Source organism: Phyllobates terribilis, unplaced genomic scaffold, assembly GCF_046119375.1.
Source record: "Phyllobates terribilis strain yellow unplaced genomic scaffold, ASM4611937v1 Scaffold_3__8_contigs__length_932513732, whole genome shotgun sequence".
NCBI lineage: Eukaryota > Metazoa > Chordata > Amphibia > Anura > Dendrobatidae > Phyllobates > Phyllobates terribilis.
Window position 1 is genome coordinate 811,779,600 of NW_027362763.1, and position 144,179 is coordinate 811,923,778.

The window sequence follows — 144,179 nt, forward strand, 5'->3', positions numbered from 1 at the left end:
TGATATCTCACTCTCAGGTAAGGATGGAGTGTGGATCAGGACCCGACACCTGCATGCATTACACCACATTGCCGTGGGGCAGGGCGACCAATATGCCCCTGAGATGGGCACGACAGTCCCTGTCCCTGGCTGGAGTGGGGGGAGGGAACACTGAGGAAGGGGAACCCTGTAGTGCAGGAGCAGGGAGGAAGCAGTTCCTGGGTGCATTGAGAAGGGAGTATAAAAGGTGGGCACCATCTTAGTTCAGTGCAGAGAAGTCTGAGCAGAAGTGGCAGGGAGCAGGGGCTCTGCATGAGCTCTGCTCCGGAGGCGGGCCTAGTAACAGAGGCCCAGGCCTGGAAGAGGGAGAAGGAAGGAAGAGGAGCGGAGAAGGCTCCAGGAACAAGGAATGAAGGGATCCCAGTGGTGCGGACGGGCGAGTCGCCACCGCACGCCCGAATCCACCTGCGTGGAGGGGTCAGGCCAAAGGGGGAGACCGGTCCCCGAACTAGTGGAGGCAGGAAACGACCCTCAGCTAGAAACCGGAGGCTCTGACATTTTATGTGGCACAGCCCCTTGCTACACCCGCTAGGAAGGCACCACATAGGGTCAGGGAAACTGGCGCCAAGTTTACCAAGAGGAGGCCCGAGGCAGCCGGACAGAAGTGTTGGTAAGAAAGGCCAGACAAAGGACACACAAAGGGGGTCCTGTGAAGTGCTCCAAAGTTATCTGGGAGTTGTCTGAGCCCCTCACCCGGTGAGCACAGTACGACATGGGCAGCCGTTACCTGCAGACGTGGTCTGGATAATAAGAACTGTGAGTAAAGGCCCTGAACTGCATCACTGACTCCGTGTCGTTACTGCTGCTGCCCTGCACCATCACCCCCATCCTCCGCATACACTGCCCTGAGGCTATACTCCTCCCGTGGGGAGTTATGCTACGCTCTGCTGCACCCACAACACCAGCCTCAGTGGTCTGCCCTGTAGCGGCGGTTCACTCTGACCGCAATCCACGGGTGGCGTAGTCGGACATTTAAACATGAAAACCACATAAATAGTTCCGCCACTGGTTTGACCGCCCTGAGCCACGGAACTGGGTCGCCGCCACGAAGACTACAACCACCAGCATCCACCAAAAAGGGTCCGGCTCCGGGTGTCCCAAGGCCCAGGGGGTGCGTCAGAACATTTTCATCACCTTTCACAATCACCAATGGGACAAGGCAGTGATGTCCTCTGTCCCCTCTCTTATACATCCTAGTGACGGAGCACCTGCTCTCATCAATTCGCCATAACCCCAATATTAGGTGGATTGAGGTGGGAGGCACCGAGTACAAGTGCTCTCTATTTGCTGATGATGTCCTAGTATATATCACTCAATCACATATATCCATCCATGCTGTTATGGCTGAAATAGATCACTTTGTTACATGGTAAAATTTTAAAATCAATGCAGCGAAGTCTGAGGCCCTCGATGTCTCCCTCCCCAAATCCATATAGGATTCCATCCAGTCCAACTTTCCCTTTGCCTGGCCCTCACAGGGTATCAAATACTTAGGAATTCCTATTCATAGAGACCTCTCCCATCTATGTTACCTTAATTTTGGGCCCTTTATTGAACAACTCCATACAGACCACGGTTGGCAAGTTAGAACTGTAAGATTCACTACGTGAACCACTGGTGTTTTGTGGAAAAGCACATGTACACTGCGTTCCAAATTATTATACAAAAAGTGTTTAGGAGTGATAAGGGAAGAATTTGTTTGTTTGTCAGTTAAACTCATTGATGGTGATGTGTGTCAGGGCTCTTTATATCACTGTAAGCAATTGCAGACACCTGTGCTAATTAGTTTGGCAGGTGTGTCCAATGAAAGGCAAGACTACTTAAGAAGGCTCTCTCACATTATTAAGCAGCCTACATTTTCTGCCAAAATGGGAAAGAAAAAGGATGTGTCGGCTGCTGAGAAGCAACAAATTGTGGAGTGTTTAGGTCAAGGCATGACTACAATCAACATTGTGCGATGATCAGGATGAAGTGTCTTGGCAATCAAGAAGTATGTAGCTGATTCACAGTACACACGTGTGCGTGCTGATAAGGGCAAATTGAGGACTCTTTCCTACAGGCAATTACGTCAGGTTGAAAGAGCAGCGGCAAAAAAGCCTTGTCATAGCAGCAGACAAGCTTTTGAAGCTGCTGGTGCCTCCAACGTCCCCCGAACAACAAGATGCAGGGTCCTTCAGAGGTTTGCAGCTGTGCATGCGCCATCCTGTCGACCTCCTCTATCCACTTCACACAAGCAGAAACGGCTCCAGTGGGCCAAACATTACATGAAGACTGATTTCAAAACTGTTTTGTTCACGGATGAGTGCCGTGCAGCGCTCGATGGTCCAGATGGATGGAGTGGAGGATGGCTGGTTGATGGACACCCCACGCAAACACGGCTACAGCGCCAACAAGGAGGAGGTGGAGTAATGTTTTGGGCTGGATTCATGGGGAGAGAGATTGTCGGCCCCTTTAGGATCCCTGAAGGCGCTAAAGATGAACTCCATAATGTATGTGGATTTTCTCAAACAGCACTTCCTGCCATGGTTCAAGAAGAAGAACCGTGTATTTCACAGCAAGATCATTTTTCTGCATGATAATGCACCATCTCATGCTGCACATAAAACATCTGCATCTCTGGCTGATATGGGCATAAAAGGGGACAAACTTATGGTGTGACCCCCATGCTCCCCTGACCTCTACCCCATTCAGAACCTTTGGAGCATCATTAAAAGGAGTGTCTATGATGGCGGGAGGCAGTTCACATCTAAGCAACAGCTCTGGGAGGGTATTCTGTCCTCATGCAAAACAATTGAAGCAGAAACCATCCAAAACCTGACAAATTCAATGGACGAGAGAGTTCAGAAACTCTTTTCGAACAAGGGGTCCTATGTGAAAATGTAACATCACCTAGAATAAAGTTTTGAGTTGAAAACTGTTTGATTTCAGTTTCTAACAACCTGCTAATGCTTATAATTTCAAAAATGACCATTTTTTTGGTCTTTATTAAAATGAAAAGGTTGATCGAAAAGTTTGAGGGATCTAAGAGTGTGGCAACCCAGTAGTCATGATTACTTCGAATTCTGACAATATGAGGGTCATGCTGCAGGTAGTGCAGCAAGAAGGCACTTATGTGCCTTGCGCATCTCGGAGCCCCAAAATTATTTTCCGGGCTAGATGCAGCTAAAAATTATTTTTAATTTTAAATCTGGTGAAGCTTTAGTATAGATGGCCTAATAGGATCAGTGCTGCACACTGCTACAAAGCCCAAATTATTTTCCAGTCAAGATACAGATAAACATGATTAGTAATTTGAAAGCTTAAAACGGTTGGTAGGGTGATTTTAACCAATCATCAAGCTTTTACTCTCCCCAGGATGACACAGGGGTAGAAAAGTCGTTTCGGATCCATGATTTGTTCATCTTTATGAACGTGAGTCTGTCTACATTATCAGTGGAGAGCCGTGTGCGCTTATCTGTCAGCACACCACCAGCAGCGCTGAACACACGTTCAGACAGAACGCTGGCTGCGGGGCATGACAAGATCTCCAAGGCGTAAGTGGCTAGCTCCGGCCATTTATCCAGATTGGAAGCCCAAAAAGAGCAAGGGTCCAGTGACACAGTCATGGCTTCAATGTTTACTTGGAGATACTCCTATACCATCGTCTCTAGGCGTTGACTATGTGTCAGACTTCTTGTCTCCTGTGGCCTTGCAAAGGATGGGCTAAAAAAGTGGTGAAATGATTCCGCAAAATTGATGTTACCAGCAGATACTGTGGTTCTGTTACGGTTTGAGTGCTGAACACTTGACGGTCCCACGGTTGGCAAGTTGGAACTGTGAGATTCACTACGTGCACCACTGGTATTTTGTGGAAAAGCACATGTAAGATTCTGCAACAGTCTCTGCTGATACTCCTGCATGCGTGCATCCCTTTCTATGGCAGGAATAATTTCTGCAAATTTACTTTTGTACCGGGGATCTAACAGTGTGGCAACCCAGTAGTCAGGATTATTTCTAATTCTCACAATTCGAGGGTCATGTTGCAGGTAGTGCAGCAAGAAGGCACTCATGTGTGTTGCGCATCCAGGAGCACCAAGTCCCTGTTGTGTTGGTGGCGAGGTAACAATCATGCTTCCTTCCTCTGTCCTCTCCCCCCAACCTCGCACAACAGAAATGTGATCAAGGTCTCCCTCATCTGATGAGTCTTCCATCAGTTCGTCCTCCACTTCTTCCTGGGCTCCTGCACCTTCCTCACTAGTTTGGCTGCTACCATGCGCCCTGGTAAAACCATCTCCCCCACCCTCACATGCCTGCCGCCTTGGTGCTGCCGACCGTCTGGACCTTGCAGATGTTAGCCCTTCCGCATACAACTCCTCCTCCTCTACTTCCTCCACCTCCTCTTGTGCCACCACCTGACTCCGAATTCTGTTTAACATGTGCTCCAGCATGTAAATCACCGGAATAGTCATGCTGATAATGGCATCGTCAGCACTAAACATCTTCGTCGCCATTTCAAAACTGTGCAGAAGGGTGCATAGGTCCCTGATCTGAGACCACTCCTCCAGCGTGATTTGCCCCACCTCTGAATCTCGTTGGCCCAGGCTATACGTCAGAACGTATTGCACCAGGGCTTGTCGGTGCTGCCACAGTCGCTGCAACATGTGCAGAGTTGAATTCCACCGGGTAGGCACATCGCATTTTAGCCGGTGAAGTGGCAGGCCCAACGACTTCTGTAGAGATGTAAGTCGCTGAGCTGCGGGATGCGAACGGCGGAAGTGAGCACACAGCGACCGTGCCCTCTGCAGAAGGCCATCTAGTCTGGGATAGTGGGCTAAAAATTGCTGGACAACCAGGTTCAACACGTGAGCCATACAAGGCACGTGTGTGACATTGCCCCGGCGAAGGGCCGCACCCAGGTTTGCAGCATTGTCGCACACGGCCTTCCCTGGTTTCAGGTCCAGTGGAGACAACCATTCATGAAATTGGTTCTCCAGAGCTGACCACAACTCCTCAGCTGTGTGACTCACATTTCCCAGACATTTCAATGTAAAAACCGCCTGATGACGTTGAGCCCTACTGCCAGCATAGTAAGGAGGTGTGCAGGATCCCTTCTGCGCAGTTAGAAAGCTTGTGGCATGACCAGACAGGCTTTGGGTGCAGGTGGAAGACCGAGAGGAGGTTGAGGAGGCAGAAGCAGTGGAGGAACTTTGACATAAAGAGGATTGACGCACAACTCGTGGGGACGGCAAGACTTGGACAGCAGCCCCTTGTCGTGCTGTCACCATAGTTACCCAGTGCCCAGTCAGCGACATGTAACGCCCCTGTCCATGCCTACTCGTCCAAGTGTCTGTGGTGAAATGCACCCTGTCACACACAGAGTTTCTCAAAGAAGCGGTGATGTTGTGTGCGACATGCTGGTGGAGCGCAGGCACACCTTTCTTTGAGAAGTAGTGCCGACTGGGCATCTGGTACTGGGGCACTGCGACGGACATAAGGTCTCGAAAATCCTCTGTGTCCACCAGGCGGAAAGGCAGCATTTCTGTAGCCAAGAGCTTGCAGATGGTGAAATTTAACCTCTTAGCTTTCTCATGGCTAGGAGGAAATGGTCTTTTACTTGTCCACATCTGAGGGACCGAGGGCTGGCTATTGTGCTTAGACGGGGTTGATAAGGGTGTCCCCGGCAAACTGCCGGTCTGTGAGGAAGATGCAGGCGGACATGTTAGGTTGCCTTGATCCAAAGGTGGTGCTATCGATGTCGGACAGCGCTCAACACCAGCTGGTGTTACCACCTCCAAAGAAAATGATGACCTGCCAATCACGCTGGCTGTTGCGGGTAAAGAGGTGGCAGGTCTGCTCCCCAAAACAGGTGTGACTGCTGTCCCCCCAGTCACAGAGGATGAAGAGGCCGCGGATGCACAAGATATGGCAGACGGTGATTGGCCCGGCCGGCTAGGCCGCATTGTAGCACACTGAGCTTCCCACTGCAACTTATGCTTCATGTCCATGTGCCGGTTCATGCATGAAGTACTCAAACTATGTATTTTTTGGCCTCTACTTAGCTTTTGCTGACAAATGTTACAGATAACACGAGTTGGGTCATCTTTATCGATCTGAAAAAATGCCCAGGCTATGCAAGGCTTAGCACCCATGCGACCTGAAGAGCCACCACGACTTGTGGTGAGAGGTAGAGTTGTGTTTGAGGATGCAGTTGTTGACGTGCTTCCAGTACTACGTCTCTGTCCAGGAAGGCGCAACCTGACCTCGTCGTCACTAGCATCTTCCTCCACCTCCTCTGCTGACCTCATCTCTTGGCTGACTGTGGGTTGACAGTAAGTGGGATCTCCGACCTCATCATCATCACCCTGTGCGTTATCACACCCGTCGTCCTCAGAGCCAACCTGTTCCTGCCCTGACAAAAAACTAAAGTTGTCGCTTCAATCAGGTATTTGAGTCTTATCATCGTCTTCCTCATTGTCTCCACCAACAGGAGTTACAGTTTGGGAATGAGGGTCTACATTATGGTCAGAACCTTCTGCGTCTGGTCCTGGATCCGACTCATAAAGATTCTGGGCATCAGTGCAGATCATTTCCTCGTCTGGATTCACAGAAGCGCTGGAGTCGACCTCTGATTCCCAGGCTATAGTATGAGTAAACAGCTCTGCAGACTCAACCATCTGTTCTACCTCATACTCAGATGGGCAGCTGGAGATTTGGGAGCTGTGAGGAAGCAAGTGCGATTTGGGTGACACCTTTGAGGACTGGAGTATTTGTGATGTTGAAGTTGATGTGGAGGAGAGCCCACTTAAAGGAGCACTTGATATCCGTTGAAGCACCTGCTGTTTTTGTGCCTCATCTGGAATTTGTAGCGATTGGCGTGGCCGTAAGAAAGGGATCTTATCACATTGTCCGCTAAAAGAAGTAGACATTTTAGTTTGGCTGGAAGATGGTCTTTCTTCTGCAGATGTTACTGTTGCTTTAACACCTACCCCACGGACACAACCTTTTTTCCCCTTCCCAACACGCCTATTCCCCTTTCCACCAGCAGCAGGCCTTTTTCCACTCATTTTGGTGGTTAACTAATTCACAACTCTGGAGTTGTTTGCACAAAAAAACAATGGATGGTAACCGAGCAGAGCTGAGTGGCCAAACTGTGGTATTAGGCCAAAACTATTGGCTGGGTTAGATGCAGAAAAAAATTATTTTGAATTTGCAACCTGATGGAGGTCAGTATAGATGGACTAATACAAATAGTCCCACACACTGCTAGAAGCCCAAATATTTTTTCAGAGGTACTGTAGATGCAGAAAAAAATTATTTTTAATTTGCAACCTGATGGAAGTCAGTATAGATGGACTAATAGACCAAGTCCCACACACTGCTAGAAGCCCAAATATTTTTTCAGAGCTAGATGCAGAAAAAAATTATTTTTAATTTGCAACCTGATGGAGGTCAGTATAGATGGACTAATAGACCAAGTCCCACACACCGCTAGAAGCCCAACTATTTTTTCAGAGCTAGATGCAGAAAAAAATTATATTCAATTTGCAACCTGCTGGAGGTCAGTATAGAAGGACTAATAGAACAAGTCCCACACACTGCTAGAAGCCCAAATATTTTTTCAGAGCTAAATGAAGAAAAAAATTATTTTTAATTTGCAACCTGATGGAGGTCAGTATAGATGGACTAATAGACCAAGTCCCACACACTGCTAGAAGCCCAAATATTTTTTCAGAGCTAGATGCAGAAAAAAATTATTTTTAATTTGCAACCTGATGGAGGTCAGTATAGATGGACTAATAGACCAAGTCCCACACACCGCTAGAAGCCCAAATATTTTTTCAGAGCTAGATGCAGAAAAAAATTATTTTTAATTTGCAACCTGCTGGAGGTCAGTATAGATGGACTAATAGACCAAGTCCCACACACTGCTAGAAGCCCAAATATTTTTTCAGAGCTAGATGCAGAAAAAAATTATTTTTAATTTGCAACCTGATGGAGGTCAGTATAGATGGACTAATAGACCAAGTCCCACACACCGCTAGAAGCCCAAATATTTTTTCAGAGCTAGATGCAGAAAAAAATTATTTTAATTTGCAACCTGATGGAGGTCTGTATAGATGGACTAATAGACCAAGTCCCACACACTGCTAGAAGCCCAAATATTTTTTCAGAGCTAGATGCAGAAAAAAATTATTTTTAATTTGCAACCTGATGGAGGTCAGTATAGATGGACTAATAGACCAAGTCCCACACACCGCTAGAAGCCCAACTATTTTTTCAGAGCTAGATGCAGAAAAAAATTATATTCAATTTGCAACCTGCTGGAGGTCAGTATAGAAGGACTAATAGAACAAGTCCCACACACTGCTAGAAGCCCAAATATTTTTTCAGAGCTAAATGAAGAAAAAAATTATTTTTAATTTGCAACCTGATGGAGGTCAGTATAGATGGACTAATAGACCAAGTCCCACACACTGCTAGAAGCCCAAATATTTTTTCAGAGCTAGATGCAGAAAAAAATTATTTTTAATTTGCAACCTGATGGAGGTCAGTATAGATGGACTAATAGACCAAGTCCCACACACTGCTAGAAGCCCAAATATTTTTTCAGAGCTAGATGCAGAAAAAAATTATTTTTAATTTGCAACCTGATGGAGGTCAGTATAGATGGACTAATAGACCAAGTCCCACACACTGCTAGAAGCCCAAATATTTTTTCAGAGCTAGATGCAGAAAAAAATTATTTTTAATTTGCAACCTGATGGAGGTCAGTATAGATGGACTAATAGACCAAGTACCACACACCGCTAGAAGCCCAACTATTTTTTCAGAGCTAGATGCAGAAAAAAATTATATTCAATTTGCAACCTGCTGGAGGTCAGTATAGAAGGACTAATAGAACAAGTCCCACACACTGCTAGAAGCCCAAATATTTTTTCAGAGCTAGATGCAGAAAAAAATTATTTTTAATTTGCAACCTGATGGAAGTCAGTATAGATGGACTAATAGACCAAGTCCCACACACCGCTAGAAGCCCAAATATTTTTTCAGAGCTAGATGCAGAAAAAAATTATTTTTAATTTGCAACCTGATGGAGGTCAGTATAGATGGACTAATAGACCAAGTCCTACACACTGCTAGAAGCCCAAATATTTTTTCAGAGCTAGATGCAGAAAAACATTATTTTTAATTTGCAACCTGATGGAGGTCAGTATAGATGGACTAATAGACCAAGTCCCACACACCGCTAGGAGCCCAAATATTTTTTCAGAGCTAGATGCAGAAAAAAATTATTTTAATTTGCAACCTGATGGAGGTCTGTATAGATGGACTAATAGACCAAGTCCCACACACTGCTAGAAGCCCAAATATTTTTTCAGAGCTAGATGCAGAAAAAAATTATTTTTAATTTGCAACCTGATGGAGGTCAGTATAGATGGACTAATAGACCAAGTCCCACACACCGCTAGAAGCCCAACTATTTTTTCAGAGCTAGATGCAGAAAAAAATTATATTCAATTTGCAACCTGCTGGAGGTCAGTATAGAAGGACTAATAGAACAAGTCCCACACACTGCTAGAAGCCGAAATATTTTTTCAGAGCTAAATGAAGAAAAAAATTATTTTTAATTTGCAACCTGATGGAGGTCAGTATAGATGGACTAATAGACCAAGTCCCACACACTGCTAGAAGCCCAAATATTTTTTCAGAGCTAGATGCAGACAAAAATTATTTTTAATTTGCAACCTGATGGAGGTCAGTATAGATGGACTAATAGACCAAGTCCCACACACTGCTAGAAGCCCAACTATTTTTTCAGAGCTAGATGCAGAAAAAAATTATATTCAATTTGCAACCTGCTGGAGGTCAGTATAGAAGGACTAATAGAACAAGTCCCACACACTGCTAGAAGCCCAAATATTTTTTCAGAGCTAAATGAAGAAAAAAATTATTTTTAATTTGCAACCTGATGGAGGTCAGTATAGATGGACTAATAGACCAAGTCCCACACACTGCTAGAAGCCCAAATATTTTTTCAGAGCTAGATGCAGAAAAAAATTATATTCAGTTTGCAACCTGATGGAGGTCAGTATAGATGGACTAATAGAATGATGCTATGCCCAAAAGATTTTACTTCACTAGGTGCAGTAAAAAAATTGGTATTCTATACACAGGTGTTATATCTTGCAACACAGATAGGCTACTCCACTGACTAACACACTCTGCAATAGGCCAAAAAGGATTAGCTTTGCTAGATTCAGCCAAATGCTGTGAAAAAAACTTGCACAGCACTGGCACAGACCTGCCTGGCAAAAACTGATAGGAACTCATGTAACCTAGTCCTGAAAAGGACTCCAATTACAATTATTCTTTACTCCCACAACCTATCTATTTAAGAGCACAGACCTCCCTGATAAAAGTCGTAGGAAATGCTGTAACCTAGTCCTTAAAAGGACTGCAATCACAACTATTCCCTACTCCCAAGCTATCTGTATATTTGTGCGAAAATTGGCTTGAAATTAACAAGGTATAGCGCACACAGCAACAGCGGTGCCGTCTAACACGCAGCTGCAGCAGTGAGAAAATGGTGGCGACGGGGAAAATGGCTTGGTCTTATAGGGCAAGGACATGTGACATACACTGCCAATGACACATGCCCTTGCTTGTGTGAAAAAAAGCACTTCACTCCGTGTGTGCGCTGCTGATAGGCTGACAGATTGCACCTCCCCACTGCAAATGCGGGAAAGAGAAAAAAAAATGGAGATCTTCATTGTTCCTGCAGAGATTCATCCCCTGCCCCTCCCCCCACCCCGCTGTACACTCAGACTGCGTATTAACATTAATTTTCATCATTACTGAGAAAAAATCCAGTTATGATTTTGGTGCACGAACAGTTATCGAACATAACCTCGAACAGCCGAATTTTTCTCAAATTGTTCGTGTTCGCCGAACGGCTCGAACACCGCCCAAAACAGCTCGAATTTGAGATTGGCGAACAGTTCGAGTAGAACAACGCTCATCTCTAGACCTGACGCCTCCTGATTCGACGTCAGGGGCGGGGCGTGTCCTAGGCTTCACGCGCTTCCAGCGGTTACGCCCCTCTTCTTCTTGCGCGGCAACAGGAAAAATGGCGGATATGGCGGGAAAACCTCAGGAATGGCGGGAAAACTTCACCACAGTAAGGGTTACAGTCTCTTAAGGCGCACAGTGCCCGGTGGCAACAGACACGCAATCCTGTTCGTGATGCCAAGAATCTGACTCGCCCCCAGGGCCGTGGGGTACTCGGCAGCCGGGCCTTATGGCTGCTTTTGGGGGAAGATCACGGTGGCTGGCCCGGTCCATGACCCAGCGCGGTCAGTGCAAAAAGGGGATATTTATAGAGGATTTGTCGTGACGCCACCTGTGGTGTCTGGTGAGGATCACCAGCGCTGCGACAGTCCTCTGAGGCAGGTGTTAGGGCAGCTTGAGATGGAACAGGTGGAGCTGGCCTCAGGGCAGTGAAGATAAATGGAGGTGCACTGGGCGTTGTAGTGCAGGGAGGGAAATGGCGCAGCAGAAGTAACGGACAGAGACAGGAGATTTGCTTCATTACCTTTACTGGTGCTGTTGTTATGTACGGTCCAGGGTACTCCAGGTGAAGGGCGCACTTTTGGACTTCACCCCAGTGAGCGGGTATAGGGCCTCCTGATCGGTGTCTGTCTCTGTGTTTGTTCCTGGCCAGCCTGCAACTGAGCCTAGACTATGTGTCCTGTTGTTCAGAAGTAGGACCTCTGGTTGGTAACCACTTTCTCTGGACATCGGGGCCTTCGTGGTTCCTGGTCCTGTAGGTGTCTAGCTTTAGGTGTGCCAGGGACTTGTAGTCATCCTGGGATTCCGGTTATCCCTACTGGGTGTAAAGGGTCCCTGTAGGCTGGGACCCGGTGTCCGGTTTTGACAACGGGGTGAGCTTACTAGGCTCCTCTGCCCCCTTAGCTCCACTCTCTTTTTCTCCTCGCCGTCGACCACACTCAGGGCCCTCACTACTCGGCAGCTGACGTGCTGCGTCTTCACCTCTCTCTGAGCGTCGGCACGCTCTCTGCTCACTCTGAGCTGTGTTTCTCTCTCTCTGAACACTGAACTGAAACTAATACTGGACTGAGCTGCCTGGCTCCACCCTCCCTTTATATATCCCTATCAGGGCTCCCTCTGCTGGTCTGAGGTGGTAGGGTGGAGGTGTGTGAATGTGTGAGGGCCTCTTGTGGAGAAGTCCATCCATGCACCGCTCTGGGTTCTGTGGCACCAATGCGCAGCAGGGTGCCACAGTGACAGTTCAAAGCTATGACGGACACTGCACGGCAAGGAGCAGTAACTTACACCCGCTCATGCCGTGCAGTGTCCGTCATTGAGCCTTACGGGGTTAAATAAGGGCCACCTGATTCACACCTGTTTCTTCACAGAATGATTGACCTCACTAATTGAACGTCACACTGCTATTATTTTGAACACACCCCCTTTAAATTAATTATTCAAATACACAGACTCAAAAACATGCAGATCATGAATTTGGAGTCTGTTGGTTTTCTTAGAATCTGCTGCAACAATTGGTAAATTGTTTGACATGTGGTAATATAATTTTTACCAAAAACAGTAAATAATCTGGTTTGTCATATTGGACAGCTATTATTTTGAACACTACTGTAACTCGGACGACTATTGAATCACAATGCATGGACTGGCTGGCAGCTCTCCTGACCCGAGTGTGACAGCTGTGTAGAATTACATGCTATCACCCTCAGGTCAGGAGTGCCAACTGCCAGTCTAAGCATTGCGTTGTGATCCATATCAGAGTTACATGACCGTCGGACTCTGTCGCTGTGTTTTCCACTGCTAGTACTCATTAGCTTTTTCCCTTTTCCCCAGGAAGAATATACCATGTGAAAATATATTTAAATAAAAATAGATAAGCTTAGTATTAGCCTGCATTTTCTTATGTCTTGTAGCAAAATCAATATTTGCTATTTGCAGCCAAAGCAAGCAGGCTCGGAAAAATATCGGGATAATCTCTGCAGTTTTGTGTTGGTGCTGTACATCAAGTTAAGTTAATTGGAAAGTTTCCATAGCAACCCACTATCCTGAACGAGCACTGTGTTTTCTCATCAAGTCACAAGAAACTGATACCTGAAATCTGTGTGTCACCTTTAATTTTGAAGATATCTTCAAAGTCATCATTGCTGTCATAAATATACAGGTTTTTTTTTTATTACAAATGCTAAGCCCATTGAAACTCAACAAGTACCGTAATACTTAGCAGTATATCGTCAAAATATACATACTACATACAGATGTAAATGTAGGCACAAGAATCCAATTTTTGCCTCACCGTCACACACTTGCCATATTCTAATGAGTGTTCTAACTACAGCATGCTATCATGAACAGCGCTAGCCATGACAGTGTACGGCCAGTACGGCTTTCTTACCATATTTTCCTCTTTCCACCTCCTCCAACGCTACACCATTCCACCCCCCCGAATAAAAAACACTTCAACACTGGATTCTTTGGATCAATTTGGCCACAGCGGCCATTTTATTAACAAACAAACATTAACATATTAACAATAATAATACCAGATAAATTAAAAGGGGAGGGTTCTTGGAGCTAATAAGTCTGGCTTTTATAACACGAAAGAAATCCAACCGCCATCTTACCCTCAGCCGTGCACCACCAGCTCGAGGGCACCATACTTCCACATTACGTGAAAGATTAATCACCTAAGAGCTCCCAGGGTAAAAACCCCGTCCAGAGCCCTGACCAAAAATTGCCAGACCACCCCCAATGTAACTTCAAATTACCCGGAATTCTCGCAAATTCCTTGTACCAACAAATCCGTACCAACTCCAAGAACCCCACCCCCCGCCAACCACGCACAGCCCTGATACCTCAGGCTTGTGAGTGCCCCAACCCCAACAATGCCCTTTCAATCCCGTCCTGTATTGCCAAAGCCCAGAGATCAATTCCGATGGCATACAAATGAACATCGTCCGCCATCCAAAAATTCCCCGTTCCGGAATCTAAATCTAAATGTCTAATACTTAAACCTCTATTCCTGGATACAAAGGCCCCTATAGCCCTATTCAACTTCACGCTCTCTCTATTGATCCCTTTTAATGATCTCGCCGCCCTCCACTTCTGTCTAGGCACAATATCTGACCACACCGTCAGCAAACCTGGAAAAGTTGTCCAAAGTCTCAAAAGATCAAACCGAATGTCACAAATGAATTCCCTAACCAGCCTTGTTCCCAAATCGTTCCCACATATGTGAACCACCAAGATATCAGGTGCTCTATCCAACCATGCCGCTTTGTGGAATTCAGACAAAAAACCGACTCCACACCATCCCCCTAAAACCCAGCCAGCGGAAAACAATCTGCTCCCTACCAAAACCCAGTTGCCTACCGTCCGGCCTTACGTCGGCACGCAGTGCCCCCAATGTTTGAACGAATGTCCGAAAATCCAGGCTAACAATGGACCAGCACCGAAAATGATTAACGAAAAACATATTAACCAACTTGACAAACCACTTTTTCCATTGCCTTATCATAATTAATACCTCACATACATAAGATAGCGGTCAGAATTCCACCTGCCGATGCGCTTTATCACCTCAGCACCCAAACCGCACCTATCTGCCTCTGACGCTGCGCCAATCCTAAATGAATGTGAGCCATAGAATTCGGGTCAAAGCCCCAACTTGAGAATACCATTTTTAAGTACTGCAGTAAACTGAAAACGGGACAAAAATGTTCCGTCTTCATGGCATAGAAGCGGGCCAGCTCTACCCGACCATACTTGCCAATATTCTTCCAAACATCTCCTTGGGCACATCATTGCCCCGTCCACCTTGCCCAACACCACACGGCTGCCTTTTCTAGCTTGATCCTTCTTAGAGTGTCTTAACCAAAAATCAATGCCCCCAACCCTATATCCCACATCCTCAGCCCGCAGTCCCCCTGCCCTGATTTTACTTGGAGCCACCAATTCCCCAACTCGCATTGCGCCAAAGAAAGCTAATGAAAAAGCCAGCCTAAACAATACCAACTCAAAACTAGAACTACAAATTGTCCTTAGTACTGCACCCAAACCCTCTAACGTCGTAAATGACACTGGTCTCCGTTTGTCCGGCATGTGTCTGCCCCTCCTGAAACCCTTTAATGCCTGCCTGACTAAAAAGGATTTTGTAGCGTCCCCTACTCCCTGCAATTTAAAACTGAATGCCAGCCCAGCCATGAACTTACTAACCCTTGACCCAGACCACCCAATCTCTGACGCCTTACCAATCAGAAACAAAACCGCCAAACTTCTATCCTCATCACTTACAATTGGCCCTCATTCAGCCACCCAAGTTTGCCATACTCGCCATGATGCCTCATAAGCAGACCAGGTATTACTCGCTATAGATTCCCGAATTAGCCTTCCTGCTCCTCCATAATCAGTTGCCACAAGTGCGAAGAGCATTCGTCTCCCACTTCCTCCCCTTCTGGTGCCAGAGCCCGGAAACGGTCCCACTGAAAATGAGACAATGCATCCGCTATAGAATTCTGAACACCCGGAACATGTACAGCCAAAATCCAAGCATTCAATTCAAGACACCTGAGCATGAGTTCCCTGAGCAGGTTATTGACCGGAGGGGATGAGGCTGACAAACTGTTAATAACTGCCACCACTGCCATATTGTCGCAATGAAAATGTACTCTCCTATTCAAGAAAAATTCCCCCCAAATAGAAACCGCCACCACTATTGGGAACAACTCCAACAAGGCCAAGTTTTTTGTGTAACCCAACCATTTCCACGATGTTGGCCATGCTCCAACACTCCACCTCCCCTTACAGCACGCTCCGAAACCTGCCCCGCTGGCTGCATCCGAATAGATTTCGCAATCAAAACTGTTCACGAAATCCTGCTGAATTAACGACCTCCCATTGTAATTCTCCAAAAAACGTTTCCACACTTCCAAGTCACCTCTGTGGTCCCTATTCAAACGAATGAAATGGTGCGGTGCCCTAACACCTGCAGTCGCCCCGGACAACCTGCGACAAAAAATTCTGCCCATAGGCATTATTCTGCAAGCGAAATTCAACCTCCCCAACAGGGATTGCAACTCCTTCAACGTTACCTTACGCAAGCTCCCCACCCTGTTTACCTCCTGCTTCAGCATGAGCAATTTATCCTCCGGTAAACGACATTCCATCTTTTCTGAATCAATCAGAATACCTAAGAAACTCAACACAGAACAAGGCCCTTGTGTTTTTTGCTCTGCTAGCGGAATGCCAAAAAGCTTAGCCAACCAAAACATAGATGCCAACAAGTTCCCGCAAACTAGCGATTCTGGAGGACCTATAAACAAAAAATCATCCAAATAATGAATGACCGACTGTACACCTGCAACGTCCCGTACCGCCCATTCCAAGAAAGTGCTAAATGTTTCAAACAACGAACAAGAAATTGCACAACCCATGGGCAAACGTATATCTAGGTAGTACTCCTCGAACCAAAAACACCCTAACAACGGAATGCTATCCGGGTGCACTGGAGGCAATCTGAATTCCGACTCAATGTCGGTCTTAGCCAACAACGACCCAGGCCCGTACTTGCGCACCCATTTTACTGCCGCATCAAATGATGTATACACCACCGAACATAGATCCTGATCAATACCATAATTTACCGAAAGCTCTTTTGGATATGACAAGTGCTGGATCAGGCAAAATTTATTCGGTTCCTACTTTGGCACAACTCCCAAAGGAGAAATAATCATACCCTCACCAGGCAAACGCTGAAAAGGACCAGCCATACGACCCAACTCCACCTCTTTAGACAACTTTGCACTGACCACGTCCGGATGCAACTGGGCCGACCTCAAATTCTTAAGTGAAAAAGGAACTTTATGTGAAGGAATCCTAAAAACCTTCTAAAAAACCGTGACTAATAACATCCGCTTTTTCCCGATCTGGATATCTACTTAGAAAGGGGGCCATCCTGGGAAGTTTCACTGGAGTCTACCCCTTGACTGGGACCCACTGAAGGCTTCCCTTTTCCTTTCTTGAAACATCTAGAGGCGCCATGGGAACTACCATTGCAATGAGAACACATGCGTTTGAACTTACAGCTGTTCCCGTACTTGCATTGGCCGTCATTAAGCTGCCAACACATTCCCGATTTTTCTTTTCCACCCTGCGCCACCATGTTACCCCCCCCTGAGTCCAGACGATTGACTACCACTGCCTCCGCTCCCGTGAAAGGACTGCCCATACCTGGCCGGAGCCATTACCTTAAGCCACAACCCTATGCCCTTCTGATCCCACTTAATTTCTGGCCTCACCGCCTTCCTCTGCCTGAACTGCTCGTCATAGCGTAACCATGCCTGCCCCCCGTATGTATGGTGGCCCTCCCCTATAGAATCAAAATAACAAAATAACCGGAGCAATTTTCCAGAAACTTCCCCCCGATAAAACTAGCCAATATTGCAAACGCTTGCAACCAATTTACAAATGACTGGGGAATCCTCCTTCTTGCTATCGTCCTTCTTTCCCTTATCTAAATTGAACTTTTCCAAGGGGAGGAGGGAGAAAATTTCAACATACTCATCCAGCCAAATTTTTTCCCTTACCTCTTTTTTTATATGTGCCCCCAAAGGCCCCTCGAAACACACGTACACCTCACCTCTTGCCCTGTCATCAAGCTTTACCGTATCGCCTTTTTCTTTCTCGGTTTGCACCGATACTGAAACCCCGGAGGACACCTCCCTGCTACCAACTACTGAACTGATCGCTTCAGGCCCAGCCCACTGCGCTGCCGCCTGCCCAGGAAACCAAGCCCTCACGGGCGAGACACCCGTCTCTCCTGCTACCCCGCTGTCTAACCTCAGAAAGAATTGTGACATATTGTGTAAAATATCACTAAGCCCCGGTACCTGTGCCCCACTCGGCCCACCCACATTCCTCACGTCATACCCCACCAATTGACTATTCGCTACTCCTTGTGATACAGCCCCTGCGGGCACCAAACCAGACATATAATCATACTCATGTAGCTGCGCAGGTGCTGTGTCCCCGCCAGCCAACAATCCTGAGTCCTGCCGATCCGGTGAGTTGTCAGTTCCTTGTTCCAAATCCGATCCTTCCGATTGGTGGCCATGCTCCAGGCCCGCCCCCCCCCCCGGCCTCCTCGTCACCAGGGGGGACCCGAGCTCCTGCTGCAGCCATTGATGCTCCTACGCCTGGAGTTCGCCTCCTGCTTGTCCTCACTTTGCTCTGCTTAGCAGGCTTGTGACCCCGATCGCCCCCAGACATGGACCAGCCGGCCTGGCCCGTGCTGCATGGGATGTGACTGCCAGGCAGCTCGACTTTGCCGCCCGCCGCAGACTGAAGAGCTGGGCCTGCCAGTGCTACTTCTCCCTGCTGCTACCTGCCCTCCGATCGCCGCCGTATGGTGAGGTGAGTCTCCCGCTCCGTCTGGCAGGTACCCCAACAGGAGCATCGCCAAGGATACCTGCCGTTCCAGATGTCCGTCCCGCCTGCTCCACCTCTGTGTGCCTCCGATCTCCAATTTTTTGCCGTGTGCAGGCAGATCTTCCTGATGCAGGGATGCCCCGGCAAGGTGCTGCCCTGACTTCCGGTCCAGGCTGCGCTGCAGACGTCGGCCGCACTTCCTGTGCAGCCTGCACCTCGGCGCCAGTCCCCGATCTACGCCGTCCAGGGCCCGCAGGCCAGCTATGGGGATTCCTGCCGGTGTGAGCATGGCGGCGTGGCACCGCACTGTGCTGCTCGCTACTCGCAGGGTCCCGTGAGGGGCTCCGCAGCCGCTGTCTGCAGCCCACAGATGCTCCATGCGACAGCCACTCCGGAGGCCGCGATCTTCGAGGTGTCCCGCTGGGTCCCGACGCGTAGTCCGCCGCACGTGCTGCCCCCAGCAAGGCTGACAGCTCTGGGATGCCAGCCAGCCTCCATCCATATAACGGGCCGTGTCCCACAGCTGGGCCACCAATGAATCCACTGACTCCATAGAGGTAGGGATTTGTGCTATGGGTCTTCCCTGTTCCGAGTCCTACAGGAGAATGGCCCTTCCCACACTATTCCCCATAAACCATCCCTCAACTCTTATAAGGCCTGCCCCCATACTTCCTCACCCAATCCTAAACCCCCGCATCTTCCAAACTCAAAATCCTCCCGGCCAATCCCAGTCATGGGGGGCTTCGCTCTAGCTACGCCCGACTCCTGCCCCCTCCTGTATGTTTCAACGAAAAAATATTAAAAAGAAAAAATAGTCTGCTCAGTGTTTTAACAGAAAGAAGCTAGTGACCAGGCAACAAATAGCTGATCATGTCACTTATACATTTGTTTTATAGGTTTTTGTGCTTTTTCTCTATTTTGTGTTCCATTAACCCCTTAAGAACATATTTATTTTGCATAAGAAATCTTAAATGTTTTCATTTTTCCATTATCATATTCCAAACACTATAACATTTTATATTTCCATCAATTCTGCAATTTTTAATGGTGCTATTTTGGGGTATATATCATTTATTGATTAGATTTCATAAATCTTTTTTTTTAAGTGGAAGCAAATTCTAACAGCAAGTATGTAATTTTTTTGGATTCAGATTTAACAGTATTCACCACCAATAACATTTAAAATGTATGCTGCGTTTCAGCACAATTAGGCCAACTTTTATGTAAAAATCGGAAGCTATAATATGGCTCTGTATGTCATCCAATTTTTTTTTGTGCACCCATAGACTTGAATGAGTGATTCTAATCCTACTTTTGGAACACACTAATGAATGCAGCAATTTTTTTCACATGCTGATTTGGTCATCTGCACTGACCCATTGAATAACATTGGTTTGATTGCTGTCTGTTTTTTTTTGTGGTCAGCTACTGTACTGAAAATACGGTCGTGTGAACTAACCAAAGTGGGACTTGGAAGAGAAAAATTTAATGAGCGAATATGTTCGAATTCCGATCTTAAAAGTTAAATTTGACACTAATATTGCACATTCGGATTCATGATCAGAAACACTAGCATTTTTTCTTAAAATCGGCAAAAATCTGTAACATTCGGCGAACAATGGCAGGAAAATTATCGCAGTGCAGCTACAGTGTTTTTAACAGTTTTGCTAGCTGTGGTAGATAGCTCACTCGGCTGCAAACGGAGGTAGACACAGGTACGCCGTCTTTTTAAATTTTTGGTTGGTTTATTATAATATAGCATAAACCAACCTTTAGTCCATAAAAATAAACACAGCCCGCTGGGCAAAACAGGAAAACAAAAGTAAAAATGGTAACACAAAGAACGCAGTCCTTGTAGTAGCAGAGCTTTGCCTGTTGGGAGTTCAGCAACTTGCCATGGTTTAGGAACAAATACAAGCTCCCTTCTGGAGCTTAATTCTCCAGACATTTAACACTGAACGCCTCAGCTGGCCGAGTATTTAAACTCTCCCAGACCACACCCTGAGGCGGAGAGATATGGTGAATGGCCTCCCACCCTTCCCAATGGCCATTCACAAAAAACACTACCTTTTACTATATACTTAACCCCTCTCAACGAATAACATGCTGGAGGAAATTTCATGATTTTACTTCACTGACGCCAACAGCCTCAGGGAAACATATCTCCCCTCTAGTACTTTACCAGTGAGTTTGTCACACCAGCATTCTGCTTGTGTATGATGAGCGGTGGGACGTGTTTGATGAGGGGAGGGGCTGGGGAGAGCTCAGAGGAGCGGCATGCTTGTAATCTTCTTTTTTTCTGTAACTTTAAGTGTGCAAATCGCGGCTAGCCAATCAGAATGCAGGAAGCATCCACACTGCCCAGACACAAGGGCTTCTGCCATCAGCTGCTGAAATCACATGTCCTCTCTATATAAAGAGTGGCCATGTTTCCTGAGCGCAATTTTATGCATGCCAATGGTCACAAACTCTGCTGCTCCACTCTGCTCATGTGTAATGAGAGATATTAGCTAGTTAGGTGGTTGCTTGGAAGACAGATAGTTTAGATAACTAGTCTCCTGTGTGCCTGTGAAATCGACATTGCAGCAGATTTATTTTTCTTGTGCTATTACTGATGTTCATACAAAAACAGCAAGTCATAGAACTGTGTTGTGCACTGCTTGTATTGTGCTCTCTGCACGAGTATCCCTTCAATCAATTTTTTTGCTTTCTAATGTGATACAGTAAGCCCTAGTAACCCACCTGTTTATTTTGTGGGGTTGAAATTCAGCTGTATGCAGAGCTTCTGAGTGCAGAGCACAAAAATCTTTTTTTTTTCATTTGCTAATGTGATAGCTCAAGCTATAGTAGCCGACTTTGTCATTTTTGGGGGGAAAAAATTCAGCTGTATGCACAGTAAAAAATATATTTTTTATGCTGCTAGGCAGAGTCCAAAAAATATTTTTATATTTTTTTGTCGCAAATGTGATACACTCTGCTATAAGCCACCTAGTACTTTAGTGGTGTTGAACTTCAGCTGTTTTCAGAGTAAATTTTTTTTTCCTGTTGCTAGCCAGACTACAAAAATATTTTTTTCTGTCACAAATGTGATACAGTCTGCTATAAGCCACCGAGCCCTTCAGTGGCAGTGAAATTAAGCTGTTTTCAGAGTAAAAAAAAATTTTTTTTTCTATTGCTAACCAGACTACAAAAAATATTTTTTTCTGTCGCAAACACGATACTCTCTGCTATAAGCCCCCTAGTACTTTAGTGGCATTGAACTTCAGCTATTTTCAGAGTAAAAAAATATTTTTTCTCTTTTGCTAGCCAGACTACAAAAAATATTTTTTTTAGTCACAAACATGATATTATTATTATTTATTATAGCGCCATTTATTCCATGGTGCTTTACATGTGAAAAAGGGGTATACATAGCAAAAGACAATTACAATAATCTTGAACACAATATGATGGTGACTGGTACAGGAGGAGCGAGGACCCTGCCCGCAAGGGTTCACAGTCTACAAGGAATAGGTGAGGATACAGTAGGTGAGGGTAGGGCTGGTCGTGGCGCCGTATGGTGGAGTGATGGTTATTGCAGGTTGTAAGCTTGCTGAAAAGATGGGTCTTCAGGTTCCTTTTGAAGGTTTCCACGGTCGGCGAGAGTCTGATGTGTTGGGGTAGAGGGTAGAGAGTTCCAGAGTACGGGGGAAGCATGGGAGAAATCTTGTATACAATTGTGGGAGGAGGAGATAAGAGGGGAGTAGAGAAGGAGCTCTTATGAGGATCGGAGGTTGCGTGCCGGTATGTACCGGGAGACTAGGTCAGAGATATATGGAGGAGACAGGTTGTGAATGGCTTTGTATGCCATGGTTAGAGTTTTGAACTGGAGTCTCTGAGCAATGGGGAGCCAGTGAAGACATTGACAGAGAGGAGAGGCCGGGGAATAGCGGGGGGACAGGTGGATTAGTCGGGCAGCAGAGTTTAGGATGGATTGGAGGGGTGCGAGAGTGTTGGAAGGGAGGCCACAGAGGTTGCAGTAGTCAAGGCAGGAGATGATGAGGGCATGCACTAGTGTTTTTGCAGATTCATGGTTGAGTAATGTGCGGATCCGGGAGATATTTTTGAGTTGGAGTTGGCAGGAAGTGTACAGGGCTTGGATATGTGGTTTGAAGGAGAGTTCAGAGTCCAGGGTTACCCCAAGGCAGCGAGCTTGAGGAACTGAGGAGAGTGGGCAGCCATTGATGTTGATAGATAGGTCAGTTGGGGGGGGGTTGAATGAGATGGCAGGAATATGATGAATTCTGTTTTGTCCATGTTAAGTTTTAGAAATCTAGCAGAGAGGAAGGATGAAATAGCGGACAGACATTGTTTTATTTTGGTTAGTAGAGAGCAGATATCAGGTCCAGGTGAGATGAGGAGGTGGTGTGTGAGTGGGAGACACTGAATGTCCTGTCTGTTAGGTATGAGGAGATCCAGGATAGAGCCAAGTCTATGATGCTGAGAGATGAGAGAGTTTGTAGTAAGAGGGAATGGTCCACTGTGTCATAGGCAGATGACAGGTCCAGGAGGAGGAGGACGGAGTAGTATCGCTTGGATTTGGCAGTTAGCAGGTGGTTGGTGACTTTAGTCAGTGCAGTTTCAGTAGAATGGTGCAGTCGGAAACCAGATTGTAGGTGGTCGAAGTTCGAACAGGATACGAGGTGGGAGGACAGTTCAGAATGGACGTGTTGTTCCAGTAGTTTTGAGGCATAGGGGAGAAGTGGTATTGGGCGGAAGCTAGTCAGAGAGGATAGGTCATGGGAGGGCTTTTTGAGGATGGGTGTGACGAGGCATGTTTGAAGCATGAGGGGAAGATGCCAGTTGTTAATGACAGGTTGAAGAGGTGGACTAGGGTTGGGATGAAGATAGTGGTAAGGTTTGGGTTGAGGTGGGACGGGATTGGGTCAAGTTCACAGGTGGTGAGGTGTGATTTAGAGAGTAAAGAGGAAAGTTCATCTTCCGTAATGGTGGAGAAGGTGGTTTTGGAGGAAGAGGGTTGAGCAGGTGTGGGGAGGGGCTGTGGGGACTTTAGGCAAAAGCTTTGTCTTATGGTATCAATCTTCTGCTTGAAGAATGAGGCAAAGTATTTGGCTGAAATAAGAGGAGAGGGAGGAGGCACTGGGGGACGGAGGAGAGAATTGAAGGTGTTGAATAGTTGTTTGGGGTTGTGAGACAGGGAGGATATGAGAGATGAGAAGTATGTTTGTTTTGCTGTAGTGAGTGTGAACTTGAAGGTAGTGAGGGACTGTTTGAATGCGATGAAGTGCCCATTGGAGTGGGACCATTTCCATCTACGCTCAGCAACCCTGGAGGCCCGTTGCAGTTCTTTAGTTAGGCTGGTGTGCCAGGGTAGTCTGTTGATTGTGCAAGCTTTGGTATGTGTGAGGGGGCGACCAAATTGAGAGCTGCAGCTATTGTGGTGTTGTATAAAGTGGCAGCAACATCTGCATCATGTAAGGACCTAATGTCTGTAAGAGGGAGGAGGGATTCAGAGAGTGAGTGTAGTTAAAGGTGTTTAAGATTTCTGCGAGGGTATGCAAGTTTGTGGAGTGGGGATTGTTGCCCTGGAGAGGAGAGGGTAGAGAATGTAAGTAGGTTGTGGTCAGAGAGAGGGAAAGGTGAGTTAGAGAGGTTAGATAGGGAACAGAGGTGCATGAAGAAGAGGTCCAGTGTGTGGCCTCCTTTGTGGGTGGCTGCGGAAGACCACTGAGTAAGGCCGAAGGATGAAGTGAGGGATAGAAGCTTAGAGGCAGCTGAGAGGAAAGTGTCAATGGGGATGTTGAAGTCGCCCATGAAGATAGTGGTGATGTCAACGGAGAGGAAATGAAGTAGTCAAGTGGTGAAGTGGTGAAGTGGTCAAAGAAGGTGGTGGTTGATAGTAAATGACAGAGGTTGGATGGGGAGTAAATGCGCACGCAAAAGAGCAGAGAGTAATGGAGGGCGGCAGTGGGATATGGGTGAAGGAGCAGTTATCTGATAGGAGGAAACTTATTCCTCCACCATGCTTGCCGGTGAGACGGGGGTATGGGAAAGGTGGAATCTACCATACAACAGTGCAGCAGGAGAGGCTGTGTTGGAGGGGGTGAGCCAGGTTTCAGTGATGTCAAGGAAGAAAAGCTTGTTAGTGATGAAGAGATCGTGAATGTAGGAAAGTTTGTTGCATAGAGCTCCTGTTAGTGGGACTGGGCGGATGGGTATAAGGTTAGAAGGGTTACGAGAGTTTGGGATAGATCGTGGGTAGGAGGTGGAAGTGAATGTAGGGATGTGGAGAGGAGGGCCAGGATTTGGAGAGATGTCTCCGGCAGTGAGGAGGAGCAGAGAAAGAGTTAGTAGGTGGGAGCAAGAGAGGGCATGAGGTGGCTGTCTGTGTTTGGAGACAAAGTATTGTATATTGAGGAATAGCTCTGAGGAGGAGGTGAGATGGGTGGGGAGAATGGAGGGAGAGTTAAAGAGTTAATTACTAGGTGTCGGGATTAGGGGTGGTTGTAAAAAGTGAAGGATTAAGGGGGTGAGAGTGAAAACAAAGACAAACATTGTTTACTGTAACTTAGTATCCACTTACCTTCAGTTCACTTAAGGTTCAATTCAAGATTAATTCATATTTCTCACACTTAAGCAATGGACACACTTAAGGTGATGGACACAGACTAAAGTGTAACAGACTCCTGGCCCACAATATATGTGTAACAGAATGCATTCAGCTGTGAACCAGAGGGGAGTGATCTGTGGTCATCTTGATCAGCTGATTAAGGCTGATTAAGGCTGAAACAGATGCTGGATAGTCAAAGGCTAAGTAAACAAGGTCATAAATGAAAGTGGGGGGTAGCTGGTGTTACGTGAAGAACATACCATTAGTAAATAGGAGCAGAGAGGTACAGAGAGATCTGCATGGAAATCAGGATGGGAAAGCTGAGTCACGTACCATTAGTAAATAGGAGCAGAGCGGTACAGAGAAATCTGCATGGAAATCAGGATGGGAAAGCTGAGTCGCGTACCATTAGTAAATAGGAGCAGAGAGATACAGAGAAATCTACATCGAAATCAGGATGGGAAAGCTGAGTCACGTACCATTAGTAAATAGTAGCAGAGAGGTACAGAGAAATCTGCATGGAAATCAGGATGGGAAAGCTGAGTCACGTACCTGTAAGAGGAATGGATAAACAGAGATGCTGATTAGAGTGCGATGGTGGCAGATAATGTACAGTCTGTGTACAGTATGCTATAAGCCACCTAGTCTTTTAGTGGTGGTGAAATAAAGCTGTTTTCAGAGTAAAAAATATTTTTTTTTTCTGTTGCTAGGCAGATTATAAAAAATATTTTTTTCTGCCACAAGCATGATAAAGTGTGCTCTAAGCCACCTAGTTCTTTAGTGACCGTGAAATTAAGCTGTTTTCAGAGTAAAAAATACATTTTTTTTCTATTACTAGTCAAACTACAAAAAATATGTTTTTCTGTAACAAACATGATAGAGTCTGCCATAAGCAACCTAGTCCTTTAGTGGCGGTGAAATTCAGCTGTATGCAGAGATTATACAGAGGAAAAAAAATCAAACTAACATGATACAGCAGGCTACATCTGAGTTTGAAATATCTTGGAACATTTTTTTTATGTTATACATAGTTTGGAGAATATCTCGCATGTTATATAAGCCTCATCCACACCAAAAAAAAAACTTTCTTCTGTTACTAACGTTATACAGCAAGCCATATCTTACCTTGTCATTTAGTGCAGCTGAAATTCAGCTGTGTGCAGGGCTGTTACAGAGGAAAAAAATAAAAAAAATTTCGCTAATAGCATGCTCCTATCACACTATCTGAGCAACATGAGTGGGAAAAAGATAGGTCAGGGTGGAAGGGGGAATAGGCTTTGTGTTCAAGGTATACGTGGGGTAGGTGGTAATGTTAGTGAAAGTTCTAGTGAACCAACACTGTCATGTCCTATCCGAAGACAAGTGACAATTTCTGTTACTGACATAGTGAAAATGGCCAGCACATCTTTACTAATGTGAACAGGAGCCAACTAAAAAAATTCAAACTATTAAAAAGGGTCAAAGTTGCCTCCTAAATTGCTAAGAGTGATTGCTTTAAGACATTGAAACTGCATAACTGCAATAGAAACATAAGAAAACGTTACAAAATGTACACATTAAATATTTTTTTAAAAATTATGTAATATTTATATGAAAAATTACACTAAAGGAAAGCACTTAGCGCTTAGATTGGCCAATATATTTGTGCTCAACAGCCAGCGTCAAGTCGTCTTTCATTGTTGGGTCCCTATCCTTTTCTGTCACTTCTCTTGGGCTGAAATGCAAGCCTACAATTTATGGGTCAGGACTGAACCAGCTAACTACTTAAAATCACCTGAGGCTGATGGGGCAGGGAGTGCACATGCCAAATGGAGAATTTAGAAACATAGTGAAAATGGCCAGCACATCCTTATTAATGTGAAGGCAACTTTGACCCTTTTTTATAACTTCTGTTACTGGCTGGGCTACTCCACTCCCTTTCTTTGTCAGCCGCACAGCGATACACCTTGTTGATAAGGACCAGAAAGAGCAGGTGCTCCAGTGGATGGCAAATGCTGCTTCAAGTGGCCTCTCCTCTTCTTCCTCCACCTCAACATCACGCACAGTACCGTCCACAGAGGTGGCACCACAATTACCCTTGCTTCCCCCCCGCGTCACAACTGTCCAACTACCCAACTGTCTGTAGCGAACCACAGAAGGGTGAGTCTGTAGAACTGTTCACTCATTCTATGCCATGGGCATCAGAAGTGTACTCCAAATATTCACAGAGTCAAGAGGAGGAAAGCATCTCCACTGATGCCCAACATTTATTTAGGTTGGATTCGGGACAGGACGAAGTAGGGTCCAAGCAAGTTCCTGACCCTCGTCACTAGACGTTAACCACCGGGGAGGGAGGGGATCCTGATGAGACTCAGATTCCTAAGACTCATGCAGACTATGCTGTGCTGTCAGGGCAACAAGAGGAGAAGGGTCACTCTGAGGGCGAGGAATGGGATAACACATTGGATGATGACGAGGTTGCAGATCCTACTTGGTGTGAACCCAACGTCACGCAGCTGAGTAGCTTATTTGAGGAGGTGGAGGAGGAAGACATAGAGGTTACTTTTCGCCCTATGGCGCAGATACAGAGTGATGCAAGCACGAGGATCACTGCATCCTTAGCCACAACTGTGGCTGTGGCAAGCCGCAGTCACGGGTCTGCAGCTAGCAGGGGTGGCAAGGGTTGCCTAGCCTGGGCCTTTTTTGTCACCACAAAGGATGAGCCAACTCATGTTAACTTTGCAATAAAAAACTCAGTAGCGGGGAAAAGTGCAATAATTTGACTACTACATGCATGAACCTTCACATGCGCAATCAACATGTGTTACACTGGCAATCTTACTGTGCTGAAATGCGCACCAGCGGACCTCAACAACAATCAGCTGCAGAATCAAAAGCATCTGCTGCTTCTTCTCCTCTGTTACCGTGCCAAGTATTGTCTTGCAGTTGTCCCAGAGCAGAACCTCCAGTTCTCTACCCACTCCAGTCAAGCTGACTGAGAGGCCGTCAGCTATAATGGAAGCAGACATGCCTCCTGTGTTTGTTTTCCTGAGCACACCACATGTTTCTCAATCCACAATAACATCTTGGCCTGCACCTCACTCACGGTTCAGCAGTTTGTCCAGTCCACCTTACTCTGCACTCTTTCAGAGCTGCAGCCAGTCGTCAGTCCCACAGTCGTGGTCACATAAAAGATTGTTTCATCCTACATATGAGAAAGCTAAGAGGTTGAACTCCACCTTCTCCAATCTGTTGGCCACGGAAATTCTGACTTTCCACCTTGTAGATGCAGATGGTTTCCAAAAACTGATTGCCGTTGCAGTCCCCCAGTACTAGTTGCCCAGTCGCCATTACTTCTCTAAGAAAGCTGTGCCTGTGCTTCCCCACGCTACATGTCGCAGACAACGTCACCCGTTCCTTGGATACCTGGACGTGTAAGCATGGCCAAGGGCATTACATCTCACTGACTGGGCACTAGGTGACTCTGGTGGCTGTGGGGGCAGGCGGGGTAGGGGCTGCTCCAAAATCTTGGAATCCCCAAGGCTTGCAGAACAAACCTCTGTATTTCACACTTACTCCACTGCTTCTGCCTCCTCCACCTCCTCTATGGCCTAAACCTGTGCACTCAACCTCTGCCTTAATGAGACATGCATTCTAACAGTGCAGAGCGAATCCACACCACCTCCGTACTGCGCAGCCAGGACTCACCACAATCAGGAAGTGTTAAAATTAATATTCCTTGGAGATCACACTCATAGCTGAAGATATGTGGACAGCTCTCCAGGCTGAGTTTGAGCAATGGCTGTCTCCACTGAATTTGGAGCCAGGAAAGGCCGTGTGCGATAACGGTGCGAACCTGGTGGTGGCCCTACTCCGTGGTCACACACGTGCCTTGCATGGCTCACGTCCTCAACCTGGTGGTACTTCGATTTCTACGCCACTATCCTGGCCTAGATGAGCTGATTCAGAAAGCACGGAAGCTGTGTGTTTACTTCCGCAGTTAGCACCCCTCATGTCATCGACTTGCATCGATACAGAGGTCTTTGTCCATGCCAGTTAACAGGTTGAAATGCGGTGTGCGAACATGGTGGAATTCCACTCTGCACATGTTGCAGCGACTGTGGCAGCAGCAATGAGTCCTGACACAGTTTGTCATCTTGTATAGCCTGGGCCAACGCAGTACAGACGTGGGGCAAATCACATTTATGAAATGGGTACAGATTAAGGACCTCTGCACCCTTCTGCACAGTTTTGAATTGGCTACTAGTGATGAGCGAGCACTAAAATGACAAAATAAATAACCAAAAACGAAAATTATCCTCCACATGTTGGGCAATGTTCACATGTAGCGTTTTTGATGCGTCTTTTGCACTTTTGCTTTGTGTTCAACGGTGAAAAATACTTTTACCTGTAAATGTCATTTTAACGTTTTACTACCTTATCTTCCCATGTGGTGTGTGAGACATGATCAGACACATTCTGTTTATGAAGGAGGGACTCTGAAAGTCACAAAGCCTATTTTTATAGGGCAATAAGGAGACCCTCACTATTGTTAGAGGGCCATCAGCCAGCTTTGCTTTGTTGTTACCATTATTAAAGAGTTGGTCTCCTATACTGTTATTGTGTATCCAGTGACTGCAAGGGCTGCCAAAAATTTGGACGCACCCCAATACCCCTTTGAAGAGACATAGAGGAGGGCCTCAGTAAAAAATGCTCCCATTATAAAGGAGTGGGTCTCCTATAGTGATAATGCTCATGCAGTTACTGCAACAGCTGCCTAAATGTAGGAAAAACCCCAATACCAATTTAAAAGATACATAGAGGAGGGCCTCCGCAGCAACATGTTCCCGTTAGGAGCGGTTGTGCTATACAGTTATTGCATATGCAATGACTGCAACGGCTGCCTAAATTTGGGAAATACCCCAATACCAATTTGAAGACACATAGAGGTGAAACTCAGTAGCAAAATGTTCCCAGTATAAAGGAGTGGTTCTGCTATACAGTTATTGCGTATGCAGTGACTGCAACAGCTGCCTAAATTTTGTACGCATCCCAATACCAATTTGAAGACACATAGAGGTGGGGCTCAGTAACAAAATGTTCCCATTATAAAGGAGCGGATCTGCCATACAGTTATTACATATGCAGAGACTGCAACGGCTGCCTAAATTTTGGAGAACAAGGACGGATGTAGTTGCTGATGGTGGTAGTTGCGAGTGTGCAATGACAGGTGCAGGGCGGGAGGTATCTTTGCATGTGCCATGGACAGGAGATTGGCATGCATGCACAACAGTGGAACAAACAGTGGTGTTAAACGCAAACACTGTTTCTGGACCCTGGTGTTCGGCCCACCTAGTCGGGTGCTTTGTTGTCATGTGCTTGAGCATGCTGGTGGTGCTCAGACTGGTAGTTTTGCTACCCCTGCTGATGCTGGCCTGGTAGATGGTGCAAATTTCCTTTTTGGGGCTATCTACAGAGTCTTTAAAAAACAACAAGGCTTGTACTGGCAACTTCCGTCATGTTCGTGTTCATGGGAACGGTTGACCGCTTTGTGTCTGTGGCCACCACACTGATTGTTCCTGCCTGATGTGGTGCTATGCCTTGCTACCCCTGTGTGCTGCTATCCTCACTCTGCATGTCACCTTGCCAGGTTGGGTCAGTGACATTGACTCGCCCCCTGGGCCGTGGGGCACTCGGATCCGGGCAATAGGGAGACGATGGGGGTAGTAGTGGCGACCCGGTTCCGTGGCTCAGGGTGGTCAGGCCAATGGTAGTCTGCTACGTTCTGCTGATAATGTCTGACTACGCCACCCGTGGATTGCGGTTATTAGGAACCGCCGCTGCATGCAGACCGCTGGGGCTGATGAGGTGTGCAGCTAGAGTAGTGTGACTCCCCACGGGAAGAGTGCGGCCCCAGGGCAGTATAATGGATGGTGGGAGTGATGGTAGTGAGAGTCCCAGTGCTGATAGTGCTGGAGGAGCAAGGAGCACACAGACAACAAGTTGCAGTCCAGGGTCTTTACTGAAACAGGTAAACTGACCCATAAACAGTCCCAGCTAGGAGGGGACCTGGATGTCTGAGAGCAACGGGGAAATTGGCCCTGGTCAGGGTGAGGGTGTAGGCCTACCGTGCTTTCTGCGCTCCTTCTGGCTATCTCCTCGTTATAGGGTAACAGCCCATGTTTCAGAGCTTTGCGTGTATTCTCGTCTGTATGGCCTGCGACGTGGGTTCCTTTCTGCTTCCAGCCTTGTACGGCTTTACTGGTCCCTTCGGTTGTGGCAGGGCCTCCAGGCTTCTTAGGCCAAGGAATATACAGTCCCTTGCGAACTGGTTCACTGCTGGAGGATGTAGAATCCTCCCAGCCTCAGACACCAAAGTCTGGTAAAGTCAGTCTCTTATCTGCCAAGACAGGCTTGCTTCGCCTCTTGTCTCTGGCTTGTGGCTCTCCTCCTGCCACACTTCCTCTTAGGTGCAGTGCAACTGTCTGTCCCTGCTCTGCTCTGGGACAAGTCTCAGTGCTGAGACAGGCCATCAAGTTCTCTCTAACCCTGCCCTCAGCACCAGCTTTTATAGGGGCAGCCTGCTCCCCCTACTGGCCTGAGACAGGAGGTACTGCATGCTAATGTTCCCCTGACTAGAGAACCTCCCCCTTGCTCTCAGACACAGCTTTAATACATTTTGTGGCATCCAGGCCAGGGTGACACATTCCCCCCTAGTGAAATTTAGTACTCCGGGACTAAACAATATACAAAGACAATATGCATATCATAAAACATTAGTATACAAGTGACGCACAGATTGAGTTCTTAAGGTCACAGTGTGGCCTGTGACCGGGTGTCCATATCACCAGCACAACGGGGAGCCTTAGCCAGGTGGGGGTCTGTCCTACCCCAAGTCCTTTGCAGTCTTAGTTCATTCCTTGGTTAGGCTCCGAAAGCAGTCCATACAATGTCCCGGTTATGAAAAGTCCATAACCTTTGAATCCTTACGGTAGCTGCAAGAAACTGAAACACAGAATTACCAAACAAGCATGTAACTTTGCAAACAATTCAACAGTTGGTAACAGGGTTATTTACAATCTTAGTGCGCTCTATATTCTCCAGCGAGTGGGTATCTGCCCCTTTGTGCTCCTGGTTGACCTACGTAGCCCACTGTCTGGTGGTGGACCAACCTGGCTTTCCCCACTAGCGTTAGGGGTACAGCTACCAGCTGGGTGTACAGGTAGGGCAGGCAGCTGTCTGCAGGTTCTTTGGCTTACCGCAGGCATGGCAGGCTCACTGTCAGCAGAGGGTTGACTCTCCTGGGCTGCTGGTACAGGCTCTTCTGCCTCTGGAACCGCTTGCTCCTCTTCACCTTCCGGCTCTGGTGTTGGTTGTTGCGGTTCCGGTTGAAGGAAATGCAGGACGGGTACCACTATGGCATCATTTATGTGAGTCCAGGACTGAGGGAACTCTCCGAGAACGGTGCTGATCATTTCTTCCTTGTCCTCTGCGGGTTCAAGGTCACTCTGATCCTCTTCTGCACTACGGAGTTGCTCGGGGCACCTTTTGAGGTGGTCTCTGGAGACGACACTAGTGGTTTCTCCTCCGTCCTTGGTGATTACGCACACCTTTGGGTTGTCGTGGTCAGACTGCAGTACGGTGTAGGGTTCCCTTTCCCACTGGTCGTCCAACTTATGTAGCTTTCTCTTCCGCTTCAGGACTTGCTCACCAGGTTCTAGGGGACCAGCAGGGGCGTGTTGGTTGAAGAGTTTTTCTTGCCTCTCTCTCACCTGGGCCAGGCTCTTCTCCACACTCTCCTGTACCTTCTTGTACTGCAGTTGCCTTTCCGTATCCCAGTCTGCATCCGGGGAGGTGTCCTCAGGTATTAGGACTCCCATCTCCAGGTCTACGGGCAGCTTACCTGGTGTAGCTCGCATCAGGTAAGTCGGGGTGCAGTTTGTAGCATTCACCGGGATATTGTTATATAGGTCTATCAGGTCCGGCAGTTTTTCTGGCCACAGGCTGCGTTCCTCCAGGGGCAACGTCTTCAGGAGATCAATGACTATATTGTTCATCTTCTCACACATCCCGTTGGTTTGTGGATGGTAAGGCGTTGTCCGAATCTTCTTACAGCAATAGAGGTTGCAGAACTCTTGGAAGATTTCAGCCTCGAACGCTGGGCCCTGGTCGGTCAGGACCTGTTCCGGATACCCGTGTGGACGGCAGAAGTATTGCTGGAAGGCTCTGGCCGCTGTTTGGGCTGTCAAGTCCTTTACCGGGACCACCACTAGAAAATGGGAATAGTGGTCCACGATTGTCAGGGCATAGATATATCCTGACCGGCTGGGAGCCAATTTGACGTGGTCCAGAGCTACCAGCTCAAGAGGCTGCGTGGTGACGATGGGCCTCAAGGGTGTCTTCTGGCTGGCACGGTCCTTCCTCCTTAGGTGACAAGGGCCACAGTCTCTGCACCATTTTTCTACAGCTCCTCTCATGCCGACCCAAAAGAACCTTCTCTTAGTAGGAACTCCAGTTCCTTCCAACCGAAGTGTCCCGCTCTGTCATGGTAAGCCCCCAGGACCATAGCTGCATCCCGCCTTGGGACCACGACTTGCCAGGTCAGCTCCTGCGTCCGGTGGTTAACAATCCTTCTGCACAACTTGCCTTCGTAGAGGAACAGCTTGCTCTTCTCCTTCCATAGCTGCTTGGCTTCCTCTGGGGCATCTGGATCTAGGCGGGCGTCTTCTTGGGTCAGCAGATCTTTCACCAGGCGGATGGCAGGGTCACTATCTTGGGTCTCGGCCCAGCTGTGGTGAGGTAGGGAATTGATCATCACGGTTGTTAGATCCTCCTCCTTCACGCGGTGGGAGTATTGAGCGGCTCCATACCAGTGAAACGCGGGGAGTTCTACCTCCTCCAGCTCTTCTGGGTCTTCGTCACCTTCAGGTAAGTGAGGCATTCTTGATAGGGCGTCCGCGTTGGCATTGGTTTTGCCTGCCCGGTACTTGATCACGAAGTCATAGTTGGAGAGACGGGACATCCACCGCTGTTCCAGGGCACCCAGTCTTGCATTGTCCAGGTGTGTCAACGGGTTGTTGTCCGTGTACACGGTGTACTTTGTGGAGGCCAGGTAATGCTTGAAGCGTTCCGTCACAGCCCACACCACCGCCAAGAATTCTAGCTTGAAGGAGCTGTAATTCTCCGGGTTCCTCTCGGTGGGCCTCAGCTTCCGGCTGGCGTATGCGATCACCCGTTCCCTGCCCTGTTGGTTTTGGGACAGTACGGCTCCCAGTCCCACATTACTGGCGTCTGTGTGGAGAATGAAAGGCTGGCCGTAATCAGGGTAGGCCAGGATCTCATCCCCCGTGAGGGCCATCTTTAGCTGGCGGAAGGACTCCTCTTCCGGTTTATCCCACTTGAAGGGTGGCTTTTGACTTCGGGACTTAGACTGTCCGATCAGGAGGTCCTGCATAGGAGCTGCCATCTTAGTGAACCCGGGGATGAACCTTCGGTAGTAGCCTACCAACCCGAGAAACTGTCTCACCTCTTTGATGTTCGAGGGGCTTGGCCAGCTCTTGATTGCCGTGACCTTGTCAGGGTCGGGGGCCACTCCTTCCGCGCTTACCACGTGCCCTAGGTACTGGACCTTTGGTTTCAGCAGGTGACACTTCGATGGTTTCACCTTCAGGCCATAGCCTGCCAGGGCTTCGAACACCTCGGCCAGGTGCTTTAGGTGGTCCTCGTAGGTTTTCGAATAGACGATCACGTCGTCCAGGTAAAGGAGGACTGTCTCGAAGTTTCGGTGCCCTAGACAGCATTCCATCAGCCGCTGGAAGGTCCCTGGTGCGTTGCAGAGCCCGAAAGGCATACAGTTGAACTCACTCAGTCCCATCGGGGTGGTGAAGGCGGTCTTCTCCTTGTCAGCCTCTGCCACAGGAACCTGCCAGTACCCGCTAGTAAGGTCCAAAGTAGAAAAGAAGTTAGCTGATTTTAGTGCGGCTAAAGACTCTTCTATTCTAGGCAGCGGATATGCGTCTTTGTGGGTGATACGGTTGATTTGTCTATAGTCCACGCACATTCTCATGGTGCCGTCTTTCTTTTTTACCAGAACCAAGGAGGCTGCCCAGGGGCTACAGCTGTCTCTAATAACCCTGGACTCGGAACTCTCCTTCAAACCACATATCCAAGCCCTTTCCACTTCCTGCCGACTCCAACTTAAAAATATCTCCCGGATCCGCACATTCCTAAACCATGAATCTGCAAAAACACTAGTGCACGCCCTCATCATCTCCCGCCTTGACTACTGCAACCTCCTGCTCTGTGGCCTCCCCTCTAACACTCTCGCACCCCTCCAATCTATCATAAACTCTGCTGCCCGACTAATCAACCTGTCCCCCCGCTATTCCCCGGCCTCTCCTCTCTGTCAATCTCTTCACTGGCTCCCCATTGCTCAGAGACTCCAGTTCAAAACCCTAACCATGACATACAAAGCCATTCACAACATGTCTCCTCCATATATCTCCGACCTAGTCTCCCGTTACATACCTGCACGCAACCTCCGATCCTCACAAGATCTCCTGCTCTACTCCCCTCTTATCTCCTCCTCCCACAACCGTATACAAGATTTCTCCCGTGCTTCCGCCCTACTCTGGAACTCTCTACCCCAACGTATCAGACTCTCGCCTACCGTGGAAACCTTCAAAAGGAACCTGAAGACCCACCTCTTCCGACAAGCCTACAACCTGCAGTAACCACCGCTCCACCATACCGCTGCACGACCAGCTCTACCCTCACCTACTGTATCCTCACCCATCCCTCGTAGATTGTGAGCCCTCGCGGGCAGGGTCCTCGCTCCGCCTGTACCAGTCGCTGTCACATTGTGTTCAAGATTATTGAAATTGTTCTTGTATTATACCCCCTTTTTCACATGTAAAGCGCCATGGAATAAATGGCGCTATAATAATAAATAATAATAATAATGACCCCAGCTTCTTTCATCTCTCTTAGCATGCCCTTTGCGTTCTGATAATGTGCAGGGGGTACAGGCCTGTGTCTCTCTTTTATTGGTGGGTGGCTCCCTGTGGGGATGTGGTGTTCTATCCCCTTTACTCTGCCGAAGTCTAGCGGGTGCTTACTAAAGACTCTCTCGTACTCCTGTACCACCCGGTAGACTCCTTGTTTTTGGTGCAGGGGAGTGGAGTCAGCACCCACATGGAGTTTCTGGCACCAGTCCTCCTTTTGTTTCTGGGAGCCATTACCCTCCGCCTGAGGAGATGGAGGCAAGGGTTCCACGGCCCTGATAGCTTTGTGTTCGACAACAAACAGTTTGGCGAGTGTAGCGTACCTGGGTAAGTGTACTTCCCTCTCCCCAATGTTGAGGATGCAGACGGGCACCCTCCCATGACGGATATCAATCACCCCCCAGGCTGTCAAAATGGTGGGCCTGCTGTCTGAGTACACGGGTTCTACCATGGCTTGGTAATCTCTACCTCTCAACCCGATTGCAGTCCGACACCAGATCATCATTTCACTTTTGGGAGGCATGGAAATGGGGAATGGGTCACTCAGTCTTACGCTACCGATCTCACCACCAGACAGTTCTACCTGCTGCCGTCTCATCAGGGCTTTTATTTCCTTGTTGAGGACTCTCTGTTGGCTGGAACTAGCATTCACCGCCACCTGTTGTAAGATTACAATTACCTCTGAAAGACAATTTTCAATTACGTTAGTACCCACAGTTATTTTAGGGTGACTTTCACGACGGTCAATGTCCACAATAATCACTCCCTGTGCCGGCAGTTCAACTTTACCAATTTTAATGGTCATCTCCTTGAACCCCCATCTGCGGCACGGGTAAGCCATTACTGGCGATGATGCTCAAGTTACTGTCTGGATACCGTGTGATATCAGCATCAGTCCAATACTGCTTAAAAAGTACATAAGGGATAGTGGTTACTTGTGACCCAGTATCCAGCAAGGCGCTCATGGGGATACCGTCCAGCACCACGGGTAAAACCGGGCGCCCCCCAACGTACTTATCGTGCCAATTATAAGGGCCTGGTGATCTTATGCCTGGGGGTTGGCCCTCTGCCCCAGGTTGGACCCGTTTAAATTACAGTACCTGGAAATGTGTCCGGGCTGGTTGCATCGACGGCAAATGGGCTGTCCATCCTCTGCGTAGCGGTCTGTGGGCCTCCCTCGGAATGACGGGATCCTCCTCTGTCGACGCCACGGGACATCCTCCGGACTTGAAGCCAGCTCGATGGGTCTTGACGGGTCCACTTGCAACGCCTGGACGGTCCTGGTCAACGCCGCGATGCTCCTGGTCAGCTCCTGGACTTGGTGGTGCAGGTCTTTCGACGGGGCTTGGTTCAGGGCCTGTGCATCAGCCCCCACGGGGTCCATAGAGGAGTGCGCCTCCTCCTGGTGGTAGGTGAGAGCAGGGCGCCGGGGGTTTATAGCACCACTGGTTGCAGATTCACGGAGCACCCTTATGGCTCTGTCCTTAAATTGGGCAAAGGTCAGATCAGGGTTCTGAAAGAACATGAGGCGCAGTTGGGCCCTGTGGGCGCTAGACAGCAGACCTTCTATGAATTGTTCTGTTAGCAGCTTATCCGTTTCATGCACACTGCCAGGGTCAGTTTGTTGAATAGCCCTCAAGGCTTCCTGCAGATTTAGGGCATAGTCTCTGATGCTGTCCTGTGCCCGCTGCTTACACCCATAGAACCTCATTTTAATCTCAGCGGAGGTACGTGTGTCAAAGGTACCCCGCAGCCAGGCCAGAATACCCTTCACAGTCCTTTTCTCCTCAGTGGGCCATGATTTTACCTCCCTTTGGGCTTCGCCAGTTAACTGCCCTGCTAGTATGCTGACCTTCTGTTCCACTGTCAGGAGGTAAACTTGGAACAAACTGTACAGCCTTTCCTTAAAGTCAGTTAGGGCATGGGGCTCCCCTGAGTACTTGGGCAGCCAGGCCGCTCCAGGGATGTAGGGCAGGGAAAAGGGCATCACCGCTGCTGCAGCTGCGTTGGTGGTAGTGGGGGCCTCTGTGTCCGACATCTTCCTCCCCCCTAGTCAAGCGTGGCCTACCTTCCGACGATCCTCTTCTGTAGGCCGCGGCTCCGCTGCTGCTGCTCTGGACGAGGACCTTGCATCGCGTCCTGATGACGTCAGCGTCGCTCTCTCTCCCTTCCTGGACCTTGCGCAGCGTCGGTGCATTGGGCGGAGCTTCGGACCTCGTGCGGTTTTGACGTCCACCCCCCTCTTCTTCCCGCGCGGCGTCTTGAAGATGGCGTCCGATGGCGGGAAGCAGCTGCAGATGGCGGGAAGACGGCAGAAGACGGCGGGAAACGGTTCAAGATGGCGTCTGATGGCGGGAATCGGCTCCGGATGGCGGGAAACGACTCCGGACGGCGGGAAACTTCGCCACAGGTAAGTTACAAAAGTCTTTTTCAGGCACGCAGTACCCGGTGGATGCGGGCATGAAATCCTGCCGACTACGCCAAAGCTGACTCGCCCCCTGGGCCGTGGGGCACTTGGATCTGGGCAATAGGGAGACGATGGGGGTAGTAGTGGCAACCCGGTTCCGTGGCTCAGGGTGGTCAGGCCAATGGTAGTCTGCTACGTTCTGCTGATAATGTCCGACTACGCCACCCGTGGATTGCGGTTATTAGGAACCGCCGCTGCATGCAGACCGCTGGGGCTGATGAGGTGTGCAGCTAGGGTAGTGTGACTCCCCACGGGAAGAGTGCGGTACCAGGGCAGTATAATGGATGGTGGGAGTGATGGTAGTGAGAGTCCCAGTGCTGATAGTGCTGGAGGAGCAAGGAGCACACAGACAACAAGTTGCAGTCCAGGGTCTTTACTGAAACAGGTAAACTGACCCATAAACAGTCCCAGCTAGGAGGGGACCTGGATGTCTGAGAGCAACGGGGAAATTGTCCCTGGTCAGGGTGAGGGTGTAGGCCTACCATGCTTTCTGCGCTCCTTCTGGCTATCTCCTCGTTATAGGGTAACAGCCCACGTTTCCGAGCTTTCCGTTTATTCTCGCCTGTATGGCCTGCGACGTGGGTTCCTTTCTGCTCCCAGCCTTGTACGGCTTTACTGGTCCCTTCGGTTGTGGCAGGGCCTCCAGGCTTCTTAGGCCAAGGAATATACAGTCCCTTGCGAACTGGTTCTCTGCTGGAGGATGTAGAATCCTCCCAGCCTCAGACACCAAAGTCTGGTAAAGTCAGTCTCTTATCTGCCAAGACAGGCTTGCTTCGCCTCTTGTCTATGGCTTGTGGCTCTCCTCCTGCCACACTTCCTCTTAGGTGCAGTGCAACTGTCTGTCCCTGCTCTGCTCTGGGACAAGTCTCAGTGCTGAGACAGGCCATCAAGTTCTCTCTAACCCTGCCCCCAGCACCAGCTTTAATAGGGGCAGCCTGCTCCCCCTACTGGCCTGAGACAGGAGGTACTGCATGCTAATGTTCCCCTGACTAGAGAACCTCCCCCTTGCTCTCAGACACAGCTTTAATACATTTTGTGGCATCCAGGCCAGGGTGACACAACATCATCGTCCACCACCTCGTCTTCCACTTCCGCACCCTGGTCCTGCTATTGACTTTCTGGCAATTGTGTCTCATCATCATCCACCTCGTGTGACAGTAATTGTACTTTCCCACCATTACCTTCGTGTAACCATGGCTGATCAAATATTTGGGCATCGCTACATGTGTTCTCGTCTTGCCCCACTTGAAGCTGGCTGGGTGAGAGGCACAAATCTATAAATGGAAAAGTGAGCAGCTCTTCGCAGTGTCCAAGTGTGGGATCAGTTGCCTCCAGGCACTCGGCAAGGTGGAAGGAAGGAGGATCAGGGTGAGGAATATGCGGTCAAGACTCATGGCTACTGAGACTTGACCGTGTGACAGGGTGGTGGTGGTGGTGGCGAAGTGACTGGAAGCATTATCTGCTATCCAACCAAAAACCTTTTGACACTGCTCTTGGTTCAATAGTGGTGTGCTACAGTCCCTTAGTAATTGGGACAGGAAGGTAGGGCGACATGATATGGGTGCTTTTTGTGGCACAATTTCAGCTTGCCCATGGCTTCAGCCTCTGCATGCACCATCAACGTCATATTCACTTCCCCATCCCTTGCCATGCGCCTTGCCCATTTTAAATGGAATATAATATTTTGATCGTCCCCTACAAATTACTGAATTTGTACCGCAGTAATATCTGATACGTGTGACAAGACTCCCACGGTTTTAAGCACTGCCCTTCTAGTTTAGTATTGCTTCACTAAGACACTGCTGAAAAACTGTAAATGGAGTATAATATCTTGAACATCCCCTACAAACGGCTGGATTTGTACCTCAGTAACATGTGATACCTCTGATGGACCCCCACGGTTTTAAATAGCGGGCTTGCAGTTTCCTATTATTGCTAGTGACCACGTGTGAATAACTTCACTGACATTCTTCTTCCAAACTGTAAATGGAGGAAAATCATTTTCACGTTCACTACAAATTTCTGGATTTTTATCGCTGTAATATGGAATCACGTCTAATGATGGAATAGATCTGGCAGTATTCTGCTGCGCTAAAAAGCAAATGGAGCAGTAACATGTTGGACTCTATTAACTTTTTAGAAAATAATCAGGATTAAGATAAAAAAAAAATTAGCCCTGGCCCCTGATATCTGGGGTTATGTCTACGGATATCTGTAACAGCAGGATCAGAGAGAACATGCAATGGACCCTATTGTGCTGTATAGTGTTCACAAATTTCTCTGCCTGCCTAACTCCTGCTATTACCACTGATTATATGAAGCTGGATTAGTCCTCAGATGGACTGTTAGTTCAGATGGACATGTATCTTGGTGTGGAATACCTATACCTAACTAGTGTTGAGCCACCCCCGTAGTGTTCGAGTTCGGTTCGGTTCGTCAAACACCCGTGTGTTCGCCGAACTGTTCGTCGAACTGTTCGTCGAACACCTTCGAACACCGTTAAAACCAATGGCAGGCAAACAAAAACAAATAGAAACACATGGAAAACACCTTCAAAGGTGTCCAAAAGCTGACAAACTGCTCTGAAGACACAACTAACACATGGAAAAGTGACAAGTACATATAGTCATGCGAAAAGAAAAGAGGTGGAGGAGTAAAAGGAGGGGGAGACACAGATATAGGCATGTCATGCCCTTCTAAAATCCAAAAAGTGAGAAGCCGACACGTTCAGTCCGCTCCTGCCCGTGCCACCTCCGTGTCGCCGGGTTTGTGCCAGAGCCGCGGTGAACCCTGACGGCCAGCCCCCCTCTCCCAATACTGGTGCCTGTCCGCTGGTGGGTCGAGCGAGCCCCCCTGTGGTGGAGGCAGCTCTAAGCTTTTTAATTTAAATTGTCTCTCTAATTTGAATGAATACACTTTAAATCCATTTACAAGGATCTATTGGAGGGCAAGTCTCATGCCAGCAGCCGCGGTAATTCCAGCTCCAGTAGCATCCACTAAAGCTGCTGCAGTTAAAAAGCTTTTATAAGGATCGAGCTCGGCTGTCCACCGCAAGGCATCCTACTGCCAGTCCCAGCCCCTATGCCTTGGGGTGCCTCCTGATGCTCTTCACTGAGTATCCCGTGGTCCCGAAGCATTTCCTTTGAAAAAATTAAATGTCAAAACTACAGGTGGTGTAGCTTGCTTAACAGCCGGGATAATCCGCTGACTAGCAGACACTGCTACTAGGCACAAAGTATTTCCTGGGCTAGATGCAGTTAAAAATTTGTAATTAGATACTCTCGTTGGATGCTGAGAAAGCATTCCATAGAGTCTCCTGGCACGCCATATATGATTCTCTTAAAAAGCTTGGGGTAGGGGTCTAGGGGACCCTTTTATAGCCAAAATCACAGCCCTGTATCGCAATAAGTCACCTAGGCTGCAGATAAATGGAACTGTATTACCCTGAGGGCTCGGTTGCTACAGAGGTATTGCACCTCACCCAGAGGTGTGATATCTCACTCTCAGGTAAGGATGGAGTGTGGATCAGGACCCGACACCTGCATGCATTACACCACATTGCCGTGGGGCAGGGCGACCAATATGCCCCTGAGATGGGCACGACAGTCCCTGTCCCTGGCTGGAGTGGGGGAGGGAACACTGAGGAAGGGGAACCCTGTAGTGCAGGAGCAGGGAGGAAGCAGTTCCTGGGTGCATTGAGAAGGGAGTATAAAAGGTGGGCACCATCTTAGTTCAGTGCAGAGAAGTCTGAGCAGAAGTGGCAGGGAGCAGGGGCTCTGCATGAGCTCTGCTCCGGAGGCGGGCCTAGTAACAGAGGCCCAGGCCTGGAAGAGGGAGAAGGAAGGAAGAAGAGCGGAGAAGGCTCCAGGAACGAGGAATGAAGGGATCCCAGGGGTGCGGACGGGCGAGTCGCCACCGCACGCCCGAATACACCTGCGTGGAGGGGTCAGGCCAAAGGGGGAGACCGGTCCCCGAAACTAGTGGAGGCAGGAAACGACCCTCAGCTAGAAACTGGAGACTGTGACATTTTATGTGGCGCAGCCCCTCGCTACACCCGCTAGGAAGGCACCACATAGGGTCAGGGAAACTGGCGCCAAGTTTACCAAGAGGAGGCCCGAGGCAGCCGGACAGAAGGGTTGGTAAGAAAGGCCAGACAAAGGACACACAAAGGGGGTCCTGTGAAGCGCAACAAAGTTATCTGGGTGTTGTCTGAGCCCCTCACCTGGTGAGCACAGTACGACGTGGGCAGTCGTTACCTGCAGACGTGGTCTGGATAATAAGAACTGTGAGTAAAGGCCCTGGACTGCATCACTGACTCAGTGTCGTTACTGCTGCTGCCCTGCACCATCACCCCCATCCTCCGCATACACTGCCCTGAGGCTATTCTCCTCCCGTGGGGAGTTATGCTACGTTCTGCTGCACCCACAACACCAGCCTCAGCGGTCTGCCCTGGAGCGGCGGTTCACTCTGACCGCAATCCACGGGTGGCGTAGTCGGACATTTAAACATCAAAACCACATAAATAGTTCCGCCACTGGTTTGACCGCCCTGAGCCACGGAACCGGGTCGCCGCCACGGAGACTACAACCACCAGCATCCACCAAAAAGGGTCCGGCTCCGGGTGTCCCAAGGCCCAGGGGGCGCGTCAGAACATTTTCATCACCTTTCACAATCACCAATGGGACAAGGCAGGGATGTTCTCTGTCCCCTCTCTTATACATGCTAGTGACGGAGCACCTGCTCTCATCAATTCGCCATAACCCCAATATTAGGTGGATTGAGGTGGGAGGCACCGAGTACAAGTGCTCTCTATTTGCTGATGATGTGCTAGTATATATCACTCAATCACATATATCCATCCATGCTGTTATGGCTGAAATAGATCACTTTGTTACATGGTCAAATTTTAAAATCAATGCAGCGAAGTCTGAGGCCCTCGATGTCTCCCTCCCCAAATCCATATAGGATTCCATCCAGTCCAACTTTCCCTTTGCCTGGCCCTCACAGGGTATCAAATACTTAGGAATTCCTATTCATAGAGACCTCTCCCATCTATGTTATCTTAATTTTGGGCCCTTTATTGAACAACTCCATACAGACCACGGTTGGCAAGTTAGAACTGTAAGATTCACTACGTGAACCACTGGTGTTTTGTGGAAAAGCACATGTACACTGTGTTCCAAATTATTATGCAAAAAGTGTTTAGGAGTGATAAGGGAAGAATTTGTTTGTTTGTCAGTTAAACTCATTGATGGTGATGTGTGTCAGGGCTCTTTATATCACTGTAAGCAATTGCAGACACCTGTGCTAATTAGTTTGGCAGGTGTGTCCAATGAAAGGCAAGACTACTTAAGAAGGCTGTCTCACATTATTAAGCAGTCTACATTTTCTGCCAAAATGGGAAAGAAAAAGGATGTGTCGACTGCTGAGAAGCAACAAATTGTGGAGTGTTTAGGTCAAGGCATGACTACAATCAACATTGTGCGATGATCAGGATGAAGTGTCTTGGCAATCAAGAAGTATGTAGCTGATTCACAGTACACACGTGTGCGTGCTGATAAGGGCAAATTGAGGACTCTTTCCTACAAGCAATTACGTCGGGTTAAAAGAGCAGCGGCAAAAAAGCCTTGTCATAGCAGCAGACAAGTTTTTGAAGCTGCTGGTGCCTCCAACGTCCCCCGAACAACAAGATGCAGGGTCCTTCAGAGGTTTGCAGCTGTGCATACGCCATCCTGTCGACCTCCTCTATCCACTTCACACAAGCAGAAACGGCTCCAGTGGGCCAAACATTACATGAAGACTGATTTCAAAACTGTTTTGTTCACGGATGAGTGCCGTGCAGCTCTCGATGGTCCAGATGGATGGAGTGGAGGATGGCTGGTTGATGGACACCCCATGCAAACACGGCTACAGAACCAACAAGGAGGAGGTGGAGTAATGTTTTGGGCTGGAATCATGGGGAGAGAGATTGTCGGCCCCTTTAGGATCCCTGAAGGCGCTAAAGATGAACTCCATAATGTATGTGGATTTTCTCAAACAGCACTTCCTGCCATGGTTCAAGAAGAAGAACCGTGTATTTCACAGCAAGATCATTTTTTTGCATGATAATGCACCATCTCATGCTGCACATAAAACATCTGCATCTCTGGCTGATATTGGCATAAAAGGGGACAAACTTATGGTGTGACCCCCATGCTCCCCTGACCTCTACCCCATTCAGAACCTCTGGAGCATCATCAAAAGGAGTGTCTATGATGGCGGGAGGCAGTTCACATCTAAGCAACAGCTCTGGGAGGGTATTCTGTCCTCATGCAAATAATTGAAGCAGAAACCATCCAAAACCTGACAAATTCAATGGACGAGAGAGTTCAGAAGCTCCTTTCGAACAAGGGGTCCTATGTGAAAATGTAACATTACCTAGAATAAAGTTTTGAGTTGAAAACTGTTTGATTTCAGTTTCTAATAACCTGCTAATGCTTATAATTTCAAAAATGACCATTTTTTTGGTCTTTATTAAAATGAAAAGGTTGATCGAAAAGTTTGGCGGATCTAAGAGTGTGGCAACCCAGTAGTCATGATTACTTCGAATTCTGACAATATGAGGGTCATGTTGCAGGTAGTGCAGCAAGAAGGCACTTATGTGTCTTGCGCATCTCGGAGCCCCAAAATTATTTTCCGGGCTAGATGCAGCTAAAAATTATTATTAATTTTAAATCTGGTGGAGCTTAGTATAGATGGCCTAATAGGACCAGTGCTGCACACTGCTACAAAGCCCAAATTATTTTCCAGCCAAGATACAGATAAACATGATTAGTAATTTTAAATCTGGTGGAGCTTATTATAGATGGCCTAATAGAATCAGTGCTGCACACTGCTACAAAGCCCAAATTATTTTCCAGCCAAGATACAGATAAACATGATTAGTAATTTGAAAGCTTAAAAAGGTTGGTAGGGTGATTTTAACCAATCATCCATCTTTTACTCTCCCCAGGATGACACAGGGGTAGAAAAGTCGTTTTGGATCCATGATTTGTTCATCTTTATGAACGTGAGTCTGTCTACATTATCAGTGGAGAGCCGCGTGCGCTTATCTGTCAGCACACCACCAGCAGCGCTGAACACACGTTCAGACAGAACGCTGGCTGCGGGGCATGACAAGATCTCCAAGGCGTAAGTGGCTAGCTCCGGCGATTTATCCAGATTGGAAGCCCAAAAAGAGCAAGGGTCCAGTGACACAGTCATGGCTTCAATGTTTACTTGGAGATACTCCTGTACCATCGTCTCTAGGCATTGACTATGTGTCAGACTTCTTGTCTCCTGTGGCCTTGCAAAGGATGGGCGAAAAAAGTGGTGAAATGATTGCGCAAAATTGATGTTACCAACAGATACTGTGGTTCTGTTATGGTTTGAGTGCTGAACACTTGACGGTCCCACGGTTGGCAAGTTGGAACTGTGAGATTCACTACGTGCACCACTGGTGTTTTGTGGAAAAGCACATGTAAGATTCTGCAACAGTCTCTGCTGATACTCCTGCATGTGTGCATCCCTTTCTATGGCAGGAATAATTTCTGCAAATTTACTTTTGTACCGGGGATCTAACAGTGTGGCAACCCAGTAGTCAGGATTATTTCTAATTCTCCCAATTTGAGGGTCATGTTGCAGGTAGTGCAGCAAGAAGGCACTCATGTGTAGTGTTGAGCCACCCCCGTAGTGTTCGAGTTCGGTTCGGTTCGTCGAACACCCGTGTGTTCGCCGAACTGTTCGTCGAACTGTTCGTCGAACACCTTCGAACACCAATGGCAGGCAAACAAAAACACATAGAAACACATAGAAAACACCTTCAAAGGTGTCCAAAAGCTGACAAACTGCTCAGAAGACATAACTAACACATGGAAAAGTGACAAGTACATATAGTCGTGCGAAAATAAAAGAGGTGGAGGAGTAAAAGGAGGGGGAGACACAGATATAGGCATGTCATGCCCTTCTAAAATCCAAAAAGTGAGAAGCCGACACGGCCAGTCCGCTCCTGCCCGTGCCTCCTCCGTGTCGACGGGTTTGTGCCAGAGAAGCGGTGAACCCTGACGGCCAGCCCCCCTCTCCCAATACTGGTGCCTGTCCGCTGGTGGGTCGAGCGAGCCCCCCTGTGGTGGAGGCAGCTCTAAGCTTTTTAATTTAAATTGTCTCTCTAATTTGAATGAATACACTTTAAATCCATTTACAAGGATCTATTGGAGGGCAAGTCTCATGCCAGCAGCCGCGGTAATTCCAGCTCCAGTAGCGTCCACTAAAGCTGCTGCAGCTAAAAAGCTTTTATAAGGATCGAGCTCGGCTGTCCACCGCAAGGCATCCTACTGCCAGTCCCAGCCCCTATGCCTTGGGGTGCCTCCTGATGCTCTTCACTAAGTATCCCATGGTCCCGAAGCATTTCCTTTGAAAAAATTAAGTGTCTAAACTACAGGTGGTGTAGCTTGCTTAACAGCCGGGATAATCCGCTGACTAGCAGACACTTCTACTAGGCACAAAGTATTTCCTGGGCTAGATGCAGTTAAAAATTTGTAATTAGATACTCTCGTTGGATGCTGAGAAAGCATTCCATAGAGTCTCCTGGCACGCCATATATGATTCTCTTAAAAAGCTTGGGGTAGGGGTCTAGGGGACCCTTTAATAGCCAAAATCACGGCCCTGTATCGCAATATGTCACCTAGGCTGCAGATAAATGGAACTGTAGCACCCTGAGGGCTCGGTTGCTACAGACGTATTGCACCTCACCCAGAGATGTGATATCTCACTCTCAGGTAAGGATGGAGTGTGGATCAGGACCCGACACCTGCATGCATTACACCACATTGCCGTGGGGCAGGGCGACCAATATGCCCCTGAGATGGGCACGACAGTCCCTGTCCCTGGCTGGAGTGGGGGGAGGGAACACTGAGGAAGGGGAACCCTGTAGTGCAGGAGCAGGGAGGAAGCAGTTCCTGGGTGCATTGAGAAGGGAGTATAAAAGGTGGGCACCATCTTAGTTCAGTGCAGAGAAGTCTGAGCAGAAGTGGCAGGGAGCAGGGGCTCTGCATGAGCTCTGCTCCGGAGGCGGGCCTAGTAACAGAGGCCCAGGCCTGGAAGAGGGAGAAGGAAGGAAGAGGAGCGGAGAAGGCTCCAGGAACGAGGAATGAAGGGATCCCAGGGGTGCGGACGGGCGAGTCGCCACCGCACGCCCGAATCCACCTGCGTGGAGGGGTCAGGCCAAAGGGGGAGACCGGTCCCCGAACTAGTGGAGGCAGGAAACGACCCTCAGTTAGAAACCGGAGGCTCTGACATTTTATGTGGCGCAGCCCCTCGCTACACCCGCTAGGAAGGCACCACATAGGGTCAGGGAAACTGGCGCCAAGTTTACCAAGAGGAGGCCCGAGGCAGCCGGACAGAAGTGTTGGTAAGAAAGGCCAGACAAAGGACACACAAAGGGGGTCCTGTGAAGTGCTCCAAAGTTATCTGGGAGTTGTCTGAGCCCCTCACCTGGTGAGCACAGTACGACGTGGGCAGCCGTTACCTGCAGACGTGGTCTGGATAATAAGAACTGTGAGTAAAGGCCCTGGACTGCATCACTGACTCCGTGTCGTTACTGCTGCTGCCGTGCACCATCACCCCCATCCTCCGCATACACTGCCCTGAGGCTATACTCCTCCCGTGGGGAGTTATGCTACGCTCTGCTGCACCCACAACACCAGCCTCAGCGGTCTGCCCTGTAGCGGCGGTTCACTCTGACCGCAATCCACGGGTGGCGTAGTCGGACATTTAAACATCAAAACCACATAAATAGTTCCGCCACTGGTTTGACCGCCCTGAGCCACGGAACCGGGTCGCCGCCACGAAGACTACAACCACCAGCATCCACCAAAAAGGGTCCTGCTCCGGGTGTCCCAAGGCCCAGGGGGTGCGTCAGAACATTTTCATCACCTTTCACAATCACCAATGGGACAAGGCAGGGATGTCCTCTGTCCCCTCTCTTATACATCCTAGTGACGGAGCACCTGCTCTCATCAATTCGCCATAACCCCAATATTAGGTGGATTGAGGTGGGAGGCACCGAGTACAAGTGCTCTCTATTTGCTGATGATGTCCTAGTATATATCACTCAATCACATATATCCATCCCTGCTGTTATGGCTGAAATAGATCACTTTGTTACGTGGTCAAATTTTAAAATCAATGCAGCGAAGTCTGAGGCCCTCGATGTCTCCCTCCCCAAATCCATATAGGATTCCATCCAGTCCAACTTTCCCTTTGCCTGGCCCTCACAGGGTATCAAATACTTAGGAATTCCTATTCATAGAGACCTCTCCCATCTATGTTATCTTAATTTTGGGCCCTTTATTGAACAATTCCATACAGACCACGGTTGGCAAGTTACAACTGTAAGATTCACTACGTGAACCACTGGTGTTTTGTGGAAAAGCACATGTACACTGCGTTCCAAATTATTATGCAAAAAGTGTTTAGGAGTGATAAGGGAAGAATTTGTTTGTTTGTCAGTTAAACTCATTGATGGTGATGTGTGTCAGGGCTCTTTATATCACTGTAAGCAATTGCAGACACCTGTGCTAATTAGTTTGACAGGTGTGTCCAATGAAAGGCAAGACTACTTAAGAAGGCTCTCTCACATTATTAAGCAGCCTACATTTTCTGCCAAAATGGGAAAGAAAAAGGATGTGTCGGCTGCTGAGAAGCAACAAATTGTGGAGTGTTTAGGTCAAGGCATGACTACAATCAACATTGTGCGATGATCAGGATGAAGTGTCTTGGCAATCAAGAAGTATGTAGCTGATTCACAGTACACACGTGTGCGTGCTGATAAGGGCAAATTGAGGACTCTTTCCTACAGGCAATTACGTCAGGTTAAAAGAGCAGCGGCAAGAAAGCCTTGTCATAGCAGCAGACAAGTTTTTGAAGCTGCTGGTGCCTCCAACGTCCCCCGAACAACAAGATGCAGGGTCCTTCAGAGGTTTGCAGCTGTGCATACGCCATCCTGTCGACCTCCTCTATCCACTTCACACAAGCAGAAACGGCTCCAGTGGGCCAAACATTACATGAAGACTGATTTCAAAACTGTTTTGTTCATGGATGAGTGCCATGCAGCGCTCGATGGTCCAGATGGATGGAGTGGAGGATGGCTGGTTGATGGACACCCCACGCAAACACGGCTACAGCGCCAACAAGGAGGAGGTGGAGTAATGTTTTGGGCTGGAATCATGGGGAGAGTGATTGTCGGCCCCTTTAGGATCCCTGAAGGCGCTAAAGATGAACTCCATAATGTATGTGGATTTTCTCAAACAGCACTTCCTGCCATGGTTCAAGAAGAAGAACCGTGTATTTCACAGCAAGATCATTTTTCTGTATGATAATGCACCATCTCATGCTGCACATAAAACATCTGCATCTCTGGCTGATATGGGCATAAAAGGGGACAAACTTATGGTGTGACCCCCATGCTCCCCTGACCTCTACCCCATTCAGAACCTTTGGAGCATCATTAAAAGGAGTGTCTATGATGGCGGGAGGCAGTTCACATCTAAGCAACAGCTCTGGGAGGGTATTCTGTCCTCATGCAAAACAATTGAAGCAGAAACCATCCAAAACCTGACAAATTCAATAGACGAGAGAGTTCAGAAGCTCCTTTCGAACAAGGGGTCCTATGTGAAAATGTAACATCACCTACAATAAAGTTTTGAGTTGAAAACTGTTTGATTTCAGTTTCTAACAACCTGCTAATGCTTATAATTTCAAAAATGACCATTTTTTTGGTCTTTATTAAAATGAAAAGGTTGATCGAAAAGTTTGAGGGATCTAAGAGTGTGGCAACCCAGTAGTCATGATTACTTCGAATTCTGACAATATGAGGGTCATGCTGCAGGTAGTGCAGCAAGAAGGCACTTATGTGTCTTGCGCATCTCGGAGCCCCAAAATTATTTTCCGGGCTAGATGCAGCTAAAAATTATTTTTAATTTTAAATCTGGTGGAGCTTATTATAGATGGCCTAATAGGATCAGTGCTGCACACTGCTACAAAGCCCAAATTATTTTCCAGTCAAGATACAGATAAACATGATTAGTAATTTGAAAGCTTAAAACGGTTGGTAGGGTGATTTTAACCAATCATCAAGCTTTTACTCTCCCCAGGATGACACAGGGGTAGAAAAGTCGTTTCGGATCCATGATTTGTTCATCTTTATGAACGTGAGTCTGTCTACATTATCAGTGGAGATCCGCGTGCGCTTATCTGTCAGCACACCACCAGCAGCGCTGAACACACGTTCAGACAGAGCGCTGGCTGCGGGGCATGACAAGATCTCCAAGGCGTAAGTGGCTAGCTCCGGCCATTTATCCAGATTGGAAGCCCAAAAAGAGCAAGGGTCCAGTGACACAGTCGTGGCTTCAATGTTTACTTGGAGATACTCCTGTACCATCGTCTCTAGGCGTTGACTATGTGTCAGACTTCTTGTCTCCTGTGGCCTTGCAAAGGATGGGCTAAAAAAGTGGTGAAATGATTCCGCAAAATTGATGTTACCAGCAGATACTGTGGTTCTGTTACGGTTTGAGTGCTGAACACTTGACGGTCCCACGGTTGGCAAGTTGGAACTGTGAGATTCACTACGTGCACCACTGGTATTTTGTGGAAAAGCACATGTAAGATTCTGCAACAGTCTCTGCTGATACTCCTGCATGCGTGCATCCCTTTCTATGGCAGGAATAATTTCTGCAAATTTACTTTTGTACCGGGGATCTAACAGTGTGGCAACCCAGTAGTCAGGATTATTTCTAATTCTCCCAATTTGAGGGTCATGTTGCAGGTAGTGCAGCAAGAAGGCACTCATGTGTGTTGCGCATCCAGGAGCACCAAGTCCCTGTTGTGTTGGTGGCGAGGTAACAATCATGCTTCCTTCCTCTGTCCTCTCCCCCCAACCTCGCACAACAGAAATGTGATCAAGGTCTCCCTCATCTGATGAGTCTTCCATCAGTTCGTCCTCCACTTCTTTCTGGGCTCCTGCACCTTCCTCACTAGTTTGGCTGCTACCATGCGCCCTGGTAAAACCATCTCCCCCACCCTCACATGCCTGCCACCTTGGTGCTGCCGACCGTCTGGACCTTGCAGATGTTAGCCCTTCCGCATACAACTCCTCCTCCTCTACTTCCTCCACCTCCTCTTGTGCCACCACCTGACTCCGAATTCTGTTTAACATGTGCTCCAGCATGTAAATCACCGGAATAGTCATGCTGATAATGGCATCGTCAGCACTAAACATCTTCGTCGCCATTTCAAAACTGTGCAGAAGGGTGCATAGGTCCCTGATCTGAGACCACTCCTCCAGCGTGATTTGCCCCACCTCTGAATCTCGTTGGCCCAGGCTATACGTCAGAACGTATTGCACCAGGGCTTGTCGGTGCTGCCACAGTCGCTGCAACATGTGCAGAGTTGAATTCCACCGGGTAGGCACATCGCATTTTAGCCGGTGAAGTGGCAGGCCCAACGACTTCTGTAGAGATGTAAGTCGCTGAGCTGCGGGATGCGAACGGCGGAAGTGAGCACACAGCGACCGTGCCCTCTGCAGAAGGCCATCTAGTCTGGGATAGTGGGCTAAAAATTGCTGGACAACCAGGTTCAACACGTGAGCCAGGTCCAGTGGAGACAACCATTCATGAAATTGGTTCTCCAGAGCTGACCACAACTCCTCAGCTGTGTGACTCACATTTCCCAGACATTTCAAAGTAAAAACCGCCTGATGACGTTGAGCCCTACTGCCAGCATAGTAAGGAGGTGTGCAGGATCCCTTCTGCGCAGTTAGAAAGCTTGTGGCATGACCAGACAGGCTTTGGGTGCAGGTGGAAGACCGAGAGGAGGTTGAGGAGGCAGAAGCAGTGGAGGAACTTTGACATAAAGAGGATTGACGCACAACTCGTGGGGACGGCAAGACTTGGACAGCAGCCCCTTGTCCTGCTGTCACCATAGTTACCCAGTGCCCAGTCAGCGACATGTAACGCCCCTGTCCATGTCTACTCGTCCAAGTGTCTGTGGTGAAATGCACCCTGTCACACACAGAGTTTCTCAAAGAAGCGGTGATGTTGTGTGCGACATGCTGGTGGAGCGCAGGCACACCTTTCTTTGAGAAGTAGTGCCGACTGGGCATCTGGTACTGGGGCACTGCGACGGACATAAGGTCTCGAAAATCCTCTGTGTCCACCAGGCGGAAAGGCAGCATTTCTGTAGCCAAGAGCTTGCAGATGGTGAAATTCAACCTCTTAGCTTTCTCATGGCTAGGAGGAAATGGTCTTTTACTTGTCCACATCTGAGGGACTGAGGGCTGGCTATTGTGCTTAGACGGGGTTGATAAGGGTGTCCCCGGCAAACTGCCGGTCTGTGAGGAAGATGCAGGCGGACATGTTAGGTTGCCTTGATCCAAAGGTGGTGCTATCGATGTCGGACAGCGCTCAACACCAGCTGGTGTTACCACCTCCAAAGAAAATGATGACCTGCCAATCACGCTGGCTGTTGCGGGTAAAGAGGTGGCAGGTCTGCGCCCCAAAACAGGTGTGACTGCTGTCCCCCCAGTCACAGAGGATGAAGAGGCCGCGGATGCACAAGATATGGCAGACGGTGGTTGGCCCGGCCGGCTAGGCTGCATTGTAGCACACTGAGCTTCCCACTGCAACTTATGCTTCATGTCCATGTGCCGGTTCATGCATGAAGTACTCAAACTATGTATTTTTTGGCCTCTACTTAGCTTTTGCTGACAAATGTTACAGATAACACGAGTTGGGTCATCTTTATCGATCTGAAAAAATGCCCAGGCTATGCAAGGCTTAGCACCCATGCGACCTGAAGAGCCACCACGACTTGTGGTGAGAGGCAGAGTTGTGTTTGAGGATGCAGTTGTTGACGTGCTTCCAGTACTACGTCTCTGTCCAGGAAGGCGCAACCTGACCTCGTCGTCACTAGCATCTTCCTCCACCTCCTCTGCTGACCTCATCTCTTGGCTGACTGTGGGTTGACAGTAAGTGGGATCTCCAACCTCATCATCATCACCCTGTGTGTTATCACACCCGTCGTCCTCAGAGCCAACCTGTTCCTGCCCTGACAAAAAACTAAAGTTGTCGCTCCAATCAGGTATTTGAGTCTTATCATCGTCTTCCTCATTGTCTCCACCAACAGGAGTTACAGTTTGGGAATGAGGGTCTACATTATGGTCAGAACCTTCTGCGTCTGGTCCTGGATCCGACTCATAAAGATTCTGGGCATCAGTGCAGATCATTTCCTCGTCTGGATTCACAGAAGCGCTGGAGTCGACCTCTGATTCCCAGGCTATAGTATGAGTAAACAGCTCTGCAGACTCAACCATCTGTTCTACCTCATACTCAGACGGGCAGCTGGAGATTTGGGAGCTGTGAGGAAGCAAGTGCGATTTGGGTGACACCTTTGAGGACTGGAGTATTTGTGATGTTGAAGTTGATGTGGAGGAGAGCCCACTTAAAGGAGCACTTGATATCCGTTGAAGCACCTGCTGTTTTTGTGCCTCATCTGGAATTTGTAGCGATTGGCGTGGCCGTAAGAAAGGGATCTTATCACATTGTCCGCTAAAAGAAGTAGACATTTTAGTTTGGCTGGAAGATGGTCTTTCTTCTGCAGATGTTACTGTTGCTTTAACACCTACCCCACGGACACAACCTTTTTTCCCCTTCCCAACACGCCTATTCCCCTTTCCACCAGCAGCAGGCCTTTTTCCACTCATTTTGGTGGTTAACTAATTCACAACTCTGGAGTTGTTTGCACAAAAAAACAATGGATGGTAACCGAGCAGAGCTGAGTGGCCAAACTGTGGTATTAGGCCAAAACTATTGGCTGGGTTAGATGCAGAAAAAAATTATATTCAATTTGCAACCTGATGGAGGTCAGTATAGATGGACTAATACAACAAGTCCCACACACAGCTAGAAGCCCAATATTTTTTTAGAGGTAGATGCAGAAAAAAATATATTCAGTTTGCAACCTGATGGAGGTCAGTATAGATGGACTAATACAACAAGTCCCACACACAGCTAGAAGCCCAAATATTTTTTCAGAGGTACTGTAGATGCAGATAAAAATGATTTTGAATTTGCAACCTGATGGAGGTCAGTATAGATGGACTAATAGAGAAAGTCCGACACACTGCTAGAAGGCCAAATATTTTTTCAGAGCTAGATGCAGAAAAAAATTATATTCAGTTTGCAACCTGATGGAGGTCAGTATAGATGGACTAATACAACAAGTCCCACACACAGCTAGAAGCCCAATATTTTTTCAGAGGTAGATGCAGAAAAAAATATATTCAGCTTGCAACCTGATGGAGGTCAGTATAGATGGACTAATACAACAAGCCCCACACACAGCTAGAAGCCCAATATTTTTTCAGAGGTAGATGCAGAAAAAAATATATTCAGTTTGCAAACTGATGGAGGTCAGTATAGATGGACTAATACAACAAGTCCCACACACAGCTAGAAGCCCAAATATTTTTTCAGAGGTACTGTAGATGCAGATAAAAATGATTTTGAATTTGCAACCTGATGGAGGTCAGTATAGATGGACTAATAGAGAAAGTCCGACACACTGCTAGAAGGCCAAATATTTTTTCAGAGCTAGATGCAGAAAAAAATTATATTCAGTTTGCAACCTGATGGAGGTCAGTATAGATGGACTAATACAACAAGACCCACACACAGCTAGAAGCCCAATATTTTTTCAGAGGTAGATGCAGAAAAAAATATATTCAGTTTGCAACCTGATGGAGGTCAGTATAGATGGACTAATACAGCAAGTCCCACACACAGCTAGAAGCCCAATATTTTTTCAGAGGTAGATGCAGAAAAAAATATATTCAGTTTGCAACCTGATGGAGGTCAGTATAGATGGACTAATACAACAAGTCCCACACACAGCTAGAAGCCCAAATATTTTTTCAGAGGTACTGTAGATGCAGATAAAAATTATTTTGAATTTGCAACCTGATGGAGGTCAGTATAGATGGACTAATAGAGAAAGTCGGACACACTACTAGAAGGCCAAATATTTTTTCAGAGCTAGATGCAGAAAAAAATTATATTCAGTTTGCAACCTGATGGAGGTCAGTATAGATGGACTAATACAACAAGTCCCACACACAGCTAAAAGCCCAATATTTTTTCAGAGGTAGATGCAGAAAAAAATATATTCAGTTTGCAACCTGATGGAGGTCAGTATAGATGGACTAATACAACAAGTCCCACACACAGCTAGAAGCCCAAATGTTTTTTCAGAGGTACTGTAGATGCAGATAAAAATTATTTTGAATTTGCAACCTGATGGAGGTCAGTATAGATGGACTAATAGAGAAAGTCTGACACACTGCTAGAAGGCCAAATATTTTTTCAGAGCTAGATGCAGAAAAAAATTATATTCAGTTTGCAACCTGATGGAGGTCTGTATAGATGGATTAATAGAACAAGACCCACACACAGCTAGAAGCCCAATATTTTTTCAGAGGTAGATGCAGAAAAAAATATATTCAGTTTGCAACCTGATGGAGGTCAGTATAGATGGACTAATACAACAAGTCCCACACACAGCTAGAAGGCCAAATATTTTTTCAGAGGTACTGTAGATGCAGATAAAAATTATTTTGAATTTGCAACCTGATGGAGGTCAGTATAGATGGACTAATAGAGAAAGTCCGACACACTGCTAGAAGGCCAAATATTTTTTCAGAGGTACTGTAGATGCAGATAAAAATTATGTTTAATTTGCAACCTGATGGAGGTCAGTATAGATGGACTAATAGAGAAAGTCCGACACACTACTAGAAGGCCAAATATTTTTTCAGAGCTAGATGCAGAAAAAAATTATATTCAGTTTGCAACCTGATGGAGGTCAGTATAGATGGACTAATACAACAAGTCCCACACACAGCTAGAAGCCCAATATTTTTTCAGAGGTAGATGCAGAAAAAAATATATTCAGTTTGCAACCTGATGGAGGTCAGTATAGATGGACTAATACAACAAGTCCCACACACAGTTAGAAGCCCAATATTTTTTCAGAGGTAGATGCAGAAAAAAATATATTCAGTTTGCAACCTGATGGAGGTCAGTATAGATGGACTAATACAACAAGTCCCACACAAAGCTAGAAGCCCAAATATTTTTTCAGAGGTACTGTAGATGCAGATAAAAATTATTTTGAATTTGCAACCTGATGGAGGTCAGTATAGATGGACTAATAGAGAAAGTCCGACACACTGCTAGAAGGCCAAATATTTTTTCAGAGCTAGATGCAGAAAAAAATTAGATTCAGTTTGCAACCTGATGGAGGTCAGTATAGATGGACTAATAGAATGATGCTATGCCCAAAAGATTTTACTTCACTAGGTGCAGTAAAAAAATTGGTATTCTATACACAGGTGGTATATCTTGCAACACAGATAGGCTACTCCACTGACTAACACACTCTGCAATAGGCCAAAAAGGATTAGCTTTGCTAGATTCAGCCAAATGCTGTGAAAAAAACTTGCACAGCACTGGCACAGACCTGCCTGGCAAAAACTGATAGGAACTGATGTAACCTAGTCCTGAAAAGGACTCCAATTACAATTAGTCTTTACTCCGACAACCTATCTATTTAAGAGCACAGACCTGCCTGATAAAAGTCGTAGGAAATGCTGTAACCTAGTCCTTAAAAGGACTGCAATCACAACTATTCCCTACTCCCAAGCTATCTGTATATTTGTGCGAAAATTGGCTTGAAATTAACAAGGTATAGCGCACACAGCAACAGCGGTGCCGTCTAACACGCAGCTGCAGCAGTGAGAAAATGGTGGCGACGGGGAAAATGGCTTGGTCTTATAGGGCAAGGACATGTGACATACACTGCCAAAGACACATGCCCTTGCTTGTGTGAAAAAAAACACTTCGCTCCGTGTGTGCGCTGCTGATAGGCTGACAGATTGCACCTCCCCACTGTAAATGCGGGAAAGAGAAAAAAAAATGGAGATCTTCATTGTTCCTGCAGAGATCCATCCCCTGCCCCTCCCCCCACCCCGCTGTACACTCAAACTGCGTATTAACATTAATTTTCATCATTACTGAGAAAAAATCCAGTTATGATTTTGGTGCACGAACAGTTATCGAACATAACCTCGAACAGCCGAATTTTTCTCAAATTGTTCGTGTTCGCCGAACGGCTCGAACACCGCCCAAAACAGCTCGAATTTGAGATTGGTGAACAGTTCGAGTAGAACAACGCTCATCTCTACTCATGTGTGTTGCGCATCCAGGAGCACCAAGTCCCTGTTGTGTTGGTGGCGAGGTAACAATCATGCTTCCTTCCTCTGTCCTCTCCCCCCAACCTCGCACAACAGAAATGTGATCAAGGTCTCCCTCATCTGATGAGTCTTCAATCAGTTCGTCCTCCACTTCTTCCTGGGCTCCTGCACCTTCCTCACTAGTTTGGCTGCTACCATGCGCCCTGGTAAAACCATCTCCCCCACCCTCACATGCCTGCCGCCTTGGTGCTGCCGACCGTCTGGACCTTGCAGATGTTAGCCCTTCCGCATACAACTCCTCCTCCTCTACTTCCTCCACCTCCTCTTGTGCCACCACCTGACTCCGAATTCTGTTTAACATGTGCTCCAGCATGTAAATCACCGGAATAGTCATGCTGATAATGGCATCGTCAGCACTAAACATCTTCGTCGCCATTTCAAAACTGTGCAGAAGGGTGCATAGGTCCCTGATCTGAGACCACTCCTCCAGCGCGATTTGCCCCACGTCTGGATCTCGTTGGCCCAGGCTATACGTCAGAACGTATTGCACCAGGGCTTGTCGGTGCTGCCACAGTCGCTGCGACATGTGCAGAGTTGAATTCCACCGGGTAGGCACATCGCATTTTAGCCGGTGAAGTGGCAGGCCCAACGACTTCTGTAGAGATGTAAGTCGCTGAGCTGCGGGATGCGAACGGCGGAAGTGAGCACACAGCGATCGTGCCCTCTGCAGAAGGCCATCTAGTCTGGGATAGTGGGCTAAAAATTGCTGGACAACCAGGTTCAACACGTGAGCCATACAAGGCACGTGTGTGACATTGCCCCGGTGAAGGGCCGCACCCAGGTTTGCAGCATTGTCGCACACGGCCTTCCCTGGTTTCAGGTCCAGTGGAGACAACCATTCATGAAATTGGTTCTCCAGAGCTGACCACAACTCCTCAGCTGTGTGACTCACATTTCCCAGACATTTCAATGTAAAAACCGCCTGATGACGTTGAGCCCTACTGCCAGCATAGTAAGGAGGTGTGCAGGATCCCTTCTGCGCAGTTAGAAAGCTTGTGGCATGACCAGACAGGCTTTGGGTGCAGGTGAAAGACCGAGAGGAGGTTGAGGAGGCAGAAGCAGTGGAGGAACTTTGACATAAAGAGGATTGACGCACAACTCGTGGGGACGGCAAGACTTGGATAGCAGCCCCTTGTCCTGCTGTCACCATAGTTACCCAGTGCCCAGTCAGTGACATGTAATGCCCCTGTCCATGCCTACTCGTCCAAGTGTCTGTGGTGAAATGCACCCTGTCACACACAGAGTTTCTCAAAGAAGCGGTGATGTTGTGTGCGACATGCTGGTGGAGCGCAGGCACACCTTTCTTTGAGAAGTAGTGCCGACTGAGCATCTGGTACTGGGGCACTGCGACGGACATAAGGTCTCGAAAATCCTCCCTGTCCACCAGGCGGAAAGGCAGCATTTCTGTAGCCAAGAGCTTGCAGATTGTGAAATTCAACCTCTTAGCTTTCTCATGGCTAGGAGGAAATGGTCTTTCACTTGTCCACATCTGAGGGACCGAGGGCTGGCTATTGTGCTTAGACGGGGTTGATAAGGGTGTCCCCGGCAAACTGCCGGTCTGTGAGGAAGATGCAGGTGGACATGTCAGGTTGCCTTGATCCAAAGGTGGTGCTATCGATGTCGGACAGCGCTCAACACCAGCTGGTGTTACCACCTCCAAAGAAAATGATGACCTGCCAATCACGCTGGCTGTTGCGGGTAAAGAGGTGGCAGGTCTGCGCCCCAAAACAGGTGTGACTGCTGTCCCCCCAGTCACATAGGATGAAGAGGCCGCGGATGCACAAGATATGGCAGACGGTGGTTGGCCCGGCCGGCTAGGCCGCATTGTAGCACACTGAGCTTCCCACTGCAACTTATGCTTCATGTCCATGTGCCGGTTCATGCATGAAGTACTCAAACTATGTATTTTTTGGCCTCTACTTAGCTTTTGCTGACAAATGTTACAGATAACACGAGTTGGGTCATTTTTATCGATCTGAAAAAATGCCCAGGCTATGCAAGGCTTAGCACCCATGCGACCTGAAGAGCCATCACGACTTGTGGTGAGAGGCAGAGTTGTGTTTGAGGATGCAGTTGTTGACGTGCTTCCAGTACTACGTCTCTGTCCAGGAAGGCGCAACCTGACCTCGTCGTCACTAGCATCTTCCTCCACCTCCTCTGCTGACCTCATCTCTTGGCTGAATGTGGGTTGACAGTAAGTGGGATCTCCAACCTCATCATCATCACCCTGTGTGTTATCACACCCGTCGTCCTCAGAGCCAACCTGTTCCTGCCCTGACAAAAAACTAAAGTTGTCGCTCCAATCAGGTATTTGAGTCTCATCATCGTCTTCCTCATTGTCTCCACCAACAGGAGTTACAGTTTGGGAATGAGGGTCTTCATTATGGTCAGAACCTTCTGCGTCTGGTCCTGGATCCGACTCATAAAGATTCTGGGCATCAGTGCAGATCATTTCCTCGTCTGGATTCACAGAAGCGCTGGAGTCGACCTCTGATTCCCAGGCTATAGTATGAGTAAACAGCTCTGCAGACTCAACCATCTGTTCTACCTCATACTCAGACGGGCAGCTGGAGATTTGGGAGCTGTGAGGAAGCAAGTGCGATTGGGTTGACACCTTTGAGGACTGGAGTATTTGTGATGTTGAAGTTAATGTGGAGGAGAGCCCACTTAAAGGAGCACTTGATATTCGTTGAAGCACCTGCTGTTTTTGTGCCTCATCTGGAATTTGTAGCGATTGGCGTGGCCGTAAGAAAGGGATCTTATCACATTGTCCGCTAAAAGAAGTAGACATTTTAGTTTGGCTGGAAGATGGTCTTTCTTCTGCAGATGTTACTGTTGCTTTAACACCTACCCCACGGACACAACCTTTTTTCCCCTTCCCAACACGCCTATTCCCCTTTCCACCAGCAGCAGGCCTTTTTCCACTCATTTTGGTGGTTAACTAATTCACAACTCTGGAGTTGTTTGCACAAAAAAACAATAGATGGGAACCGAACAGAGCTGAGTGGCCAAACTGTGGTATTAGGCCAAAACTATTGGCTGGGTTAGATGCAGAAAAAAATTATATTCAATTTGCAACCTGATGGAGGTCAGTATAGATGGAGTAATAGAACAAGTCCCAAACACAGCTAGAAGCCCAAATATTTTTTCAGAGGTAGATGCAGATAAAAATTATTTTTAAATTGCAACCTGATGGAGGTCAGTATAGATGGACTAATAGAGAAATTCCCACACACTGCTAGAAGGCCAAATATTTTTTCAGAGCTAGATGCAGAAAAAAATTATATTCAGTTTGCAACCTGATGGAGGTCTGTATAGATGGATTAATAGAACAAGTCCCACACACAGATAGAAGCCCCATATTTTTTCAGAGGTAGATGCAGAAAAAATATATTCAGTTTGCAACCTGATGGAGGTCAGTATAGATGGACTAATACAACAAGTCCCACACACAGCTAGAAGCCCAATATTTTTTCAGAGCTAGATGCAGAAAAAAATTATATTCAATTTGCAACCTGATGGAGGTCAGTATAGATGGAGTAATAGAACAAGTCCCACACACATCTAGAAGCCCAAATATTTTTTCAGAGCTAGATGCAGATAAAAATTATTTTTAATTTGCAACCTGATGGAGGTCAGTATAGATGGACTAATAGAGAAAGTCCCACACACTGCTAGAAGGCCAAATATTTTTTCAGAGCTAGATGCAGAAAAAAATTATATTCAGTTTGCAACCTGATGGAGGTCAGTATAGATGGACTAATAGAGAAAGTCCCACACACTGCTAGAAGGCCAAATATTTTTTCAGAGCTAGATGCAGAAAAAAATTATATTTAGTTTGCAACCTGATGGAGGTCAGTATAGATGGACTAATAGAGAAAGTCCCACACATTGCTAGAAGGCCAAATATTTTTTCAGAGCTAGATGCAGAAAAAAATTATATTCAGTTTGCAACCTGATGGAGGTCTGTATAGATGGATTAATAGAACAAGTCCCACACACAGCTAGAAGCCCAATATTTTTTCAGAGGTAGATGCAGAAAAAAATATATTCAGTTTGCAACCTGATGGAGGTCAGTATAGATGGACTAATACAACAAGTCCCACACACAGCTAGAAGCCCAACATTTTTTCAGAGCTAGACGCAGAAAAAAATTATATTCAATTTGCAACCTGATGGAGGTCAGTATAGATGGAGTAATAGAACAAGTCCCACACACAGCTAGAAGCCCAAATATTTTTTCAGAGCTAGATGCAGATAAAAATTATTTTTAATTTGCAACCTGATGGAGGTCAGTATAGATGGACTAATAGAGAAAGTCCCACACACTGCTAGAAGGCCAAATATTTTTTCAGAGCTAGATGCAGATAAAAATTATATTCAGTTTGCAACCTGATGGAGGTCAGTATAGATGGACTAATAGAGAAAGTCCCACACACTGCTAGAAGGCCAAATATTTTTTCAGAGCTAGATGCAGAAAAAAATTATATTGAGTTTGCAACCTGATGGAGGTCAGTATAGATGGACTAATAGAGAAAGTCCCACACACTGCTAGAAGGCCAAATATTTTTTCAGAGCTAGATGCAGAAAAAAATTATATTCAGTTTGCAACCTGATGGAGGTCAGTATAGATGGACTAATAGAGAAAGTCCCACACACTGCTAGAAGGCCAAATATTTTTTCAGAGCTAGATGCAGAAAAAAATTATATTCAGTTTGCAACCTGATGGAGGTCTGTATAGATGGATTAATAGAACAAGTCCCACACACAGCTAGAAGCCCAATATTTTTTCAGAGGTAGATGCAGAAAAAAATATATTCAGCTTGCAACCTGATGGAGGTCAGTATAGATGGACTAATACAACAAGTCCCACACACAGCTAGAAGCCCAATATTTTTTCAGAGCTAGATGCAGAAAAAAATTATATTCAATTTGCAACCTGATGGAGGTCAGTATAGATGTAGTAATAGAACAAGCCCCACACACATCTAGAAGCCCAAATATTTTTTCAGAGCTAGATGCAGATAAAAATTATTTTTAATTTGCAACCTGATGGAGGTCAGTATAGATGGACTAATAGAGAAAGTCCCACACACTGCTAGAAGGCCAAATATTTTTTCAGAGCTAGATGCAGAAAAAAATTATATTCAGTTTGCAACCTGATGGAGGTCAGTATAGATGGACTAATAGAGAAAGTCCCACACACTGCTAGAAGGCCAAATATTTTTTCAGAGCTAGATGCAGAAAAAAATTATATTTAGTTTGCAACCTGATGGAGGTCAGTATAGATGGACTAATAGAGAAAGTCCCACACATTGCTAGAAGGCCAAATATTTTTTCAGAGCTAGATGCAGAAAAAAATTATATTCAGTTTGCAACCTGATGGAGGTCTGTATAGATGGATTAATAGAACAAGTCCCACACACAGCTAGAAGCCCAATATTTTTTCAGAGGTAGATGCAGAAAAAAATATATTCAGTTTGCAACCTGATGGAGGTCAGTATAGATGGACTAATACAACAAGTCCCACACACAGCTAGAAGCCCAACATTTTTTCAGAGCTAGACGCAGAAAAAAATTATATTCAATTTGCAACCTGATGGAGGTCAGTATAGATGGAGTAATAGAACAAGTCCCACACACAGCTAGAAGCCCAAATATTTTTTCAGAGCTAGATGCAGATAAAAATTATTTTTAATTTGCAACCTGATGGAGGTCAGTATAGATGGACTAATAGAGAAAGTCCCACACACTGCTAGAAGGCCAAATATTTTTTCAGAGCTAGATGCAGATAAAAATTATATTCAGTTTGCAACCTGATGGAGGTCAGTATAGATGGACTAATAGAGAAAGTCCCACACACTGCTAGAAGGCCAAATATTTTTTCAGAGCTAGATGCAGAAAAAAATTATATTGAGTTTGCAACCTGATGGAGGTCAGTATAGATGGACTAATAGAGAAAGTCCCACACACTGCTAGAAGGCCAAATATTTTTTCAGAGCTAGATGCAGAAAAAAATTATATTCAGTTTGCAACCTGATGGAGGTCAGTATAGATGGACTAATAGAGAAAGTCCCACACACTGTTAGAAGGCCAAATATTTTTTCAGAGCTAGATGCAGAAAAAAATTATATTCAGTTTGCAACCTGATGGAGGTCTGTATAGATGGATTAATAGAACAAGTCCCACACACAGCTAGAAGCCCAATATTTTTTCAGAGGTAGATGCAGAAAAAAATATATTCAGCTTGCAACCTGATGGAGGTCAGTATAGATGGACTAATACAACAAGTCCCACACACAGCTAGAAGCCCAATATTTTTTCAGAGCTAGATGCAGAAAAAAATTATATTCAATTTGCAACCTGATGGAGGTCAGTATAGATGTAGTAATAGAACAAGCCCCACACACATCTAGAAGCCCAAATATTTTTTCAGAGCTAGATGCAGATAAAAATTATTTTTAATTTGCAACCTGATGGAGGTCAGTATAGATGGACTAATAGAGAAAGTCCCACACACTGCTAGAAGGCCAAATATTTTTTCAGAGCTAGATGCAGAAAAAAATTATATTCAGTTTGCAACCTGATGGAGGTCAGTATAGATGGACTAATAGAGAAAGTCCCACACACTGCTAGAAGGCCAAATATTTTTTCAGAGCTAGATGCAGAAAAAAATTATATTCAGTTTGCAACCTGATGGAGGTCAGTATAGATGGACTAATAGAGAAAGTCCCACACACTGCTATAAGGCCAAATATTTTTTCAGAGCTAGATGCAGAAAAAAATTATATTCAGTTTGCAACCTGATGGAGGTCTGTATAGATGGATTAATAGAACAAGTCCCACACACAGCTAGAAGCCCAATATTTTTTCAGATGTAGATGCAGAAAAAAATATATTCAGTTTGCAACCTGATGGAGGTCATTATAGATGGACTAATACAACAAGTCCCACACACAGCTAGAAGCCCAATATTTTTTCAGAGCTAGATGCAGAAAAAAATTATATTCAATTTGCAACCTGATGGAGGACAGTATAGATGGAGTAATAGAACAAGTCCCACACACAGCTAGAAGCCCAAATATTTTTTCAGAGCTAGATGCAGATAAAAATTATATTCAGTTTGCAACCTGATGGAGGTCAGTATAGATGGACTAATAGAGAAAGTACCACACACTGCTAGAAGGCCAAATATTTTTTCAGAGCTAGATGCAGAAAAAAATTATATTCAGTTTGCAACCTGATGGAGGTCAGTATAGATGGACTAATAGAGAAAGTCCCACACACTGCTAGAAGGCCAAATATTTTTTCAGAGCTAGATGCAGAAAAAAATTATATTCAGTTTTCAACCTGATGGAGGTCAGTATAGATGGACTAATAGAGAAAGTCCCACACACTGCTAGAAGGCCAAATATTTTTTCAGAGCTAGATGCAGAAAAAAATTATATTCAGTTTGCAACCTGATGGAGGTCTGTATAGATGGATTAATAGAACAAGTCCCACACACAGCTAGAAGCCCAATATTTTTTCAGAGGTAGATGCAAAAAAAAATATATTCAGTTTGCAACCTGATGGAGGTCAGTATAGATGGACTAATACAACAAGTCCCACACACAGGTAGAAGCCCAATATTTTTTCAGAGCTAGATGCAGAAAAAAATTATATTCAATTTGCAACCTGATGGAGATCAGTATAGATGGAGTAATAGAACAAGTCCCACACACAGCTAGAAGCCCAAATATTTTTTCAGAGCTAGATGCAGATAAAAATTATTTTTAATTTGCAAGCTAATGGAGGTCAGTATAGATGGACTAATAGAGAAAGTCCCACACACTGCTAGAAGGCCAAATATTTTTTCAGAGCTAGATGCAGAAAAAAATTATATTCAGTTTGCAACCTGATGGAGGTCTGTATAGATGGATTAATAGAACAAGTCCCACACACAGCTAGAAGCCCAATATTATTTCAGAGGTAGATGCAGAAAAAAATATATTCAGTTTGCAACCTGATGGAGGTCAGTATAGATGGACTAATACAAGTCCCACGCACAGCTAGAAGCCCAATATTTTTTCAGAGCTAGTTGCAGAAAAAAATTATATTCAATTTGCAACCTGATGGAGGTCAGTATAGATGGAGTAATAGAACAAGTCCCACACACAGCTACAAGCCCAAATATTTTTTCAGAGGTAGATGCAGAAAAAAATTATATTCAGTTTGCAACCTGATGGAGGTCTGTATAGATGGATTAATAGAACAAGTCCCACACACAGCTACAAGCCCAATATTTTTTCAGGGGTAGATGCAGAAAAAAATTATTCAGTGTGCAACCTGATGGAGGTCAGTATAGATGGACTAATAGAGAAAGTCCCACACACTGCTAGAAGGCCAAATATTTTTCAGAGCTAGATGCACAAAAAAATTATATTCAATTTGCAACCTGATGGAGGTCAGTATAGATGGACTAATAGAATGATGCTATGCCCAAAAGATTTACTTCACTAGGTGCAGTAAAAAAATTGGTATTCTATACACAGGTGGTATATCTTGCAACACAGATAGGCTGCTCCACTGACTAACACACTCTGCAATAGGCCAAAAAGGATTAGCTTTGCTAGATTCAGCCAAATGCTGTGAAAAAAACTTGCACAACACTGGCACAGACCTGCCTGGCAAAAACTGATAGGAACTGATGTAACCTAGTCCTGAAAAGGACTCCAATTACAATTAGTCTTTACTCCCACAACCTATCTATTTAAGAGCACAGACCTGCCTGATAAAAGTCGTAGGAAATGCTGTAACCTAGTCCTTAAAAGGACTGCAATCACAACTATTCCCTACTCCCAAGCTATCTGTAGATTTGTGCGAAAATTGGCTTGAAATTAACAAGGTATAGCGCACACAGCAACAGCGGTGCCGTCTAACACGCAGCTGCAGCAGTGAGAAAATGGTGGCGACGGGAAAAATGGCTTGGTCTTATAGGGCAAGGACATGTGACAAACACTGCCAATGACATATGCCCTTGCTTGTGTGAAAAAAAGCACTTCGCTCCGTGTGTGAGCTGCTGATAGGCTGACAGATTGCACCTCACCACTGTAAATGCGGAAAAGAGAAAAAAAAATGGAGATCTTCATTATTCCTGCAGAGATCCATCCCCTGCCCCTCCCCCCACCCCGCTGTACACTCAAACTGCGTATTAACATTAATTTTCATCATTACTGAGAAAAAATCCAGTTATGATTTTGGTGCACGAACAGTTATCGAACATAACCTCGAACAGCCGAATTTTTCTCAAATCGTTCGTGTTCGCCGAACGGCTCGAACACCGCCCAAAACAGCTCGAATTTGAGATTGGCGAACAGTTCGAGTAGAACAACGCTCATATCTATACCTAACTATTACACTGCCAATACTGTCCCTCACACAGCAGGACCTCTCCCTACTCTGCCAGTTTCCAGGTTAGACTATGATGAGCATAGGGGCACCAAGTCTTATATAGACCCGATGACGATATGAGGCCAGCCAATCATTGTAATGGCACAACCAACATGGCTACGGCATTACAGTGCAAGGCAAGCAATCCCTGCATGTTCAATGGCTCTCTAAAGAGCACCAAACATGTTGAGCGGGTACCCAAGCTCCCGCCCGAGCATCCCGGAAATACTCTACGAGCATCTCGAGCAGTGAGATGCTTGGGGCGAGTACCAAGTAGTGACTGGCAACTAAAATGGTTAGCGCTGATGATATCGTCATCAGCATCACTATTCCGGTCATATATACGCTGGAGCAGACTTTGAATAACCTGCGTCAGGAGGTGGTGTTTCCAGAAAAAGAGGAGGATTGGGAATGGATAAAAATGTCTCAAAGTTCCTGACTGTCATCACACAGGTGGATGCCAAGTGACGGTGGATTACTGCGAACGAGGGGGGCGAGATGATGGGCGAGCAACAGTTAGAAGATTAAGAGGATAATTATCCCCTCTCTGTTGATCATGGTTGGCAGGAGGGGACGGAGGAAACAAGCATCAGTGTTATGCAACATGATCCCTGTATAGTTATGATTAGAGATGAGCGTTGTTCGACTCGAACTGTTCGCCAATCTCAAATTCGAGCTGTTTTGGGCGGTGTTCGAGCCGTTCGGCGTACACGAACGATTTGAAAAAAATTCGCCTGTTCGAGGTTATGTTCGATAACTGTTCGTGCACCAAAATCATAACTGGATTTTTTCTCAGTAATGCTGAAAATTAATGTTAATACGTAGTTTGAGTGTACAGCGGGGCGGGGGGAGGGGCAGAGGATGGATCTCTGCAGAAATAATGAAGATTTCCATTTTTTTTTTCTCTTTCCCGCATTTACATTGGGGAGGTGCAATCTGTCAGGCTTTCAGCAGAGCACACACGGAGCGAACTGCTTTTTTTCACACAAGCAAGGGCATGTGTCATTGGCAGTGTATGTCACATGTCCTTGCCCAGTAAGACCCAGCCATTTTCCCCCGTCGCCACCATTTTCTCACTGCTGCAGCTGCGTGTTAGACGGCACCGCTGTTGCTGTGTGCGCTATACCTTGTTAATTTCAAGCCAATTTTCGCACAAATCTACAGATAGCTTGGGAGTAGGGAATAGTTGTGATTGCAGTCCTTTTAAGGACTAGGTTACAGCATTTCCTACAACTTTTATCAGGCAGGTCTGTGCTCTTAAATAGATAGGTTGGGAGTAAAGACTAATTGTAACTGCAGTCCTTTTCAGGACTAAGTTACATCAGTTCCTATCAGTTTTTGCGAGGCAGGTCTGTGCAAGTGCTGTGCAAGTTTTTTTCACAGCATTAGGCTAAATCTAGCAAAGCTAATCCTTTTTGGCCTATTGCAGAGTGTGTTAGTCAGTGGAGTAGCCTATCTGTGTTGCAAGCTACACCACCTGTGTATAGAATACCAATTTTTTTACTGCACCTAGTGAAGTAAAATCTTTTGGGCATAGCAATTCTATTAGTCCATCTATACTGACCTCCATCAGTTTGCAAATTGAATATAATTTTTTCTGCATCTAGCTCTGAAAAAATATTTGGGCTTCTAGCAGTGTGTGGTACTTGGTCTATTAGTCCATCTATACTGACCTCCATCAGGTTGCAAATTAAAAATAATTTTTTTCTGCATCTAGCTCTGAAAAAATATTTGGGCTTCTAGCAGTGTGTGGGACTTGTTCTATTAGTCCATCTATACTGACCTCCATCAGGTTGCAAATTGAATATAATTTTTTTTCAGCATCTAGCTCTGAAAAAATATTTGGGCTTCTAGCAGTGTGTGGGACTTGATCTATTAGTCCATCTATACTGATCTCCATCAGGTTGAAAATTAAAAACAATTTTTATCTGCATCTAGCTCTGAAAAAATATTTGCCTTCTAGCAGTGTGTGGGACTTGTTCTTTTAGTCCATCTATACTGACCTCCATCAAGTTGCAAATTGAATTTACTTTTTTTCTGCATCTAGCTCTGAAAAAATATTTGGCCTTCTAGCAGTGTGTGGGACTTGTTCTATTAGTCCATCTATACTGACCTCCATCAGGTTGCAAATTAAAAATAATTTTTATCTGCATCTAGCTCTGAAAAAATATTTGGCCTTCTAGCAGTGTGTGGGACTTGTTTTATTAGTCCATCTATACTGACCTCCATCAGGTTGCAAATTAAAAATAATTTTTTGTCTGCATCTAGCTCTGAAAAAATATTTGCCCTTCTAGCAGAGTGTGGGACTTGTTTTATTAGTCCATCTATACTGACCTCCATCAGATTACAAATTAAAAATAATTTTTTTCTGCATCTAGCTCTGAAAAAATATTTCGGCTTCTAGCAGTGTGTGGGACTTGGTCTATTAGTCCATCTATACTGACCTCCATCAGGTTGAAAATTAAAAATAATTTTTATCTGCATCTAGCTCTGAAAAAATATTTGGCCTTCTAGCAGTGTGTGGGACTTGTTCTATTAGTCCATCTATACTGACCTCCATCAGGTTGCAAATTGAATATAATTTTTTTCTGCATCTAGCTCTGAAAAAATATTTGGCCTTCTAGCAGTGTGTGGGACTTGTTCTATTTGTCCATCTATACTGACCTCCATCAGGTTGCAAATTAAAAGTAAATTTTATCTGCATCTAGCTCTGAAAAAATATTTGGCCTTCTAGCAGTGTGTGGGACTTGTTCTATTAGTCCATCTATACTGACCTCCATCAGGTTGCAAATTAAAAATAATTTTTATCTGCATTTAGCTCTGAAAAAATATTTGGCCTTCTAGCAGTGTGTGGGACTTGTTTTATTAGTCCATCTATACTGACCTCCATCAGGTTGCAAATTAAAAATAATTTTTTGTCTGCATCTAGCCTTGAAAAAATATTTGCCCTTCTAGCAGTGTGTGGGACTTGTTCTATTAGTCCATCTATACTGACCTCCACCAGGTTGCAAATTAAAAATAATTTTTATCTACATCTAGCTCTGAAAAAATATTTGGCCTTCTAGCAGTGTGTGGGACTTGTTCTATTAGTCCATCCATACTGACCTCCATCAGGTTGCAAATTCAAAATAATTTTTTTCTGCATCTAGCCCTGAAAAAATATTTGCCCTTCTAGCAGTGTGTGGGACTTGTTCTATTAGTCCATCTATAATGACCTCCACCAGACTGCAAATTAAAAATAATTTTTATCTGCATCTAGCTCTGAAAAAATATTTGGCCTTCTAGCAGTGTGTGGGACTTGTTCTATTAGTCCATCTATACTGACCTCCATCAGGTTGCAAATTAAAAATAATTTTTATCTGCATCTAGCTCTGAAAAAATATTTGCCCTTCTATCAGTGTGTGGGACTTGTTCTATTAGTCCATCTATACTGACCTCCATCAGGTTGCAAATTAAAAATAATTTTTATCTGCATCTAGCTCTGAAAAAATATTTGGCCTTCTAGCAGTGTGTGGGACTTGTTATATTAGTCCATCTATACTGACCTCCATCAGGTTGCAAATTAAAAATAATTTTTTGTCTGCATCTAGCTCTGAAAAAATATTTGCCCTTCTAGCAGAGTGTGGGACTTGTTTTATTAGTCCATCTATACTGACCTCCATCAGATTACAAATTAAAAATAATTTTTTTCTGCATCTAGCTCTGAAAAAATATTTGGGCTTCTAGCAGTGTGTGGGACTTGGTCTATTAGTCCATCTATACTGACCTCCATCAGGTTGAAAATTAAAAATAATTTTTATCTGCATCTAGCTCTGAAAAAATATTTGGCCTTCTAGCAGTGTGTGGGACTTGTTCTATTAGTCCATCTATACTGACCTCCATCAGGTTGCAAATTGAATATAATTTTTTTCTGCATCTAGCTCTGAAAAAATATTTGGCCTTCTAGCAGTGTGTGGGACTTGTTCTATTTGTCCATCTATACTGACCTCCATCAGGTTGCAAATTAAAAGTAAATTTTATCTGCATCTAGCTCTGAAAAATATTTGGCCTTCTAGCAGTGTGTGGGACTTGTTCTATTAGTCCATCTATACTGACGTCCATCAGGTTGCAAATTAAAAATAATTTTTATCTGCATTTAGCTCTGAAAAAATATTTGGCCTTCTAGCAGTGTGTGGGACTTGTTTTATTAGTCCATCTATACTGACCTCCATCAGGTTGCAAATTAAAAATAATTTTTTGCCTGCATCTAGCCTTGAAAAAATATTTGCCCTTCTAGCAGTGTGTGGGACTTGTTCTATTAGTCCATCTATACTGACCTCCACCAGGTTGCAAATTAAAAATAATTTTTATCTGCATCTAGCTCTGAAAAAATATTTGGCCTTCTAGCAGTGTGTGGGACTTGTTCTATTAGTCCATCCATACTGACCTCCATCAGGTTGCAAATTCAAAATAATATTTTTCTGCATCTAGCCCTGAAAAAATCTTTGCCCTTCTAGCAGTGTGTGGGACTTGTTCTATTAGTCCATCTATAATGACCTCCACCAGATTGCAAATTAAAAATAATTTTTATCTGCATCTAGCTCTGAAAAAATATTTGGCCTTCTAGCAGTGTGTGGGACTTGTTCTATTAGTCCATCTATACTGACCTCCATCAGGTTGCAAATTAAAAATAATTTTTATCTGCATCTTGCTCTGAAAAAATATTTGGCCTTCTAGCAGTGTGTGGGACTTGTTCTATTAGTCCATCTATACTGACCTCCATCATGTTGCAAATTAAAAATAATTTTTATCTGCATCTAGCTCTGAAAAAATATTTGGCCTTCTAGCATTGTGTGTGACTTGTTTTATTAGTCCATCTATACTGATCTCCATCAGTTTGCAAATTAAAAATATTATTTTGTCTGCATGTAGCTCTGAAAAAATATTTGCCCTTCTAGCAGTGTGTGGGACTTGTTCTATTAGTCCATCTATACTGACCTCCATCAGGTTGCAAATTAAAAATAATTTTTTGTCTGCATTTAGCTCTGAAAAAATATTTGCCCTTCTAGCAGTGTGTGGGACTTGATCTATTTGTCGATCTATACTGACCTCCACCAGGTTGCAAATTAAAAATAATTTTTATCTGCATGTAGCTCTGAAAAAATATTTGCCCTTCTATCAGTGTGTGGGACTTGTTCTATTAGTCCATCCATACTGACCTCCATCAGGTTGCAAATTCAAAATAATTTTTTTCTGCATCTAGCTCTGAAAAAATATTTGCCATTCTAGCAGTGTGTGGGACTTGTTCTATTAGTCCATCTATACTGACCTCCATCAGGTTGCAAATTAAAAATAATTTCTATCTGCATCTAGCTCTGAAAAAATATTTGGCCTTCTAGCAGTGTGTGGGACTTGTTCTATTAGTCCATCTATACTGACCTCCATTAAGTTGCAAATTGAATATAATTTTTTTCTGCATCTAGCTCTGAAAAAATATTTGGGCTTCTAGCAGTGTGTGGGACTTGTTCTATTAGTCCATCTATACTGACCTCCATCAGGTTGCAAATTGAATATAATTTTTTTTCAGCATCTAGCTCTGAAAAAATATTTGGGCTTCTAGCAGTGTGTGGGACTTGATCTATTAGTCCATCTATACTGACCTCCATCAGGTTGAAAATTAAAAACAATTTTTGTCTGCATCTAGCTCTGAAAAAATATTTGGCCTTCTAGCAGTGTGTGGGACTTCTTCTATTAGTCCATCTATACTGACCTCCATCAGGTTGAAAATTAAAAATAATTTTTATCTGCATCTAGCTCTGAAAAAATATTTGCCTTCTAGCAGTGTGTGGGACTTGTTCTATTAGTCCATCTATACTGACCTCCATCAAGTTGCAAATTGAATTTATTTTTTTACTGCATCTAGCTCTGAAAAAATATTTGGCCTTCTAGCAGTGTGTGGGACTTGTTCTATTAGGCCATCTATACTGACCTCCATCAGGTTGCAAATTAAAAATAATTTTTATCTGCATCTAGCTCTGAAAAAATATTTGGCCTTCTAGCAGTGTGTGGGACTTGTTCTATTAGTCCATCTATACTGACCTCCATCAGGTTGCAAATTAAAAATAATTTTTTGTCTGCATCTAGCTCTGAAAAAATATTTGCCCTTCTAGCAGAGTGTGGGACTTGTTTTATTAGTCCATCTATACTGACCTCCATCAGATTACAAATTAAAAATAATTTTTTTCTGCATCTAGCTCTGAAAAAATATTTGGGCTTCTAGCAGTGTGTGGGACTTGGTCTATTAGTCCATCTATACTGACCTCCATCAGGTTGAAAATTAAAAATATTTTTTATCTGCATCTAGCTCTGAAAAAATATTTGGCCTTCTAGCAGTGTGTGGGACTTGTTCTATTAGTCCATCTATACTGACCTCCATCAGGTTGCAAATTAAAAATAATTTTTATCTGCATCTAGCTCTGAAAAAATATTTGGCCTTCTAGCAGTGTGTGGGACTTGTTCTATTAGTCCATCTATACTGACCTCCATCAGGTTGCAAATTAAAAATAATTTTTTGTCTGCATCTAGCTCTGAAAAAATATTTGCCCTTCTAGCAGAGTGTGGGACTTGTTTTATTAGTCCATCTATACTGACCTCCATCAGATTACAAATTAAAAATAATTTTTTTCTGCATCTAGCTCTGAAAAAATATTTGGGCTTCTAGCAGTGTGTGGGACTTGGTCTATTAGTCCATCTATACTGACCTCCATCAGGTTGAAAATTAAAAATATTTTTTATCTGCATCTAGCTCTGAAAAAATATTTGGCCTTCTAGCAGTGTGTGGGACTTGTTCTATTAGTCCATCTATACTGACCTCCATCAGGTTGCAAATTGAATATAATTTTTTTCTGCATCTAGCTCTGAAAAAATATTTGGCCTTCTAGCAGTGTGTGGGACTTGTTCTATTTGTCCATCTATACTGACCGCCATCAGGTTGCAAATTAAAAGTAAATTTTATCTGCATCTAGCTCTGAAAAAATATTTGGCCTTCTAGCAGTGTGTGGGACTTGTTCTATTAGTCCATCTATACTGACCTCCATCAGGTTGCAAATTAAAAATAATTTTTATCTGCATTTAGCTCTGAAAAAATATTTGGCCTTCTAGCAGTGTGTGGGACTTGTTTTATTAGTCCATCTATACTGACCTCCATCAGGTTGCAAATTAAAAATAATTTTTTGTCTGCATCTAGCCTTGAAAAAATATTTGCCCTTCTAGCAGTGTGTGGGACTTGTTCTATTAGTCCATCTATACTGACCTCCACCAGGTTGCAAATTAAAAATAATTTTTATCTGCATCTAGCTCTGAAAAAATATTTGGCCTTCTAGCAGTGTGTGGGACTTGTTCTATTAGTCCATCCATACTGACCTCCATCAGGTTGCAAATTAAAAATAATTTTTTTCTGCATCTAGCCCTGAAAAAATATTTGCCCTTCTAGCAGTGTGTGGGACTTGTTCTATTAGTCCATCTATAATGACCTCCACCAGATTGCAAATTAAAAATAATTTTTATCTGCATCTAGCTCTGAAAAAATATTTGGCCTTCTAGCAGTGTGTGGGACTTGTTCTATTAGTCCATCTATACTGACCTCCATCAGGTTGCAAATTAAAAATAATTTTTATCTGCATCTAGCTCTGAAAAAATATTTGGCCTTCTAGCAGTGTGTGGGACTTGTTCTATTAGTCCATCTATACTGACCTCCATCATGTTGCAAATTAAAAATAATTTTTATCTGCATCTAGCTCTGAAAAAATATTTGGCCTTCTAGCATTGTGTGTGACTTGTTTTATTAGTCCATCTATACTGATCTCCATCAGGTTGCAAATTAAAAATATTTTTTTGTCTGCATCTAGCTCTGAAAAAATATTTGCCCTTCTAGCAGTGTGTGGGACTTGTTCTATTAGTCCATCTATACTGACCTCCATCAGGTTGCAAATTAAAAATAATTTTTTGTCTGCATTTAGCTCTGAAAAAATATTTGCCCTTCTAGCAGTGTGTGGGACTTGATCTATTTGTCGATCTATACTGACCTCCACCAGGTTGCAAATTAAAAATAATTTTTATCTGCATGTAGCTCTGAAAAAATATTTGCCCTTCTATCAGTGTGTGGGACTTGTTCTATTAGTCCATCTATACTGACCTCCATCAGGTTGCAAATTAAAAATAATTTTTATCTGCATCTAGCTCTGAAAAAATATTTGGGCTTCTAGCAGTGTGTGGGACTTGTTCTATTAGTCCATCTATACTGACCTCCATCAGGTTGCAAATTGAATATAATTTTTTTTCAGCATCTAGCTCTGAAAAAATATTTGGGCTTCTAGCAGTGTGTGGGACTTGATCTATTAGTCCATCTATACTGACCTCCATCAGGTTGAAAATTAAAAATAATTTTTATCTGCATCTAGCTCTGAAAAAATATTTGCCTTCTAGCAGTGTGTGGGACTTGTTCTATTAGTCCATCTATACTGACCTCCATCAAGTTGCAAATTGAATTTAATTTTTTACTGCATCTAGCTCTGAAAAAATATTTGGCCTTCTAGCAGTGTGTGGGACTTGTTCTATTAGGCCATCTATACTGACCTCCATCAGGTTGCAAATTAAAAATAATTTTTATCTGCATCTAGCTCTGAAAAAATATTTGGCCTTCTAGCAGTGTGTGGGACTTGTTCTATTAGTCCATCTATACTGACCTCCATCAGGTTGCAAATTAAAAATAATTTTTATCTGCATCTAGCTCTGAAAAAATATTTGGCCTTCTAGCAGTGTGTGGGACTTGTATTATTAGTCCATCTATACTGACCTCCATCAGGTTGCAAATTAAAAATATTTTTTTGTCTGCATCTAGCTCTGAAAAAATATTTGCCCTTCTAGCAGAGTGTGGGACTTGTTTTATTAGTCCATCTATACTGACCTCCATCAGATTACAAATTAAAAATAATTTTTTTCTGCATCTAGCTCTGAAAAAATATTTGGGCTTCTAGCAGTGTGTGGGACTTGGTCTATTAGTCCATCTATACTGACCTCCATCAGGTTGAAAATTAAAAATATTTTTTATCTGCATCTAGCTCTGAAAAAATATTTGGCCTTCTAGCAGTGTGTGGGACTTGTTCTATTAGTCCATCTATACTGACCTCCATCAGGTTGCAAATTGAATATAATTTTTTTCTGCATCTAGCTCTGAAAAAATATTTGGCCTTCTAGCAGTGTGTGGGACTTGTTCTATTTGTCCATCTATACTGACCGCCATCAGGTTGCAAATTAAAAGTAAATTTTATCTGCATCTAGCTCTGAAAAAATATTTGGCCTTCTAGCAGTGTGTGGGACTTGTTCTATTAGTCCATCTATACTGACCTCCATCAGGTTGCAAATTAAAAATAATTTTTATCTGCATTTAGCTCTGAAAAAATATTTGGCCTTCTAGCAGTGTGTGGGACTTGTTTTATTAGTCCATCTATACTGACCTCCATCAGGTTGCAAATTAAAAATAATTTTTTGTCTGCATCTAGCCTTGAAAAAATATTTGCCCTTCTAGCAGTGTGTGGGACTTGTTCTATTAGTCCATCTATACTGACCTCCACCAGGTTGCAAATTAAAAATAATTTTTATCTGCATCTAGCTCTGAAAAAATATTTGGCCTTCTAGCAGTGTGTGGGACTTGTTCTATTAGTCCATCTATACTGACCTCCATGAGGTTGCAAATTAAAAATAATTTTTATCTGCATCTTGCTCTGAAAAAATATTTGGCCATCTAGCATTGTGTGTGAATTGTTTTATTAGTCCATCTATACTGATCTCCATCAGGTTGCAAATTAAAAATATTTTTTTGTCTGCATCTAGCTCTGAAAAAATATTTGCCCTTCTAGCAGTGTGTGGGACTTGTTCTATTAGTCCATCTATACTGACCTCCATCAGGTTGCAAATTAAAAAAAATTTTTTGTCTGCATTTAGCTCTGAAAAAATATTTGCCCTTCTAGCAGTGTGTGGGACTTGATCTATTTGTCGATCTATACTGACCTCCACCAGGTTGCAAATTAAAAATAATTTTTATCTGCATGTAGCTCTGAAAAAATATTTGCCCTTCTATCAGTGTGTGGGACTTGTTCTATTAGTCCATCTATACTGACCTCCATCAGGTTGCAAATTAAACATAATTTTTATCTGCATCTAGCTCTGAAAAAATATTTGGCCTTCTAGCAATGTGTGGGACTTGTTCTATTAGTCCATCCATACTGACCTCCATCAGGTTGCAAATTCAAAATAATTTTTTTCTGCATCTAGCTCTGAAAAAATATTTGCCATTCTAGCAGTGTGTGGGACTTGTTCTATTAGTCCATCTATACTGACCTCCATCAGGTTGCAAATTGAATATAATTTTTTTTCAGCATCTAGCTCTGAAAAAATATTTGGGCTTCTAGCAGTGTGTGGGACTTGATCTATGAGTCCATCTATACTGACCTCCATCACGTTGAAAATTAAAAACAATTTTTGTCTGCATCTAGCTCTGAAAAAATATTTGGCCTTCTAGCAGTGTGTGGGACTTGTTCTATTAGTCCATCTATACTGACCTCCATCAGGTTGAAAATTAAAAATAATTTTTATCTGCATCTAGCTCTGAAAAAATATTTGCCTTCTAGCAGTGTGTGGGACTTGTTCTATTAGTCCATCTATACTGACCTCCATCAAGTTGCAAATTGAATTTAATTTTTTTCTGCATCTAGCTCTGAAAAAATATTTGCCCTTCTAGCAGTGTGTGGGACTTGTTCTATTAGGCCATCTATACTGACCTCCATCAGGTTGCAAATTAAAAATAATTTTTATCTGCATCTAGCTCTGAAAAAATATTTGGCCTTCTAGCAGTGTGTGGGACTTGTTCTATTAGTCCATCTATACTGACCTCCATCAGGTTGCAAATTAAAAATAATTTTTATCTGCATCTAGCTCTGAAAAAATATTTGGCCTTCTAGCAGTGTGTGGGACTTGTTCTATTAGTCCATCTATACTGACCTCCATCAGGTTGCAAATTGAATATAATTTTTTTCTGCATCTAGCTCTGAAAAAATATTTGGCCTTCTAGCAGTGTGTGGGACTTGTTCTATTTGTCCATCTATACTGACCTCCATCAGGTTGCAAATTAAAAGTAAATTTTATCTGCATCTAGCTCTGAAAAAATATTTGGCCTTCTAGCAGTGTGTGGGACTTGTTCTATTAGTCCATCTATACTGACCTCCATCAGGTTGCAAATTAAAAATAATTTTTATCTGCATTTAGCTCTGAAAAAAATATTTGGCCTTCTAGCAGTGTGTGGGACTTGTTTTATTAGTCCATCTATACTGACCTCCATCAGGTTGCAAATTAAAAATAATTTTTTGTCTGCATCTAGCCTTGAAAAAATATTTGCCCTTCTAGCAGTGTGTGGGACTTGTTCTATTAGTCCATCTATACTGACCTCCACCAGGTTGCAAATTAAAAATAATTTTTATCTGCATCTAGCTCTGAAAAAATATTTGGCCTTCTAGCAGTGTGTGGGACTTGTTCTATTAGTCCATCCATACTGACCTCCATCAGGTTGCAAATTCAAAATATTTTTTTTCTGCATCTAGCCCTGAAAAAATATTTGCCCTTCTAGCAGTGTGTGGGACTTGTTCTATTAGTCCATCTATAATGACCTCCACCAGATTGCAAATTAAAAATAATTTTTATCTGCATCTAGCTCTGAAAAAATATTTGGCCTTCTAGCAGTGTGTGGGACTTGTTCTATTAGTCCATCTATACTGACCTCCATCAGGTTGCAAATTAAAAATAATTTTTATCTGCATCTAGCTCTGAAAAAATATTTGGCATTCTAGCAGTGTGTGGGACTTGTTCTATTAGTCCATCTATACTGACCTCCATCATGTTGCAAAATAAAAATAATTTTTATCTGCATCTAGCTCTGAAAAAATATTTGGCCTTCTAGCATTGTGTGTGACTTGTTTTATTAGTCCATCTATACTGATCTCCATCAGGTTGCAAATTAAAAATATTTTTTTGTCTGCATCTAGCTCTGAAAAAATATTTGCCCTTCTAGCAGTGGGTGGGACTTCTTCTTATTTTCCATCTATTCTGACCTCCATCAGGTTGCAAATTAAAAATAATTTTTTGTCTGCATTTAGCTCTGAAAAAATATTTGCCCTTCTAGCAGTGTGTGGGACTTGATCTATTTGTCCATCTATACTGACCTCCACCAGGTTGCAAATTAAAAATAATTTTTATCTGCATGTAGCTCTGAAAAAATATTTGCCCTTCTATCAGTGTGTGGGACTTGTTCTATTAGACCATCTATACTGACCTCCATCAGGTTGCAAATTAAAAATAATTTTTATCTGCATCAAGCTCTGAAAAAATATTTGGCCTTCTAGCAATGTGTGGGACTTGTTCTATTAGTCCATCCATACTGACCTCCATCAGGTTGCAAATTCAAAATAATTTTTTTCTGCATCTAGCTCTGAAAAAATATTTGTCCTTCTAGCAGTGTGTGGGACTTGTTCTATTAGTCCATCTATACTGAACTCCATCAGGTTGCAAATTAAAAATAATTTTTATCTCCATCTAGCTATGAAAAAATATTTGGCCTTCTAGCACTGTGTGGGACTTGTTCTATTAGTCCATCTATACTGACCTCCATTAAGTTGCAAATTGAATATAATTTTTTTCTGCATCTAGCTCTGAAAAAATATTTGGCCTTCTAGCAGTGTGTGGGACTTGTTCTATTAGGCCATCTATACTGACCTCCATCAGGTTGCAAATTAAAAATAATTTTTATCTGCATCTAGCTCTGAAAAAATATTTGGCCTTCTAGCAGTGTGTGGGACTTGTTCTATTAGTCCATCTATACTGACCTCCATCAGGTTGCAAATTAAAAATAATTTTTATCTGCATCTAGCTCTGAAAAAATATTTGGCCTTCTAGCAGTGTGTGGGACTTGTTTTATTAGTCCATCTATACTGACCTATATCAGGTTGCAAATTAAAAATATTTTTTGTCTGCATCTAGCTCTGAAAAAATATTTGCCCTTCTAGCAGTGTGTGGGACTTGTTCTATTAGTCCATCTATACTGACCTCCATCAGGTTGCAAATTAAAAATAATTTTTATCTGCATCTAGCTCTGAAAAAATATTTGCCCTTCTAGCAGAGTGTGGGACTTGTTTTATTAGTCCATCTATACTGACCTCCATCAGATTACAAATTAAAAATAATTTTTTTCTGCATCTAGCTCTGAAAAAATATTTGGGCTTCTAGCAGTGTGTGGGACTTGGTCTATTAGTCCATCTATACTGACCTCCATCAGGTTGAAAATTAAAAATAATTTTTATCTGCATCTAGTTCTGAAAAAATATTTGGCCTTCTAGCAGTGTGTGGGACTTGTTCTATTAGTCCATCTATACTGACCTCCATCAGGTTGCAAATTAAAAATAATTTTTATCTGCATCTAGCTCTGAAAAAATATTTGGCCTTCTAGCAGTGTGTGGGACTTGTTCTATTAGGCCATCTATACTGACCTCCATCAAGTTGCAAATTGAATATAATTTTTTTCTACATCTAGCTCTGAAAAAATATTTGACCTTCTAGCATTATGTGGGACTTGTTCTATTAGGCCATCTATACTGACCTCCATAAGGTTGCAAATTAAAAATAATTTTTATCTGCATCTAGCTCTGAAAAAATATTTGGCCTTCTAGCAGTGTGTGGGGCTTGTTCTATTAGTCCATCTATACTGACCTCCATCAGGTTGCAAATTAAAAATAATTTTTATCTGCATCTAGCTCTGAAAAAATATTTGGCCTTCTAGCAGTGTGTGGGACTTGTTTTATTTGTCCATCTATACTGACCTCCATCAGGTTGCAAATTAAAAATAATTTTTTGTCTGCATCTAGCTCTGAAAAAATATTTGCCCTTCTAGCAGTGTGTGGGACTTGTTCTATTAGTCCATCTATACTAACCTCCATCAGGATGCAAATTAAAAATAATTTTTTGTCTGCATCTAGCTCTGAAAAAATATTTGCCCTTCTAGCAGAGTGTGGGACTTGTTTTATTAGTCCATCTATACTGACCTCCATCAGATTACAAATTAAAAATAATTTTTTTCTACATCTAGCTCTGACAAAATATTTGGGCTTCTAGCAGTGTGTGGGACTTGGTCTATTAGTCCATCTATACTGACCTCCATCAGGTTGAAAATTAAAAATAATTTTTATCTGCATCTAGCTCTGAAAAAATATTTGGCCTTCTAGCAGTGTGTGGGACTTGTTCTATTAGTCCATCTATACTGACCTCCATCAGGTTGCAAATTGAATATAATTTTTTTCTGCATCTAGCTCTGAAAAAATATTTGGCCTTCTAGCAGTGTGTGGGACTTGTTCTATTTGTCCATCTATACTGACCTCCATCAGGTTGCAAATTAAAAGTAAATTTTATCTGCATCTAGCTCTGAAAAAATATTTGGCCTTCTAGCAGTGTGTGGGACTATTTCTATTAGTCCATCTATACTGACCTCCATCAGGTTGCAAATTAAAAATAATTTTTATCTGCATCTAGCTCTGAAAAAATATTTGGCCTTCTAGCAGTGTGTGGGACTTGTTTTATTAGTCCATCTATACTGACCTCCATCAGGTTGCAAATTAAAAATAATTTTTTGTCTGCATCTAGCTCTGAAAAAATATTTGCCCTTCTAGCAGTGTGTGGGACTTGATCTATTAGTCCATCTATACTGACCTCCACCAGGTTGCAAATTAAAAATAATTTTTATCTGCATATAGCTCTGAAAAAATATTTGCCCTTCTAGCAGTGTGTGGGACTTGTTCTATTAGTCCATCTATACTGACCTCCATCAGGTTGCAAATTAAAAATAATTTTTATCTGCATCTAGCTCTGAAAAAATACTTGGCCTTCCAGCATTGTGTGGGACTGGTTCTATTAGTTCATCTATACTGACCTCCATCAGGTTGCAAATCAAATTAAAAATAATTTTTATCTTCATCTAGCTATGAAAAAATATTTGGCCTTCTAGCAGTTTGTGGGAATTGTTCTATTAGTCCATCTATACTGACCTCCATCAGGTTGCAAATTCAAAATAATTTTTTTCTGCATCTAGCTCTGAAAAAATATTTGCCCTTCTAGCAGTGTGTGGGACTTGTTCTATTAGTTCATCTATACTGACCTCCATCAGGTTGCAAATTAAAATTAATTTTTATCTGCATCTAGCTCTGAAAAAATACTTGGCCTTCTAGCATTGTGTGGGACTTGTTCTATTAGTTCATCTATACTGACCTCCATCAGGTTGCAAATTCAAAATAATTTTTTTCTGCATCTAGCTCTGAAAAAATATTTGCCCTTCTAGCAGTGTGTGGGACTTGTTCTATTAGTCCATCTATACTGACCTCCATCAGGTTGCAAATTCAAAATAATTTTTTTCTGCATCTAGCTCTGAAAAAATATTTGCCCTTCTAGCAGTGTGTGGGACTTGTTCTATTAGTCCATCTATACTGACCTCTACCAGGTTGCAAATTAAAAACAATTTTTATCTGCATCTAGCTCTGAAAAAATATTTGGCCTTCTAGCAGTGTGTGGGACTTGTTCTATTAGTCCATCTATACTGACCTCCATCAGGTTGCAAATTAAAAATAAATTTTATCTGCAACTAGCTCTGAAAAAATATTTGGCATTCTAGCAGTGTGTGGGACTTGTTCTATTAGTCCATCTATACTGACCTCCATCAGGTTGCAAATTAAAAATAATTTTTATCTGCATCTAGCTTTGAAAAAATATTTGGCCTTCTAGCAGTGTGTGGGACTTGTTCTATTAGTCCATCTATACTGACCTCCGTCAGGTTGAAAATTCAAAATAATTTTTATCTGCATCTAGCTCTGAAAAAATATTTGGGCTTCTAGCAGTGTGTGGGACTTGTTCTATTAGTCCATCTATACTGACCTCCATCAGGTTGCAAATTAAAAATATTTTTTTGCCTGCATCTAGCTCTGAAAAAATATTTGCCCTTCTAGCAGTGTGTGGGACTTGTTCTATTAGTCCATCTATACTGACCTCCATCAGGTTGCAAATTAAAAATAATTTTTTATCTGCATCTAGCTCTGAAAAAATATTTGGCCTTCTAGCAGTGTGTGGGACTTGTTCTATTAGTCCATCTATACTGACCTCCATCAGGTTGCAAATTAAAAATAATTTTATCTGCATCTAGCTCTGAAAAAATATTTGGCCTTCTAGCAGTGTGTGGGACTTGTTCTATTAGTCCATCTATACTGACCTCCATCAGGTTGCAAATTAAAAATATTTTTTTGCCTGCATCTAGCTCTGAAAAAATATTTGCCTTTCTAGCAGTGTGTGGGACTTGTTCTATTAGTCCATCTATACTGACCTCCATCAGGTTGCAAATTAAAAATAAATTTTATCTGCAACTAGCTCTGAAAAAATATTTGGCATTCTAGCAGTGTGTGGGACTTGTTCTATTAGTCCATCTATACTGACCTCCATCAGGTTGCAAATTAAAAATAATTTTTATCTGCATCTAGCTTTGAAAAAATATTTGGCCTTCTAGCAGTGTGTGGGACTTGTTCTATTAGTCCATCTATACTGACCTCCGTCAGGTTGAAAATTCAAAATAATTTTTATCTGCATCTAGCTCTGAAAAAATATTTGGGCTTCTAGCAGTGTGTGGGACTTGTTCTATTAGTCCATCTATACTGACCTCCATCAGGTTGCAAATTAAAAATATTTTTTTGCCTGCATCTAGCTCTGAAAAAATATTTGCCCTTCTAGCAGTGTGTGGGACTTGTTCTATTAGTCCATCTATACTGATCTCCATCAGGTTGCAAATTAAAAATAATTTTTTGTCTGCATCTAGCTCTGAAAAAATATTTGCCCTTCTAGCAGTGTGTGGGACTTGATCTATTTGTCCAGCTATACTGACCTCAACCAGGATGCAAATTAAAAATAATTTTTATCTGCATCTAGCTCTGAAAAAATATTTGCCCTTCTATCAGTGTGTGGGACTTGTTCTATTAGTCCATCTATACTGACCTCCATCAGGTTGCAAATTAAAAATAATTTTTATCTGCATCTAGCTCTGAAAAAATATTTGGCCTTCTAGAAATGTGTGGGACTTGTTCTATTAGTCCATCCATACTGACCTCCATCAGGTTGAAAATTCAAAATAATTTTTTTCTGCATCTAGCTCTGAAAAAATATTTGCCCTTCTAGCAGTGTGTGTGACTTGTTCTATTAGTCCATCTATACTGACCTCCATCAGGTTGCAAATTAAAAATAATTTTTATCTGCATATAGCTCTGAAAAAATATTTGCCCTTCTAGCAGTGTGTGGGACTTGTTCTATTAGTCCATCTATACTGACATCTATCAGGTTGCAAATTAAAAATAATTTTTATCTGCATCTAGCTCTGAAAAAATATTTGGCCTTCTAGCAGTGTGTGGGACTTGTTCTATTAGTCCATCTATACTGACCTCCATCAGGTTGCAAATTAAAAATAATTTTATCTGCATCTAGCTCTGAAAAAATATTTGGCCTTCTAGCAGTGTGTGGGACTTGTTCTATTAGTCCATCTATACTGACCTCCATCAGGTTGCAAATTAAAAATATTTTTTTGCCTGCATCTAGCTCTGAAAAAATATTTGCCTTTCTAGCAGTGTGTGGGACTTGTTCTATTAGTCCATCTATACTGACCTCCATCAGGTTGCAAATTAAAAATAAATTTTATCTGCAACTAGCTCTGAAAAAATATTTGGCATTCTAGCAGTGTGTGGGACTTGTTCTATTAGTCCATCTATACTGACCTCCATCAGGTTGCAAATTAAAAATAATTTTTATCTGCATCTAGCTTTGAAAAAATATTTGGCCTTCTAGCAGTGTGTGGGACTTGTTCTATTAGTCCATCTATACTGACCTCCGTCAGGTTGAAAATTCAAAATAATTTTTATCTGCATCTAGCTCTGAAAAAATATTTGGGCTTCTAGCAGTGTGTGGGACTTGTTCTATTAGTCCATCTATACTGACCTCCATCAGGTTGCAAATTAAAAATATTTTTTTGCCTGCATCTAGCTCTGAAAAAATATTTGCCCTTCTAGCAGTGTGTGGGACTTGTTCTATTAGTCCATCTATACTGATCTCCATCAGGTTGCAAATTAAAAATAATTTTTTGTCTGCATCTAGCTCTGAAAAAATATTTGCCCTTCTAGCAGTGTGTGGGACTTGATCTATTTGTCCAGCTATACTGACCTCAACCAGGATGCAAATTAAAAATAATTTTTATCTGCATCTAGCTCTGAAAAAATATTTGCCCTTCTATCAGTGTGTGGGACTTGTTCTATTAGTCCATCTATACTGACCTCCATCAGGTTGCAAATTAAAAATAATTTTTATCTGCATCTAGCTCTGAAAAAATATTTGGCCTTCTAGAAATGTGTGGGACTTGTTCTATTAGTCCATCCATACTGACCTCCATCAGGTTGAAAATTCAAAATAATTTTTTTCTGCATCTAGCTCTGAAAAAATATTTGCCCTTCTAGCAGTGTGTGTGACTTGTTCTATTAGTCCATCTATACTGACCTCCATCAGGTTGCAAATTAAAAATAATTTTTATCTGCATATAGCTCTGAAAAAATATTTGCCCTTCTAGCAGTGTGTGGGACTTGTTCTATTAGTCCATCTATACTGACATCTATCAGGTTGCAAATTAAAAATAATTTTTATCTGCATCTAGCTCTGAAAAAATATTTGGCCTTCTAGCAGTGTGTGGGACTTGTTCTATTAGTCCATCTATACTGACCTCCATCAGGTTGCAAATTAAAAATAATTTTATCTGCATCTAGCTCTGAAAAAATATTTGGCCTTCTAGCAGTGTGTGGGACTTGTTCTATTAGTCCATCTATACTGACCTCCATCAGGTTGCAAATTAAAAATATTTTTTTGCCTGCATCTAGCTCTGAAAAAATATTTGCCCTTCTAGCAGTGTGTGGGACTTGTTCTATTAGTCCATCTATACTGACCTCCATCATTTTGCAAATTAAAAATTATTTTATCTGCATCTAACTCTGAAAAAATATTTGGCCTTCTAGCAGTGTGTGGGACTTTTTCTATTAGACCATCTATACTGACCTCCATCAGGTTGAAAATTCAAAATAATTTTTATCTGCATCTAGCTCTGAAAAAATATTTGGCCTTCTAGCAGTGTGTGGGACTTGTTTTATTAGTCCATCTATACTGACCTCCATCAGGTTGCAAATTAAAAATATTTTTTTGTTTGCATCTAGCTCTGAAAAAATATTTGCCCCTCTAGCAGTGTGTGGGACTTGATCTATTTGTCCATCTATACTGACCTCAACCAGGTTGCAAATTAAAAATAATTTTTATCTGCATCTAGCTCTGAAAAAATATTTGCCCTTCTATCAGTGTGTGGGACTTGTTCTATTAGTCCATCTATACTGACCTCCATCAGGTTGCAAATTAAAAATAATTTTTATCTGCATCTAGCTCTGAAAAAATATTTGGCCTTCTAGAAATGTGTGGGACTTGTTCTATTAGTCCATCTATACTGACCTCCATCAGGTTGCAAATTAAAAATAATTTTTATCTGCATATTGCTCTGAAAAAATATTTGCCCTTGTAGCAGTGTGTGGGACTTGTTCTATTAGTCCAACTATACTGACCTCTATCAGGTTGCAAATTAAAAATAATTTTTATCTGCATCTAGCTCTGAAAAAATATTTGGCCTTCTAGCAGTGTGTGGGACTTGTTCTATTAGTCCATCTATACTGACCTCCATCAGGTTGCAAATTAAAAATAATTTTATATGCATCTAGCTCTGAAAAAATATTTGGCCTTCTAGCAGTGTGTGGGACTTGTTCTATTAGTCCATCTATACTGACCTCCATCAGGTTGCAAATTAAAAATATTTTTTTGCCTGCATCTAGCTCTGAAAAAATATTTGCCCTTCTAGCAGTGTGTGGGACTTGTTCTATTAGTCCATCTATACTGACCTCCATCAGGTTGCAAATTAAAAATAATTTTTTGTCTGCATCTTGCTCTGAAAAAATATTTGCCCTTCTAGCAGTGTGTGGGACTTGATCTATTTGTCCATCTATACTGACCTCAACCAGGTTGCAAATTAAAAATAATTTTTATCTGCATCTAGCTCTGAAAAAATATTTGCCCTTCTATCAGTGTGTGGGACTTGTTCTATTAGTCCATCTATACTGACCTCCATCAGGTTGCAAATTAAAAATAATTTTTATCTGCATATAGCTCTGAAAAAATATTTGCCCTTCTAGCAGTGTGTGGGACTTGTTCTATTAGTCCATCTATACTGACCTCTATCAGGTTGCAAATTAAAAATATTTTTTATCTGCATCTAGCTCTGAAAAAATATTTGGCCTTCTAGCAGTGTGTGGGACTTGTTCTATTAGTCCATCTATACTGACCTCCATCAGGTTGCAAATTAAAAATAATTTTATCTGCATCTAGCTCTGAAAAAATATTTGGCCTTCTAGCAGTGTGTGGGACTTGTTCTATTAGTCCATCTATACTGACCTCCATCAGGTTGCAAATTAAAAATATTTTTTTGGCTGCATCTAGCTCTGAAAAAATATTTGCCTTTCTAGCAGTGTGTGGGACTTGTTCTATTAGTCCATCTATACTGACCTCCATCAGGTTGCAAATTAAAAATAAATTTTATCTGCAACTAGCTCTGAAAAAATATTTGGCATGCTAGCAGTGTGTGGGACTTGTTCTATTAGTCCATCTATACTGACCTCCATCAGGTTGCAAATTAAAAATAATTTTTATCTGCATCTAGCTTTGAAAAAATATTTGGCCTTCTAGCAGTGTGTGGGACTTGTTCTATTAGTCCATCTATACTGACCTCCGTCAGGTTGAAAATTCAAAATAATTTTTATCTGCATCTAGCTCTGAAAAAATATTTGGGCTTCTAGCAGTGTGTGGGACTTGTTCTATTAGTCCATCTATACTGACCTCCATCAGGTTGCAAATTAAAAATATTTTTTTGCCTGCATCTAGCTCTGAAAAAATATTTGCCCTTCTAGCAGTGTGTGGGACTTGTTCTATTAGTCCATCTATACTGATCTCCATCAGGTTGCAAATTAAAAATAATTTTTTGTCTGCATCTAGCTCTGAAAAAATATTTGCCCTTCTAGCAGTGTGTGGGACTTGATCTATTTGTCCAGCTATACTGACCTCAACCAGGATGCAAATTAAAAATAATTTTTATCTGCATCTAGCTCTGAAAAAATATTTGCCCTTCTATCAGTGTGTGGGACTTGTTCTATTAGTCCATCTATACTGACCTCCATCAGGTTGCAAATTAAAAATAATTTTTATCTGCATCTAGCTCTGAAAAAATATTTGGCCTTCTAGAAATGTGTGGGACTTGTTCTATTAGTCCATCCATACTGACCTCCATCAGGTTGAAAATTCAAAATAATTTTTTTCTGCATCTAGCTCTGAAAAAATATTTGCCCTTCTAGCAGTGTGTGTGACTTGTTCTATTAGTCCATCTATACTGACCTCCATCAGGTTGCAAATTAAAAATAATTTTTATCTGCATATAGCTCTGAAAAAATATTTGCCCTTCTAGCAGTGTGTGGGACTTGTTCTATTAGTCCATCTATACTGACATCTATCAGGTTGCAAATTAAAAATAATTTTTATCTGCATCTAGCTCTGAAAAAATATTTGGCCTTCTAGCAGTGTGTGGGACTTGTTCTATTAGTCCATCTATACTGACCTCCATCAGGTTGCAAATTAAAAATAATTTTATCTGCATCTAGCTCTGAAAAAATATTTGGCCTTCTAGCAGTGTGTGGGACTTGTTCTATTAGTCCATCTATACTGACCTCCATCAGGTTGCAAATTAAAAATATTTTTTTGCCTGCATCTAGCTCTGAAAAAATATTTGCCTTTCTAGCAGTGTGTGGGACTTGTTCTATTAGTCCATCTATACTGACCTCCATCAGGTTGCAAATTAAAAATAAATTTTATCTGCAACTAGCTCTGAAAAAATATTTGGCATTCTAGCAGTGTGTGGGACTTGTTCTATTAGTCCATCTATACTGACCTCCATCAGGTTGCAAATTAAAAATAATTTTTATCTGCATCTAGCTTTGAAAAAATATTTGGCCTTCTAGCAGTGTGTGGGACTTGTTCTATTAGTCCATCTATACTGACCTCCGTCAGGTTGAAAATTCAAAATAATTTTTATCTGCATCTAGCTCTGAAAAAATATTTGGGCTTCTAGCAGTGTGTGGGACTTGTTCTATTAGTCCATCTATACTGACCTCCATCAGGTTGCAAATTAAAAATATTTTTTTGCCTGCATCTAGCTCTGAAAAAATATTTGCCCTTCTAGCAGTGTGTGGGACTTGTTCTATTAGTCCATCTATACTGATCTCCATCAGGTTGCAAATTAAAAATAATTTTTTGTCTGCATCTAGCTCTGAAAAAATATTTGCCCTTCTAGCAGTGTGTGGGACTTGATCTATTTGTCCAGCTATACTGACCTCAACCAGGATGCAAATTAAAAATAATTTTTATCTGCATCTAGCTCTGAAAAAATATTTGCCCTTCTATCAGTGTGTGGGACTTGTTCTATTAGTCCATCTATACTGACCTCCATCAGGTTGCAAATTAAAAATAATTTTTATCTGCATCTAGCTCTGAAAAAATATTTGGCCTTCTAGAAATGTGTGGGACTTGTTCTATTAGTCCATCCATACTGACCTCCATCAGGTTGAAAATTCAAAATAATTTTTTTCTGCATCTAGCTCTGAAAAAATATTTGCCCTTCTAGCAGTGTGTGTGACTTGTTCTATTAGTCCATCTATACTGACCTCCATCAGGTTGCAAATTAAAAATAATTTTTATCTGCATATAGCTCTGAAAAAATATTTGCCCTTCTAGCAGTGTGTGGGACTTGTTCTATTAGTCCATCTATACTGACATCTATCAGGTTGCAAATTAAAAATAATTTTTATCTGCATCTAGCTCTGAAAAAATATTTGGCCTTCTAGCAGTGTGTGGGACTTGTTCTATTAGTCCATCTATACTGACCTCCATCAGGTTGCAAATTAAAAATAATTTTATCTGCATCTAGCTCTGAAAAAATATTTGGCCTTCTAGCAGTGTGTGGGACTTGTTCTATTAGTCCATCTATACTGACCTCCATCAGGTTGCAAATTAAAAATATTTTTTTGCCTGCATCTAGCTCTGAAAAAATATTTGCCCTTCTAGCAGTGTGTGGGACTTGTTCTATTAGTCCATCTATACTGACCTCCATCAGATTGCAAATTAAAAATAATTTTTTGTCTGCATCTTGCTCTGAAAAAATATTTGCCCTTCTAGCAGTGTGTGGGACTTGATCTATTTGTCCATCTATACTGACCTCAACCAGGTTGCAAATTAAAAATAATTTTTATCTGCATCTAGCTCTGAAAAAATATTTGCCCTTCTATCAGTGTGTGGGACTTGTTCTATTAGTCCATCTATACTGACCTCCATCAGGTTGCAAATTAAAAATAATTTTTATCTGCATATAGCTCTGAAAAAATATTTGCCCTTCTAGCAGTGTGTGGGACTTGTTCTATTAGTCCATCTATACTGACCTCTATCAGGTTGCAAATTAAAAATATTTTTTATCTGCATCTAGCTCTGAAAAAATATTTGGCCTTCTAGCAGTGTGTGGGACTTGTTCTATTAGTCAATCTATACTGACCTCCATCAGGTTGCAAATTAAAAATAACTTTATCTGCATCTAGCTCTGAAAAAATATTTGGCCTTCTAGCAGTGTGTGGGACTTGTTCTATTAGTCCATCTATACGGACCTCCATCAGGTTGCAAATTAAAAATATTTTTTTGCCTGCATCTAGCTCTGAAAAAATATTTGCCCTTCTAGCAGTGTGTGGGACTTGTTCTATTAGTCCATCTATACTGACCTCCATCAGGTTGCAAATTAAAAATAATTTTTTGTCTGCATCTTGCTCTGAAAAAATATTTGCCCTTCTAGCAGTGTGTGGGACTTGATCTATTTGTCCATCTATACTGACCTCAACCAGGTTGCAAATTAAAAATAATTTTTATCTGCATCTAGCTCTGAAAAAATATTTGCCCTTCTATCAGTGTGTGGGACTTGTTCTATTAGTCCATCTATACTGACCTCCATCAGGTTGCAAATTAAAAATAATTTTTATCTGCATCTAGCTCTGAAAAAATATTTGGCCTTCTAGCAATGTGTGGGACTTGTTCTATTAGTCCATCCATACTGACCTCCATCAGGTTGCAAATTCAAAATAATTATTTTTCTGCATTTAGCTCTGAAAAAATATTTGCCCTTCTAGCAGTGTGTGGGACTTGTTCTATTAGTCCATCTATACTGACCTCCATCAGGTTGCAAATTAAAAATAATTTTTATCTGCATATAGCTCTGAAAAAATATTTGCCCTTCTAGCAGTGTGTTGGACTTGTTCTATTAGTCCATCTATACTGACCTCCATCAGGTTGCAAATTAAAAATAATTTTTATCTGCATCTAGCTCTGAAAAAATATTTGGTCTTCTAGCAGTGTGTGGGACTTGTTCTATTAGTCCATCTATACTGACCTCCATCATTTTGCAAATTAAAAATTATTTTATCTGCATCTAGCTCTGAAAAAATATTTGGCCTTCTAGCAGTGTGTGGGACTTTTTCTATTAGACCATCTATACTGACCTCCATCAGGTTGAAAATTCAAAATAATTTTTATCTGCATCTAGCTCTGAAAAAATATTTGGCCTTCTAGCAGTGTGTGGGACTTGTTTTATTAGTCCATCTATACTGACCTCCATCAGGTTGCAAATTAAAAATATTTTTTTGTCTGCATCTAGCTCTGAAAAAATATTTGCCCCTCTAGCAGTGTGTGGGACTTGATCTATTTGTCCATCTATACTGACCTCAACCAGGTTGCAAATTAAAAATAATTTTTATCTGCATCTAGCTCTGAAAAAATATTTGCCCTTCTATCAGTGTGTGGGACTTGTTCTATTAGTCCATCTATACTGACCTCCATCAGGTTGCAAATTAAAAATAATTTTTATCTGCATCTAGCTCTGAAAAAATATTTGGCCTTCTAGAAATGTGTGGGACTTGTTCTATTAGTCCATCTATACTGACCTCCATCAGGTTGCAAATTAAAAATAATTTTTATCTGCATATTGCTCTGAAAAAATATTTGCCCTTGTAGCAGTGTGTGGGACTTGTTCTATTAGTCCAACTATACTGACCTCTATCAGGTTGCAAATTAAAAATAATTTTTATCTGCATCTAGCTCTGAAAAAATATTTGGCCTTCTAGCAGTGTGTGGGACTTGTTCTATTAGTCCATCTATACTGACCTCCATCAGGTTGCAAATTAAAAATAATTTTATATGCATCTAGCTCTGAAAAAATATTTGGCCTTCTAGCAGTGTGTGGGACTTGTTCTATTAGTCCATCTATACTGACCTCCATCAGGTTGCAAATTAAAAATATTTTTTTGCCTGCATCTAGCTCTGAAAAAATATTTGCCCTTCTAGCAGTGCGTGGGACTTGTTCTATTAGTCCATCTATACTGACCTCCATCAGGTTGCAAATTAAAAATAATTTTTTGTCTGCATCTTGCTCTGAAAAAATATTTGCCCTTCTAGCAGTGTGTGGGACTTGATCTATTTGTCCATCTATACTGACCTCAACCAGGTTGCAAATTAAAAATAATTTTTATCTGCATCTAGCTCTGAAAAAATATTTGCCCTTCTATCAGTGTGTGGGACTTGTTCTATTAGTCCATCTATACTGACCTCCATCAGGTTGCAAATTAAAAATAATTTTTATCTGCATATAGCTCTGAAAAAATATTTGCCCTTCTAGCAGTGTGTGGGACTTGTTCTATTAGTCCATCTATACTGACCTCTATCAGGTTGCAAATTAAAAATATTTTTTATCTGCATCTAGCTCTGAAAAAATATTTGGCCTTCTAGCAGTGTGTGGGACTTGTTCTATTAGTCCATCTATACTGACCTCCATCAGGTTGCAAATTAAAAATAATTTTATCTGCATCTAGCTCTGAAAAAATATTTGGCCTTCTAGCAGTGTGTGGGACTTGTTCTATTAGTCCATCTATACTGACCTCCATCAGGTTGCAAATTAAAAATATTTTTTTGCCTGCATCTAGCTCTGAAAAAATATTTGCCTTTCTAGCAGTGTGTGGGACTTGTTCTATTAGTCCATCTATACTGACCTCCATCAGGTTGCAAATTAAAAATAATTTTTTGTCTGCATCTTGCTCTGAAAAAATATTTGCCCTTCTAGCAGTGTGTGGGACTTGATCTATTTGTCCATCTATACTGACCTCAACCAGGTTGCAAATTAAAAATAATTTTTATCTGCATCTAGCTCTGAAAAAATATTTGCCCTTCTATCAGTGTGTGGGACTTGTTCTATTAGTCCATCTATACTGACCTCCATCAGGTTGCAAATTAAAAATAATTTTTATCTGCATCTAGCTCTGAAAAAATATTTGGCCTTCTAGCAATGTGTGGGACTTGTTCTATTAGTCCATCCATACTGACCTCCATCAGGTTGCAAATTCAAAATAATTATTTTTCTGCATCTAGCTCTGAAAAAATATTTGCCCTTCTAGCAGTGTGTGGGACTTGTTCTATTAGTCCATCTATACTGACCTCCATCAGGTTGCAAATTAAAAATAATTTTTATCTGCATATAGCTCTGAAAAAATATTTGGACTTCTAGCAGTGTGTGGGACTTGTTCTATTAGTCCATCTATACTGACCTCCATCAGGTTGCAAATTAAAAATTATTTTATCTGCATCTAGCTCTGAAAAAATATTTGGCCTTCTAGCAGTGTGTGGGACTTGTTCTATTAGTCCATCTATACTGACCTCCATCAGGTTGAAAATTCAAAATAATTTTTATCTGCATCTAGCTCTGAAAAAATATTTGGCCTTCTAGCAGTGTGTGGGACTTGTTTTATTAGTACATCTATACTGACCTCCATCAGGTTGCAAATTAAAAATATTTTTTGTCTGCATCTAGCTCTGAAAAAATATTTGGTCTTCTAGCAGTGTTTGGGACGTGTTCTATTAAGCCATCTATACTGACCTCCATCAGGTTGCAAATTAAAAATAATTTTTATCTGCATCTAGCTCTGAAAAAATATTTGGCCTTCTAGCAGTGTGTGGGACTTGTTCTATTAGTCCATCTATACTGACCTCCATCAGGTTGCAAATTAAAAATAATTTTTATCTGCATCTAGCTCTGAAAAAATATTTGGCCTTCTAGCAGTGTGTGGGACTTGTTTTATTAGTCCATCTATACTGACCTCCATCAGGTTGCAAATTAAAAATAATTTTTTGTCTGCATCTAGCTCTGAAAAAATATTTGCCATTCTAGCAGTGTGTGGGACTTGATCTATTAGTCCATCTATACTGACCTCCATCAGGTTGCAAATTAAAAATAATTTTTATCTGCATCTAGCTCTGAAAACATATTTGGCCTTCTAGCATTGTGTGGGACTTGTTCTATTAGTTCATCTATACTGACCTCCATCAGGTTGCAAATCAAATTAAAAATAATTTTTATCTGCATCTAGCTCTGAAAAAATATTTGGCCTTCTAGCAGTGTGTGGGACTTGTTCTATTAGTCCATCTGTACTGACCTCCATCAGGTTGCAAATTCAAAATAATTTTTTTCTGCATCTAGCTCTGAAAAAATATTTGCCCTTCTAGCAGTGTGTGGGACTTGTTCTATTAGTCCATCTATACTGACCTCCATCATTGTGCAAATTCAAAATAATTTTTTTCTGCATCTAGCTCTGAAAAAATATTTGCCCTTCTAGCAGTGTGTGGGACTTGTTCTATTAGTCCATCTATACTGACCTCCACCAGGTTGCAAATTAAAAATAATTTTTATCTGCATCTAGCTCTGAAAAAATATTTGGCCTTCTAGCAGTGTGTGGGACTTGTTATATTAGTCCATCTATACTGACCTCCATCAGGTTGCAAATTAAAAATAATTTTTATCTGCATCTAGCTCTGAAAAAATATTTGGCATTCTAGCAGTGTGTGGGACTTGTTCTATTAGTCCATCTATACTGACCTCCATCAGGTTGCAAATTGAATATAATTTTTTTCTGCATCTAGCTTTTGAAAAAATATTTGGCCTTCTAGCAGTGTGTGGGACTTGTTCTATTAGTCCATCTATACTGACGTCCTTCAGGTTGCAAATTAAAAGTAATTTTTATCTGCATCTAGCTCTGAAAAAATATTTGGCCTTCTAGCAGTGTGTGGGACTTGTTCTATTACTCCATCTATACTGACCTCCATCATGTTGCAAATTAAAAATAATTTTTATCTGCATCTAGCTCTGAAAAAATATTTGGCCTTCTAGCAGTGTGTGGGACTTGTTTTATTAGTCCATCTATACTGACCTCCATCAGGTTGCAAATTAAAAATATTTTTTTGCCTGCATCTAGCTCTGAAAAAATATTGGCCCTTCTAGCAGTGTGTGGGACTTGTTCTATTAGTCCATATATACTGACCTCCATCAGATTGCAAATTAAAAATAATTTTTTGTCTGCATCTTGCTCTGAAAAAATATTTGGCCTTCTAGCAGTGTGTGGGACATGATCTATTTGTCCATCTATACTGACCTCCACCAGGTTGCAAATTAAAATTAATTTTTATCTGCATCTAGCTCTGAAAAAATATTTGCCCTTCTATCAGTGTGTGGGACTTGTTCTATTAGTCCATCTATACTGACCTCAACCAGGTTGCAAATTAAAAATAATTTTTATCTGCATCTAGCTCTGAAAAAATATTTGCCCTTCTATCAGTGTGTGGGACTTGTTCTATTAGTCCATCTATACTGACCTCCATCAGGTTGCAAATTAAAAATAATTTTTTTCTGCATCTAGCTCTGAAAAAATATTTGGCCTTCTAGCAATGTGTGGGACTTGTTCTATTAGTCCATCCATACTGACCTCCATCAGGTTGCAAATTCAAAATAATTATTTTTCTGCATCTAGCTCTGAAAAAATATTTGCCCTTCTAGCAGTGTGTGGGACTTGTTCTATTAGTCCATCTATACTGACCTCCATCAGGTTGCAAATTAAAAATAATTTTTATCTGCATCTAGCTCTGAAAAAATATTTGGACTTCTAGCAGTGTGTGGGACTTGTTCTATTAGTCCATCTATACTGACCTCCATCAGGTTGCAAATTAAAAATTATTTTATCTGCATCTAGCTCTGAAAAAATATTTGGCCTTCTAGCAGTGTGTGGGACTTGTTCTATTTGACCATCTATACTGACCTCCATCAGGTTGAAAATTCAAAATAATTTTTATCTGCATCTAGCTCTGAAAAAATATTTGGCCTTCTAGCAGTGTGTGGGACTTGTTTTATTAGTCCATCTATACTGACCTCCATCAGGTTGCAAATTAAAAATATTTTTTTGTCTGCATCTAGCTCTGCAAAAATATTTGCCCCTCTAGCAGTGTGTGGGACTTGATCTATTTGTCCATCTATACTGACCTCAACCAGGTTGCAAATTAAAAATAATTTTTATCTGCATCTAGCTCTGAAAAAATATTTGCCCTTCTATCAGTGTGTGGGACTTGTTCTATTAGTCCATCTATACTGACCTCCATCAGGTTGCAAATTAAAAATAATTTTTATCTGCATCTAGCTCTGAAAAAATATTTGGCCTTCTAGAAATGTGTGGGACTTGTTCTATTAGTCCATCTATACTGACCTCCATCAGGTTGCAAATTAAAAATAATTTTTATCTGCATATTGCTCTGAAAAAATATTTGCCCTTGTAGCAGTGTGTGGGACTTGTTCTATTAGTCCATCTATACTGACCTCTATCAGGTTGCAAATTAAAAATAATTTTTATCTGCATCTAGCTCTGAAAAAATATTTGGCCTTCTAGCAGTGTGTAGGACTTGTTCTATTAGTCCATCTATACTGACCTCCATCAGGTTGCAAATTAAAAATAATTTTATATGCATCTAGCTCTGAAAAAATATTTGCCCTTCTAGCAGTGTGTGGGACTTGTTCTATTAGTCCATCTATACTGACCTCCATCAGGTTGCAAATTAAAAATAATTTTTTGTTTGCATCTTGCTCTGAAAAAATATTTGCCCTTCTAGCAGTGTGTGGGACTTGATCTATTTGTCCATCTATACTGACCTCAACCAGGTTGCAAATTAAAAATAATTTTTATCTGCATCTAGCTCTGAAAAAATATTTGCCCTTCTATCAGTGTGTGGGACTTGTTCTATTAGTCCATCTATACTGACCTCCATCAGGTTGCAAATTAAAAATAATTTTTATCTGCATATAGCTCTGAAAAAATATTTGCCCTTCTAGCAGTGTGTGGGACTTGTTCTATTAGTCCATCTATACTGACCTCTATCAGGTTGCAAATTAAAAATATTTTTTATCTGCATCTAGCTCTGAAAAAATATTTGGCCTTCTAGCAGTGTGTGGGACTTGTTCTATTAGTCCATCTATACTGACCTCCATCAGGTTGCAAATTAAAAATAATTTTATCTGCATCTAGCTCTGAAAAAATATTTGGCCTTCTAGCAGTGTGTGGGACTTGTTCTATTAGTCCATCTATACTGACCTCCATCAGGTTGCAAATTAAAAATATTTTTTTGCCTGCATCTAGCTCTGAAAAAATATTTGCCTTTCTAGCAGTGTGTGGGACTTGTTCTATTAGTCCATCTATACTGACCTCCATCTGTTAGAACCTTGCTGTTAGGTTTTTTTTCCTTTGCTGGTCACATGACCTTGTTGGCCTATTTAATCCTGCTCCGCCCTTCTGGCTTTGCTGGACTTCATTGTATATCAACTTTCTAGCTAGCCTGTGCTCTGTGTCTTGCTCTGTTAGTTTGCTTGGTCTACGGACCTCTATGTTCTTTATATTTTGTTTGTTCGTCTGTCTGCTACTATTTCTGTTAGGAGGTGTCCCATATTCCTCCCAGTCCTTAGTACTTGTAGGGATTCCTCCCCCACATCTATAGGTCTTCGTACAGACTAGCTTAGGACTTTAGCAGGTCTGATCGCAGGATCAGGTTCCCTGTTACATCGTAGGGATTCAGCTGAGTCCTATAGTAGGGACAGATCTCCTCTCTTTCCTTAGCTCTGGTAGCAGAACATAACAGTAAGTCCAGCCAGCAAATTCTCTAAGGAAAAATTAATGGAATTTCGGGTGTTTGTTGATTGCGGGTCTACACTGAATGTAATTGATGGGGGATTCGTGGAAAAACTCAATTTAAAACCTGAACCTTTATCATCCCCCATTGCTGTGGTTTCTGTGGATGGTTCCCCTTTGAAGAATATTACTCTCAAGGTCTGTGAATTTCCTCTCACTATTAATGGTGTTCACCATGAGAAATTGGATTTGGTAGTGTTGAATAACTTGCCTTCTCCAGTAATATTGGGTTTGCCCTGGTTAAAATTTCACAATCCTGTACTGGATTGGTCTACCAGTGAAATTAAATCCTGGAGCCATAAATGTTATGACAAGTGTTGTAACGGGCGTATTGCAGCTTTGGATAGGGGAGAATTACCTGTTCCTATTCAGGATTTTTGGAGAGTTTTTTCTGAGAAAGATTCGCAGGTTTTGCCTCCCCATAGAGACTATGATTGTTCTATTGAATTTGTCCCTGGAGCGACTCTTCCTAAAAGTCGTTTATTTAACCTTACTATTCCTGAGAGGAAGGCTTTGGAGGAATACATACAGACAAGTTTGGCCGCCGGTCACATTAGGCCCTCTAAGTCTCCTGTGGCGGTTGGATTTTTTTTTGTAAAAAAAAAGGACGGCGGTTTACGTCCTTGTCTGGATTTTCGTGAGATTAACAAAATTACGGTACGCAATCCTTACCCACTGCCATTGATTCCTGATCTGTTTAACCAGTTATTGGGGGCCAAGTGGTTCTCTAAAATTGACCTTAAGGGGGCATACAATCTGTTGCGCATGAAGGAGGGTGATGAATGGAAGACTGCTTTTAACACTCCTGTGGGTCATTTTGAGAATCTGGTTATGCCTTTTGGTCTTACTAATGCTCCTGCATTTTTTCAGAATCTGATTAATGACATCCTTAGACCTTTGATCGGTAAAAATGTGGTTGTGTATTTGGATGACATTTTGATTTATTCGCCAGATCTGGAGTCTCATTGGCGGAGCGTGCGTGAGGTATTACAGTTATTAATGGACAATTCGCTTTTTGCTAAGCTGGAGAAATGTGAGTTCGCTGTACAGAGAATTAGTTTTTTGGGCTACATTATCTCCAGCAAAGGTTTTGAGATGGATCCGGTTAAGGTTCAGGCTGTGCAGGAATGGCCTAGGCCTATTGGTTTGAAATCGATACAGAGGTTTTTGGGTTTCGCCAATTACTATAGAAAATTCATAAAAAATTTTTCTAGTATTGTCAAACCTCTGACTGATCTCACCAGGAAAGGTGCTGATGCGGTTCAGTGGTCTTCTGAGGCCATTGAAGCTTTTGTGTATCTCAAGGAGAGGTTCACCTCTGCTCCCATCCTTATGCAGCCTGATGTTACTAGGCCGTTTTTGGTTGAGGTTGATGCTTCCTCTGTGGGGGTTGGCGCAGTATTGTCTCAGGATAACGGGGATGGATTACATCCCTGTGCCTTTTTTTCAAAAAAATTTTCGGAGACTGAATTGAATTACGATATTGGTAATCGGGAATTATTGGCTATTAAACTCGCATTTGAACACTGGCGCCACTTCTTGGAAGGTGCGGAATTTCCCGTTCAGGTTCTTACGGATCATAAAAATCTGATATATCTTGACGCTGCCAAGCGCCTGAATGCCCGTCAGGCTAGGTGGGCACTGTTTTTCTCGCGGTTTAATTTCTCCGTTACTTACATCCCTGGTACTAAGAATGTTAAGGCGGATGCCTTGTCTCGCAGTTTTTCTCCCATAGTCGGTGCTGAGAAAGAGGAAAACATTTTACAAGAAGGTGTTGTGATAGCTGCTTTAGACTCCGTTTTGGAAGATGAGATTCTTAAAGCTCAGGAGAATGCCCCATCTAACACTCCTCATGGGAGGTTGTTTGTGCCTGGGACCTTTAGGAGAGATTTGTTTGTTGAGTGTCACGAATCTCGGTTGGCAGGTCATCCCGGAATCTCTGAGACCAAGAGACTGGTGGGTCGCAGTTTTTGGTGGCCTGGATGGCAGAAGGAAGTCATTAAGTGGGTACGCCAATGTACTGTATGTGCTAGATCTAAGTCCTCACATACTCCTGCTGCGGGGTTGCTTTGTCCTTTGGAGGTCCCCAGTGCTCCTTGGACACATTTGGCTATGGACTTTATAACTGACCTTCCCCCCTCTGAGGGTTTTACTGTCATCTGGGTGGTCGTGGACCGTTTTAGCAAGATGTGTCACTTGGTTCCCTTCATCAAACTGCCCTGCGCTAAAACTCTCGCTAAGGCCTTTGTCAAGGAAATTGTCAGACTTCATGGCGTTCCTACTGACATTGTTTCTGATAGGGGTCCTCAGTTCGTGGCTCATTTTTGGCGTGCCTTTTGTGACAGGTTGGGAATTCATTTGTCGTTTTCGTCCGGATATCATCCTGAATCTAATGGCCAGACAGAAAGGAAAAACCAGGATGTTGAGCAGTTCTTGCGTTGTTTTGTGGCAGACAATCAAGAGGGGTGGTCTGAGTTTCTGCCACTTGCCGAATTTGCTCTGAACAATCATACATCTTCTTCTGCTGGTTGTTCGCCTTTTTTTTGTTGTTCTGGGAGACATCCGTCGTTTGGGTCGTTCTCCAAGTTGGGAGGAGAATTTTTCCGGTGATTTGGAAAGAGTTTGGACGGATGTGCGTGGTAATCTTCAGGAGGCCAACAGAAAATCTAAAGACTACTTTGATAGGAAACGACAGGAGGTTTTGTTCGCTGTTGGTGACATGGTTTGGTTGTCCTCTAGGAATCTGCGGTTGAGGATTCCTTCTAAGAAATTGGGTCCCAAGTTTGTAGGGCCCTTTAAGGTGCTTCAGGTTGTCAACCAATCTGCTGTTAGGTTGGAGGTTCCTACCTCCTGGAGAATTAATCCGGTCTTTCATGTCTCTCTGTTAAAAAAAGCTGTTGTGTCGGATGGTGACGCCTCTGCCTCTGTTCCTCCGGTGGTGGAGGACGGGGAATATGAAATTTCTCGCATCCTTGACTCTAGACGGTATAGAGGTAGTTTGCAGTATCTTGTGGCCTGGAAAGGTTTCGGACCCGAGGATAACTCTTGGGTGAGGTCAGATGATGTTTCCGCGTCCAGACTTATCAGAGCGTTTCACAGGAGATTTCCTGATAAGCCTGGTCCTAGGGGATCCGGAGGATCCTCTTAGAAGGGGGGGTACTGTTAGAACCTTGCTGTTAGGTTTTTTTTCCTTTGCTGGTCACATGACCTTGTTGGCCTATTTAATCCTGCTCCGCCCTTCTGGCTTTGCTGGACTTCATTGTATATCAACTTTCTAGCTAGCCTGTGCTCTGTGTCTTGCTCTGTTAGTTTGCTTGGTCTACGGACCTCTATGTTCTTTATATTTTGTTTGTTCGTCTGTCTGCTACTATTTCTGTTAGGAGGTGTCCCATATTCCTCCCAGTCCTTAGTACTTGTAGGGATTCCTCCCCCACATCTATAGGTCTTCGTACAGACTAGCTTAGGACTTTAGCAGGTCTGATCGCAGGATCAGGTTCCCTGTTACATCGTAGGGATTCAGCTGAGTCCTATAGTAGGGACAGATCTCCTCTCTTTCCTTAGCTCTGGTAGCAGAACATAACACCATCAGGTTGCAAATTAAAAATAATTTTTTGTCTGCATCTTGCTCTGAAAAAATATTTGCCCTTCTAGCAGTGTGTGGGACTTGATCTATTTGTCCATCTATACTGACCTCAACCAGGTTGCAAATTAAAAATAATTTTTATCTGCATCTAGCTCTGAAAAAATATTTGCCCTTCTATCAGTGTGTGGGACTTGTTCTATTAGTCCATCTATACTGACCTCCATCAGGTTGCAAATTAAAAATAATTTTTATCTGCATCTAGCTCTGAAAAAATATTTGGCCTTCTAGCAATGTGTGGGACTTGTTCTATTAGTCCATCCATACTGACCTCCATCAGGTTGCAAATTCAAAATAATTATTTTTCTGCATCTAGCTCTGAAAAAATATTTGCCCTTCTAGCAGTGTGTGGGACTTGTTCTATTAGCCCATCTATACTGACCTCCATCAGGTTGCAAATTAAAAATAATTTTTATCTGCATATAGCTCTGAAAAAATATTTGCCCTTCTAGCAGTGTGTTGGACTTGTTCTATTAGTCCATCTATACTGACCTCCATCAGGTTGCAAATTAAAAATAATTTTTATCTGCATCTAGCTCTGAAAAAATATTTGGACTTCTAGCAGTGTGTGGGACTTGTTCTATTAGTCCATCTATACTGACCTCCATCAGGTTGCAAATTAAAAATTATTTTATCTGCATCTAGCTCTGAAAAAATATTTGGCCTTCTAGCAGTGTGTGGGACTTGTTCTATTAGTCCATCTATACTGACCTCCATCAGGTTGAAAATTCAAAATAATTTTTATCTGCATCTAGCTCTGAAAAAATATTTGGCCTTCTAGCAGTGTGTGGGACTTGTTTTATTAGTCCATCTATACTGACCTCCATCAGGTTGCAAATTAAAAATATTTTTTGTCTGCATCTAGCTCTGAAAAAATATTTGGTCTTCTAGCAGTGTGTGGGACTTGTTCTATTAAGCCATCTATACTGACCTCCATCAGGTTGCAAATTAAAACTAATTTTTATCTGCATCTAGCTCTGAAAAAATATTTGGCCTTCTAGCAGTGTGTGGGACTTGTTCTATTAGTCCATCTATACTGACCTCCATCAGGTTGCAAATTAAAAATAATTTTTACCTGCATCTAGCTCTGAAAAAATATTTGGCCTTCTAGCAGTGTGTGGGACTTGTTTTATTAGTCCATCTATACTGACCTCCATCAGGTTGCAAATTAAAAATAATTTTTTGTCTGCATCTAGCTCTGAAAAAATATTTGCCATTCTAGCAGTGTGTGGGACTTGATCTATTAGTCCATCTATACTGACCTCCATCAGGTTGCAAATTAAAAATAATTTTTATCTGCATCTAGCTCTGAAAACATATTTAGCCTTCTAGCATTGTGTGGGACTTGTTCTATTAGTTCATCTATACTGACCTCCATCAGGTTGCAAATCAAATTAAAAATAATTTTTATCTGCATCTAGCTCTGAAAAAATATTTGGCCTTCTAGCAGTGTGTGGGACTTGTTCTATTAGTCCATCTGTACTGACCTCCATCAGGTTGCAAATTCAAAATAATTTTTTTCTGCATCTAGCTCTGAAAAAATATTTGCCCTTCTAGCATTGTGTGGGACTTGTTCTATTAGTCCATCTATACTGACCTCCATCATTGTGCAAATTCAAAATAATTTTTTTCTGCATCTAGCTCTGAAAAAATATTTGCCCTTCTAGCAGTGTGTGGGACTTGTTCTATTAGTCCATCTATACTGACCTCCACCAGGTTGCAAATTAAAAATAATTTTTATCTGCATCTAGCTCTGAAAAAATATTTGGCCTTCTAGCAGTGTGTGGGACTTGTTCTATTAGTCCATCTATACTGACCTCCATCAGGTTGCAAATTAAAAATAATTTTTATCTGCATCTAGCTCTGAAAAAATATTTGGCATTCTAGCAGTGTGTGGGACTTGTTCTATTAGTCCATCTATACTGACCTCCATCAGGTTGCAAATTAAAAATAATTTTTTGTCTGCATCTAGCTCTGAAAAAATATTTGCCCTTCTAGCAGTGTGTGGGACTTGTTTTATTAGTCCATCTTTACTGACCTCCATCAGGTTACAAATTAAAAATAATTTTTTTCTGCATCTAGCTCTAAAAAAATATTTGGGCTTCTAGCAGTGTGTGGGACTTTGTCTATTAGTCCATCTATACTGACCTCCATCAGGTTGAAAATTAAAAATTTTTTTTATCTGCATCTAGCTCTGAAAAAATATTTGGCCTTCTAGCAGTGTGTGGGACTTGTTCTATTAGTCCATCTATACTGACCTCCATCAGGTTGCAAATTGAATATAATTTTTTTCTGCATCTAGCTTTTGAAAAAATATTTGGCCTTCTAGCAGTGTGTGGGACTTGTTCTATTAGTCCATCTATACTGACGTCCTTCAGGTTGCAAATTAAAAGTAATTTTTATCTGCATCTAGCTCTGAAAAAATATTTGGCCTTCTAGCAGTGTGTGGGACTTGTTCTATTACTCCATCTATACTGACCTCCATCATGTTGCAAATTAAAAATAATTTTTATCTGCATCTAGCTCTGAAAAAATATTTGGCCTTCTAGCAGTGTGTGGGACTTGTTTTATTAGTCCATGTATACTGACCTCCATCAGGTTGCAAATTAAAAATATTTTTTTGCCTGCATCTAGCTCTGAAAAAATATTTGCCCTTCTAGCAGTGTGTGGGACTTGTTCTATTAGTACATATATACTGACCTCCATCAGAATGCAAATTAAAAATAATTTTTTGTCTGCATCTTGCTCTGAAAAAATATTTGGCCTTCTAGCAGTGTGTGGGACATGATCTATTTGTCCATCTATACTGACCTCCACCAGGTTGCAAATTAAAATTAATTTTTATCTGCATCTAGCTCTGAAAAAATATTTGCCCTTCTATCAGTGTGTGGGACTTGTTCTATTAGTCCATCTATACTGACCTCCATCAGGTTGCAAATTAAAAATAATTTTTATCTGCATCTAGCTCTGAAAAAATATTTGGCCTTCTAGCAATGTGTGGGACTTCTTCTATTAGTCCATCCATATTGACCTCCATCAGGTTGCAAATTCAAAATAATTTTTTTCTGCATCTAGCTCTGAAAAAATATTTGCCCTTCTAGCAGTGTGTGGGACTTGTTCTATTAGTCCATCTATACTGACCTCCATCAGGTTGCAAATTAAAAATAATTTTTATCTGCATATAGCTCTGAAAAAATATTTGCCCTTCTAGCAGTGTGTGGGACTTGTTCTTTTAGTCCATCTATACTGACCTCCATCAGGTTGCAAATTAAAAATAATTTTTATCTGCATCTAGCTCTGAAAAAATATTTGGCCTTCTAGCAGTGTGTGGGACTTGTTCTATTAGTCCATCTATACTGACCTCCATCAGGTTGCAAATTAAAAATATTTTTTTGTCTGCATCTAGCTCTGAAAAAATATTTGCCCTTCTAGCAGTGTGTGGGACTTGTTCTATTAGTCCATCTATACTGACCTCCATCAGGTTGCAAATTAAAAATAATTTTTTGTCTGCATCTAGCTGTGAAAAAATATTTGCCCTTCTAGCAGTGTGTGGGACTTGATCTATTTGTCCATCTATACTGACCTCCATCAGGTTTTAAATTAAAAATAATTTTTATCTGCATCTAGCTCTGAAAAAATATTTGCCCTTCTATCAGTGTGTGGGACTTGTTCTATTAGTCCATCTATACTGACCTCCATCAGGTTGCAAATTAAAAATAATTTTTATCTGCATCTAGCTCTGAAAAAATATTTGGCCTTCTAGCAATGTATGGGACTTGTTCTATTAGTCCATCCATACTGACCTCCATCAGGTTGCAAATTCAAAATAATTTTTTTCTGCATCTAGCTCTGAAAAAATATTTGCCCTTCTAGCAGTGTGTGGGACTTGTTCTATTACTCCATCTATACTGACCTCCATCAGGTTGCAAATTAAAAATAATTTTTATCTGCATCTAGCTCTGAAAAAATATTTGGCCTTCTAGCAGTGTGTGGGACTTGTTCTATTAGTCCATCTATACTGACCTCCATCAGGTTGCAAATTAAAAACAATTTTATCTGCATCTAGCTCTGAAAAAATATTTGGCCTTCTAGCAGTGTGTGGGACTTGTTCTATTAGTCCATCTATACTGACCTCCATCAGGTTGAAAATTCAAAATAATTTTTATCTGCATCTAGCTCTGAAAAAATATTTGGCCTTCTAGCAGTGTGTGGGACTTGGTCTATTAGTCCATCTATACTGACCTCCATCAGGTTGCAAATTAAAAATATTTTTCTGTCTGCATCTAGCTCTGAAAAAATATTTGCCCTTCTAGCAGTGTGGGACTTGTTCTATTAGTCCATCTATACTGACCTCCATCAGGTTTCAAATTAAAAATAATTTTTATCTGCATCTAGCTCTGAAAAAATATTTGGCCTTCTAGCAGTGTGTGGGACTTGTTCTATGAGTCCATCTATACTGACCTCCAACAGGTTGAAAATTAAAAATAATTTTTATCTGCATCTAGCTCTGAAACAATATCTGGCCTTCTAGCAGTGTGTGGGACTTGTTTTATTAGTCCATCTATACTGACCTCCATCAGGTTGCAAATTAAAAATAATTTTTATCGGCATCTAGCTCTGAAAAAATATTTGGCCTTCTAGCAGTGTGTGGGACTTGTTTTATTAGTCCATCTATACTGACCTCCATCAGGTTGCAAATTAAAAATATTTTTTTGCCTGCATCTAGCTCTGAGAAAATATTTGCCCTTCTAGCAGTGTGTGGGACTTGTTCTATTAGTCCATCTATACTGACCTCCATCAGATTGCAAATTAAAAATAATTTTTTGTCTGTATCTTGCTCTGAAAAAATATTTGGCCTTCTAGCAGTGTGTGGGACATGATCTATTTGTCCATCTATACTGACCTCCACCAGGTTGCAAATTAAAATTAATTTTTATCTGCATCTAGCTCTGAAAAAATATTTGCCCTTCTATCAGTGTGTGGGACTTGTTCTATTAGTCCATCTATACTGACCTCCATCAGGTTGCAAATTAAAAATAATTTTTATCTGCATCTAGCTCTGAAAAAATATTTGGCCTTCTAGCAATGTGTGCGACTTCTTCTATTAGTCCATCCATATTGACCTCCATCAGGTTGCAAATTCAAAATAATTTTTTTCTGCATCTAGCTCTGAAAAAATATTTGCCCTTCTAGCAGTGTGTGGGACTTGTTCTATTAGTCCATCTATACTGACCTCCATCAGGTTGCAAATTAAAAATAATTTTTATCTGCATATAGCTCTGAAAAAATATTTGCCCTTCTAGCAGTGTGTGGGACTTGTTCTTTTAGTCCATCTATACTGACCTCCATGAGATTGCAAATTAAAAATAATTTTTATCTGCATCTAGCTTTAAAAAAATATTTGGCCATCTTGCAGTGTGTGGGACTTGCTCTATTAGTCCATCCATACTGACCTCCATCAGGTTGCAAATTCAAAATAATTTTTTTCTGCATCTAGCTCTGAAAAATATTTGCCCTTCTAGCAGTGTGTGGGACTTGTTCTATTACTCCATCTATACTGACCTCCATCAGGTTGCAAATTAAAAATAATTTTTATCTGCATGTAGCTCTGAAAAAATATTTGGCCTTCTAGCAGTGTGTGGGACTTGTTCTATTAGTCCATCTATACTGACCTCCATCAGGTTGCAAATTAAAAATAATTTTTATCTGCATCTAGCTCTGAAAAAATATTTGGCCTTCTAGCAGTGTGTGGGTCTTGTTCTATTAGTCCATCTATACTGACCTCCATCAGGTTGCAAATTAAAAATAATTTTATCTGCATCTAGCTCTGAAAAAATATTTGGCCTTCTAGCAGTGTGTGGGACTTGTTCTATTAGTCCATCTATACTGACCTCCATCAGGATGCAAATTAAAAATAATTTTTTGTCTGCACCTAGCTCTGAAAAAATATTTGCCCTTCTAGCAGTGTGTGGGACTTGGTCTATTAGTCCATCTATACTGACCTCCATCAGGTTGCAAATTAAAAATATTATTTTGTCTGCATCTAGCTCTGAAAAAATATTTGCCCTTCTAGCAGTGTGGGACTTGTTCTATTAGTCCATCTATACTGACCTCCATCAGGTTGCAAATTAAAAATAATTTTTATCTGCATCTAGCTCTGAAAAAATATTTGGCCTTCTAGCAGTGTGTGGGACTTGTTCTATGAGTCCATCTATACTGACCTCCAACAGGTTGAAAATTAAAAATAATTTTTATCTGCATCTAGCTCTGAAACAATATCTGGCCTTCTAGCAGTGTGTGGGACTTGTTTTATTAGTCCATCTATACTGACCTCCATCAGGTTGCAAATTAAAAATAATTTTTATCGGCATCTAGCTCTGAAAAAATATTTGGCCTTCTAGCAGTGTGTGGGACTTGTTCTATTAGTCCATCTATACCAGGGTTCCCCAACTCCAGTCCTCAAGGCCCACCAACAGGTCATGTTTTCATGATTTCCTTAGTATTGCACAGGTGATGGAATTATTGCCTGTGCAGGTGATGTAATTATCACCTGTGTAATACTAAGGAAATCCTGAAAACATGACCTGTTGGTGGGCCTTGAGGACTGGAGTTGGGGAACCCTGATCTATACTGACCTCCATCAGGTTGCAAATTAAAAATAATTTTTATCTGCACCTAGCTCTGAAAAAATATTTGGCCTTCTAGCAGTGTGTGGGACTTGGTCTATTAGTCCATCTATACTGACCTCCATCATGTTGCAAATTGAATATAATTTTTTTCTGCATCTAGCTCTGAAAACATATTTGGGCTTCTTGCAGTGTGTGGGACTAGTTCTATTAGTCCATCAATACTGACCTCCATCAGGTTGCAAATTGAATATAATTTTTTTCTGCATCTAACCCAGACGATAGTTTTGGCCGTACACCACAGTTTGGCCACTCAGCTCTGCTCGGTTCCCATCCATTGGTTTTTTGTGCAAACAACTCCAGAGTTGTGATATAGTTAACCACCAAAATGAGTGGAAAAAGGCCTGCTGCTGGTGGAAAGGTGAATAGGCGTGTTGGGAAGGGGAAAAAAGGTTGTGTCCGTGAGGTAGGTGTTAAAGCAACAGTAACATCTGCAGAAGAAAGACCATCTTCCAGCCAAACTAAAATGTCTACTTCTTTTAGCGGACAATGGGATAAGATCCCTTTCTTACGGCCACGCCAATTGCTACAAATTCCAGATGAGGCACAAAAACAGCAGGTGCTTCAACGGATATCAAGTGCTCCTTTAAGTGGGCTCTCCTCCACATCAACTTCAACATCACAAATACTCCAGTCCTCAGAGGTGTCACCCCAATCACACTTGCTTCCTCACAGCTCCCAAATCTCCAGGTGCCCGTCTGAGTATGAGGTAGAACAAATGGTTGAGTCTGCAGAGCTGTTTACTCATACTATAGCCTGGGAATCAGAGGTTGGCTCCAACACTTCTGTGAATCCAGACAAGGAAATGATCTGCACTGATGCCCAGAATCTTTATGAGTCGGATCCAGGACCAGACGCAGAAGGTTCTGAACATAATGTAGACCCTCATTCCCAAACTGTAACTCCTGTTGGTGGAGACAATGAGGAAGACGATGATGAGACTAAAATACCTGATTGGAGCGACAACTTGAGTTTTTTGTCAGGGCAGGAACAGGTTGGCTCTGAGGACGACGGGTGTGATAACACACAGGGTGATGATGATGAGGTTGGAGATCCCACTTACTGTCAACCCACAGACAGCCAAGAGATGAGGTCAGCAGAGGAGGTGGAGGAGGATGTTAGTGACGACAAGGTCAGGTTGCGCCTTCCTGGACAGAGACGTAGTACTGGAAGCACGTCAACAACTGCATCCTCAAACACAACTCTGCCTCTGACCACAAGTCATGGTGGCTCTTCAGGTCGCATGGGTGCTAAGCCTTGCATAGCCTGGGCATTTTTTCAGATCGATAAAGATGACCCAACTCGTGTTATCTGTAACATTTGTCAACAAAAGCTAAGTAGAGGCCAAAAAATACATAGTTTGAGTACTTCATGCATGAACCGGCACATGGACAAGAAGCATAAGTTGCAATGGGAAGCTCACTGTGCTACAATGCGGCCTAGCTGGCCGGGCCAACCACCATCTGCCCCATCTTGTGCATCCGCGGCCTCTTCATCCTCTGTGACTGGGGGGACAGCAGTCACACCTGTTTTGGGACGCAGACCTGCCACCTCTTTACCCGCAACAGCCAGCGTGATTCGCAGGTCATCATTTTCTTTGGAGGTGGTAACACCAGCTGGTGTTGAGCGCTGTCCGACATCGATAGCACCACCTTTGAATCAAGGCAACCTAACATGTCCACCTGCATCTTCCTCACAGACCGGCAGTTTGCCGGGGACACCCTTATCAACCCAGTCTAAGCACAACAGCCAGCCCTCGGTCCCTCACATGTGGACAAGTAAAAGACCATTTCCTCCTAGCCATGAGAAAGCTAAGAGGTTGAATTTCACCATCTGCAAGCTCTTGGCTACAGAAATGCTGCCTTTCCGCCTGGTGGACACAGAGGATTTTCGAGACCTTATGTCCGTCGCAGTGCCCCAGTACCAGATGCCCAGTCGGCACTACTTCTCAAAGAAAGGTGTGCCTGCGCTCCACCAGCATGTCGCACACAACATCACCGCTTCTTTGAGAAACTCTGTGTGTGACAGGGTGCATTTCACCACAGACACTTGGACGAGTAGGCATGGACAGGGGCGCTACATGTCGCTGACTGGGCACTGGGTAACTATGGTGACAGCAGGACAAGGGGCTGCTGTCCAAGTCTTGCCGTCCCCACGAGTTGTGCGTCAATCCTCTTTATGTCAAAGTTCCTCCACTGCTTCTGCCTCCTCAACCTCCTCTCGGTCCTCCACCTGCACCCAATGCCTGTCTGGTCATGCCACAAGCTTTCTAACTGCGCAGAAGGGATCCTGCACACCTCCTTACTATGCCGGCAGTAGGGCTCAACGTCATCAGGCGGTTTTTACTTTGAAATGTCTGGGAAATGTGAGTCACACAGCTGAGGAGTTGTGGTCAGCTCTGGAGAACCAATTTCATGAATGGTTGTCTCCACTGGACCTGAAACCAGGGAAGGCCGTGTGCGACAATGCTGCAAACCTGGGTGCGGCCCTTCACCGGGGCAATGTCACACACGTGCCTTGTATGGCTCACGTGTTGAACCTGGTTGTCCAGCAATTTTTAGCCCACTATCCCGGACTAGATAGCCTTCTGCAGAGGGCACGGTCGCTGTGTGCTCACTTCCGCCGTTCGCATCCCGCAGCTCAGCGATGTGCCTACCTGGTGGAATTCAACTGTGCACATGTTGCAGCGACTGTAGCAGCACCGACAAGCCCTGGTGCAATACGTTCTGACGTATAGCCTGGGCCAACGAGATCCAGAGGTGGGGCAAATCACGCTGGAGGAGTGGTCTCAGATCAGGGACCTATACACCCTTCTGCACAGTTTTGAAATGGCGACGAAGATGTTTAGTGCTGACGATGCCATTATCAGCATGACTATTCCAGTGATTTACATGCTGGAGCACATGTTAAACAGAATTAGGAGTCAGGTGGTGGCACAAGAGGAGGTGGAGGAAGTAGAGGAGGAGGAGTTGTATGCGGAAGGGCTAACATCTGCAAAGTCCAGATGGTCGGCAGCACCAAGGCGGCAGGCATTTGAGGGTGGGGGAGATGGTTTTACCATGGCGCATGGTAGCAGCCAAACTAGTGAGGAAGCTGCAGGAGCCCAGGAAGAAGTGGAGGACGAACTGATGGAAGACTCATCAGATGAGGGAGCTCTTGATCACATTTCTGTTGTGCGAGGTTGGGGGGAGAGGACAGTGGAAGGAAGCATGATTGTTACCTCGCCACCAACACAACAGGGACTTGGTGCTCCTGGATGCGCAAGACACATGAGTGCCTTCTTGCTGCACTACCTGCAACATGACCCTCGAATTGTGAGAATTAGAAATAATCCTGACTACTGGGTTGCCACATTGTTAGATCCCCGGTACAAAAGTAAATTTGCAGAAAATATTCCTGCCATAGAAAGGGATGCACGCATGCAGGAGTATCAGCAGAGACTGTTGCAGAATTTTACATGTGCTTTTCCACAAAACACCAGTGGTGCACGTAGTGAATCTCACAGTTCCAACTTGCCAACCGTGGGACCGCCGAGTGTTCAGCACTCAAACCGTAACAGAAACACAGTATCTGCTGGTAACATCAATTTTGCGGAATCATTTCACCACTTTTTTAGCCCATCCTTTGCAAGGCCACAGGAGACAAGAAGTCTGACACATAGTCAACGCCTAGAGACGATGGTAAAGGAGTATCTCCAAGTAAACATTGAAGCCATGACTATGTCACTGGACCCTTGCTCTTTTTGTGCTTCCAATCTGGATAAATGGCCGGAGCTCGCCACTTACGCCTTGGAGATCTTGTCATGCCCCGCAGCCAGCGTTCTGTATGAACGTGTGTTCAGCGCTGCTGGTGGTGTGCTGACAGATAAGCGCACGCGGCTCTCCACTGATAATGTAGACAGATTCACGTTCATAAAGATGAACAAATCATGGATCCGAAACGACTTTTCTACCCCTGTGTCATCCTGGGAGAGTAAAAGCTTAATGATTGGTTAAAATCACCTCACCAACCGTTTTAAGCTTTCAAATTACTAATCATGTTTATCTGTATCTTGGCTGGAAAATAATTTGGGCTTTATAGCAGTGTGCAGTACTGATTCTATTAGGCCATCTATACTAAGCTCCACCAGATTTAAAATGAATAAAAATTTTTAGCTGCATCTAGCCTTTAAAATAATTTTGGGGCTACGAGATGCGCAAGACACATAAGTGCCTTCTTGCTGCACTACCTGCAACATGACCCTCAGATTGTCAGAATTCGAAGTAATCCTGACTACTGGGTTGTCACACTCTTAGATCCCCCACACTCTTCGATCAACCTTTTCATTTTAATAAAGACCAAAAAAATGGTCATTTTTCAAATTATAAGCATTAGCAGGTTATTAGAAGCTGAAATCAAACAGTTTTCAACTCAAAACTTTATTCTAGGTTATGTTACATTTGCACATAGGACCCCTTGTTCGAAAGGAGCTTCTGAACTCTCTCATCCATTGAATTTGTCAGGTTTTGGATGGTTTCTGCTTCAATTGTTTAGCATGAGGACAGAATACCCTCCCAGAGCTGTTGCTTAGATGTGAACTGCCTCCCGCCATCATAGACACTCCTTTTGATGATGCTCCAGAGGTTCTGAATGGGGTAGAGGTCAGGGGAGCATGGGGGTCACAGCATAAGTTTGTCCCCTTTTATGCCCATATCAGCCAGAGATGCAGATGTGTTATGTGCAGCATGAGACGGTGCATTATCATTCATGAAAATGATGCTGCTGTGGAATACACGGTTCTTCTTCTTGAACCATGGCAGGAAGTGCTGTTTGAGAAACTCCACAGGGGTCCTAAAGGGGCCGACAATCTCTCTCCCCATGATTCCAGCCCAAAACATTACTCCACCTCCTCCTTGTTGGCGCTGTAGCAGTGTTGGCGTGGGGTGTCCATCAACCAGCCATCCTCCACTCCATCCATCTGGACCATCGAGCATTGCACGGCACTCATCCGTGAACAAAACAGTTTTGAAGTCAGTCTTCATTTATTGTTTGGCCCACTGGAGCCGTTTCTGCTTGTGTGCAGTGGATAGAGGAGGTCGACAGGATGGCGTACGCACAGCTACAAACCTCTGAAGGACCCTGCATCTTGTTGTTTGGGGGACGTTGGAGGCACCAGCAGCTTCAAAAACTTGTCTGCTGCTATGACAAGGCTTTTTTGCCGCTGCTCTTTTAACCTGACGTAATTGCCTGTAGGAAAGAGTCCTCAATTTGCCCTTATCAGCACGCACACGTGTGTACTGTGAATCAGCTACATACTTCTTGATTGCCAAGACACTTCATCCTGATCATCGCACAATGTTGATTGTAGTCATGCCTTGACCTAAACACTCCACAATTTGTTGCTTCTCAGCAGCCGACACATCCTTTTTCTTTCCCATTTTGGCAGAAAATGTAGGCTGCTTAATAATGTGGGACATCCTTCTTAAGTAGTCTTGCCGTTCATTGTACACACCTGCCAAACTAATTAGCACCTGTGTCTGCAATTGCTTACAGTGATATAAAGAGCCCTGACACACATCACCATCAATGAGTTTAACTGACAAACAAACAAATTCTTCCCTTATCACTTCTAAACACTTTTGCATAATAATTTGGAACACAGTGTACATGTGCTTTTCCACAAAACACCAGTGGTTCACGTAGTGAATCTTACAGTTCTAACTTGCCAACCGTGGTCTGTATGGAGTTGTTCAATAAAGGGCCCAAAATTAAGATAACATAGACGGGAGAGGTCTCTATGAATAGGAATTCCTAAGAATTTGATACCCTGTGAGAGCCAGGCAAAGGGAAAGTTGGACTGGATTGAATCCTGTATGGATTTGGGGAGGGAGAAATCGAGGGCCTCAGACTTCGCTGTATTGATTTTAAAATTTGACCATGTAACAAAGCGATCTATTTCAGCCATAACAGCAGGGATGGATATATGTGATTGAGTGATATATACTAGGACATCATCAGCAAATAGAGAGCACTTGTACTCGGTGCCTCCCACCTCAATCCACCTAATATTGGGGTTATGGCGAATTGATGAGAGCAGGTGCTCCGTCACTAGGATGTATAAGAGAGGGGACAGAGGACATCCCTGCCTTGTCCCATTGGTGATTATGAAAGGTGATGAAAATGTTCTGACGCGCCCCCTGGGCCTTGGGACATCCGGAGCCGGACACTTTTTGGTGGATGCTGGTGGTTGTAGTCTCCGTGGCGGCTACCCGGTTCCGTGGCTCAGGGCGGTCAAACCAGTGGCGGAACTATTTATGTGGTTTTGATGTTTAAATGTCCGACTACTCCACCCGTGGATTGCGGTCAGAGTTAACCGCCGCTGCAGGGCAGACCGATGAGGCTGGTGTTGTGGGTGCAGCAGAGCGTAGCATAACTCCCCACGGGAGGAGTATAGCCTCAAGGCAGTGTATGTGGAGGATGGGGGTGTTGGTGCAGGGCAGCAGCAGTACCGACACGGAGTCAGTGATGCAGTCCAGGGCCTTTACTCACAGTTCTTATTATCCAGACCACTTCTGCAGGTAACGGCTGCCCACGTAGTACTGTGCTCACCAGGTGAGGGACTCAGACAACTCCCAGATAACTTTGGAGCGCTTCACAGGACCCCCTTTGTGTGTCCTTTGTCTGGCCTTTCTTACCAACCCTTCTGTCCGGGTGCCTCGGGCCTCCTCTTGGTAAACTTGGCGCCAGTTTCCCTGACCCTGTGTGCTGCCCTCCTAGCGGGTGTAGCGAGGGGCTGCACCACATAAAATGTCACAGCCTCCGGTTTCTAGCTGAGGGTCGTTTCCCGCCTCCACTAGTTTCGGGGACCGGTCTCCCCCTTTGGCCTGACCCCTCCACGCAGGTGGATTCGGGCGTGCGGTGGCGACTCGCCCGTCCACACGCCTGGGATCCCTTCATTCCTCGTTCCTGGAGCCTTCTCCGCTCCTCTTCCTTCCTTCTCCCTCTTCCAGGCCTGGGCCTCTGTTACAAAGCCCGCCTCCGGAGCAGAGCTCATGCAGAGCCCCTGCTCCCTGTCACTTCTGCTCAGACTTCTCTGCACTGAACTAAGATGGTGCCCACCTTTTATACTCCCTTCTCAATGCACCCAGGAACTGCTTCCTCCCTGCTCCTGTACTACAGGGTTCCCCTTCCTCAGTGTTCCCTCCCCCCACTCCAGCCAGGGAAAAGGACTGTCGTGCCCATCTCAGGGGCATATTGGTCGCCCTTCCCCATGGCAATGTGGTGTAATGCATGCAGGTGTCAGGTCCTGATCCACACTCCATCCTTACCTGAGAGTGAGATATCACACCTCTGGGTGAGGTGCAATACCTCTGTAGCAACCGGGGTGCTACAGTTCCATTTATCTTCAGCCTAGGTGACGTATTGCGATACAGGGCCGTGATTTTGGTAATAAAAGGGTCCCCTAGACCCCTACCCTAAGCTTTTTAAGAGAATAATATATGGCGTGCCAGGAGACTCTATGGAATGCTTTCTCAGCATCCAATGAGAGTATCTAATTACAAATTTTTAACTGCATTTAGCCCAGGAAACACTTTGTGCCTAGTAGCAGTGTCTGCTAGTCAGCGGATTATCCTGGCTGTTAAGTAATCTACACCAACTGTAGTTTGGACACTTAATTTTTTCAAAAGAAATGCTTCGGGACCACGGGATACTCAGTGAAGAGCATCAGGAGGCACCCCAAGGCATAGGGGCTGGGACTGGCGGTAGGACGCCTTGCGGTGGACAGCCGAGCTCGATCCTTATAAAAGCTTTTTAACTGCAGCAGCTTTAGTGGACGCTACTGGAGCTGGAATTACGCGGCTGCTGGCATGAGACTTGCCCTTCAATAGATCCTTGTAAAAGGATTTAAAGTGTATTCATTCAAATTAGAGAGACAATTTAAATTAAAAAGCTTAGAGCTGCCTCCACCTCAGGGGGGCTCGCTCGACCCACCAGCGGACAGGCACCAGTATTGGGAGAGGGGGGCTGGCCGTCAGGGTCCACCACGGCTCTGGCTCAAACCCGGCGACACGGAGTTGGCACAGGCAGGAACGGACTGGCCGTGTCGGCTTCTCACTTTTTGGATTTTAGAAGGGCATGACATGCCTATATCTGTGTCTCCCCCTCCTTTTACTCCTCCACCTCTTTTCTTTTCGCATGACTATATGTACTTGTCACTTTTCAATGTGTTAGTTATGTCTTCTGAGCAGTTTGTCAGCTTTTGGACACCTTTGAAGGTGTTTTCTATGTGTTTCTATGTGTTTTTGTTTGCCTGCCATTGGTTTTAACGGTGTTCGAAGGTGTTCGGCGAACAGTTCGACGAACAGTTCGGCGAACACAAGGGTGTTCGACGAACCGAACCGAACTCGAACACTACGGGGGTGGCTCAACACTAGTTATGATTCGAAATAATGATGACTACTGGGTTGCCACTCTGTTGGATCCACGTTATAAGAGTAAACTTTACCAGATGCTTCCCGCCATGGAAAGGGACCAGCTAATGCTGGAGTATCGAAACAAGCTTTTAAGCAACCTTATGAGAGGTTTTCCCCAAGATAGCAGTGAGGCACACAGTGTGCATCACAGATGTAGTCTTTCAACCTCTGGCAAGTCAGTTCGTCAATGCCAAAACATTAGCAGCAGCAGCATAAGTGTCAGAAGCAATTTCTGTGAGTCCTTTCACACATTTTTTACAACAGCTAGTTCACCAGCACAACAGAGTACAAGTCTGACACGTGGTGAATGACTGGAGAGGATGGTGCAGGAGTATCTAGAGCTCAATATGAATGCCATCAGGGAGGATTTGGACCCTTTTACATTTTGGTCTTCAAAAATGGATGAATGGCCTGAGATCGCCTGTCACGCCTTGGAGGTTTTATCATGCCTGGCAGACAGTGTTCTCTCAGAACGTGTATTCAGTGCTGGTGGTGTCCTAAAGGATAAGCGCAGATGGCTGTCCCCTAAAAGTGTAGATCATCTAACTTTTATCAAGATGAACAAGTCATGGACCTCCATGGACTTTTTCACCCTAATCGCAGACTGTACAGACAAGGCGATGTTGACAACCTATAAACCATTGCACAACAGCATTAAATTCAAACTGTATGAAATATATTAAAATTAGTGATGAGCGAGCACTAAAATGCTCGGGTACTCGTTGCTCGGGTCGAGCAAATTGGAATACTCGGGTGCTCGACCCGAGCAACGAGCCCAATGTAAGTCTATGGGAAATTCAAGCATTTTTCATGTGGCTCCCACCGGCGGTATGCAAAGGGCCTAAAAATTGCCCAAATCGATGGGAACAGTGCTCAAATGACATGGCGACGGTATGGGGAAGACCCCTGGAAGCATTTCTAACTCCCAGGTCACTGCTGTCAACAACGTTGTCAGAGGTATTGCGCCACTTTTATGTACTCACATCCTTTCCATGACATGTACAATGTATATAAAGCAAAATAAATAATCAAAAACAAAAATACTCCTCCACTCCTTATGCTATGTTCAAACGTAGCATTTTTGAGGCGTTTTTGCACTTTTGCATTGCTTTCAACAAAGACAAATGCATTTACTGGGAAATGTCATTTTAACATTTTACAACCTTATCTGGCAATGTGGTGTGTGACACATCATCAGACACATCTTGTTTTATGATGGAGGGACTCTGAAAGTCATAAAGCCTATTTTTATAGGGAAATCAGACGGCCCTTACTATTTTTAAAAGGCCAGCAGTCAGCCCTCGCTATTGTTAGAGAGCCATCAGCCGGCTATGCTTTATTGTTCCCATTATTAACAAGTGGGTTTCCTATACTGTTATTGCGTATCCAGTGACTGCAAGGGCTGACAAAAATTTGGACGCAACCCAGTACCCCTTTGAAGAGACATAGAGGAGGGTCTCAGTAAAAAAAATGTTCCCATTATAAAGGAGCAGGTCTCCTATAGTGGTAATGCCCATGCTGTGACTGCAAGGGCTGACAAAATTTGGGAAAAAAACTCACTAAGAATTTAAAGACTCATAGAGCAGGGCCACAGTAACAAGTACGACATGTTCCCATTAGAAAGGAGAGGGTCTGCTATACAGTTATAGGGTATGCAGTGAGTCCAACGGCTGACCAATTTTAGGAAAAACCCCACTAAGAATTTAAAGACACATAGAGCAGAGCCACAGTAACAAGGTACGACATGTTCCCATTAGAAAGGAGAGTGTCTGCTATATAGTTATAGGGTATGCAGTGAGTCCAATGGCTGACCAAATTTAGGAAAAATCCCACTAACAATTTAAAGAGACATAGAGCAGGGCCACTGTAACAACAAATTCCCATTAGAAAGGAGAGAGTCTGCTATACAGTTATAGGGCATGCAGTGAATCCAACGACTGACCAATTTTAGGAAAACCCCCACTAAGAATTTAAAAACACATAGAGCAGGGCCACAGTAACAAGGTATGACATGTTCCCATTAGAAAGGAGAGGGTCTGCTATACAGTTATAGGGTATGCAGTGAGTCCAACGGCAGACCAATTTTAGGAAAAACCCCACTAAGAATTTAAAGACACACAGAGCGGGGCCACAGTAACAAGTACGACATGTTCCCATTAGAAAGGAGAGGGTCTGCTATACAGTTATAGGGTATGCAGTGAGTCCAACGGCTAACCAGTTTTAGGAAAAACACCACTAAGAATTTAAAGACACATAGAGCAGGGCCACGGTAACAAGGTACGACATGTTCCCATTAGAAAGGAGAGGGTCTGCAATACAGTTATAGGGTATGCAGTGAGTCCAATGGCTGACCAAATTTAGGAAAAACCCCACTAACAATTTAAAGAGACATAGAGCAGGGCCACTGTAACAACAAATTCCCGTTAGAAAGGAGAGAGTCTGCTATACAGTTATAGGGTATGCAGTGAGTCCAATGGCTGACCAATTTTAGGAAAAACCCCACTAAGAATTTAAAAACACATAGAGCGGGGCCACAGTAACAAGGTACGACATGTTCCCATTAGAAAGGAGAAGGTCTGCTATACAGTTATAGGTTATGCAGTGAGTTCAACGGCTGACCAGTTTTAGGAAAAAACCTACTAAGAATTTAAAGACACATAGAGCAGAGCCACAGTAATGACAAATTCCCATTAGAAAGGAGAGAGTCTCCCATAGTGTTGGCCTATGCAGTGAATTCAAAGGCTGCCAAAAATTTGGAGGCACTTCAATGCCCCTTGGAAGAGACGTGGAGGAGGGCCTCATAAAAAAATGCTCCCATTAGAAAGGAGTGAGTCTCCTATACTTGTAATGCCCATGCACTAAGTGTATGGGCTGACAAACATTTACCCCTGAGGGGTATACATGAACATACTGTATAAAAAAAAATTTTCACGGGCATCATAAATACTAGTGATGAGCAAGCATGCTCGCCACTGCTCGGTACTCGCCCGAGCATCTCAGTACTCGAGATGCTCAGAGCTCGCCGAGTACTTTCGAGATGCTCGGGCGGTAGCTCGGGTCCCCGTCCTGCATGTTTGGCGCTATTTAGAGCACCAATCATGCAGGGATTGTCTGCAACTCACTGTAATGCCACAGCCATGGTGGTTGTGGCATTGCAGTGATTGCCCAAATCAATGGGAACAGTGCTCACAGTGAAACATGAAAAGCCGGCAATTCAGCAGCGGCATACACCGGTACCCGACAATTTAGAACAGAAAGAATAGAGCATCACACATAGATTAAATAGATAGAAACATGTCAGTCACATATATAATAAGTACAGTGACAGTGTTGGTTACTGTACTTGTCCTTTACTGTTAAAGGATTTATTAAAAAAAAAATAGTGCTTTCATGCACCTGTCTCTTTAAAAAAGCCGGCCAGCAATTCAGCATCGGTACCCGACAATTTATAACAGAAATAATAGAGCATCACACATAGATTAGATAGATAGAAACATGTCAGTCACATATATAATAAGTACAGTGATAGTGTTGGTTACAGTACTTGTCATTTAGTGTTAAAATAAAGGATTTATTAAAAAAAAAATTGGCGTGGGGTTCCCCGTAATTTTAGTCTCTAGCGGAGGTTAAGCAGACGGCTGGGGCAGATGTTTGAAGCCTGGGAAGGGGGTAATACCCACGGAGCTTCCCAGGCTACAAATATCAGCCCCCAGCTGAATACCTAGCCTTTACTAGCTATTAAAATGGGGGAACCCAAATAATAATGACATGGGGTCCCCCCTATTTTAATAGTTAGCAAAGGCTAGGCAGACAGCTGGGGGCTGATATTAATAGCCCAGGAAAGGTGCCATGAATATTAGCCCCCTCCCAGGCTAGAAACACCAGCCGTCAGCCGCCCCAGAAATGGCGCATCCATAGGATACTCCAATTCTGGCACTTAGCCTCGCTCTTCCCACTGCCCTGTAGCGGTGGCAGTGGGGTAATAGGGTTGCGGTTGATGTCAGCTTATAATGCCAGCTGACATCAAGCCCAGGTTAGTAATGGAGAGGCGTCTATAAGACACCCCCATTACTAACCCCATAGTCAAAGTTAAAAAAAACACAAACATCCAGAATAAAGTCCTTTAATTGAAATAAACACACAATTCTTTAATGTTCTAAATTAAACTCTACTTACCGTCACGCCCATTCCAGCAGAAGCCAATGTCTTCTGCAATAAAAATAAAATAATAAAGCAACCTCATCCTTACCTTTCCATGGTTCCCAGGACAGCTTCAGCTCTGCTGCATCGAGATGACAGGCTGGACCGCAGCAGATCGCTTCCATCCAGCTTGCCATGCCGCAGACACTGAGAAGCTTCTCAGTGAAGCTCCTCGGTGTCTCGCTGTGACGGCATCCAGATGAGCCGAGTTTATGTCCAATGAACTCAGCTCACCTCATGCACGTCACTGACAGCGTGGGAGAATTGTCCTGCGCATGCGGTGCCGGCAAATGACGTCACCGCTTGAGCAGGAGAATTCTCCCACGCTGGGATGGCATTGAGATGACAGGCTGGATGGCAGCTGAGCGCTGCCATCCAGCATGCCATCCTTCATAGACACTGCATAGCGCAGGCATGCCTGCGCTCTGCAGTGTCTCTGAAGCGCTACCTGCAGTGTCTCTGAAGTGCTACCTGCAGTGTCTCTGAAGGATGACAAGCTGGATGGTAGCGCTCTGCTGCAATCCAGAGCTTCAGAGACACTGCAGGTAGCGCTTCAGAGACACTGCAGAGCGTAGACATGCCTGCGCTCTGCAGTGTCTATGAAGGATGGCATGCTGGATAGCACCTATGTGTGGGTGTGAAAAGGTGCATGGGAATATACCTCCCAAGAAAATTCACTGGATTTGAGTTTATGTTACGCTGCTATCATTCGGTGGTGTTGAGAAGTCTAGCCCAATCCAGCCCTTGTTCATTTTTACTGTTTGCCTATGCAGTGAATGAAACGGCTGCCAAATGGTGGTGGAAGAAGAGGATGAGGAGAAGGGGAAGGACAATAGCCAATAGAAAAAATCAGGAAGCGTATACCCATTTCTTTGTGTTATGACACAGGTGCATGGGAATAGAGTTAGACTTCCCCAAAAAAATACACTGTATTTGAGTTTATGTTATGCTGCTATCATTCGGTGGTGTTGAGAAGTCTGGCCCAATAGAGTCTTTGTTCATTTTCATAAGAGTCAACCTGTCAGCATTTTCAGTTGACAGGCGGATGTGCTTATCAGTTATAATTCCACCAGCGGCACTAAAACCCGCTCGGATAAAACGCTGGCGGCAGGGCAGGCAAGGACCTAAAAGGCATAGAGAGCCAGTTCATTACACATATCCAGCTTGGATACCCAATAATTATAAGGCACAGCAGAATCACGGAGATCGTTGGTACGGCCGGCAAGGTACTCCCTCAGCATCTTCCCAAACTTTGCACTCCTTGTGAGAGTACCCCGGGCCTCAGGGCCTGTGCGATGGGAGGGCCTGAGAAAACTCTCCCAGAACTTTGACAGTGTTCCCCTGCCTCTGCTGGATTGAATTTGTGTCTCTCTCTCCTGTACTCCTTGGTTGTCCAACGAAGTGTGCCCTCTACCACCAGCGTTTTCAGATGGGAATTTTTTTAATAGTTCCCCAACAAGGGACTTCTGGTACAGCCCCATTTTTGTAGACCTGTCCTGTCCTCACGTGTGGAAGACAGGGTGTTGGTGGTGGTGGTGGCAAAGTGATTGGAAGCATTATCCGCTATCCAACCAACAACCTTTGGACACTGCTCTGGGTTCATTAGTGGTGTGCTGCCGTCCCCTAGAAATTGAGACAGGAAGGTCAGGGGAGAAGATGTGGGTGTTTGTTGTGGCACAATTTCGGCTTGCCCACGGCCTTGTCCTCGGCCTCTGCATGCACCATTACCATCACGTCCAGTTCTCTGTCCCTTGCCACGTGCCTGGCCTATTTTAAATTGTGGACAGTATCTTCCACGCTCACTACAAATGACTGAGTTTGGAGTGAACTTATATGTGATCCGTGTGACAAAGAAAACAGAGTTTTAAATACCTGGCCTGTAGGTAAGTAGTTTGAACAGCAAACTGCTGTGAATTGCTTCATTGACACACTAAAGGAAATTTTTAACGGAGGCCAGAAATGGCAGTATTTTCTGACAATGTATATGTGATCCGTTTGACTAGAAAACACAGTTTTAAATAGCTGGATTACTAGCTCTGTAATATTGAAAGGACCTGGCTGTATTCTGCAGTGCCAACAAGCAAATGGCGCAGAAAAACGGATGTTCTCTGGATTGCTTTTTAAGCAAATAATGAGGATTAAGATCCAAAGAAAAGTATTCCTGGCCCCTGAGATCTGGGCTTTTGTATAGAAATATCTAACAGCAGCAGAAGGCAGAATTGGAATGGAATCTCTTGTGCGATATGCACTGCAGTCTGCTATATACACTGCCTGCCTATACAACCTGCCTGCCTGATATCTCTGCAGATGGATTAGTCCTCAGAAGGACTGTTTGTTAAGATGGATATGTGTAATTTACGGTTTTTCTCCCAACGCTACCTAATACACAAGCAAATCTCTCCCTGACGCAGCAGCACCTCTCCCTACACTGTCTGATTCCGGAGTGATTGTGACGAGCATAGCGGCGTCAGGTCTGATATAGACCTGATGACAGTGTGCAGCCAGCCAATCACTGAAATGCCCACAACCAACATGGCAACGGCATTACAGTGCATGGCAGGCAATCCCTGCATGTTCATTGGCTCTCTAAAGAGCGCCAAACATGCAGGGAGGGGACCCGAGTTCCCGCCGGAGCAAACCGGAAATATTCGGCGAGCACCGAGCATCTCGAGCAGTGAGATGCTCGGGTGAGCACCGAGCAGTAGCGAGCATGGTCGCTCATCACTAATTAAAATCAAAAAAGACATAAAAAGAAAGAAAAAAATCCAGCAGGTGGGAAAGCATACAAGGGGTAAAAATATAGCAAGGATACACACTCTGTAATCAAACCACTAATATTAAATTCTTAATTGTAATTAAACGAGACTACATGTATAATAGTAATGAACAACTCGGCACATGATAGATAAGAAAATATTAATTGAAACTACATAATGTCAGTGTTAAGGGGACGGTTGCAAACAACTTTATTGATAATGGAAAGCAACCGAACCCGGGGTCCACGATGCAGCCTGGAAGACTGCGGCCGAACACCTTCCGGGTATGAAGGTAGAACAACCAACTGATATATCAATCCCTTCCGTGTTACAGCACACCGGAACAGGAATAGGGATTCACACTATCTCCGTTAACTGCACGAGAGATGTGCGACAAATAATGTAGCCGCAGCCCTGTTAACTGCACAGAGACTACGCAGCAGGCGCTAGGATGCGTGTGTGATTCACGCCGGTGTATACGAGCTCCCAGCCGGCATGCTACCGGCTGGGAGTATGTCTCTCCACGTGGCTAACAGGCGGTGCCGGGAATACAGAGTCCGCAGCCTGCTTGAGGTTTATAGCGACCCCCTTGTCGGAGCCAGACTGTCAGACGAAGCTACCTGCTTCCCTCCATCTAAGGCTGCCTCTCCCCCGCTAAGCCTGCCTGTCCGAAGCTATATTAGCAAGAGCACACGTGGAGTCCAAACAACCAAGCGTCCACACAGTAACACCATCTCAGCTCAATGATCAGAGTGCGCCGCCATGTTTGTGGGCGGTCTATTTAAAGATTAAGCCCTGCCCACCATCGCATTATTGGTGACGTCACCCGCGGCCAATCAGACGGTGCCAGGTCACCGGATCAGCTGACTCCCAAACCACCAATCACGGTCTGCCATGTCACCGGCATGCTCAGTGCAGTGCATCCTGGACTTAGGCTGTAGCAGCCCTGTTTCCCTCCACAACCTATGCTTCACGTTGCTAGGAACAAAGAACCAAGAGACAACTTGTACATCTCGTGCACCAGCTAGGCGTTGGGACTGACAGCAATGCTGAGCAGCATCTGCCCCTGCTGGACTGGAATGGGAGACCACAGAATCCACTGATGATTCTGAACCCATTTCAGATGCAGCAAACACTTAACATTATCCCCCCTTCTTACATCCCTCTCCACTTGATGCTCATATTCCTCAATGAGCAGGGGAGCATGAATGTGGTCCACCAGTTCCCAGGAATGATCCTCAGATCCATGGCCCCTCCAGTGTACTAGGTAATATTTTTTCCCACGAACCATCTTGGACCCCACGATTACCTGTATCTCGAGATCATCACCCCTGGTGTCTGAAGGAGGTTGGGGTTCAGAGAATTTTGTCAGGCGAACCGGCTTAAGGAGCGACACATGAAAAGTATTGTGAATCCTCATGTGTCATGGTAACTGTAACCGGTACACTACGGGGTTTATTTGGGCCAAAATTTTGAAAGGACCAATAAAACGGGGGGCAAACTTAGCAGATTCTCCGCATAATCTGATATTGCGAGCAGCGAGTCATACCCTGTCGCCCGGAGAGAATACGGGGGCTGGACGGCGATGAGTGTCAGCCGACTCTCTCATCCATTTCTTGGAGGCCAATATAGCATCCTGGGTATGGTCCCAAACCTCCTGCACCTCCAGAGCCCAATCTCTGACCCCAGGTTCCACAGAGGAAACTGGCATAGGAACCGGGACTCGCGGATGTTGGCCATTATTTAGAAGAAACGGAGTCTGACCTGTGGAATCCGCCACTGCGTTGTTTAGAGCAAACTCTGCCCAAGGAAACAATATCGCCCAATCATTATGGTTGGCCAAAACAAAATGGCGCATGTATGTCACAAGCGTGTGGTTAGTGCGTTCCAAAAGACCATTGGTCTCCGGGTGATAGGCAGTAGAAAGATTCAGTTCAATGCTAAGCAGATTACACAATTCTTTCCAGAACCGGGAGGAAAACTGTGGACCCCGGTCACAGACAATCCTATCAGGCATTCCGTGGAGACAGAATACGTGATGAATGAACAGGGATGCCAGAACCCAGGAAGAAGGTACCCTAGGCAAGGGAACCAGGTGAACCATCTTAGAAAAATGGTCAGAAACCATCCATTTTGTCATGTTTCCCCGGGACCTAGGTAACTCGACAATGAAATCCATCCCTATCAGCTCCCAAGGTCTATCCGCCACGGGTAACGGATGAAGGAGACCAGCCGGCCTCTGACGGGACGACTTATTTCTCGCACAGGAGACACATGCTTGAACATATTCCTTAATGTCCTGGGGTAAGCGAGGCCACCAATATGACCATTGGAGAAACTCCGTGGTACGTTTGACCCCAAAATGACCTCCGATCTTAAAGGCATGTGCCCAGGAGAGCACCTCATTTTGTAAATTAGGAGGAACGAACGTTCTCCCGGGGGGAACCTGGTTTACGGACATTGGAGCCACCTTCCGCATACACTCCAGAAGAACAATAAGCCTGGGCTAGTCATCGTCCTCAGCCATATCCATGGACCAGGACAAAGCGTCCGCCCGAGGGTTCTTTTCCCCTTTTAAGAAGTGAATGGAAAAATTGAATAGGGAAAAGAAAAGAGACCACCTGGCCTGCCTCGGGTTAAGACACTGCGCCGTCTGTAGGTACAAAAGATTATTATGTTCGGAATATACCACGAATGATGTTTAGCTCCCTCCAAGAGGTACCCCCACTCCGAAAAAGCCATCTTAATAGCAAGTAATTCTTTGTCACCAATCGTGTAATTCCTCTCTGCTGGAGAGAAGGTCTTGGAGAAGAAAAAACATGGTCTTGTCCGACCCTGTTCATTCTTTTGAGAGAGAACCACTCCTGCTCCGACAGAGGAAGCGTCGACCTCCAGGAAGAATGGCTTGTCCACATCCGGACGACGGAGAATGGGAGCTCTAGAAAAATAGGATTTAATCTCCCGGAATGCCTCGGATGTCTCCTTAGACCAATTCTTGGGATTGGCACCTTTCCTGGTTAAAGCGGCCAAAGGAGCCACCAGTGTGGAAAAATGTGGTATGAACTGCCGGTAATAGTTGATAAAGCCCATGAAGCATTGTACCGCTTTAAGGGAATGGGGCTCCTGCCAGTTCTGTACCGCCACCAATTTTTGGAAGTCCATGGCCAATCCCTTACTGGATATGATGTAGCCCAGGAATGGTAGAGACTCTCGTTCGAACTGATATTTCTCCAGCTTACAATGCAGAGAATTTGCATGCAATCGTTCAAAAACTCTGCGAACATCCTCTCTGTGTATGGAGAGATCGGGGGAAAAAATAAGGATATTAACAAGATAGACTACCACGGATGATAGCAGCAAATCCCGAAAGATATCATTGACAAAATCCTGAAAAACAGCAGGGGCATTGCATAACCCGAAAGGCATGACGAGATACTCGTAATGACCATCACGAGTGTTAAAGGCTGTTTTCCACTCGTCACCTTCACGGATTCGCATAATCATATGCCCCTCGCAGGTCCAATTTAGTGAAGATGTCAGCCCCTCGCAACCTGTCAAATAGTTCAGAATTAAGGGGCAGAGGGTATATATTTTTGATGGTGATGGCATTTAGTCCTCTGTAATCAATGCAGGGACGTAAATCACCCTCTTTCTTCTGGACGAAGAAAAACCCCCTCCAGCAGGAGAAACCGATTTTCTGATAAACCCCCGGGCCAGGTTCTCTTTGATATAATCTGACATGGCCTGGGTCTCCGGGACAGACAGGGGGTAAGCCCTACCGTGAGGAGGCTCCGTGCCGGGGACCAAATCAATAGGACAGTCATATGGTCGGTGGGGAGGTAAAGTCTCTGCAGCCTTTATGGAAAAGACGTCCGCAAAACTCTGATATTGCACAGGCAGAGTGGACAAGTCGGTAGAAGGCTCTGAGACTACCCTCCGGGCGGCTGTAACCATACATTGAGAAACACATTCCTCACCCCAGGAGGAAATTCTCTCCGTATTCCCGTCAATGTGTGGAGTGTGACAACGTAGCCATGGAAGGCCCAATAGTACCTCATCTAATCCACCGGGAATAATAAGGAAGGAGATAACCTCCCGGTGACCTTGAGGAAACGACATGGTGAGGGGGATCGACTGGTGAGTGATTTGCGTGTCCAGCAGTGAACCGTTGACCACCCTAATGTTCATTGGTTTTGGCAGTAACTCCATAGGAATGGCGTGCCTCTGGGCAAATGTTGATGACAAAAGATTGCCATCAGCGCCAGAATCCACCCACACCCTGGCAATAACCGTGGTTGTTCCGAAGAACAACGTCACCTCATACAATAATTTGGAGGAAGAAGCCCCTGAATCTAACACACCCCCTCCAACGGTGGTTAACCACCTTCGTTTCCCCACCGCTTGGAACCCTTATTAATGGGGTACTCCAAGAGATGTGCAGGTCGGAAACGAGGGGACTTAGACTTAGTCCAGGATATATCCATAGGCTCAGACTCCGGGTCGGGAGCCGCGGGTTTGGAGATAGGTCTAGAGAATGAAGGTGCCAACTGAAACCGAGGTCTGGAAACCTCCAGCTCTAACTTGCGCTCTGCATGACACAAATCTATTCGGTTAGCGAGAGTGATTAACTCTTCCAGAGAGGTTGGGATCTCTCTGGTAGCTGGAGCATCTTTAATATGCTCAGCCAGCCCCCTCCAGAACACCAGGATTAAGGACCGCTCAGACCAATCCAGTTCAGCCGCTAAGGTTCTGAACTGGATGGCATAGTGGCTGGCGGTGACCGAACCCTGGACCAACGCAAGAAGCTTAAGAGCTGTATCATGCGTGACCTGAGGACCTAGGAAAACACTCTGTAGGGTACTAAGAAAGAGGCCCGCATTAGCCACTACCGGGTCATTCCGATCCCACAGAGGGGTAGCCCACTCTAAAGCCCTGTGGGAGAGTAACGAGATGACAAAACCCACTTTGGCCCTTTCGGAGGGGAACCATGCCTCCATCATCTCTAACTGAATGGAGCACAGATTAATAAAACCTCTGCAGGATCTGCTATCGCCAGAAAAATTTTCTGGGAGAGCAAAACGGGGTAATGGAGCAATAGCAGCTGCTGCAGCATTCAACGCAGCCGTATTCATTAGGTTAGCCTCCTGTGAAGCTGCCTGGGTAGTTACTGCAGTGATATCAGCGACCGGGGCAGTTTGTTCCAGAGTGCTAAGTCTGGCCTCAAGTTACTGTATATAGCTCTGTAGTTGCTGGTTGTAGGCCATGTTCGGCTAGACCCTGGCGCTCTAATATTGTTAAGGGGATGGTTGCAAACAACTTTATTAATAATGGAAAGCAACCGAACCTGGGGTCCGCGATGCATCCTGGAAGACTGCGGCCGAACACCTTCTGGGTAAAAAGGTAGAACAACCAACTGATATATCAATCACTTCCGTGTTACAGCACACCGGAATGGGAATAGGGATTCGCACTATCTCTGTTAACTGCACGAGAGATGTGCGACGAATAATGTAGCCATAGCCCTGTTTACTGCACAGAGACTACGCAGCAGGCGCTAGGATGTGTGTGTGATTCACGCCGGCATATACGAGCTCCCAGCCGGCTGCGGAGTATCTCTCCACGTGGCTAACAGGCGGTGCTGGGAATACGGAGTCCGCAGTCTGCTTGGGGTTTATAGCGACCCCCTTGTCGGAGCCAGACTGTCAGACGAAGCTACCTACCACCCTCCATCTAAGGCTGCCTATCCCCCCGCTAAGCCTGCCTGTCCGAAGCTATATTAGCAAGAGCACACGTGGAGCCCTAACAACCAAGCGTCCACACAGTAACACCATCTCAGCTCAATGATCAGAGCGCGCCGCCATGTTTGTGGGCAGCCTATTTAAAGATTAAGCCCTGCCCACCATCGCATTATTGGTGACGTCACCCGCGGCCAATCAGGTGGTGCCAGGTCACCGGATCAGCTGACTCCCAAACCACCAATCACGGTCCGCCATGTCACGGGCATGCTCAGTGCAGTGCATCCTGGACTTATGCTGTAGCAGCCCTGTTTCCCTCCACAACCTCTGCTTCACGTTGCTAGGAACAAAGACTCAAGAGACAACTTGTACATCTCGTGCACCAGCTAGGCATTGGGACCGATGTTGATGCTGAGCAGCATCTGGACCGGCATGGGAGACCACAGAATCCACTGATGATTCTGAGCCCATTTCAGATCCAGCAAACACCTAACAGTCAGAATATTTTTGGAGAATTTTTTTTTCCCCAATTAAAGTGACAGTGCACATAGTAAAAATATAAGACAACTCAAATACAGACTAGGCGATGTTGTAGTTTTTAGTGTGCTGCATTAATCTCGCGGAATTGAAGTCTGTGATATGGCTTATGTGCCTGATCTTGCTGCTGCTGCAGGTTTTAGGCCCTAATTTTTTTAAATGCGAACACTGCTGATTGTGTCTCCATCTGTTGGGTTGGCTGTAGTAGAAGAGGTGTTGTTCCTAATTCTACTATTTGTATTGTACTGAAATTGATGCCACTTTGCTGGTGTCTGCCACTAATTTTTGGAAATGTGGGGAATCCTGATTGAGTCTACATCTACTGGGTTGGCTGTTGTGGAAGACGTGTCGTTCCTAATTCTACTATTTCTACTGTAGTGAAATTGATATCACTTTGCTGGTGTCTGCCACTAATTTTTGGAAATGTGGAGAATCCTGATTGGGTCTCCATCTACTGGGTTGGCTGTAGTGGAAGAGGTTTTAGTCTCTATCATACTAGTTCTACTCTACTGAAATTGATGCCATTTTGGTGGTGTCAGGCCCTAATTTTTTTTAAATCTAAACACTCCTGATTGTGTCTCCATCTGCTGGATTGGCTGTAGTGGAAGAGGTTTTGGTCTTCATTATACTACTTCTACTGTTGTTCCTAATTCTACTATTTGTATTGTACTGAAATTTATGCCACTTTGCTGGTGTCTGCCACTAATTTTTGGAAATGTGAGGAATGATGATTGAGTCTACATCTACTGGGTTGGCTGTTGTGGAAGACGTGTCGTTCCTAATTCTACTATTTCTACTGTAGTGAAATTTATGCCACTTTGATGGTGTTAGGCCCTAATTTATGGAAATGTGAACACTCCTGCTTAGGTCACCATCTCCTGGGTTGGCTGTAGTGGAAGAGGTACAGGTCCTTATTATACTATTTCTACTGTAGTGAAATTGATGCCACTTCGCTGGTGTCTGCCACTAATTTTTGGAAATGTGGAGAATCCTGATTGAGTTTGCATCTGCTGGGTTGGCTTTACTGGAAGATGTGTCAGTCTCCATTATAATATTTATACTCTAGTTAAATAAATTTTTTGGTGCAGATATTGTTCTCCACACATGGGTACACAGTAGTGATGAGCGAGAATTAAAATGCGTGGGTACTCGTTGTTCAGGTCGAGCAAATTGGAATGCTCGATAGAAATGAGCGTTGTTCGACTCGAACTGTTTGCCAATCTCAAATTCGAGCTGTTTTGGGAGGTGTTCGAGCAGTTCGGCGAACACGAAAGATTTGAAAAAAATTCGGCTGTTCGAGGTTATGTTCGATAACTGTTCGTGCACCAAAATCATAACTGGATTTTTTCTCAGTAATGCTGAAAATTAAAGTTAATACGCAGTTTGAGTGTATTAACGGGGGGAGGGGCAGGGGATGGATCTCTGCAGGAATAATGAAGATCTCCATTTTTTTTTCTCTTTCCCGCATTTACAGTGGGGAGGTGCAATCTGTCAGCCTATCAGCAGAGCACACACGGAGCGAAGTGCTTTTTTTCACACAAGCAAGGGCATGTGTCATTGGCAGTGTATGTCACATGTCCTTGCCCTATAAGACCCAGCCATTTTCCCCGTCGCCACCATTTTCTCACTGCTGCAGCTGCGTGTTAGACGGCACAGCTATTGCTGTGTGCGCTATACCTTGTTAATTTCAAGCCAATTTTCGCACAAATCTACAGATAGCTTGGGAGTAGGGAATAGTTGTGATTGCAGTCCTTTTAAGGACTAGGTTACAGCATTTCCTACGACTTTTATCAGGCAGGTCTGTGCTCTTAAATAGATAGGTTGGGAGTAAAGACTAATTGTAATTGCAGTCTTTTGAGGACTAAGTTACATCAGTTCCTATCAGTTTTTGCCAGGCAGGTCTGTGCCAGTGCTGTGCAAGTTTTTTTCACGACATTTGGCTAAATCTAGCACAGCTAATCCTTTTTGGCTTATTGCAGAGTGTGTTAGTCACTGGAGTAGCCTATCTGAAAAAATATTTGGGCTTCTAGCAGTGTGTGGGACTTGGTCTATTAGTCCATCTATACTGACCTCCATCAGGTTGCAAATTGAATATAATTCTTTTCTGCATCTAGCTCTGAAAAAATATTCCGGCTTCTAGCAGTGTGTGGGACTTGGTCTATTAGTCCATCTATACTGACCTCCATCAGGTTGCAAATTTAATATAATTTTTTCTGCATCTAGCTCTGAAAAAATATTTGGGCTTCTAGCAGTGTGTGGGACATGGTCTATTAGTCCATCTATACTGACCTCCATCAGGTTGCAAATTAAAAATATTTTTTATTTGCATCTAGCTCTGAAAAAATATTTGGGCTTCTAGCAGTGTGTGGGACTTGGTCTATTAGTCCATCTATACTGACCTCCATCAGGTTACAAATTAAAAATAATTTTTATCTGCATCTAGCTCTGAAAAAATATTTGGGCTTCTAGCAGTGTGTGGGACTTGGTCTATTAGTCCATCTATACTGACCTCCATCAGGTTGCAAATTAAAAATAATTTTTATCTGCATCTATCTCTGAAAAAATATTTGGGCTTCTAACAGTGTGTGTGACTTGGTCTATTAGTCCATCTATACTGACCTCCATCAGGTTGCAAATTGAATAGAATTTTTTTCTGCATCTAGCCCTGAAAAAATATTTGGGCTTCTAGCAGTGTGTGGGACTTGTTCTATTAGTCCATCTATACTGACCTCCATCAGGTTGCAAATTAAATTAATTTTTATCTGCATCTAGCTCTGAAAAAATATTTGGGCTTCTAGCAGTGTGTGGGACTTGATCTATTAGTCCATCTATACTGACCTCCACCAGGTTGCAAATTGAATATAATTTTTTTCTGCATCTAGCTCTGAAAAAATATTTGGGCTTCTAGCAGTGTGTGGGACATGGTCTATTAGTCCATCTATACTGACCTCCATCAGGTTGCAAATTAAAAATATTTTTAATCTGCATCTAGCTCTGAAAAAATATTTGGGCTTCTAGCAGTGTGTGTGACTTGGTATATTAGTCCATCTATACTGACCTCCATCAGGTTGCAAATTTAATATAATTTTTTCTGCATCTAGCTCTGAAAAAATATTTGGGCTTCTAGCAGTGTGTGGGACATGGTCTATTAGTCCATCTATACTGACCTCCATCAGGTTGCAAATTAAAAATATTTTTTATCTGCATCTAGCCCTGAAAAAATATTTGGGCTTCTAGCAGTGTGTGGGACTTGGTCTATTAGTCCATCTATACTGACCTCCATCAGGTTACAAATTTAAAATAATTTTTATCTGCATCTAGCTCTGAAAATATATTTGGGCTTCTAGCAGTGTGTGGGACTTGGTCTGTTAGTCCATCTATTCTGACCTCCATCAGGTTGCAAATTAAAAATAATTTTTATCTGCCTCTAGCTCTGAAAAAATATTTGGGCTTCTAACAGTGTGTGTGACTTGGTCTATTAGTCCATCTATACTGACCTCCATCAGGTTGCAAATTGAATATAATTTTTTTCTGCATCTAGCTCTGAAAAAATATTTGGGCTTCTAGTAGTGTGTGGGACTTGGTCTATTAGTCCATCTATACTGATCTCCATCAGGTTGCAAATTAAAAATAATTTTTATCTGCATCTAGCTCTGAAAAAATATTTGGGCTTCTAGCAGTGTGTGGGACTTGTACTAGTAGTCCATCTATACTGACCTCCACCAAGTTGCAAATTGAATATAATTTTTTTCTGCATCTAGCTCTGAAAAAATATTTGGGCTTCTAGCAGTGTGTGGGACTTGGTCTATTAGTCCATCTACGAGGGTCAGTCAATAAGTAATGCCTCCTATTTTTTTTCTCCTTTTAATTGGCAAGAAATTCAAATGCAATTACATAGGTTGAAAACCACAACTTTAGCGATTAATTTGTCACTTTTCAATATAATCTCCATCCATTTCCACAGACTTGGTCCACCGTTTAACAAGGGCATGTATTCCAGCATGGTAAAAAGCATTCTTGGGACCAACCGGGCACAAACTTTCCTGTATCCCAGTTGTCCAATAATTTTAATCACACTGCCTTTACTGAGGCAGATAATACCACACAATTCATCTGCAGTCACCTGGCGGTCACCACGAATGATGTCATCGACTCGCTGAATGTTGCTTGGAGTCACTGTGGTTACTGGCCTGCCACTCCGCATTTTGTCAGCCAACGGTGATAGCCCTTCAGCTGTGTTACAGTGTCGAACCCATCGTCTAACAGTACTGACATCCACTGTTGCATCACCGTACACATTTTTCAGTCTCTCATGAATTCGAATGGGCGTTTCCCCTTCTGCATGCAAGAATCCAAACACAGAACGTTATCTAATACGAACATCGATGTCAGCCATTTTGCAAACGGATACCGTCCTGCCACCTGTTGGTGCAGTAAGTTGCAATTGCTGTGGATTGGAGAAGAAGGTTTGAGGAATTGTGCCAAATTCGAATATTTAACATAACTACCTTATTTAAGGAAAAAAAAAATAGGAGGCATTACTTATTGACTGACCCTCGTATACTGACCTCCATCAGGTTGCAAATTCAATATAATTTTTTTCTGCATCTAGCTCTGAAAAAATATTTGGGTTTCTAGCAATGTGTGGGACTTGGTCTATTAGTCCATCTATACTGACCTCCATCAGGTTGCAAGTTAAAAATAATTTTTATCTGCATCTAGCTCTGAAAAAATATTTGGGCTTCTAGCAGTGTGTGGGACTTGTTCTATTAGTCCATATATACTGACCACCATCAGGTTGCAAATTCAATATAATTTTTGTCTGCATCTAGCTCTGAAAAAATATTTGGGCTTCTAGCAGCGTGTGGGACTTGGTCTATTAGTCCATCTATACTGACCTCCATCAGGTTGCAAATTCAATATCATTTTTTTCTGCATCTAGCTCTGAAAAAATATTTGGGCTTCTAGCAGTGTGTGGGACTTGGTCTATTAGTCCATCTATACTGACCTCCATCAGGTTGCAAATTAAAAATAATTTTTATCTGCATCTAGCTCTGAAAAAATATTTCGGCTTCTAGCAGTGTGTGGGACTTGGTCTATTAGTCCATCTATACTGACCTCCATCAGGTTGGAAATAGAGATGAGCGTTGTTCTACTCGAACTGTTCGCCAATCTCAAATTCGAGCTGTTTTGGGCGGTGTTTGAGCCGTTCGGCGAACATGAACGATTTGAGAAAAATTCGGCTGTTCGAGGTTATGTTCGATAACTGTTCGTGCACCAAAATCATAACTGGATTTTTTCTCAGTAATGATGAAAATTAATGTTAATACGCAGTTTGAGTGTACAGCGGGGTGGGGGGAGGGGCTGGGGATGGGTCTCTGCAGGAATAATGAAGAACTCCATTTTTTTTCTCTTTCCCGCATTTACAGTGGGGAGGTGCAATCTGTTAGCCTATCAGCAGCGCACACACGGAGCGAAGTGCTTTTTTTCACACAAGCAAGGGCATGTGTCATTGGTAGTGTATGTCACATGTCCTTGCCCTATAAGACCCAGCCATTTTCCCTGTCGCCACCATTTTCTCACTGCTGCAGCTGCGTGTTAGACGGCACCGCTGTTGCTGTGTGCGCTATACCTTGTTAATTTCAAGCCAATTTTCGCACAAATCTACAGATAGCTTGGGAGTAGGGAATAGTTGTGATTGTAGTCCTTTTAAGGACTAGGTTACAGCATTTCCTACGACTTTTATCAGGCAGGTCTGTGCTCTTAAATAGATAGATTGTGGGAGTAAAGACTAATTGTAATTGCAGTCCTTTTCAGGACTAGGTTACATCAGTTCCTATCAGTTTTTGCCAGGCAGGTCTGTGCCAGTGCTGTGCAAGTTTTTTTCACAGCATTTGGCTTAATCTAGCAAAGCTAATCCTTTTTGGCCTATTGCAGAGTGTGTTAGTCAGTGGAGTAGCCTATCTGTGTTGCAAGACATGCCACCTGTTTATAGAATACCAATTTTTTTACTGCACCTAGTGAAGTAAAATCTTTTGGGCATAGCATCATTTTATTAGTCCATCTATACTGACCTCCATCAGGTTGCAAATTGAATATAATTTTTTTCTGCATCTAGCTCTGAAAAAATATTTGGGCTTCTAGCAGTGTGTGGGACTTGTTCTATTAGTCCATCTATACTGACCTCCATCAGGTTGCAAACTGAATATAATTTTTTTCTGCATCTAGCTCTAAAAAATATTTGGCCTTCTAGCAGTGTGTGGGACTTGTTCTATTAGTCCATATATACTGACCTCCATCACGTTGCAAATTAAAAATAATTTTTTGTCTGCATCTAGTTCTGAAAAAATATTTGGCCTTCTAGTAGTGAGTGGGACTTTCTCTATTAGTCCATCTATACTGACCTCCATCAGGTTGCAAATTGAATATCATTTTTTTCTGCATCTACTTCTGAAAAAATGTTTGGGCTTCCAGCAGTGTGTGGGACTTGGTCTATTAGTCCATCTATACTGATCTCCATCAGGTTGCAAATTAAAAATAATTTTTATCTGCATCTAGCTCTGAAAAAATATTTGGGCTTCTAGCTGAATGTGGGACTAGTTCTATTAGTCCATCTATACTGACCTCCATCAGGTTGCAAACTGAATATAATTTTTTTCTGATTCTAGCTCTGAAAAAATATTTGGCCTTCTAGCAGTGTCTGGGACTTTCTCTATTAGTCCATCTATACTGACCTCCATCAGGTTGCAAACTAAAAATAAATTATATCTGCATCTAGCTCTGAAAAAATATTTGGCCTTCTAGCAGTGTGTGGGACTTTCTCTATTAGTCCATCTATACTGACCTCCATCAGGTTGCAAATTAAAAATAATTTATATCTGCATCTAGCTCTTAAAAAATATTTGGCCTTCTAGCAGTGTGTGGGACTTTCTCTATTAGTCCATCTATACTGACCTCCATCAGGTTGCAAATTAAAAATAATTTTTTGTCTGCATCTAGCTCTGAAAAAATATTTGGCCTTCTAGCAGTGTGTGGGACTTTCTCTATTAGTACATCTATACTGACCTCCATCAGGCTGCAAATTAAAAATAATTTTTATCTGCATCTACTTCTGAAAAAATATTTGGCCTTCTAGCAGTGTGTGGGACTTGTTCTATTAGTCCATCTATACTGACCTCCATCAGGTTGCAAATTGAATATCATTTTTTTCTGCATCTACTTCTGAAAAAATGTTTGGGCTTCTAGCAGTGTGTGGGACTTGGTCTATTAGTCCATCCATACTGATCTCCATCAGGTTGCAAATTAAAAATAATTTTTATCTGCATCTAGCTCTGAAAAAATATTTGGCCTTCTAGCAGTGTGTGGGACTTGTTCTATTAGTCCATCTATACTGACCTCCATCAGGTTGCAAATTGAGTATCATTTTTTTCTGCATCTACTTCTGAAAAAATATTTGGGCTTCTAGCAGTGTGTGGGACTTGGTCTATTAGTCCATCTATACTGATCTCCATCAGGTTGCAAATTAAAAATAATTTTTATCTGCATCTAGCTCTGAAAAAATATTTGGGCTTCTAGCTGTGTGTGGGACTTGTTGTATTAGTCCATCTATACTGACCTCCATCAGGTTGCAAACTGAATATCATTTTTTTCTGCACCTACCTCAGAAAAAAAAATTGGGTTTCTAGCAGTGTGTGGGACTTGTTCTATTAGTCCATCTATACTGACCTCCATCAGGTTGCAAATTGAATATAATTTTTTTCTGCATCTACTTCTGAAAAAATATTTGGGCTTCTAGCAGTGTGTGGGACTTGGTCTATTAGTCCATCTATACTGATCTCCATCAGGTTGCAAATTAAAAATAATTTTTATCTGCATCTAGTTCTGAAAAAATATTTGGGCTTCTAGCAGTGTGTGGGACTTGGTCTATTAGTCCATCTATACTGATCTCCATCCGGTTGCAAATTAAAAATAATTTTTATCTGCATCTAGCTCTGAAAAAGTATTTGGGCTTCTAGCAGTGTGTGGGACTTGGTCTATGTGATGAACCTGTAGCCGCCATCTTGGTAATGATAAATCATATCCAGGGATGGCCACACTTCAGCAGCCCCCACCCTTGGGACCTTCTGTTAAAACGTCAACTAGATAGTTTCCCCCATCCAGGCTCCTGTGAGATAAGAAGCCCCAGGGCCTACTTAACACTTGAATGCTAGGAGCTTCAAAGACTTCGAGAGGAAACACAGCCAGCAGGGGGGGGTGCTTCGTCCATCTGTAACTGACCATTTGTCCCATAGGACTAGTTTCTTTGTCTGTCACAAGCATGGAGGCATAAGATATAGAAACATGAATAGTACACGCATGTTGCGTGGGATGGGCCAATAAAAAATATCACGGCGTCCCGGAGCCATTGCGTACACAAGCCTCCGCGGTAGACGTTGGTACGTGCTCTGGAAGCCAAGATATAGCGCTGAGCCATTCCTGAGGACCGTATGGTATCAGAATTGATATCAAAAGGTCGGTTACGGCAGCCCGAATCCATGGGAACCCCTGGGGGTATCCTGAGACCATCCCAGAAGAAGTTATTGGGTTCCTTAGAATTTGGGCTTCTGATCGAAGTTAGACCTGAGGGTGGAGACTGAGCCAGCTGACCTCACCAGCAGTGGCGGGACGGGGCAGGTAAGATAGCAGGACAGACAAGAGATAAGTCAGTCTTGACCCAAGAGTGGGGTGCTGAACATCTGAGCACCAGCTGAGGCCACCAAGGGGAGGAGCAGTTTGACCATGCGGTGGTAGGCCTCAGCCTGTAACAAAGAACCGTGCCTGCGACCGCAGAATCCTCTCCCTGCGTCACAAGAAAATCAAGAAACCGGTAACTGATATGCTGTGGTGATTCTGTGTGTTGTATTCCATTGTTGTATAGTTTAGCCTGACCTTATACCTGTGTATATTTAGTTGTATATCGTGTATCTAGTGTATTATTATAATCAATTACCTCAAGTAATTGTGGGCCTGCCTTTTATTCTGCATAACGAACGCACGTCCGTGTGAGCTCGGCTCAAGCCAAAAACGCTACCCAGGGTTGGTTCCTGACCCGATATAGGCCCATTCACGGACTGGGCATATATCTAAAATAGGGACTGGTGGCAGCATACCAACTGGGGATTGGGGAAGGCTGGTAGTGACGGTCGGAGGTTCAGATATATATATTCCTGGCGCGGCCAAGGAAGATATATATACCGCCCTCACTACAGAGGGCCCCGATACCCAGTAGGTTACAGGACAGTCTCTCTGGCGACCGTTTATCCTAGGTGCAGTTCCTTGACTGACCTGAGGCTAAGAGGGCGCTAGCGAGTTGTGCTGTGTAGTGACGTTACGGTTTAGTGACGTTGAAGGGATAACACTCTACCGTGTTCCCTGCGCTGGTTGCAGCTACCGGGCACTACTTTCTCTAGGTGCAGTACCTTGACTGACCTGAGAGGTAAAGGGGCGCCAGAGAGCTGCACCCACCGGCCGGCTTTCATCACATTGGTGGCAGCGGTGGGCTTGCAGAATAATAGTGTTGTGGGACCCCTACTCCCAGGCACTAAAGACTGCCAGTGGTAACTTCCACTGCTGGAGTCTTAAGGTCAGCCCAACGTTAGACGGTCAGGCTAAAAGTATAACAAGCTGTGTGCAAACTCAGGGTTGCAGCGGTGTCGGTTACCAAGATGGCAGACGGCACCAGGAGCAAGACCCTGCAGGAGGCTAATGCTACGGTCCGTGTGACAGGAAGGGAGGACATTGTTACTCATGGCGAGGAGGAGTCCAGCCCGGGCACCTCAGGGAGCCAGTCCCCAGTATACGGTCCCGCAGTGGGCTGCCCACCACCTACCCAGCCCAGCCTGTCCAGATCACAAGCCCTTTTACAAGCGGCTATGGCAAGTCTCCAGTCTCATGGCGATGCCGTCTACAAAACCCTCCTGGCAGCATCAGAGAAGGCAGCGGAGGAGGAGCGCAAGGCAGCGGAGGAGGAGCGTGCAGAGCGGGCTGCGGAGCGGGCTGCGGAGCGTGAAGCTGCAGAGCGCCGGGAGGCTGCGGAGCGTGCAGAGCAAGCTGCGGAGCGCCAGCACCGACTGGACCTGGCCCAGCGGGGGCTTCCGCTAGAGCAACCAACCCATCAGGAGACCAAGTCATCCAAAGTCCGAGCTGAGGACTTCCCTCTACTGGAGAAGGATGGGGACCTGGACTCCTTTCTGGTGGCATTTGAACGGACCTGTCTTCAGCACCATCTGGCCCGAGATCAGTGGGCCAGATACCTGACCCCCCGTTTGAGGGGTAAGTCCCTGGATGCCTTAGGGGACTTACCTGCCGGGGAGGTACAGAACTACGACTGCATCAAGCGGGCCCTGATCCGGCAGTACAACCTCACTCCCGAGTCGTACCGCCAGAAGTTCCGGAGCCTGCTGCGTGGCCCCAAGGACACCTGGACCGATCATATGCGGGCGCTGTTGAGAGCCGCAGAGCACTGGACCTCGGGTCTAGCGCTTACTACCCGCCAGGAGGTCCAGGAACTGTTCGTCACGGAGCAGTTCTTGTGGAACTGCCCAGAGGACCTCCGACAGTTCCTTCGTGACCGAAAACCAACAGGGGCTTCTGCTACAGCCGCCCTGGCAGACGAGTATGCCAATAACAGGGCGCCTGAGCTGAAGAAGTCTGCCAGCAGCACCTGGAGAGGGGGTAAGCCCAATCATGCCCCTGTTTCCCCGGCCCCTAAAACACAAGGGGTGTATCCCCCTGTTGCCCTCTCCAGGCAAGGACCAGACGTAAGACGTTGTCATCTATGCAACAAACCAGGACACTTTAGGGCTGAGTGTCCCCAGCGCCAAAAGACCCCATCCCAGTCCCAGAGAGCGCCCAATGTTTTGTGTGTGGGAGGGGGTGGTGGTAGGTCCCTGGACAACATCCAACCCGTCACCATAGGCCGTTCTGCGGTCATGGGACTGCGGGACACTGGCGCTGAACGAACACTGGTACGGCCTGAGGTGGTGTCCCCCCAGGACTTGGTACCAGGAAAGACTCTTTCCGTCTCCGGGGTTGGAGGCGTGGAGCCGGCACTTCCCGTTGCCATGGTGTATTTGGACTGGGGTGCCGGGAGGGGGATGCGGGAGGTGGGAGTAATGCCAAATATTCCCGCAAATGTTTTATTAGGGACCGACTTGGGGCGTCTAGTATCGCAGTATGTACCCTCTGAACCCCCAAGTTCGGCCCCCCAAGAGTGTATTGATTTGTCTGCTGCTAATGCCAACCATGTTGTATGTAGTGTGCGTCCTGCTGAGGAGGAGGGAGTGAAACCTGAGGGTAACACCTGCACAGACACAGCACAAACAGGGTTAGTGAGAGCAGGTGGGGAGTGTGGGGATGCCCGCAGAGGTGCTCAGCCGGCGTGCCGTGACCTCTTGTCCTCCGGTGAGGGAGGGGGCGAGCAGGATTCTGTAGAGGGAAGCTCAGGGATGGAGAGGGGGGCAGCTACCGGCAGTGTAGGGCTCCCAGGGGTATCCAGGCTGCTGAGTATAGGCCCACTGCAGGGGGAGGAACAGGCCATGGGGGGTGGGGGTGTCCCAAGAGAGGAGCCCCCAGGTAAGACCCCAGGGCAGGAGTTCCCCACATCCGAGATGTCCAAAGGCCTAGGAAGCCTGCCTGATCGGGCGGCTTGGTCAGAAACAGAGGGGAAGCTGGCACTACCCACGGTCACAGCGGTCTTAGCCGCTGTCACCAGGAGCGCCGGAGCCCAAGGAGCCTTGCAGAGGTTCGACGGCTTCCCCACTTCTGACCAAGTGTCTGCCGGGTCAGACAGCGGCCAGGTGACATGCCCGGAGGGGCTGACGGAGGATGTGGCAGTTTCGTCGATTCTGGCCACATCAAGTCAGGAATTTCAGGCTGCGTTGGAAGCAGACGACAGCCTGAAAGCTCTCAAGGAACAGGCGGCACAGCCTCCCATGGAGTCAGACTGCGAGCGTGTGGTCTGGGACCAGGGACGGCTGTACCGGGTAACGGTCCAGCAGGGTTCACCGGAGGCGTGGCCCAGGGACCGACAGTTAGTGGTACCCTATCCGTTCAGGGCGGAATTGTTGCGGATCGCACACGAGATTCCGATGGCCGGACACCTAGGGATCGCTAAAACCAAGGCCAGGATAGCTCAGCATTTCTACTGGCCTGGGATGGGAGCCGCGGTGGGTGCCTACTGCCGTTCGTGTGACACCTGTCAGAGGGTGGGGAAGGCAGGGCCGCGCCCCAAAGCCCCACTGGTAACTCTGCCAATCATCGAAGAGCCTTTCTCGAGGGTCGATGTGGATCTTATTGGACCTCTGTCCACTCACAGCCACTCCGGGAAATGCTTCATACTCACGGTAGTGGACTATGCCACCCGGTACCCGGAAGCGGTAGCTTTGTCGTCCATTCGGGCCGACAAGGTGGCTACCGCCTTACTGGAGATCTTCTCCAGAGTGGGTTTCCCCCAGGAAATGCTCACCGACCGAGGGACCCAGTTCATGTCGCGGCTGATGGAGTCCCTCTGTAAGCAAATGCAGGTGCAACATCTGGTGGCCAGCCCGTATCACCCACAGACTAATGGCCTGTGTGAGCGGTTCAATGGCACCTTAAAGCAGATGCTTAAGATGTTGGTCGACTCCCACGGGAGAGACTGGAAGCGTTACCTCCCACACCTCCTATTTGCTTACCGGGAGGTTCCGCAGGCCTCAACGGGGTTCTCCCCCTTTGAGCTCCTGTACGGGCGACGGGTACGGGCCCCCTGGCTCTGGTGAAGGAAGCATGGGAAGGGGATTTGGCCACCCCCGAGGTGTCGGTCATCGAGTATGTCGTGCGCCACCGGGACAGGATGATGGCCTTGGCAAAGCTGGTGCAGGACAATATGGCCCAGGCCCAGGCCGACCAGAAGCGGTAGTACGACCACAATGCTTGTGAGAGGACCTACCAGGTGGGTCAAAAGGTGTGGGTACTGGTCCCCGTACCACAGAACAAGCTTCAGGCAGCCTGGGAAGGTCCCTACTTCGTGCACCAAAAACTCAACGCCGTCACCTATCTGGTCACCCTGGATCATGCCCGTGGAAGGAGGAAGGCCTTCCACGTGAACATGATGAAGGCTCATCATGAGCGGGAAGCGACTGCCCACCCAGTGTGCAACCTTCCCGAGGAAGGAGAGGTAGAAACCCTCCTGGATCTGCTCACCCAAGCCAAGGCGGGTGGGTCCATCGAGGATGTGGGGGTTGGCCACCAGCTCACGGATGACCAATGGTCGCAGCTGGGTACCACCCTGCACCCCTTCCGGGGGCTGTTCTGCAGCCTGCCCGGAAGGACTGAAATGGCTGTCCACAACGTGGACACTGGCGATCACCCGCCGATCCGGCGTTCAGCATATCGGGTCTCTTTCGAGGTGCAGGGAAAC